Below are 144179 nucleotides of genomic sequence, written 5' to 3'. Positions count from 1 at the left end.
TTAATGATCAAAATGCATTGGACTTATAAACTGTTTGTTGAATTCAAACCTTATACAACTACTTAGAGATGATAATAGAAAAGATTGCACTAAGATTTCCATTCATTTTGCACTTTGTAGGTATAAAGTGCAACAAGAGTCATTGGACAGACTATAAAAAAATAAAGAAGCATAGGACTAATATAATAAGAGCCCCAAGAGCACAAAGAAGAAGAGGTAACTGCCAGCGAATGAGCCAGGAAAGTCTTTATGGGGGATATAGAACAAACACTAGGCAAGGAAGGATGAAAAGAATTCTGATATAACAAACCAGATGCTCCATTCATTTATTTAATGTGGATTTATTGAGCCATAACCCATGCTGCAAAGCAACCAGGCTGAAGGTTCACAGGCAGACATACTTGGGAATGGTGGTGGAAGTTCCAGCAAACTGACTAAACAAAAGTCAGCAGAGTCATAAGGACTGGAGTGAGAAATATGTCTGTCTAAGAACACAAAAATGACTCTAAAGATAGCCCTTTGTGTCAGCCGAAGGAAGTTGAACCTCACTTCTAAGCAAGTTGAAGCCTTTAGTGGTTTATCAACAATGCAGGTGCAGACTAGTACAAGATGGTAGGGGAAAAACAAAGGAGGAGGTAATAATGCTTGATAGGAAATGTATTCGTTATCTTGCTCATGTAACCCCTCTTACAGTATTTTCACAATAAAAAAAAACTTACTTTAAAAAAAGGGAATAAAATCACAGAGACCATACTGGACAATACAAATTAAAAGAGTACACATGTTGAGTGGAATAGCACCCTACACTGCAGAGAGCTAACAGGATGAAAATGGAAAATGAACATTTAGGAGCACTTGATGGCCCAAATGTGAGCAGCTTAGAAGTTTTATTAGAGGAAAAGTCAGTGTTGTGGATTTTCAAGAGTAAAAGTCAGAAAGACACCAAAGCTAGGAGAGATGATGTCCAAGAAGTCAAACTGAGATTGGCTGTCATAAGGGATGTCTCATCCCACAAAAGAATTGTAAATGACAATAGAAGAGATGTGGGAATGTTTATATGTCATAGGGAAGGAGATAGTGGGATTAAAAAAGTGAAAAAATCAGCTGATATAGCAAGAATGTAAAATGAGTATTTTGTTAGAGGTAATAAATAAGGAATAAATGTCTTGGTTTTCCAGTGCTCTTAAAACATACCATGACAGAGTCAGGTACAACATCATCACACTGAGGGATGAAAAAAGACAAAGTAACAAAACCTGGAAGCAGGCACAGAGATATATGAAGTGAAACACAGCTATCCAGAAGGTAGTGATGAGAAACACCTTCCCCCCACCCAGTGCATTCATCATTTTGTGCTGTTATAACAGTAATTTATAAAGAACAGAAATGCATTTCCACTGTTGTAGAGGCTGGGAAGTCCAAGATGAAGTTGCCAGTATCTGGTGTGGTCTTTCATATTATGTCTTCACACAGCAGAAAGACAAGAGACAAAAAGAATGCTGAATGTAAAGATGGCAGAAGAAAAGCATACAGAGACCTACTCCAAAACTCTTTGCATAACACCATTATCCCATTCCTAAAGGTGGAGCCCTCATAACCTAAATACCTCCTATTAGACTGTACTTCCCAATGCTCTTTCATTGAGGATAGTTTCCAGCACCCAAAATTTGAAGGACACGTTGCAATCATAACACACAGGTCTTGACCTGAGGAAACTACCAAGGTGTTTCCATGAGCACAGATTGCCCCAATGGTTGAATTATTGCAAATGTTCCTGACAATATGATATTCTTTGATGGATATTAGGTGGTGGTCGTGGGTACCTATTGAAAAGAGGAAGAAGAATTTCCAAACCAGACCCATGGACCTAAAAGGAAGAACAAAGAAAGGTTGGTGTGAATAAACAAACAAACAAACAAATAAATAAACTGCCTCTGTTCTCTACCTCTGGCCAAACTGGTATGAATCTTTATTGTATTTCAACGAATTAAGTAAAGAAGAGTTAAGCAAAGAAAAGGTAGAACATTATGCAAATGATATCAAATCAATTCCTCTAATAGTAACCTCAAAGATCTTACTGAGAGAGATACAGGCCTCTGAGATGAAAGGAGTCTACTTTTGATTTTTGAGGTGCACACTTTGAGGAGAAGGCTCATCTCTAGAGAATCCCTTTCTAAAAGGCATTTCCCATAGCCCTCCAAGGCTGTATGGTAAAAGGATCACCTGAGGAGAAGTCTAAGGCTCTCTAAATTATCCCAAGGCCCTTTGTCTTTCCCTATTAGAAAGTTAGTCCCAATTCTTGTAAATGAACTAAATTTGAAAATAGGTATTTAGGAGCAGCTGTGGCCCTAATGCCACGGCTCACAAAGCAGCCAGGCAAAGAGCATGTGCAGCCCACCGTTCAATGATAATAGGTTTATCAAGTGAAATAAAGGCTAAGTTGGGGATAGGGGAGAGTATTTTCCCTTGTTTGACCTCTTAGGAAAGTCACCCAATGAGTCCTGTGAGGAGCAGAGCTGCTATCAGGAAAATGCGGACATACCCTCTTATCTGGGTTGATTGTCTCCTGCTATAGAATTGAAATAAAAATTTTAAAAAGAAAAAAAAGAATTGAAATAGAAAAAATAGGGTCCGGTTACTTTCACAATCTTAATTTTAATCTGATTGAGGTGAGCCAGTGTCTGTCCAATTCTCATGTTGACTTTCCACTATTAGGACATATAGCTGTGAGACTAAGCCTACCAACACTATAGGAACAGCAAGAACTCCAATTTTCTCCCATGCTACATCCCTGAGAGCAATCTTTGACCCACAGACAACAGACACGTAGGGACATAGCAGAAATTCTGACTCTTCTCCTAAATCAGTGGCTGGGTGGAATAGCCTTGGCTATACTAAAGCATAATTTTGGAAGCTTAAAGTTTCCCATTGCTTTACATTATTTATTTTACCAACCCTAAAACTCTACTTTGAAAAAAATAATTTTAAGCCTATCTGTGTGCAAAGAGAAAATTTTATGGATTATGTTTATGCCTCTTTACATAAAGATCATTGGATTTTCACACCACTAGTTCTACACATACATACACACATCACATTTCAGCAGCCTGCATGAGCTCTTTTGAAAATGTTGTCTCTTTAGTAATGAAAATTCTTGTAGTAAGTGCCTACATGCCTATGTGTGTATATATATATATATATATATACATATATATATGCCCTTGTACAGTGTATGAATGTTTTTTCTCCTAATTTTCATTATTTTCTATATTTCCCTAGCATCAAATACAATACATGATTATTATAAGAAATTAGAAATACAAAGAAGGAAATTTAAATCATTCATAAACCCTTATTCAGAAATAAGTACATTAGGGGGCATGCATTTCCAATCTAATTTTCTATCCATAAATACACTCGGGTTTTTGTCCAAAAATATGTGCATACTATCTTATAATCAGCTTACATATACATTTCTCTAAATCATGAAACATTCTTCCAACCATTATTTCTAAAAGATACAGAATATACAGCGAGTAAATGTACCTAGCTATTTAAGTATCCTCTATTGATGGATATTTAATTTGTTTCTAATATTTTTATCATTCACCAAATTGTCGGGCAATTTTTATCTTTGCATAAACAGAATTCACTTCTTAGAGTAAAATGCTATATGTCTGATTGTTGAGTTATTGGGTTTAGGTAATTATTATGATTTTCTATATATCATAAAATTGCCTTCCATAAAGATTATACCAATTTACTTTCCCATTCTCTGTGTATCAAAATGTATGTTTTCCCCTTTCCAATAGTTTTCTTATCATTCTGACTTTCTGTCTTTTTGGAATAGAACTTGTTTTGACCATATTCTCTTAGATCCACGAATAAACAGTGTAACTAGAGTTAAACGTGTTCCCAGATGTCTTCTGTAAACCTGTCAGGCAAAACTAGCCATCAACATATAAGAGCTGATCACTGAGCACTGTTCTAATGTGGCTCTAGACCCTCACTTTCTCTGGCTCATCTGTTCTTTATCCTCACCACAAAATGTTTCTGATCAGATATCTACATGCTCTTAAGTAAAAATAAAAGCAATTTCAAACATTTGGGGATAGAAATTCCAAATATGGTTCTATAAAATGTAATGAGATTTTGAATTGTAAAACTCTCACTTGAGGGGAGAGTTCTCCACAATGGCTATGATGCTAACAGGAAGATCGAAAGAATAAACAGCTGAGATCTCTGAACAGACCTCTGAGGAATGAAAGCTGGTAAAGAGCTAGCAGGAGTGAACAGAACAATATCAGAGTAAATAGACTGTACTGATTTGAAGAGAAAAGATGGATAGAATCCATTGCACATAGTTACATAAACAAGATTGTGAAGGGACACTTATGGAAATGTGTGCCCTATCCACAAAAAAATTATTTCAGGCTATGAGAGCAAATTCATTTTATGTAATGACCAAACTACCTCCTCAAAGTTCCTCATAAAATTGGATCTGAGCCTGGTAAGGAAATAAATATAAAATAGCATATACAAAAAATAATTTTAATCTAATAATGAGAGTACACATAAAGTTAAAATTCACACTCAATTTTTCTCAACCAAAACAGTTATAAACCCAGTAATTAGTATGAAAGATAACATCTAGAGATTAGAGATGTCTATTATTTCCAAGCACACTGCAACCTAGCCTTCTGGTCTACCAAAGGAGTAAATGAGTCCCACAATGCTTAGCGAGCACTGACACACTGATCTAATCTTTAATTTATTGATTTGCAACCTCACTGAAAAAAAATAGTATATCAATACATGGCTTTAGTTAAGAAGTTAAGGTCCAAGAAGAAACAGCAAGGACTTGCTATAATACACTAAGTGCATCAAGGTTTATAGAAAATAACAAGAGCTTCCAGAGAAAAATTGATTCTGGGTAAGGATACAGCCAATCAAAAAATATAAACTTCAAGATCAACAAACTTGAAGAACTATTTGATAATGTACTTTCTTTTTTCTCTCGTATTGCTTGTATGAAATTTTAAAAACAACAATAAACTAGAAATTTTTAGAAAAACTAATCTAAAAACAGTAAGTAGAATGAATAATTTAGAAGGTGGGATTCAGCAAATATGACTTTGTAATTTGTGGCTTTACACTTAATTATAATGATCAGTTAAAGTAATCTCTGTATGAAAATTAAAAATAGGAAATCTTAAAATGATAAAAGTGAAAAGGAAAGTAAAAGAGAAAAGGCAATGATGTAAAATTAAAATAATCCTTAATTCTAAAGATGAAAATGGTCCCTGGACATATTTAAATTACTTTTTGCTCTTGCAGCCTTATATTATTCTTTCATAAGAAGAAATCATAAAATTTTCTTTCATATCACAAGAAAATGTTGCTGAAATCACATTTTCAGAGTTGCCTAAAATATGACATATTAACTCAGAAAGCAAGACTCCATAGTCTCAGCCTTCCTGATGCTATACAGTGGCATATCTTTTTAATGAAGGTAATTTAAAATAGCACATATTAATAATCAGTGTGTGTTTTTTCTTAATTTACACAGAAAGTGACTTTTGAATTAAAATGTTACCAAAGCCAATAACTATACATTGTGGTATAATATTCAGATGTGAATAATGAAGTCTGACATATGACATATATCATTTCTTGGTGTAACTGGTGGATTTTTATATGTTCTTTTTTCATATTTTTCAACTGAAATTGCTCATAGTTAGTACTGGGTCTACTGTTGTGTTTAATAGTGTATCAAACATGTATTTTTGCGTGTGTGCTAGCACTAGGGCTTGAACTCAGGTCCTGTCCCTTAGCTTCAAAAACATTTTGCATGTTATCGCCAATAGTCTTCAGAGTATGTCACAGTTTTTATTTGTGTTTATTTTATTTATTTATTTATCTATTTAAATTACATGTATATGTTGTTATACTATAAAATATCCCAAACATCTTTATTTATTATGTTTAGGATTAAGTGGATTGCAAAAATGACTCATAATGGTCCTCCTTACTGTGACCATGCGCTCTGGCCATGTCACCGCCAATGTCACTGCTAGTGCCCTCCAGCTCTAAGTCAGAGCTCAGTCATGTGACTCACTTGACAAAGGGGATAGTAATTCCAAGGCATACAAGTGCTCTCACACTGAGTTCTGCTCCCTTACCACTGTGGAAACCATCACCATCTAGCTTGCTAGATAATGAGACAGAAGACTCAGTTGTTCCTACCACTCCTGCAGACCTGACAGCAGCCAAAACATGAATGAAACCACTCAGATCACCCACCAGATAACTTACCAACTCAACACAAAGATCTGAGTAAGCATAGCTAAAAATCAGTAGAATTGACCACAGAAAGGTGAAAAGCCCACTAAGTCAAATGAATGGTTACTATTTCAGGATGTTCCATTTTGAAGCAATTTCTTATACAGCAAAAGTCAACTGATACAAGCTTTGTCTAAACTGCTTATGCTCCTGTCATGAAATGAACTCACTGAGTCAAGTTTAGTTTCCCTAATCAATGATAATAAATAATGATAAACAGCCTACTCTCTCAACATTCAGTACCCTAAGAATGGATGGGCCATTAAGTGACTATTGTCTGAGTGATTCCACAGACTTTAAAAATGGTGTTCTTCCATATGCCTGAATGGGGTACTTGAGATATCAATAATCAGAGAACAGATGCTTGCCAGGATGTGCTTACGACCCAGAAAAGCAAGGAGACCACTCATAGGTATTGCCTTTATGCAGCTAATATTGACAGCTTCCTGTCATATTCAAGGATGAGATTACTCTGTAACTCACATCTCTCTTACTTTCATTCATTCACTCCCAACACATAAATATACTCATACAATTCATTAATTAATGAATTACAAGAAAATAGTCTTCTTTTCAATATACTCAGTCTTCTAGAAGAGAGAAAAATAAGTAGCCACACAGCTCCTGATAGTATCTGGAATTTCCATTAAAATATATCTTGAGTAGAGCACTAGCCTTGAGCTGAAGAGCTGAGGGACAGTGTCCAAGCCCAGAGTTCAGGCCCCACGACCAGACCAAAAAATAAAAAATAAATAAAAAAATAAAATATATCTTGAAACACACTGTTTATAACCTGAACCTTGACCCTAATTTTATTTTACTTGGCTTATGTGGAAAGGTAAAAGTGATTCAGGTTAGATACTGAAATGATAGTCTTTAAAATGTAAATGTATTAAAACAGATTTACCGGTTTCTTATTTTTAATAATGCTGTTATCAGAAAAAAAAATTTATGATATATATGTGACTCATATCCTATTTTTGTTAGACAGTGTTGCTCTAAATACTTTCAAGGTAGGATAAAAAAAAAAAGGTTGTTGATTTAAACTGAGCAAGAAGGAAACTAATTGAATGAACTTAGTAAAAGTTTTTTAAAAAGAGAGACCTACATCAGATTCCAGCACTGAATTGAGTTGTGCATTTTGGTTCTGCCTTTCATTTTGAAACATTGAAGAATGGTGACACCTTCCTAGGTGACACAGAATCATTACAGAGAGTTAGACATGTGACTACATATTAGAGTGTGTGCTTCATCATGCCCAAGGCTCTGGGTTCAATCCCTAGCACAAAGACTTTTTTTAAGAATTCGAGGCTGGTGGTATGGCTCAGCTAGTAGAGCACCTTTCCAGCAAGTGTGAGGCCCTAAGCTCAGTACTCAGTATTGAAAAGAAGAAAAGAAGAAGAAAGGGAGAGGGAGAGGGAGAAGAAGAAGTGAAGGAGGAAGGGATGAAGGAGGAGGGGGAGAAGGAAAGGAGGAAGAGAAAGAGGAGAAGGAAAAGATGGAGGAGGAAGAAGAAGAAGAAATGTATTTGAAGCAAGAGGGAAAAGACTTTATCCATAAACTTGGTAAAAATACAAATACTGATATTGTAAAGATGAGAAAGTATTGTTATAGCAGTAGAAATTAAAATTATATTGCCCTCTGGCATAAAAATATAACTTTTAAGAAACTGTTCTAGGGCTGGGAAGGTAGCTCAGTGCTAGAGTACGTGCCTTGCATGCATGAGGCCCTGGGTTCGATTCCTCAGCACCACATAATCAGAAAAGGTTGAAAGTGGTGCTGTGGCTCAAGTGGTAGAGCCCTAGTCTTGAGCTGAAGAGCTCAGGGACAGCACCCAGGCCCAGAGTTCAGGCCCTACAACCAACAAAAGCAAAAGCAAAAAAGAATCTGTTCTACCCAAGATAAGTATTCAAATGTTTTTTTTTCTTTCATGCAATTGTTTCTAACATATTTATAAGATGATTTCTATGTTACTTTGTATGTCCTTCCTCCATGGTATAACCCATGCTTTCACTGTATTTGATGTTGTTATAATTTGTGGAGGGGAAGGGAAAAAACAAATCGTTTAACTAGGGATACAGGTGGACCCATTGCAACAATGAGATGTACAAGTCGTTATGTCGAAAAACAAACTTTACAAAAAAATAAATAAAAAATAAGAATAATAAATAAATAAATAAATAAATAAATAAAAACTTTACAACTTTGGTGGAGGGGATTGGGTGGAGGGAGGTGGGGAGAGTATGGGAAGGGATGGGAAGGGGAAACAAAGAGGAGGCAACAATGCTTGATAAGAAATGTACTCATTATCTTGCCCATGTAATTGTAGCCCCTCTGTACAGTATTCTCACAATAAAAAAAGAATCTGTTCTAAAGAAATTCCAAACATGTACAAAGATTAACATCCAAAACATATCTCTGTGCATTATTTTTAATAAAGACAAAAGAGAAATGATCTTTAATATTATCAGTTAAAAGACTTAAATTATAATGTTCATATTATGGAACACTACAAAAAATTTAACAATATATACTAACAGGAGCCACAATAATAAAAGTAATAACTGATGTAGCAGAATTAAATTGGAAGTTTTTTAAAAAATTTTTTTATTGTGAGAATACCGTACAGAGGAGTTACAATTATGTGGGCAAGATAACGAGTACATTTCTTATCAAGCATTGTTGCCTCCTCTTTGTTTCCCCTTCCCATCCCTTCCCATACTCACCCCAACACCCTATCCTCCCCCCTCACCAAAGTTGTAAAGTTCGTTTTTTGACATAACGACTTGTACATCTCATTGTTGCAATGGGTCCACCTGTATCCCTAGATAAACTATTTGTAAATTGGAAGTTTTAGCTGATGCACCAAGACATAGTTACAACAACACACAAATTCAGGTGCCAATCTAGTTTTCAATGAAAAAATTACTGAAAAAAGTGATTGAATTCTTCAACGTTGTGCTCTATTTGAAGATGTTAGAAAATGATCAACCTTTGGGTGGGAAATGAAAATGATTTCAGGAATATTTTTAAGGTACTACCAGTATTTCCAATGTGAAGGAATTTGGAATGTTCTTTGTATATCTGAAGTAAAGAGAGAAGACTATAGAATAGCATGCTCTGATACTGGGGCTTAGGGAAACATGGAGATACAGTAAGCTGTGGCTGGTCTCACCTGACATATCTGAAGGGAGAAACAGGCTGTCTAGCTACTGATGGTAGCTGTATTGGAGCCGGGGGCAGGGAGAGGGGTTAGCCAGCATGCTACCTGAATGATTCCATAGGCTACATATGGGCCCTGGGGGGAGGGAAAACTAGCTTGATGTCTTCTTGAGACCTGTCCAAATGGGCCAACTGAGAGAGTGGGCAGGTCTCAGCAGAGATAAGTTGAAGGTAGCAATGTCTTCCTAGTGGCTGCACAATGTGGAAAGCAGCCAGCTGGAAGTGAGTTCATCATTCTTGTCAAGGGAAATGCAGGTGGGAAGTCCCTGGGGGTTGGAAGCTATCCCAAAGAATCCATGCAAACCTCCATAAGAGAAAGAGCTTGTTAAAAGCTGCCAGATGCGGTCAGTACAAAATCATCCAATTATGAAATAACTTTCTTGCCACTTCTTACCTTTGGCAACCCCAAAAGTATGAGAGACCATAGAAAATGCCAGAAGAGAAAGAAAGGATGGGCAATGAATATGGAGAAAAGAAAGAATTTGGACTTAATCCAAGAGTGAGCCTCCCAGCTACAGCTGTTCTCTGTTGCGCATGGAAAAGGTTTAAAGCGTCCTTATAGTCTGGTTTGAAGTTGTGTTTCCCACATGGCTTTGGGATCCTAATTTCTGAATGACACTACATTCACAACTCAAAATGAATTTAGGACTTTTTTGTTTGATGATTCTCATTCTGAGACTCTGAGAGCATCCATTCAGGAATAGGGAAGTGCAGGGTAGGGGTAGCATCCACCACTGAATATTTTCAAGTGTTATGGGATGATAAGCAATTGACCTTCAATGAGTGCCCTGCAGGCTGTAGTAATGCTGTACCAACATTTATTAAATGCTCACTTTGCCAAGCACAGTGCTGAACACTTTATTACATTATATTAGTTAAACTGCAGACATTGTCACAGAAAGAAGACACCAAGTGAATAAAACAAATGACCTCAATGGAATTACACATGTTTGGATTTGACTGCATGTATTTGAAAATGTGTCATTAAAAAGATGGTCAGGTATGATCAGTCAGGGTTCTCCAGAGAAATAGAAACAGCAGTGTGTGTGTGTGTGTGTGTGTGTGTGTGTGTGTGTGTGTGTGTGTGTGTGTGTGTATTAGAGAGAGAGTGCATGTGCAGATGCACTCATGTGTAAGCACATAGAGATAGGGAGAGAGAGAGACAGACAGAAACAGAGACAGAGACAGAGAGAGACAGAGCAGGTTTTGAGCAGGAATTGGCATATATAATTGGGAAGGCTTCTCACATCTGGAGTCTGCAGGCTAGTGCCCAGGAGGGAGCTACAGTTCTAATCCAGAGGTAGTCACCTAGAAGAATTCTTTCTTGTACCAAAGAAGGACAGACTTTGTGTTATTAATGCCTTCAATTAACTCTAAGAGGCTCATCCACTTTATGGAGAGTATTCTGATTCACTCAAAATTCACCAATCAAATTAATGTTAATCTCATTCTCCCTCTCCAATAAAACCCCACATTTATGTAAGAACATCCAGAGCAATGTTAGACCAAATACTTGAGCACCAAATGGAAGGTCTTACTTTATGTATCAGTATATACTATTCACCCTGAGACCCAAATTCACTCAAAATTCACCAATCAAATTAATGTTAATCTCATTCTCCCCCTCCAAAAAAAACCCACATTTATATAAGAACATCCAGAGCAATGTTAGACCAAATACTTGAGCACCAAACGGAAGGTCTTACTTTATGTATCAGTATATACTATTCACCCTGAGACCCAAATGGGGGAGTAGGTGTCCTGTTCCTCTCCCTGCATTAAGACAACCATTGCCTTACCCATCTTCAAATGAACTCTGAACCTTTCTCCACAAGGTTAAGAGCTTTCTGGGTCAAGGGCCAAGGGCCAAGGGCTAAAGGCTTTCCCATAGTCCCTACTCACAATATTTGCTTGCATTCCCAACACCTGGGACTCTTGAATGTCCTGTGTAGAACACAGAGTTTGGACAGGGCTCCTTGCCCAGCCTGCTTGTTCACAGGCACCTGTACCACTTCTGGTCTATACACTCGATCAAGTGCCACCTCCTAAGGCTAATGAGATATGGGAGAAGAGAATAGAGGTGAAGTACAGGCTGGATGTGAATATTCATGTGCACAAATCTCCTCACATGTTAAGGCCTGGGACAGGACTAGAACTCCCCACCATGCCATGTTTTGACAGAGAATCCTGAAGAGTCTGAACACTCTTCATTTGAACCCATCCTCCAGTTCATTATGAATAACGATGGTGTAGTACTTTAGCCACTTTGAAATTATTTTTTAAGAGAACTGATATAGGTCTTACCTTCAAAATGAGAAAGCTAAGGAGAGGAACTACTAAGCATTTGGAGTTCCCCAGGAAGGAAGTGAGAACTATAGCTAGAATAAGCAAACTAGAACAAGTTCAAGCAATCTCAATATTGCTCAATGAGTCTTGATATGGCCTCTGAACTCAATGTGACATTTGAATACTTATAACTTAACAAAACTCCTACCTATTTTTAGTGCATGTTTGTTATCTAAGACACTAGTATTTGATCAGCATGTCAGAAGTTATTATCTTATACTTCCAGAGTTAAAAGATGTTATAAAAACTTCCTTTCCCAAAAGGGATATGTACCCAATTGGGAATGTGGACCAGGTATGCATGTATTAGAATTTCAGAAGAATTAACGATCACCATCGTTGGCATGGAGTTATGACAGGATTGCTAACTGACATTCAAATAAATTTAGAACCCTGTTTGCAAGCAAAACAAAGAGGCAGTTATTTAGTAGGAAACCACATTGGCCTTCATTTGACCAAACTGTCTCTGAGAAGAAATGAGTTCATTACAGCCTAACTATAGAGCCTTATCATGAATCTCAAACAAGAGCATCCATCCATGAGAGACCTATGCAAATTCCTGTGACTTGTTCAGTCAGCATTAGCTACCATGGTTATTTTTAAACCACAAGGAATTTTAGCTGATAGATTCATGGATCACTTTATCCAATAAACATTTCACAAATTAGAAGCAAAAATTTCAGAAAATTTTTATAGTAGAGACACAATAGTGTTGAATGGCAGGACCAGATATTGACCACTAATCCTGAGACATTACTCACTCCACCTCTACCATAGGGATTAAGTCTTCAGCTGGGAAATAAAGCACTCATTTAGGAGGCAATGATATATTTTATATGTTGCTTTATGGAGACACACCCCCCTCAATATCTACCTTCATCTTTTCCATTGTAAGAAGACCTCCCAACTGTATTTAGAACATGTGTCTAACTAAAGCACTGGCTAATAATAAGGAATAAGTACAACAAGAGTGTAACTTCTGGGCAACCTCTTTACAAGCTGGTATTCACCCTTAGCCTCTTTCTTCTACCTTTTGGCCCTCTCTCCATCCTGACCTCTGATTGCACAGTGAAAACTAAAGCTTTAACAGCCATGTTGGTCACACAGTCAAGGAAAGAAACTGGGCTCCAAACCACTCTGCAGCACTGCCCACAATGATTTTATACACACACACACACACACACACACACACACACACACACACACACACACACACACACACACACACACACACACACACACACACACACACACTGAAACCTCTCCTTCTCAGGTCCATGATCTCTAGTTACAGCACACTACCCTTCCTGACACAACCTCCCTTAACTGGGTGTCATCTTCAGTTCCTTTTTTTCTGTCATTAAACCCTTCACCAAGTCCTTCTGATTCTTTCCTCAGTGCATCCTGGCCTATATCTACCTGACTTATAGTGGTAACAGTATGGCAGCTGCCAGCCTCATAAGGAATACTTTGCTCAGCGTCTTGACTGTGTCCTTTGCTTATGTCAGGCACTATTTACTGTGTTTTCTGAAGGCATGGATTTTCTGATGTAAAAAATAAATTATAAGGGTAGGGCCCTCTACCTCTGAGGCAGAGTCCTACCAAAAAGACACTAAATCAGTCAGTCATTCACTCAGCCAACTTCAATTATGTGCTTGTGATATGTCAGCACCAAAAACAGAAAGAAGACTGAGCCATACCCCCAGCTTTCAAGGACCACCCTTTTCAGCAGAGAATATAGACATGTATAAATACACACTAGAAATAACTAGATGAAAATTTATTTTCCAGAAGAAAGTCCCAAAGCCAAGTTTCTGTTTGCCATTCAAGGGAGAACAATGCAAACCCACCCAGAGTCCCTTAGGCCCAGCCTACACATTCTGAAACGAGTCCCACTGAGCCCATGCAATAACCTACAGCATGCCAACTTCTGCTGTAATCTCTTCGTGGTTTCAAAATGCCCATCTATCGTTTTAGCTAAATGGGATTTGGGTGATTATATTCCTTCTTGCTCTAAATTTCTGTGTTCTCTGAAACACGTAACTAATGACAGTTATGGTTACCCAGACACATATTCATGAGTATGTGGAGGTGCTTAAAGTGATGAGTATCTAGAGATGAGCAAGTTAATCTTGGGGGCTTAGTAGGGGAACTACCCACCTAGGATTTCTGTAAGAATGACAGTGCTTTCCTACAGTAATGCTCCCAAATGAATAACAGCCACAATCAGGACCTGAACATGGCTTTAATACAAAAAAGTTTCCATGTATACATTTCAGTAGACTATTTAATAAAGTGTTGTGCTTTCATTGACATATTTATTTTCTATGCCCTTATTAAGTTCTAAAAAGGAATCTACAATTTCTTATAATAAAACACATCTACACAACAGGAAGATTCTATAAAAGATAAGAGAGCAAGAGATTTAGAATAGCAATATAAATGAGAGGGATAGAATCGATTAGAACATTTACCTCTGAACTTCCTTGTAGCTAAGGCAAAATGCAAAATGTGCTGGGTTAAATGGGTCTCTTTACCTGGTAAAAAGAATTATATCCATTCATGTGGGTTTTTATTTTAATTTCAAGAAGGAAGCTATTGCAGAGACCTTATGAATGGGATACTGAACAATTTGAGGGGGGGAAGCAGATTTACAAATGTGATGTGCCTCAAATCATTGCTCAAAAAATACCAAAGCATAATAGTGGATGATAGTCTATGCAGAGCTAGTTAATTGACTATTGCCATAAACTACAGACACCTCTCTTTGAGACTGACAAGCCCATCTTTCAGATCTTTTTGGAAAACTGAATATCCTGCCAGCCAATCGTCATTGTGCATATATACACAGCTGTGTGACTTCAACTATGCAAAAGAACCTTGAAGATTCTTGGTGAATTCTTGGTTGACACTTCCTGATCACCTGATCAAAGTAAGGTCAGTCCACCAAGTACTACCACAGAGGATTACAAAGAATTCTATAACAGACACAGCGTTCTTTCTCTACTGGTTCATCCTGAACTTGGAAAACTCCATCTGAACTTCTCTGAAAGCCACTGATAGATCCATATAACCCTCTGCAGTACAGTGTCAATCCCACAATGCCAAGTGGCAGGCAAATGCCACTTCCTTTTCTCCCCAAAAGTCTAAGAGCCTGGATGTTGGTTTTCCCAGCTATATCAAAGTTATTTTTACTCTCATCAACAGACATCTTCCCGAAGTTATAAATATAGCTTCTCATCCCTAAAAAGTTGCAGCAGTGGTGAGCACACAATGCTAACGAAGGGCATTCTGCTGGGTTGTGATGACTGTCATAAAAGATCCTCCTCACGTGATCCATCTTCTCATCCAATCCTTTCAAACTGATGGCCAAGGACACTAGTCAGTTCCTTTCAGAAGGAACGGTGTGCAATATCACCTTCTAGGGAGTGGCAGGGGGAAAAGCGAAACACCTTTCAGCCACCTGAATTTCAGCGCCGTGATGGACCATCATTGGGAGATTGTTCTGAAATATGCAACATTCCACTAGACATTAGGAAGCTCAGGCGCCAGGGTTCTGTTGGTGCCTCCAAGACTAGTTCCATGATCTAGGGCTTGAGGAGGAGCTGTTGTCTCTGTCCCCAGGTGATATAGTTATCCCTCATGGTGAGGAGTCTTTCAGATCAACACCATCCATATTTGGGCTAAGATCCCCATTGCTGGCATTTTTAATACTGGGGGCTCCTTTCAAAAATGTGTTTAAAGTTAAAATCCAACCTAAAATATACATTTTCTTACTCGGTGACTGAGGCGTGAAATGGAATCATGGGGGATAAGGAAGTGGCAGAGTAGAACAAAGAAACAATACCAACAACACAGAAATTAGTGTTTCCTGAGCTCTGGGAAACACATGTTTGAGAAAGTTAATTCCCTAGGAAGTACTTGCTTCTATGTTGTAGTTTTTTTTCTGTTCTACTCTACCACTTCCTTATCCCATGTGATTCTGTTTCATGGCTCAGTCGCTGAAAAGAAAATGTATATTTTAATTTTGAAGTGTGAATTCTGAAAGATCTTTGAAGTGTGTATTGGTGCCACAGAGCCGAATCCCTAGGCCTGACAGAGCAGCAGCAGAGGTGAGACGATTGAAAAGAAAGTTGAGAGCTTGAAAAGTTGATTCAGCAAGAACATTTTGGATGACACTGGATGGTGAGAAGTAAATAAGTGGCAAACTAACCCACCGCTGCATAAAATTGGGTGAAAAGAAGGCCACAACAACAATAATTCAGTTAGCTCTGGAAAGCAAGTAGTAGCAATTAACAAGAAAAGGAAAGAGTCGTTTTTTCTTATTGATTTCTTTCTTGAAGAGAAGCACTGCAGTATTACAGCCCAATTAAAAGAATTCTAGTATTAATCACTTCAGTTGTGAAGAAGCAATCCAAAAGAAAGGTGTGCGTACGATAGGTTATTGTGGGGTTTTTTTTTAATCAGAAGTTTGGAATTGTGACCAGTCACAGTTTCAAATGGTGAAAGGGCAGCAATTGTTTTTCCAAGACAGTTATTCAATAATCACTGTTTGCTGTTGCAGAGAAAATCTTTGAAGAGAAGGAATTGATGGTTGTAGAGACCCAAGACACAAGAACGAAGGAGCTCCAGCATAAAATACCACCAACATGCCAGGTGCCGATGGCTCATGCCTATAATCCTAACTTGGGAGGCTGAGATCTGAGGATCTCGGTTCAAAGCCAGCCTGGGCAGGAAAGTCTGTGAGACTCTTAGCTCCAATAAACCACTCACAAAACTGGAAGTGGTGCTGTGGCTCAAGTGTTAGAGTACTAGCCTTGGGCTGAACAGCCGAGGGACAGTGCCCAGGCCCAGAGTTCAAGCCTCACAACCAACAACAACGACAACAAAAAAAATACCACCCACATTCTACATACTACAAAATGCTCCCAAACAATTCTACCATTCAAGGCCATGTGGAGTATTCTTCTAAATTTGTCATCATAATTTTTTGTGCTTTTTGTTTTGTTTTGTTTTGTTTTTTGGTCGGTCATGGGGCTTGAACTCTGGGCCTGGGTGCTGTCCCTCAGCTCTTCAGCTCAAGGCTAGTGCTCTGCCACTTGAGCCACAGTACCACTTCTAGTTTTGTGAGTGGTTTATTGGAGATAAGAGCCTCACAGACTTTCCTGCCCAGGCTGGCTTTGAACCATGATCCTCAGATCTCAGCTTCCTGAGTAGTTAGGATTATAGGCATGAGCTACCGGCACCTGGCAATTTTTTGCTTTTCTAAAAAAGAATGAAAGAAGAATGCAAGAGTAGAAAGTAAGGGAAAAAAGAGGAAGGGAGGGAAGAACAGAAGGAAGGAGGAGGGAAGGAAGGGAGAGGAGGGGAAGGGAGAGGAGTGAGTTTTTTGCTTACATGTTACCCTAACCATAATAACATATATGTTATCCAAGCAGCCTCCTCCTCAGGTCTATTATTTTCTGTGATTTCTGAGATGATCATTATGCTTCAACTTACTTATTGCAGGAGAGGAAAAAAGGTGATCTCTCCAACCCCCACTGCCCTTCTGATGAATCTAAACAATCCAAAATTTGTTCTTGATTTTTAAAAATAATAATAAATTACACTACTGAATGTGGAAACTTATGTTATCTAATCTAATAGACCAAAACAAAGACTTGGCTAAGGTAAAGAAGCTAAATGTTGGAATAAAAAGACAAAGAGAGCCAGGTGTTGGTTGCTCATGCCTGTAATCCTAGCTCTTCAGGAGGCTGAGATCTGGAGATCACGGTTCAAAACCAGCTGGGGCAGGAAAGTCCATGAGACTCTTATCTCCAATAAACTATTCACAAAAAGCCAGATGTGGCACTGTGGTTCAAGTGGTAGAGTGCTAGCCTTGAACAAAAGGAGTTCAGGGACAGTACCTGGCCCAGAGTTCAAGCCCCAGGACCAGAAAAATAAAAATAAAAAGAATCCTTGGATAACAATGAGTTGGCCATCTCTCCATAATAATAGCACATCCTTGTGCCTTTTTATAGCAACTTTTCCTTTCATTCTGTAACTCAAGACAAACTAAGATGAATAGACTAACAGAAAAATAATTCTATTAACAATGCTTACTAAAACCAAGATTGTCAAATATTTCCTTTAAAAATGAGTTCTAATGACTTAGCCACTTAACTATTTTTATTGTAAAACAAGATATACAGAATCTGAAGAACATGCACATATCAGCAAATGGAATCATACATATAATTTTAGAGATTAAATCCCTTTAGTGTTTCATGTATCTCAGTTCACATAAGTCAATACATTTTTTAAGTCAATACATTTTGAAGTTTTGGATTTCTAGACCAACAAGGATTTCCTAATCCCTGCATAGTAAATATTTTATTCCTTGAAAAATATATAAGTAAACCCAAATTGAGAGATATTCTACAAAATAGCTGATTTGTACTCTTCAAAAAAATGTCAAGGTCATGAGAGAGACTCTTCCAGGTTGAAGGAGACAAGAGTTAATTGTTGAATGAAATGCATCATCTGGGATTTTTCTCTTTCTATAAAGGACATTATTGGGCAAAATTAGCAAAAATCAAATAAAGTGTATGGGACAATTGTATCACTTCAGTGGTAATGTTCTGATTTTGATGATTATAAAGGGGTTATATAAGAAAGTCCTTGCTTTAGGATTTATATATTGAAGCATTTAAGGGGATAGCAACATTATCTCTATAGCTTACTCTTCAGAAAATAGTTCAGAAAAAATAATTAAATGCAAATATGTATGTGCATAAACACATCATATACACTAAGTGAGAGACAGTAAAATAAATATGGTATAATATTTTTTTAAATCTGCAGAACTGAAGTCAATTGTGTATGGTAATTCTTTGTACCAGGTTTCCAAGGTCTCTGGAAATCTGACTTTATGTCAACATCAAGAGCAAATGGAAAAAATATTATAAAATAAAAGCCTGGAAGATTTTATTCTACGGAATCCTACATGGCCTTTAGCAATATTTGATAAATACAAACACATTAAAGGGTCATGACTCCTGCAAGGGCATTTTGTCCTAAAATACGTGCATGGGAACATTATTTCAAAAGGGAAATATCAAACAATTTAAAGTTGAGAAAAAGAAAGAGGGATCATTACATTCACAGTCTGGGATCTGGGAAGACACAGAATCTGGGAAGGTTTCTTTTGAGAAAAGAAAATACTTATTTCTAATAAATATATTTTAAAGCCTGGGGCTTCCTTAGGTAAAAAGGTGGAAAAATGTGACCAAAGGACAGAATTCTCCTCCCCAATATCAGCATTTGTTTAAAGGAGTGAGCTATCACCCTTCTCTTTGCCATGCCAAATGAAGAAGCAATTTTAAAAGAAAAAGGAAAACAGGACACCACTGACAGAAGACCCAGTATAAAAACTCCCCTGGGTGTGGCTTCACCATATGGCTTGCTTTTACCAAAATGTTTTGTAAGGGAGGGTAAGAACTCTTCAACCTTTTTACATCATGACTGGATCTTTCCCTCCAAAGAACAGGCTCACCCTCCCTTGTATTTTAACTCCAATCCACAGAGAAGAGAGAATGCCATCACTATTAATGTATCAGGAACAAAGTCAAGCAATGGCCTCTGAAAGTCTGCAAAATCTACTAACACAACGAAAAAGAGCACTAGCCCACCCATGCCACTTTTGCAGATGCATTTATTATTAGTAAATGTGGTCAGAACCTTCACAGAACATGGCTTTTCAAATGACTGTAGTTTTGACATTCATGTGTAAAGGGATGGATTTGTTTCTTTCATCCCTTAGATGAGGTACCCAGAGTAAAATTAAGAACCATGTAGCATAATAGTGGTATGATCAATCAGAATGAATCATTATCAGTTTTTTTTCAGTTTCAAAAAACCTAAAAATGAAGTCTTTCATATTATAATCTCAGCATTTTGTTAATAGGTACATGTGTGTTTAATTTGTGAGTTAGAAACCTCAACGACCTGATTAGCTCGAAAAGCCTGGATCTGTAACAAATTTCTGCTGTTGATAAGATATGCATTGTGTTGTGTTTTGTTATAGCAGCAAAAATATAGCATTTATAAACTGCCCTCCAGAAATCATAAACCTAACAGTGCATATGAGTGCCCCTTGCACAATAGTAACTTGGCAAAATGGTCATTTCTTTTAACAGCAATTACCATTTTTCTTAAATGTTACCTGTCTGAAAAGTTAAAAAAGGTATCCTAACTAAATATTATTCAGTGTATTGACTACTTATTCCTGCCTACTCATCTTTTGTGTTTTTTATATTAATGTGAGAAGGTTGTTAAACAAGAAGTACATTAGCCATTACTCATATCACTTGTAAAGGCCTTTATTACATCATTTGTTTTATTGCATCACAATTTTTGTATTTCAATTTCTTATATTTTTATATCAAATTTGTATTGTTTCCCTTAAAATATGCACAGTTTTAGTCCATGCCCATATTTCCTAGAAGACATTGTCATTATATAGTTTGGAAAACAAAATGGAAACATCAACTCCAATCCTACCATAGTAATTACATAGCAGCATACAGCGGGGGAATGGTAAAACTGGCAATCTTAGCTAGACATCAGTGGTTATAATCCTCACTACTCAAGAGATCTGAGGATTTCAGTTCAAAGCCAGCCCAGGCAGGCAAGTCTATGAGACTCTTATCACCAACTATCTACCAAAAAAGTCAGAAGTGGAACTGTCTCACAAGTAATAGAGTGCTAGCCTTGATGGGGGAAAAAAATCTCAGGGACAGTACCCAGGCCCGGAGTTCAAGCTCCTGGACTGGCACACACACACACACACACACACACACACACACACACACACACACACACACACACACACACACACACACACACACACACACCATACAATGTCAAAAGTGACTGTACATATTACAATTTCACTCTTTTTCAAACTTTGGAAACACGAAATAACAAAGAAATTCCACAAATCTACCAGTAAGAGTAAGGGGAGCGAAGGGAGACTGAATAGTTGCTTAGAGACTAATCAAACCAGCTTCAAACAAATCGTGGGCTTCTGAAAAAAAAATCTGTCTGTCTCTTCTCTCTCTTTTTTCTCTGCTGTTTCTCTGTCTCTCCCTCCTTCTTTGTTCTGTTTAAAAATATATAACATGAGATTTATCATTTTAGCACATTTTTAAGTGCAAGCTACAGTATCATGATTCACATATGCTTTTTCATTTTCATGACTAAAACTCATTCTACATATTGCACAATAATTAAGGGGAGAAATGGAAAGCAACAGTGCAAGAGTATTGAATATAACCCAAAGCTGCCTCTGTACACGTTTTAGGTTTGGTCTAAAGGTTTTTCCATACAGAGCAAACTGTAACTTAACTTGACATATGACCAGATAATATCCTACTCTTGTAACAAGTGGCTGAATCCCAGCCAATCACAAGTGGCTTCAAATAATAAACGATAACCAATAGGGTACCGTGATGCCACTTTCATTCTGTAAGCCACTTCCTTTCTCCGAATAGATAATGTAACTTACATGTGTGGTGAGGTGAGCATTCAAAGACAATTTTGGTGGTCCAGGCTGCTACCCAATTCTAGAGACAGGCATTAAAGCCAGTTTAGAGCTATGAAACTAGATTAGTTGTAATGTTGTCTTTTAACCTCATGCATTTTTCGTTGCTTTAAAGAGTTTTTCTGGGAAGCAAAAATTTGACCAAAAGCACTACACATTTTACAAAACCCATTAGATAGCCTTTATTTTCTTATTAGTCTTCCATCTTGGCCTGTAGGGTAAAAAAAAAACTCTATAAATGTCTGTCAAATTAATTAACCCCTTGCCCAAAACACCACAGCTGGTTAGCGATCAAACTGGGACCAGAACCTGAGTTTGCAGATTCTCATGCCAATATCATTACTGCCATTTGTCACACTGTTTGCAGTTTTTACAGCCCTAAATTTAATAAATATTTGTTGAATGGTGTCTCTAATCCTCTGCTTCATGGGAAAACAGTCACACACTTTGAAGGCAATATATTCAGTTCATGGTTGGTCATGGTTGGCCATACTGGATTTCCCCAACAGAACTCTCCTAGAGGGTCCTCTAGGTGACAGAACTTGAAATGGAGTAATTATGATAGAAATCTAGAAGACTTGTTTTCCCAAGCCTTTGTATAGAGATTCTGTTTCCACTGGCATTGTTGTTGTTGTTGTTGTTGTTGCTATTCTTTTAACACAAAATTTTCTATCACCAGAAATTCCCTTTTCTAGAAACTTTTCCTAGGTCATCCAATGTATTCAGCCAACCCAAACCTCTAAAATAAATTAGAGCTATGCCTTACACAATTGCACAGCCTTTCCCCCCAGCTCTTATTAGAATAAAAGGCATCTTCAGATGCCATAGTTCTGGGGGGGGGGGGCTGAGTTTCTCATTTCTAACAAACTTGAAGGTGTTGGGGCACTGCTGAGCTGAGGACCACAATTCTGAGTTGTCTATCTGAAATTAGTGAACAAGTGTTAAGATTAGATCCAGAAGGAAGAGAATACCAGGCATAAATGTGGTACCAACGAGGCTTTAGCATGAGCCCCAGACTGAGACAAGCAAGTTGTTGGTGAGAGGCCCTAGAAATCCTCAAAGAAGGACTCCAATGTAGTCACAGAAGAGGCAAGGCACCCAAAAACTCCACTTGACTGGAAGCTGCCAGGATTGGGAAAGCACACACATATGGGCTCAGCAAAGGGAATTGGTGAATCTTCTAATAAAGCATCTACATCCCTAGCACCCACCTGGGCATCTGTGAGTGCTCAGAGTCCTGGCTTGTTTAATAACATGCTTTTCCCAGTCTCCCATGACTTCAGGCAAACGCTCCACCTAGGTGACTAAACACTAAGCATGCACTGGAGTCACACCTAGTACCATGGCGGCAGCAACATTATCCAATTGGAGATCATCTTCATAAAGGCTGTGGGACAAGAGCGTTTCTAAGTTGGTTTCAGTGAGACTTTCACAAAGCTCCTTAAGCAGTTTTCCTCATAGCAGGCAATATTCAGTCTTCCTCTCTCTGTGGCAGGATGTGGGGCCTGGAGCACCATTAGCCTCAGCTTAATTTTTACCAGATCCCTGCTGAACACACACAGAAGCAATTGTTTTAATTGGCTATTTTTTTTATATTTTGTACTTTTCTTTTTAATTGACACAAATGTTACTGAACAAGAGAGATAATTAATCACTGTAAAGACTCAAGTTTTATTCATTAGACTGTTTTCTAAGCATTAGGCTAAAGAATATCCCTGTCTTTAAAACTATGCAATTCACAAATATAAATCATGAATATAATTATGAGTATAATTCATAAATATATTTCATCAAAATAATAGGTGATAGTTATATGAAGCTAAAAAAAAAAAGGAAAAACTGCCCCAACATAGCTCCAAATGCCATTGTACTTGTGACATTTGTCTTTAGATTATTTTACCACATAAAGAACAAAGGTAATTTCTGAAATGATGGCTGTATATTTCATGCTCAGAAAATACCTGTTAGGTCTATACTTATCAACTTGATGCTCATCCTAAAAACATACTGTATGGAAAATCTAATGTTATTTTCATGATTGTCAGTCACAAGCTTGAGACAAAGCCAAGGTTACATCTGCTTCCATCATTTGTTGACCATTGCTCTGCTTTTCTTGCCCTTTCTGGAAGATGCTGCTTTGAGAAACAGAGGTGTTTCATTAGTCAGCAGTTAGCCTTCCTCTTCATAAGAAAACATTTCTTCCTGGCATTCAGCACTTCTGCAGGGCTTTCTCTGACTCTGATCTACACCTCCCATGTTGAGAACTCTTCCCTACTTTTATCCAAGCACTGAGAACTTAATGTTATTTTAAAATGTCCCCTGTCACAGCCTATGTTCTCCTGAGAAGCATATTCCTTTCCATAGAATGGGCATTTTTACAACTTAATATCTTACATTTGATTACCATTGGTGCATATTTAAGTGTTGTCTTGCTCATCTTGTTTATTACATATATGTATTAAAAACTAATAAAAGCAAAATAATACAAAAAAATGAGCATTTCATGTTGGCATCCTCTCTACTACAAAATCCTGCAGATGTTTGGCCGCCTGTGATGTATTTTGGAGGATGGAATCTGCAACTGTTATAATTAAGCAATACCATTAAGTCACCCGAGAGTAAATTAGAAGCTAAACTGGTGCTGTGTGCTCAGGAACCCAAGATTATGGGCTGAGATCTCTATTCAGTATATGAAGTCAGCTCCCTTCAAATTGATTCTGAAATAAAAGGTGTTGTTTCTATTCCCCACCCCCCAAATACATAAGTGTATTAAACATGTCCCTGATATTGATTTGGCGTGCCAGTTGTAATCTTAAATTGTAGGGGGAAATGTTTTCATAAATAGAGCTATTTCTATTTTGCTACTACTGTTTCTGCCATAATGGGTAAGAGAAATGTATAGGTCTGGATTATTTCCAGACATTTGGCTGGGTTCCATTGACTCAATAGTGGTTTAAAAAAATTAAAGGAAGGAAAGGAGAAAGAAACAAGGAGAAGGAGTCCTAGTACATCTTGTTGCAATAAGAATTGGATGTAGGTAATGTCACTTTGTGGAGCTTTCTCCTGTCGAGTACTATCAAGAGGACAACCATCAAATCCCAGCAACCCAAAACAGGAATTGTCAGTAATCTGACATAAGACAACTGGTGTACTAGTAGCTACCAAAGGCCATTTAAGAAATGTACAATCCAACATTGCAGAATAATAACAATTGAAAACATGTTAATAAGTGACTGAATAAAACTTAAAAAGAAACTATCATCTTGAACATGCCATCATGCTACACAGCTCTCTTTCAGGACTCCAAATTGACCAAACTAAGAGTTAATGGCTATCCAATCATGGCTACTCAAAATCTGGTCTTCAGAACAGTATTATGAACATAGTCTGTGAGCTTGTTGGAAAGGCAGAATCATAAACCTCAAAACCCACTGAATCCAAATCTACATTTTCACAAGATCCCCGTGTGTTTCTATGTTCATATTTAAGTATGAGCCAAAAAAATGATACCCAAAAGTAAAGATCTCAGAAGCAAAGTTTCTGTCTTTTTGCCTCTCTGTCTCTCTTCTGAGGCAAGCCACAGGAACTAGAATTTCTCTGCCCCAAGCAAGTCATAGAAAGCAGAACCCCTTGTTCTTAAAGCCAGCCATAAAGCCAAAATACATGACTCTATCATTCCCAAATCTTTCTATGTAATAGTAGACAGAATAAAAATTAAGACCTTCATTCCAGAAGTGCCCTACCCCACACCCAGGAGGAAGAAATGGCTACAAGAGGGCCAAGCAGGATCTAAACATGCAGGCTTGCTGCATTTCTCCTTAGTCTATTATGACTAAGTTTGCACATTTTAACCCAAACATACATCTACATGGCTTTACAAGTAAGCAGAAAGTAGATGGTTCACCTGGGTCTTGGGATCTTAAATCTTTTTTGTTTTCTGGTAGGAATTAGTTTTTAGATCTTAAATCTTGAAGGTTCCTATGTCATGTACAACTATAGTCCAATATAGTTGCTATTCTGTTCTCTTCTTAACTTATGATTTGCTTTCATAAGGTCAGGCTATACCCCTTTAAGATAAGCAAAAAGGAACTCTCCTTCTTTTCATTCTTATCATTGGAAGGCACTGATCCACACTATTTTCTTATTGGTTAGTGGAAATTCATAAAGCCTTTGAGCCACTGGAAGCAGTGTTTCTATAGCATCTTCTCTGTATTTCTCCAGTTAACTACTGACTTCCTTGACTTTTGTGATATGGCTCATCTCCCAAAAATAGCATCCATTTTAACAGCCTTTCAAAATTCTTCACGAACATTCTCTGGTCTATAGGATTGAATATCCTCTTCTCTCTACAAGAGGCACTTCCACTGAGCTTTATAGAGAAATGTTGACAAGATATTGATGCTAAACATTTTCACTTTAGTCCTTTGACTGATCCTTTTGCACCTGAAATATTGTTAGGATGAATTAACTTTCCTCATATACCTGATACCTGCCAGCCCTGATATCATGGTTGCCTTCCACTTGAAAACCTAAGTTTATAAAGTTCTCTATTTTTCTTCCAGCTTTTCTTCTACAAGCACTGCTCTACTTTTCTTATTCATTAGTCAAAGATTAATCTACCTTGACTTGATTGTCTTTACACAGGTTGACCCATTGTAACAATGAGATGTACAAAACACTATGTTAAAAACAAACTACAACTTCGATGGGGGAGGGGAGGTAGTTGTAGAGGTGGGAAGAAAAAGAAAAAAGAGTTGAAAAGAAACAAGCAATCACAGAGAAAAGAATTCAAAGCAACTTTCAAAATCATGACATTATTATTCAGCACTGTTGAGCCAGTCTGTGTTTGTGAAGAGGAATGTTTTCATTATTCTTCACAGTACCACAGTGACATGGGAAGAAATAACTTCTTGATAGGGACACAGATAAGAAATAACCCTCATGTATAACAAGATGAACAAATACAAAGTAAAAATAGTAACAGGACTAAGATATTTTTAGATAAATATGTTCTTACTGATCTGAGTGATGCTTTTTTTAAATAAGTTTTTATTGTGAAAATACTATACAGAGGGGTTACAGTTACATGAGCAAGGTAATGAGTACATTTCCTATCAAGCATTGTTTGGCAGTATGTTAAAAAGTATTTGTGGTTCCCTTTCCCCTCCCCAAATTAGACAACTGTGTATACAAGATGCAGGGTACCAAAATCAAGTACAGTGACAACAGGGGGAGAACATACAAAAGAAACACAAAAATCTCATAGTATATTTAAAACAACAACAAATAAAAACACTGAAACAAGGACACAGGATGACCCATTGCAACAATGATACCCACAAGACACTATATTGGAAATCAACTTTACAACTTCAAGGAGGGGTGGGGGCAGGAAGATTGAGGGAGGGAAGGGATAGTGGTAGTAACAATGCTTGAGGGTAACAACGCTTGACAAGAAATGTACTCATTACCTTATTCCTTTAACTGTAACCCCTCTGTATAGCATCTTTACAATGAAATATTTTTTTAAAAAAAAGGAGAGACACTTGAACTAATAGGCACAGGAAGGAACTTCCTGAACAGAGTCCCAGGGTCACAACAAGTTGGAGAGAGACTCTACAAATGGGACTACCTTAAAATAAAAAGCTTCTGCACAGATAAAGCTATCGCAACCAAGCTAGAAAGACAACCAACTAATTGGGAAAAAATATTTACCAGCAATATATCAGACAAGGGGTTAACATCCTGTATATACAGGGAACTCAAGAAACTAATCCCTCCCAAACCTAACAAACCAATTACTAAATGGGCAAGGGAACTAAAGAGGGACTTCTCAAATGAAGAAATAAAAATGGCAAAGAAACACATGAGGAAATGTTCATCATCCCTGGTGGTGAAGGAAATGCAAATAAAGACAACCCTGAAATACCACCTTACCCCAGTCAGAATGTCCCACATCCACAAATCAGCCAACGACAAATGCTGGAGGGGATGTGGAGAACGAGGAACGCTATTACACTGCTGGTGGGAATGTACACTCATACAACCACTTTGGAAAGCAGTCTGGAGGGTCCTTAGAAAGCTAAAGATTGACCTCCCTTACAACCCAGTCATACCACTTCTAGGCATCTACCCTGAACAACAGGAACCAATATACAAGGACACGTGCACCTCCATGTTTATTGCAGCACTGTTCGCAATAGCTAGGATATGGAAACAACCTAGATGCCCCACCACAGATGAATGGATCCAAAAATTGTGGTATCTATACACAATGGAATATTATGCAGCCATTAGAAATGACAAAATAATGGCATTTGCAGGGAAATGGATGGAGCTAGAAGGAATCATGTTGAGCAAGGTAAGCCAAGAACGAAGAGACAAACAGTACATGGTCTCCCTGATAAGTGGATGATAAATCCAAAATGTTAGGTGATATGACAAAACTAACAGGACTTAAGAAACAAAGAACTCCCACTCATCTGGTTGAACCACTACCAAATATCCCCATGCTGCTGATCACATATATGGTATATAACATGTGAGCACCGTTATATATTACAGACTGTGATAGACAATTTGCTCCAGGAAAGTTAGAATGAACTTGTGACTTTAAATGAGCATCATTATTCCACAATACTGTGAATTTCCGGAAATTAAGTAATCACTTAATCACAATCAAAAAAAAAAAAAAAGAACCTTGGGGAAGGGAGGGAGGGAGGGGATGGTAGGGGGAAAACAATGGAGGGGGTAACAATGTTCAAGAGGAAGTGTACTCATTACCCCACTCATGTAACTGTAACCCTCTGTATAGTATCTTTACAATAAAAAAATTTTTTAAAAAAGTGAAAAAAGGGAATTTCTTTATAAAGTGACATTTATAAAAAGTCAAAACTTTATCAATGTGGCCACTTTACGAATTTGGGAATTTGGAGAAGCACACTAAATAATATTAAATGTTGTAAGAGGAGCTTACAAGTAGAGCTCCAAAGACTGCCATGCTAAGGAAAAATATTTAGCGAAGACTGGTTTCAGAAGGAAATAAGGACTCTATTAGGAACTGATCTAGGAGCTTTTTGTGTTATATTCTGGCAAAGAATCTGTATACATGTTGTCACGTCCGGAGACTTTGAGTAGCCGAAATTCAAAGTTGTACACTGAAAAAGACATGATGATGGCACATACCTATAAATTTAGCCCTAAAGAGTGACAGAACAAGAGGACTATGGTTCAAGGAAAGCTCTGACAAAAAGAGACCCATCTGACACAAGCTGGATGTGGTGGTGCACTCCCATTATTCCAGCTGTCTGGGAAGCATAGGTAGGATTGTAGTTCATGGCAAGCTCCAGGCAAACATGCAAGAAACTATTTTAAAACTAACTAAAGCAAAAAAGTATTTGTGGCATGGCTCAAGTGGCAGAGCACCTGTCCAGCAAGCAAAAGGCCTTGAGTTCAAACTCCTGTACCGACTAATGATTTGATGATGATAAAGATGTAATTAATTTGTCAGAGGAAAATACAAGACAGCTCAGTACTCAGGCTATAGCATAGCCTTCCTGACTTTTGTCAGGTTTATGATGAGAATCAGGAACAAAAGTAGAGTGCAAATATTTGAAAAACATGCAGTTTGACCAGAAAACACCTCCATTTAAACTTATAGACAAGTAGGATGCAGATGTTAAGGAAATGAGGACCATTAAAAATAAATCAAAGCTGGGCACTGGTGGCTCACAGCTGTAATCCTACTTATTCAGAAGTCTGAGATCTGAGGATCTCAGTTCAAAGCTAGCCCGGGCAGGAAAGTCTATGAGCCTCTTATCTACAATTAACCATTAGAAAACTGGAAGTGGAGCTGTGGCTAAAATTGGTAGAACCCTAGCCAGGCATAGAAAAGCTCAGGAATAACACCAGGCCTTGAATTCAAGCCCCATAACTGGTAAACAAACAAATAAAAACAAAAACATCAAAGGGTTTAGTGTAACGGTGTTCTTTTATATTTTTGTTTACTACTATACTAAGGAAGATTGGGGCAGGAAGGTCATGATCCCAGGCCAGCCTGAAGGCATATGACCCTATCTTAAATTACAAAAATAAAATAAAATAAAAAGCCTGGAGATATGGGTCAAGTGGGAGAATGTTTGTTTAGCATGCTTGCCTAACAAGAATAAGGGCCTGCATTCAATTCCAGAATTAAAATAAACAAAAGAAATAAAAGAAAATAAATAGACAAAAGAAAATTAATAAGCAAATTGAAGGGCATCTCAGGAATTGGCCAACCCCCAATTATTTTAGGACCAAGGATGTAAAAACCTAAACTCATCTGAAAAACATTGGTTCCACGGCACTTTGTATGTACAAGGTTACCTAGGGAAGTGTTTTCCTGGGTTGAGCTGCCCAGACAACACAGAGGCCACTGCAGCCATGTTTCAGCTGCTGTTAGATCTGGCAGCAAACCTTGACACATCCAAATGATGCCAGTTTTTTTGCAGGCATTCGAACTACAAGGGTCACAGAGTGATGGAAACGTATACCTGAGAATGGAAGCATGGCTCTAATGGTAGAGCACAAGCTATGAGCAAAAACTTCCATCATGGTTTTTCAAAGGAAGACCTGAGAAACCAGGTAAGATGTAGCAGGTCTGGAACTCTTGCGAGCAACCCTTGGCAGTGCAATATGTGAAGCTGTGAGGATGCTAAGGTGCAGTAGAGACTCCAGGATGCTGGAGATTTGGGGGATGTGAAACATCTGCCAAGAAAAGCCAAGGACGCAAGTCCAGGAAGGCCAAAAGGTAAACTCTCTGGGATGCAAGGGGCAAGGCCATTGGATTTCGTGTGCATCAGCCTGCTGGAGTTCACAGTCTGCCAATATGTGCCCCAGATGCCACACAGGGAGCCACAGGATTTCATGTTTGTTCTCCTGGTGGTTCTATTCTTGCTTTCATCCCATTCCTTCTTCCTATGACCCCATTCCTCCCTTTTGGGGTGAGGATTTTCATTCTGTGCCCTTGAAATCTTAGAAGTATAAAATTTGCTTTTTAAAATTTTATTTTATAAGGATTCACAGAAAAAAAAAGATTGCCTTGAGTTTCAGTCAAGACTTTAGATTTTGACTTTTGGACAATGTTGGAAATGTGAAGAATCTGAGATCTATTTGAGATAAATGAAATGTATTTTGCATTATGGGATGGTCCTGAGCCGTTGGGGGCCAGGACAAAATATGATGATTATGCAATGTTATGAACATGAAATGTCCCCTGCTGAACTGATTAACAGGTCCCCAACTGGTGGCACAATTTTGGGAGGTGGTTGAAGGTTTGGGAGGTGGTACCTATCTGGAGAAAGGAAGTCACTGTGAGTATACCCTGGTAAATTCTATCTAGTCTCCAGTTCCTTCTTCTTTTCTATTTCCTGTCAACCATGAGGTGAGCAACCTCCTCCTCTGCATATTCCTTCCACCATGATGTTCTGCTCACTGTGGGCCCAGAGTCAATGGAGACAAAGACTATTGACTGAAATCTCTGAAACTCTGAGCCTCCCTTAAGTTGTCTCTCAAGTTTTTGGTCCCAGTCATGGTGAAATGGGCACCGTTTTTTACAAAAGTTACCAATAGATAAAGGAAATCTCAAACACAACTACACAAGGCCCCCAGCATGATGCTCAGACACACTGGACAAGATTTCATACTGAATGGCAAGGTCTAATCATTCATTAAGGTATTCAGCTTTGTACTCAAGACAAATTATACAGGATCTTCTCCTTCTTCCTCCATATATACTTGCTTAACAATTACCAGCATGATTATATTAAATATAAGATTTTGCTATACATGAGGTTTACCTTTCTTTCAGTTTAGCTATGACTTCCACAGTCTCACGATCACAAATCACCCAAGCAAATGAAGGTTCAATAAGCTCAATTCCCTCTGGAGAAATTTCTACACCACTGTCTTGCATGGTGACATATTTCCTGCTGTGGGATAATAATCTGAGAAACCATATCTGGCCGGATCTACTACCTAGTTTCAAATTTCATAACTCAGGAATTGGGTGCTTCATACTATTTTAAAAATAGAATAAATATTCCTTAACCTAGTATTTATTAAGTGCCTACTGAACACACACAAAAAATGAACGTCTCAGAGCCAAATTATTTTGTTTCTAATTTCCTCAATCTTTTCCCTCTCAAATCCATCACAAAGGCCTCCCAGCCAGTTGAAAGGTCTCCGTGGCTCTCTCCACCCCTGGTACTGTTCCTATTGGCCCTGGGAATGCTATCAATGCAGGAGAGGTCTCAAAGACAGCTTTTCAGCTCCCCACGGAGGTACTCTTCCAAGTGCCTGAAAGAGTAGAGCTCTTGATGGCAAATCAAACATAATTTTAGTTAATATGTTTCTTAGTCATCTCAGCTTAATTTTTGTCTTCCCTCCACATGGACCATTTTTCATACAACTTCCAATGGCATGAACAATTTCTCAGCCTCTTGAAACTCTATGTGCTTAGCTCTGTGGGACCTAATCAGGTTTTCTAAGCAGCTCCATGCTGGGCAGGCGGCACTCTGGGGGCAGTGGAAGACAGCTCTCAAGCGAGAGCTTCCGTGTTTTTCCTTCTCTGTTCCCAAGTCAGTAGTTGGCTGTCAACAAGTTTACTTCTGATACAGTAGCCAGTCATATAACCTCATCCTCATATGGAGACTCACTGACTCTGTATGCATCCAAAGATAGTGAGAGACTTCCTACACCAGACAGGGATCTCCAAGAGACAAAGGAACAAGACTCCATGCTGAGTGCTAGATCTGAATGGTATTGACTGAGTGGAGAGTACACATAAGCAAATAAGATTGCATGATACTGAAAGCCCCAAGGTACTTATCCAGTTTGGGCTGTGTGGTAAAGAAAAACAAAAAAAGCAAGAGAGAGATTGTCTTTAACGTGATAGGAATCATCCCTTTATTTTCTAACTGTTCCATGGTAAATCTTTTCTTTTGCACTTGATAAGGATTTTTGTTGTCAATGTTTCCAGAGCTTTTCCTCCCAAGCTTGCCTGAAGCTCCACAGAACCTCTTGTACAGAGGGGATGCCATGAGAGACTATGCAAAAAGAAGCATTATAAAGTTTAGACAAGTGCTGCCTGATGGTAAAACTAAAAGCAAGTCCAATTCAGCCGTAACTACCTAGAAAAACAAGCCTTATTAATAATAATATGATGCTTGTGATCCATTCCCTACTTTGCACTTTGTAAATTAGTCTGCCTTTCTCATCAGCTGCCCCTCAGGGTTGGCGAGAAGAGCACTGGCGCCCCAGGTAATATTTTTTTGGCAACCCCTCCCCAAAACAACAAAGCCAGTCCCCTACTGCTTTCTCCTCTCCATTCCTCAGGTCGCCCCATCTCTCTAATTGGTATTCATCCAACGCTGAACAGTAGCTATCAGTACTTGGTGATTAACAGCCTTGTGAGACTTTGTGAGAGCAGCAAGAGTTGGCTCTTGTATCCACCATTTAAAAGGGATGCTTGAATATGAGATTCTTGTTTCAAAGAGGTACAGATGGATGGCATTGTGTTTACACCATCTGAATGGGTCACAGAACAAGGGATGTGTGGCTCAACCAAGTGCAGAGGGACACGGAAGTCCCTCTGCAGGGCTCTCCAATATCGCTATATACCAGGAAACTTTGAAAGTTGGATATAACCTACATGGCTCAAATGTTAATAAGTCACTCTGTTGTTTAGTGTTAAAATGTCCCCCTTAGCATTTCAAAGAGTCCTATGATACTCACTCCATTTGCTTTTCTTCTCACATTGATTTCTGTGCAAGGCAATCCCTTTCACTCACTCTCCTCTAATTTCTGACCCCCCCCAAACTTCCCTGAGTCATAAAAAATGGACGCATATATATATATATATACATAGATTCTTACTAGAGAATAGAGTTACATTTAGAAAGCTACTACTATTCTGAATGGCCCTGAAGGTCTCTAGTTAGGAAGAATTTTTATGTCAGGATTATGATTCCACCATATGGAGCTCTTTGTTTTGCACTGGAGTTGGGCACAGGATTTCAGAAACATGTTTTGAGTCTCAGGGAACTACCAAGTATGTTTGAGTTGCACCAGATTTTACAAGCCATGGAGCAAATTGTAAATACTTTTGGATACTGGTGCACATTTTATAAATAATCCTGGCAGAATTTTAATTCTCTAGGACTTGAGGGGTTTGTTCTATTCAATTTTTCATTATTTGTTCATTTCCATGTGGCCTTATTTCTGCAAACACAATTTCTTGAAAAATAGAATTAGGACCAGATTTAGCAAATACAAAAGGATAATTTGTAACATTTCTCTCCTAAACTGGTTCTGAGCAAAGGCAAAATGAACTCATTTATACTTAGTGAAACATAATTACTAATTTATATAGAAACCTTAAAGGAAAAAAAAATTGAGATTTTAAATTTCCCCAGTCTTTCCAACTGCTATCCTATCATCTTCAGAATGACAAAGCCTCTCTTGATCAGTCTTGCATCCAGACCCAGAGAGCTAGGACACGTGACTGAAGCAGCAAGGACTAGGTGGCCCCAGAGAAAAGTTCCCTTTGAGAGAGCCATTTCTTTCCAGAACACTTTGTAGTTAACTGCTCTGGTTCTGCAGTGGGAGGAAATGGCTCTATCTGAGGTTGAAAGAATTCTGGGCATTTCATATGATTATGTCCCCTCTTATGCTTAAAATTCTCCTTCAAACAGACGTCACAATGACTCACTTCTTTGATTCTACCAGGTCACTCAATTGCTACTTTCTCATGAAACTCTTCCTAGCTGCCTGTTGAAAATTACAACCCCTTTATCCCACACCCAAGCCTCCCTCTCTGCTTCATTTTTCTCCATACCAGAATGCACACATGCATGCACACATGTATACACACACACACAAACACACACACACACACACACACACACACACACACACTATCATTAGGATATAGGCTACTTCAAGAAAGATATTTTTGTGGGCTGGGAAGGTGGCTCAATGGTAGAGTGCTTGCCTTGCATACATGAGGCCCTGGGTTCGATTCCTCAGCACCACATAAGCAAAAAGAAAAAAGCCGGAAGTGGTGCTGTGGCTCAAGTGGTAGAGCGCTAGCCTTGAGCTGAAGAGCTGAGGGACAGCGCCCAGGCCCAGAGTTTAGGCCCCACCACCGGACCCAAAAAAAAAAAAAGATATTTTTGTCTTTATTGTCAACTCTATAATCACAGGTGCTAGGATAGAACCTAGCACAGGGGAAATACTCGTATTTGTAGACTGAATACAAAACCATTGACAACACATATATATTCACTCTCATAGCCACACTGTCAGTGTATAGCCCACTTTCTTTTTTTAAAAAAATAAGTTTTTTATTGTGAAAATACTGTACAGAGGGGTTACAGTTACATAAGCAAAGTAATGAGTACATTTCTTATCAAACATTGTTGCCTCCTCCTTTGTTTTTCCCCTACCATCTCTTCCCTCCCACCTCCACAACTACACTCCCCCCCCCAACCCCTCGCCTAAATTGTAAAGTTTGTTTTCAACATAGCGTCTTGTACATCTCATTATTACAATGGGTCAACCTGTATCTCTATTTAAATATTTTGCTTTTTCCCTTTACCTCCCCAAATTATACCAACATCAAATACAGTGAAAACAGAGTTTATACCATGGAAGAGGAACATGCAAAGAAACAAAAAATAAAATCAGATGGTACATTATAACTATGTTAGAAGCAATAGCAAGCAAGAAAAGAAACACTTGTGTCCCTATCTTGGGGTTCATTTCACTTAACATCATCTTATCTGGTCATATGTACATAGCTTTCGACCTTTTCTACTTGTCCCAGACATATACTAGTCATTGCAAATAAGGGAAACCTTGTTTGCCTATATTTCTTTGTAGCCCACTTTCTTGTATTCTCTTTCCCCTCAGTTCTGCTGCATTAGGACTGAGCCAATATTTGATGCCTTTTTTTTACTCCCACTTTATTGCTATAAAAGACTGAGATATAAGAACATACACTTTCTGGGTCTATATTTTAAAGGAAGTGATTATTTGAGCTTCTCCCATGACCTTACTCTGCCTTTCTTTCTTCGACAGGTTCCCTTCAACTCCTGCCATATGGCTCCAGTCTCCATCATGACACTCAGCACCACTAAACTTATTCTGATCCTTTTGCTAAATCCAAATCCATTCTTCCTTCTTTCTTTCCTTGCTTCTTCCCTTCCTACTTGTCTCCCTCCCTCCTTCCATTCCTTTCTTCCCTCCTTCCCTTCCCTTGCTTTCTTCAGTAACTTCCTTCCTTCTTTCCTTTTTTTTCCTTCCTTTCTTCCTTCTTTTTATCCCTATTCATTGTAACTGCCTTCCCTAGAGAAACAGCAAAGACTTAAAAACTAAAATAAAAATTAACCTCAAAACTGAGTCTTTCTGTATAGCCATTCCTGAACCAATCAATGCCGTCAGAAGAAACAAGACATTGACTGATCCAGCCCCAAGACATATCCAGCCCTTGACTCTAGCTCAGGAAGGCACATCAAAGGTGAGAGATTGGTGGTTGCTTGATGCCAAATCAGCATCTGATTAGACTAAGGAAGTGAAGGGAAACGTAGAACCACTATCGCAAAATGCCCCCTATACGCCTCCCTTTTTTCATGCCAGTCCTGGGGCTTGAACACAAGGCCTGGTTTCTATCCCTAAACTTTGATGCTCAAGGCTAGCATTCTATCATTTTGAGCCACAGCTCAACTTTTGACTTTTTGATAGTTAATTGGAGATAAGAATCTCACAGACTTTCCTGCATTGCCTGGCTCAAACTGAGATCCTCAGATCTCAGCCTCCTGAGTATTTAGAATTACAAGCATGAGCCACCAGAACCTGATACCTCTCCTTTTTAAAAAGACAGATTGACAACTAAAGCTCACAGAGGTTAAGCCTCTCGCCTAGGACTAGTGAGGCCAGCTCTCTTTAGAATGGGTATGGCTTCTCAATGCCTCTGTTCCCTTTGTGGTCTTACCCAGTCTCCTAAGCTGTCCAAATCCACACTGTTCTTTCAAGCTCAACTTCATTGTGACTTTCCTTTGGAAACCTGTATCCATGCACTTCCTCTCCCCACTCCCCAGCTAGTAAAGTAATACTCCACGGCAAAACCTCCAGCTTTTAAACTTCCTGTGCACTCTTCCATAGTCCTTCACACCTTGACTTCACCAGAAAACTGTAACTTCTTCTTAGACATAAGTATCCAGAACTGCCATACAACAAGATCCTGTCTCAAAACAATAACAACAAAAATCCCTATGAAAGCCAGGATACTGTAAAGACATTTGCACATCAGCGTTCACTGCTGCATTGTTCACAAATGCCAAGTTGTGCAAAACAACCCAGATGTCCTACAATAGATGAGTAGATCCAAAAACTGTAGTACCTATACACAATGGAATTTTACACAGCTATTAGAAAGAATATTATGTCATTTGCAGGGAAATGGAATGGACCATGTTAAGCTTGGCTTAAGCCAAGCTCACAAACAGAGACACAAACAGCACATGTTTTCTCATATGCAGAAACTAGATCTAACATACACTGGAATATGGTAAACTATACAGGACTCTAGGCACACCACACGGTGAGACCAAATGAGGATATTCTTAGGGAGGAATACAAAAGCACAATGCCTATGTGCCTCTGATCATATAAAATAATATTTATGGAAATGAACTCCAGGAAATAGAAACAAGTTTTTTTTTCTTCATTGCTATTTTTGTTCTCTTTTTTCTTTTTGTCTTGTTTACCTTTCTTTGGGAGGGTAAAGAGAGACCCAGAAATGGATGAACAAAGGGTAAACAAATGCAACAGCAGTACTCACTAGACACTATGTTGAAAATGAACTATACAACTTGTAGGTAGAGACAGGAGGGAAAAAATGAGAGAGATTGAGGGAAGGGGTGATGATTCAACAAGAAATGTAGTCCACCTGACTTATGTAACTATAACCCCTCTGTACATCACCTTTATAATAACAATAAAAAATGTTAATCCCTGTGAGAAGTTATGCATCTAACTCCTTTCCTCACAGGGTCCAGGCGATAGCTGAATAGCCAAAAAAAAGTAAAGTGAGCTCCAATGCAGTGTTGAATATAGGACCTAAAGAAGGCTGGAAGTAGCCTTGGAAAAAAATATATTAAGTAAGCCAGACCCCAAAGAAAAACAGGTTTCATGGTTTCCCTCATTTGAATGAGTATATGTCTAGGAGAGTCTTAGCAGAGGATCATAGTAGCTCAATATGACCATATAAAATGATGGTAATTAAAATGAACTCCAAGATATGGAAACAAGAGGGGATGTTTTGTTTTCCAGTCCTGGGGCTTGAACTCTGGGGCCTGGGCACTGTCCCTGAGCTTCTTTTGCTCAAGGCTAACACTCTACCACTTGAGCCACAGCACCACTTCCAGCTTTCTCTGTGTATGTGGTACTGAGGAATCCAACTCAGGGCTTCATGCATGCAAGACAAACACTCTACCACTAAGCCACATTTCCAGCCATTGTTTTTTGTTTTTAATGTACTATGTGAAGTTGAAATGTACTCATTACCTTACAAGTATAACTGTAATCCCTCTGTACATCTCCACATCACCCTTACAATATATATTTTTTTTTATTTTTATTTTTGTCAGTCGTGGTGCTTGAACTGGGCTTGGACGCTGTCCCTGTGCTCTTCAGCTCAAAGCAATCACTCTGCCACTTGAGGCACAGAACCACTTCCGGTTTTCTAGTGGTTTATTAGAGATAAGAGTCTCATGGACATTTCTGCCTGGGCTGGCTTTGAACAGCAATCCTCAGATCTCAGCCTCCTGAGTAGCTAGGATTACAGGCATAAGCCACTGGTGCCCAGCTGCTTACAATAATTTAAAAAAAAAAGAAATAATAAAAATAGGGCTAAGTTTTGAAGACCTTAATTTGTATGCTCAGCCTCAGAATACACAAAAACTACTGAAACACTTTTCTTATTTTCTATCCTGTTATTCACATTCTTCCCTGTTTCCTGCAACTTCATTCCACTCCCAAGTGAGCTCATCTTATTCATATACATAATCTTTTCCTCAACTGCTTAGGAGTCATCAATTAATACTACACCTGTCTTGATCTGAAAACAAAATCCCACTTTCATTCATTTTTTTTGTTGTTTTGTTGTTTTGTTTTTTGTGAACGTATCCTAGGCTGTCTCCTGAATTCCCTTCACAATCTGGGAATGGACAAAACTAAAGCTATGATGAATGAACTGAGAACTATCTAGTAATAGTGAGCTTGTTATGTTCTTTATGGACATTCTGAAATATTAACTTCTCAGTGAGGAACAGAATACACTAGTACACCACTCAAAAAGATCCATCTGAAGTCTTCCCTTACATATCAATGACAGAGTTATTTATTTATCATCTACATTATTTGGTCTAATTTTGGCAAATGAGGAAGTGTCTTAGGTCCAAGTTATATCTTTCTTTAAAGATTTTTCACCTTTTTTATTATTTTCTGATAAAATGTATAGATGTATATTCTATAGAATATTCTGGGAAGTTTCTATCAAATAAATATATCTCCATACCCTGAGATGGTATACCCTGCTGCTTTTTTGTTTGTCTACTTTGAAATGTTGGTTGCTTTATTGTGCAACATTTTTTCTTTTCCTTATCTATACAAATCAGAAATAATGCAATCATTTCTCTTCAGAAAATGTGGACATGCATCTCTGTAAACAATTTGGATAATCAGAGTAATGGCTAGTGGTAGACAGTACAGAAACATCATTATGTTTCATTATATTTGTTTTACTTATTATTGTATTTGTATTTATTGTAATTAATAAATTATATTATTGTGTTTAAAAAAAAGAATGCTGGAAATTAAAATGGAACCATGACAGAAAAATTAAGATACTTGTGAGTGAGCATCAATACAAAAGGTTCTAAATAAGTGCCAAAGTAAGAGAACTGTTCATAAGCCAAAGATTTACATTTATGTAAAAATTTATAATGGCTGAAGCAGGTGTATGGGGGGTTGGTGATCTGCAATGTTGAAGCTAGGAATCAAACTGAGGTCTTCTCTCTCCTAGTCAAAGGCTACTTACAGGTTTTTAAGGTGTAAAGCTCTTGGTTACCTTAATCTACTCTGTGGATTAGAGATGTCATTCTCACTTAAGAGCTTAATTAATAACTTCCTCCTGTTACTGTCTTGAAAGAGGATTAGGAATCAATATAGGAATACAATATTTGCTGAAATAAGTTATCTCCATATTGTCTGTTAGCAGCTAAGGAGCCAGGGGTAGGCAGGAGAGAATTAAGAAGTATACTGTTTCAAAGCCATGGCTAACCGGTACACCTCTGCTCTCTACGCTCCAATAAGGCCATACCCTGTTGCCTTGTCTGCCCATGGATAGAGGTTGCCAGTACTTGAACAGCTGCTGAAGATCTTGTTTTGGTCAACCCTGTTGCTCTCATAGACCCTTCCAGGAAGACACTAATGCTATGGGCAAGAAAACTGTTTTCCAAGAAGAACGAGTTATGCAGACAGAATGATTCTGTGCTTCCTGGGAAAAGACAGAAAAAATGGTTCACAAGAGGGGAAATGTGAATACATATGACACAATGACAATATTTTGGCCTCTTAATAATTTGAGAGTTAAAGGAGTTGGTTTTTTTTTAACGACTCCTCTTTAATCTTTCACTAGCCAAGGCAGATCAAGTGCTGTTAGCTAGACTGATTAATTTTACATCTGTTCTAGCACAAATAGCCAACAGGCATATTATTTCCACATTCATAAAGGTTAGTGAATAGCAGTGGAATTAATTCTTGAATACATAGGAGAACATGCTCTCCCCCTATTTACATCTCATTGTGGGTGTTTGTTTTCAGTATAGAAAACACTCAACCAAGTTTCTATTCACAGTCCTTGGTTTCTTACTAAAGCAACCTGATCCTTTTTAAAACTGGAGCTAAAAGATTTGGAGTTCTCATCTCTATGAATATTGCAAAATTGTGAAAATCACTAGAACTGTGATCTTACTTTGGGCTTGGATGAGCTCCTAATAGCATAACTATTCCAATTTTACTAACATTTAGTTTTCCTCATAGAATTCAGCCCCAGACTTGATTCCCCATCCAAGTCTAACCCACCCAGGAGAAGGGAATATATATTTTAGGTATTACATTTCATTAGGTTCTTTAACACTGAATACTATTCAAATAGAAAGAACAGAAGGCTCCTAAGGCCTTCCGAGAATATAGAGATGGATTAATTATAGGTTTTGCCCCCAAGAACTTTATAATCTAGCAGGAGGATAAGATAGTAAGCTATGATAACTTACATAAAAGAAATTCAAATAAAATCTAATGTGGATTCGAAAGAAAAAGATGGGTTGACAGATAGAGGTTGCTACAACTGAGAGGGGCTTTGAAGATTTTAACAAGAATCCATCAGTGGGGAGAAGGAAGAATGGAACATTGTAGGAGAAATCCTCAAGAGCAAGAACACATGGGACCCTCAGCCTATTGCTCAACAAGAACTGCATGACTATAAGCCTTTTATTTTTGCAAAGCCAGAGTGAATACTACAATGGTGCCATTGATTTTTTGAATATTTTTGTTTGGCTTTAATCATCACTACTTTTTATCACCCATTAGTAAGGAAATGTTTAAATCAGTGAGAATAATATTTTAACAAAAGGAAATAAATCACATTTGGCTTATGGACAATGTATATGTAAAACACTGTTACTTCTATTATCTCCCAGTTAAGCCCAAAGTTGTGATCTAAAAACAGTTGATGTGTGAGGGAAGCTCTAAATCAGAACTCATCCTCAACCCGAGCAAACGTATCTCATGCAAAGATGCTGCTGCCACCTTCCCAACAGGTTATCCAGCAACCTCTTCCCAAAGAAATGCTTTACAGCAACTTCATTGTGACATTTTCTCACCCAATTTGCATCTTTCCTTTACCCACTGATGTATATACTTCCGAAATTTCCTGGCAGAGGAAAAGCAAGCATAAATAATATGCATTCATATAAAATTTGTAGAAGCAGTAATATGCTAACTATAGCCAAGGATAGGAGCCTCACTCAACCTAAGAGATGCCAGTGCCTTGGACTTGGACATCCTCAAGGGGCCATTTTCTGTACCTCCCTAGGTTGCTTTCTCTATAAAATAGGGCTGCTAATTCAATTCAGATGGATAACTCAAACATGATGAGAAGATTAATTATTCAGGGTTCGTTGAGTGCCTTCAATATGAAAAGCACGATGTATGTCACAAACAGAGGGCTGTGACTTCAGGAGAAACAAAACGAAGGCACAGATGAACCTAAAAAAAAACAAAGGCCCTATTCTCATGTAAATATTCCATAATAAAGGCTGTGGAAAGGAAGCTGCAGGAAATATAAACTATAAACAATATTTTTCCATGAGGAGTCAGCAGATTTTATCAAGTTAATAAATTACTACAATAGAGTCTATAAAATCAAACTCATGAAGAATCAGACCAGAGAATATAATGTGGGGCTGTTGGGATTATTGGTAGGTAAGATCTCGTTGATTTTTGTAGAATGTTGGATCTGGGAGATTTTAAAATCAGGCAAGGATGATGACCCAGTTTGGGTGGGAAAGCTGAGAGAATCTCAAGGAAGAATGCAACCCAAGGAGATGTCTCTGGAGGTATGGTTATTTTTAACCTTTCAGACTTACACAGCATAAAGAGAATTCTGAGAACTGAATGCAAAAGGAAACATTTTAAGAACTCCAGTGTCCTCATTGTCATGACCTTATAATAAAATTTCAACGGAGACACAAAGTTCACGTGCAATTAAGTATGGATTTGAAGGAAATAAAATCAAGCTTGCTTTGCTCATCTTTACCAGTATGTGAGTTCATGGTTGAATGAATGTTCTCTTAGGACTGTAATTTGACAGTAGAACTCTTGGTAGGAAATAAAGACCATAGCATTAAAAGCATAACATGTTACATCTACTTAGATGGGTCAAACTTTAAAAATTAGTATAAAATTTGTAGACGCGGTAAGAACTATAGGGGGAAATGTATATACATTGGCTATGGCCAGAACAATGCCACCTAAGAACCAACCACAAATCCCAGGGCACACAATAAATAGTATGCACCTGCTTCCACAATCCTACAAATCAGTTGGGGTTATTCTGCTTCACAGATGACCTTGGATCAGTTCCCTGGATCTCATATCCAGTAGGGCGAGCCAGATCATTTTCACCTTATGAGTCAGACTAGAAGTTACACTCCATTTTTGTCAGTAAAAGAAAGGAATATGGCCAAGATAAAAGGAAGTCCACTTCATCCATACTATTAGGATCTGAGAAGGGTGGAAGTATAAAAAGAGTGAGCCCAAGAAGCAACTATATTTTGTTTCAAAGTGGTATGTCACAATGGTCACAGTTCGAAACCAGCCCAGTCAGGAAAGTCCCTAAAACCATTATTTCCAATTAACTATCAATAAGCCGGAACTACAGCTGTGACTAAAGTGGTAAAGTGCCAGCTTAGAGGGGGAAAAAATAAAGCTCAGGGAGAGTGCCCAGGTCCTGGGTTCAAGCTCAGGATAAGCATATACACACAACACAACACAACACAAAAATTGTTCACAGTCACAGACTAAGATATTCCTGAGACATAGATACAAACTTTTAGCTAAATATTTATTATAATGGTGCTATTGAGACTAAGTGACTTAACTCTCCCTAAGGCTATTCAGGGAAGAGTGAAGCACTATTAAATACTGTTAAGAATCTTTATCAATTCAACAAAACTCTCAACAGACTCTCAGAAAAGTTACCTAGAGAACAGTTTTTGAGTTCAGCTCCCCAGAGAATGTTTTACATCTGTAAATATCAATCATGCTTATTCATCTTTTATCATGAAGATTCTTAAAAATACAACTATAACAATCAGATAGAAATAATCATAGTGTTCTATTTTAGTAAAGAACAAGCATTCTTTCACACTGTAGGCTACAAAACAAATTTATTTATGTTTTTAAGAAAACCTGGCATAGGGGCTTGGAAGGTGGCTCAGTGGTAGAGTGTTTGCCTTGCATGCATGAGGCCCTGGGTTCAATTTCTCAGCACCACATAAGCAAACAGAAAAAAGCCGGAAGTGGCTCTGTGGCTCAAGTGGTAGAGCGCTAGCCTTGAGCTAAAGAGCGTAGGGACAGCGCCCAGGCCCAGAGTTCAGGCCCTATTAAAAAAAAAAGAAAGAAAGAAAGAAAGAAAGAAAAAGAAAACCTGGCATATATATCAACTAGTTAATTGATTTGTGAAAATATCAGACCTTTTGACTCATAATTCCACTTCTAGACATTTAACTAAATTAGTTATAATAAAAAGGCAAAAATCTATCCTTTCATTAATGAAGTTCGTTAAATGAATAATGTTTCTCTGCCATGATATATTAGCTAGCTGTAAAAAAGGCAATCTTTGTGACAATTTGATCATGTTAACATACCCAAGATATATCACTGATTAAAGACTAGAATATTATATAGCATGTGTATATTTCCGTACTAAACATAAATTTCATATATGTATAGGAATGTATAAAAAGCAATATTTGTTAATAATTGTTAATAATGGTAATCTTTTAGAAGAGAGTTTTGGTGGATGGGTGATGGTTACTTTTTTTTCTCCTGCATTATTTTCAATTATTTATAAAGAGTGTGGATTGCTTTTATTCATTATTTTCAACTAATAAATGCCCTTTTCAACTCTTTTTTGCTCCTTCTGTCCTCATTCCATTTGAATAAAACTTAGCCTGCTGTAATTTGAGACTAGGGACAATCTCAAATTAGGACAGAACCAATGTCCACCATTTGGTCTGATTTTAGTGACTGTGGACACCTTATTGCTAGATTTACCATACATTTAACCCAAGATCCTTAACCAGCCTGCTTTCCCACTCTTTGCCCATTCTCTCCCATATTCTTCCAGGGAAATTTCCCCCTTTCCTCTCCAAGGTTCTTCACAACTCAGTTCAAGCGCAGTCTCCATATAAAAGAAGCTAGGGAAATTCTGCTTGGGCTCTAAGAAAGTTCTTCCCTCTTCTCAGACTTCCCCAATACTCTGCACTCTTTTCATTGCCCTGAGAACACACTGTCTTGCCCTGTGGTGTGGTGTGTACAGGTCTCCCCACGCCGAGGGAAGTTAAAAACCTCAACATACTCAGATGCCTTCCTCTTCTCAGCTTGATCAACCAGAAAACTGACTCTGGGTAGAGACAATTAACTGTCTTTTGTTCTTCCATAGAAGAATAAGTAACAATACAGGGCACACCCCACAGTAACTAACCCTGAGCACTGCCCAGATCAGCCCCTTTCCTCATTACCCTCCCAGGCCAGCCGTAAATTGGCCCACTTAAGCCAGGGCTGCAGACAGACCTCTGACTTGATTCCTCCAGCAGCCCTATTTTGAAGGTGGATTATGCATTGAGTGAAAGGCTGTTGGGAAACTGTCTGAATTCCTTCTCCCATGCATACTCACACCCAACCTGTAACTCTATCTGCATCCTCCTTTCAGTGGATGCCATGGGCACCCCAGTGGCAGGGGCGTGGCCCTCCGTGGCAGGTGTTCTTGTCCTTAGCTGCTAGGACTACAGGTTATTTCAAATCCACAGTTTCTCCCACACCTTGAGCAAGGCCTCACCTCAGCCCTGCGGGCCCCAGTTAATCTGTGTCCTATGCCCCACTCCCCTGGGAAGGCAAATGAATGTAGCACAGGGCAAAATGGCCATTTCCTTCCTGCCTCCCGTGGTAAAGGCTTGTGCTACAGGTGACAATGCAGCATCTCCTTCCAAGAAGATCAAACCGGCTGAGCTTTTGTTTTTTTTTCTCCTATGTATTCTATTCTTGTCCTCTTCTGAAAACATCCCACCACCACCACTAACAACTCTGAACAAGACTCTGATGCAGGCTGTCCCAGGGAGTAAATCCTAAAGCAAGGTGAGTCTTGGTTTCCTTTCCTCCTGTCAATGTGGAAGAAAGGGTTCTCCTATCTACAACAAATGTGCTCTGGATCCTATCTTGTCTGCCTGTCAACTGTCCCAGATCTTCCAAATAGCATCTTCCTGACGTTTCTGAGCTGAATGAGTATAAACACAACCAGCTTTTCTTACAACTAAACCCAATTTGAAAAGTCTTATATCTCCCTCTCATTTTCTTTCTGGCCTTCATAGATAAGACACAGCTATTGTTTCCACGTGTTTTTAACGTCCTTAGGGTGGTGTAATTCTTCAAGATACACTATACTAGGAGAGCAAAATGATTTCAGGAGAAAAATAAATTCTGTCTTTGACATGTCTGAGATGCCTATCATTTTAAATTTAAAATGTCTACTTGGGAGTTTATAACGAGGGTCTGAAGAAGTTATGAGGTGGTAAATGTTTACCTGGCTGTCTGTGGGTAGGTGGACACGTGTATATATGTATATCGGCTTTTACACATTTTATGCCTATGAAAGATATGATTTATAATAATCATCAAATACACAATACTCTATTGTAAATCCCATCTTACCAATCATCAAAAAATGTTTTTGTTGACTTCTAGGAAGCTGTGTGTCTGCAGCAAAACTGTGATTGCAGCTGATGAGTGAGTAAACCGATGATAGTTGCTATTGCTGTTCACATTAAAGAGTAAGAGAACATGGGACAGTAATGTGGGAAGACCTGCCCTGAATGTGGGAGACACTATCCCATTGTCAAAGTTTAGATGGAATAAGAGAAAATAATGGAAAACACTTAGCATTGCAGCCATGATCTCTCTCTCTTGTCTTCCTCTACTCTCCTCCCCTTCCCTTTCTTCCCCTCCCTACCCCTTTTCTTTTCCCTTCCTTTCTTCTCTCCCCTCCCTGCTTCCCTCCCCCCCCCCCATCTCTTTTTGTGCTACCTAGCCACCAGGATGTGAGCTGTTCTGCTCTGACGTGCCCTCTGGAGCATGACAAACATCACCTATGAAACGATGAGCAAAACCATCCATTGCTCCCTTGAGTTGTTATGTCAGGCATTTTATGCCGCAGCAACAAAAAGTCTGACTAGCACAATAAATAACAGTATTTTTTTTAAATGAGGATTTTATGATTGGTTTTCATTATTTAGGTTACTATAGATTCTGAAGGAGCATTAGTCTATTAGGGAAATAATGGGAAGTGGCACTGTAGCTCAAGTGGTAGAGTGCTTGCCTTGAGCTGAAGAGCTCAGGGATAGTGCCTAGGCCCAAAGTTCAAGGCCCACAACCAACCAAAACAAGGAAATAATGATGAAAATAATGACATACATTTTATAAAGTATTTATAATTCATATAATCTAAAGTGCTACTGAATGTGAATGTAGGGAACCCCATTACTTCACATTATGAAGGAAAAAAACTTCCCAATACCTCAGACATTAAGATGTGACTTCAATGGGTCTTTGAGCAGATGAAGTACAGTATATTTAGTTCAAAATAGGTTGGCCTTACTGTACTTCTGATGATAATTTTTAATCTTGGACTCCCAACAGGAAGGGATAGATATATCATTTCTAAAAGATATGCCATATCTTTTTCAGCCTGAATTTTCATATAACTTTCCCTACCGTGGTAGTCTTCCTGAGGCATTAGTCCAAAGATGAGTATTCAAATTCCTTATGCTTACCAGGAGCTCTTGCTACCTAATTTGCATAGAAGAGAAATCATTTCTAATAATTACATCTGTCAGACTACAAGCCCATCACTCGAATGTGAAGTAAACTGTCCACTAAAAGAAATTCTTAGAAGCCATAAAAAGCCATAAGAAAGAAACAGGTTTAAGGGGCAGCTTGATTGAACATGGTTGAGTGACTGTTATGCAGTAAAGAAAGCCATTTGGAATGTAACCGGGTGTTTGGGAAGGACTGTACAGGGGGAAGTGGAACACTGGGAAATAGAGGGAGCATTGTTAAGGTAGGACTGGCATGTAGCCAAAACTCTGAAAGTGATATGACAGGAAGGCAGAGACAGCCCATGACGGTAAGATCATTATATGTATCATATAGTTGTCTCTGTTGGTAAAAGAGCAAAAGAGCACATGCTTGCCTAGTAAGCAGGATTCTAATGATTTACCTCTGGGCACAGAGAAAGGGAAAAGTGAGACCTAGAGAGGAATAGTGTCACTAATGTCATCATTCTTCCATCTTCATTCCCACAAAAAGACAGTCCACTAAGATCTTACAATACATACATATATAGGTATATATACTTGTATATATGTATATATACACATACATACATACGTACATACGTACATACATATATACATATAAACAAGGAGAAATAGGACAAAGTATGTTTACCATTATATAACCATTACATTATTTTTTAAAATCATTGGTGTAATAACCAGGTCCCTATTCCTGGCCTGCTCAAAACAAAATATGTCCTTCTATTATATAGCTTAAGTACATTTGTACAGGTTCATAAGCTCTTATCCAAACCTCCCAGATCCCGATATATACACAATATAGTACATGGCTCCTCAAGGAGAATCTAAGTCAGATAAAGACATACTATAAATAGCCTCACTATGGGTCAGGATAGGTATTATAGCCAGATGGCTCCAGGGCAGGATAGGATTTTGGAACTGTGGACAAAACATTCTTTTATCTCTAACTCATCTGTTTTACTATGTAACTTCAATAGAAGAATCTTAAATGTATGTATTCATCCTAATAACCTCCCTACTTAATAACCTTCCTGATAGTCATTTTAAAAATCAGGATTTATAAAACTATTATACACTACACATTATTTTAGGCACTGGCTGATCAGCAGTTCAGAAAAAAAATATTTCTTTTTGTGATCCCATACTTTTTAAATTGGACCCATTTCTGCCTTGTCCTAATTATGTCCTTCAAGATTCTTCCCAATGTTTTAGTCAGTACAGCATTAGGACCAGGTTTCTGTATTTATCTATTAGATTTTCTACATCAGGATGTAAATTTCATACATCCCTAGTCAGATGTGACTACTGAGTCCCTGGAATATGGATAGTGATAGACTAGAGGCATAAAGTATGAATGAGCTTTCTGACCTCTATGAAAAAAAGATACAAAATGTTTTGTGAATTTACGTGATGAGATCAGATTTTGGACATATTGGGCTAGATGTACTGAACCGGGGCATGGCTCAAGTTAAAAAAAGTGAAATAAAATTTCCTGTCTTTTTAATTCTATGGATTGACAATCTTAAAGACAATGTATTTCTAAAAAACTATTCAATACTTTAGTAGTATTGTTGATTAAGCCCCTTTCTGCCGTGATTAAGACCTCGCACTAAAATATGGAACACACAGACACAAATCTGCCTAGGATGATACTAGTCTTACATTTTGACTTGCAATTGTTTTTACTGTGAAGAACACAAAGACATATTTTAATTACGTTTTAATGTATTATTTCTTAGGGTCTTTCTTTATTCCTTTTAACATTTTCCCTTATACTGGCACACTAATATGTAGCTTCTGCATGTGTTTTGTTTTAGAAACACCTCTTAGTAAGCTTAACTTGGGTTTCCCCCAGTTAAGTCAACAGATGACTTTAATTTGTATTTTGACTACTGTGATGCATTTTTATTGCCTTTTGTCTTTTCAACTGTCTTCCCTCATTTTCCGTTGCATTCCTTTCAGTAGAATAATTTTTAGAGGAGTATGTTTCTTTCATTTACTATTTATTTCTCATCTTCCTGTCTTACTTCAGTCCAAATTACTGAACCGTTCCATTTTTAATACCTCTTAATTTCTTGCATTAACTTTAAACATAACCTTATTTTACCAGAAAAGAATCCAAGTCTTAAGATTCTGCTTTTTTGTTCTCTTGAACACAAAAAAATCCTTAGCATATTACAGTTTATTCATTTATGCTTCCTTTCTTGTCATGTCACGCTACCTTACTATGGTATCACCTATTCACTGCTGCAGTACTGCTACAACAAAGACACACTCATACACACATTTGGCAAAGGTGCAGTAACAAATGTGGAGGCAGAATTTCCAGTCATTACTTTCACAAGCTTCAGCAGGAGTCCCAAGTGTTGGCATCTCATTGGCCACAGTTCGTCACATGGCCAAAGGCAGAATCAGGGGGCAGGAAAATCAGCTCTGCCCTCACATGACAAAAGTCATTGACTTGGAGGGATAAAATATTGGGACTATTATAGTAATCAACCTATCACATTTGCCTTTTCTGCATTCCCTAAAATTGATTTCATCAAGAAATATACTTCGTCAAGAAATACTTACTGGGAAGGGGAAACAACGAGGAGGCTACAATGCTTGATAAGAAATGTACTCGTTATCTTGCCCATGTAATTGTAACTCCTCTGTATGGTATTCTCACAATAAAAAAAAAAAGACATACTTACTGTTCATATATCCTACACTTGCCTTCTAGATGAGTTTTTTTTTTTTTTTTTTTGCTTAAGTGTATCTTTTATGGATAAATTCTTAGACTTTGTAAGCTTGAAAATATTTTATTTTGCCATCACTTCAGAATTACATTTTAGGCTAAGTATAGCATTTAAGTTTGGGTTAAGTTTAACATTTACATCTTTTTTATTGTGGCAGAGAATTCTCATGTCTAAATTATATTTCTTTTCAGGCAATGTGCCCCTTGAGTCTCCAGAATGATTTTTTTTCTTGAACATCAATATGATGTCTAGATATGAGTATTTTTTTTCCCCTCTGTGTAGCCTAGGCTACTACAAGTTTTGAATTCACATCCTGTTCAGTCCCCAGATGAGATTACAAGTGTGTGCCACCACACCTGGCTTTGACTTAAATTGGACTACAGTGAAATTTACAACCTGTTTCTATAACTCAGTTACTTAACAGTCTGCTTTTTGTTTTAATCTTGCTTTCCTACTAGCTTCCCTTTTTCTTCAAAGTTTCATATTAAAACTCTGCTTCCAACTTGTCCACTCATAGATATATATAGATAATTGCAGCTTCATATCTACTTGAGCATCTATGTAAGTTGAATATGTAAGCATTCTAAACAAGTATTTTGAATTTCTTGAATTTCTATAAAACTTTTACAAATCTTGAGTACATGTTCTGTTGAGTCTGTCAACATATTTTGAAAGTATTGTTCATGGTCGTGAACAAAGTTTTGTTTGCTTCCCTCTACCCATCCACCCTTTTCAAATCTTCTATGTTCCTGTCTTTCCTTTTATGCCATTGCATCCTAAATCAAATGCAGAACCAAATCAGAGAAATGTCTTTCTACTCTAATGATTTGAGGAATTATTTTATACTTACTAAGTTTCAGAATCAGTTGGTTCCATTATAGATTAGGAGCTATAACATACATTCATATGTGTTTTCCAGAATCACCAAGCTGTTTCTTCAAAACAAGGTTCTAGGTAGTTGAAAAGCAGCAATTGTTTTAAAACTTCCTTTTACAAGAAGTCACATTCCAGCCCTTGCCTTAAAAACAGCAAATCTGGCTCTAGTATCTGATCTTGATAATATCTGTGCGTCTATTATGCCACCAAAGCTGCTAGACGCAGATCCCAGGAAGCCCAAGGTTTCAGCTTTACTCTACATTTTATTCTATTTTTGGTCTATAAAGATGCTTCACTTATTTGAGGCTTATTTTACTATCTCTTTCAGGTTTTGTTTTCCCTTTTCAATTAGTAATATCAGATTCAATATAACAATATTGATAGCAATATAAACAGTAATGTGTTTGGAAAGGATATGTGAATATATCCTTTAAATTTAATAATTTATATATTTATATGTGAATACACAAAATATTCAAACACACGCATGTACTCACAAACCAAAACACTCATCACATATTTTCTAGCCTTAAATGACAAGCCTTCTTTTACCATTAAGTCACAATGTTAATTACACATTTTTAGCAACAGCACTGACTAAACAAACTTGTCTTCTGTGACTACTACAAATTATAGTTCAGATTTTTTAATCACTGAAACATTTAGGTCAATTTTATTTCATCAAACCAAAAAATGTATGTGCTGCTGATTTGCAGCTTAGAATTAAATTTCTTATTATGAAAATCCAGTTACAACTTATTAAAACTCAAAATGTTTTTTAGGGGGTATGAAGGATGAATGACTTTCAGAATAGCCCAAGAGTTGTGAATAAAGAAAAACAGTGCAGTGTTTATTTAGTGAGTATTACCCCTTGGAGCCAGCGTTAGCACTAATGCATTTTACATTAGCGTGCCGCATCAGGAAATTCTGACTTTTTGGTGCCAAGGGGGTAATTAATATCAGTTCATGTTTTCAAAATGGTTGTGTTTATATGGGAATGAGGACTGAGAACTAACATGTAGGGCTTGAAGTATGAAAGCTTGCTGTGAAGAGAGTTCTTGGGAAAGAAAGGAATACCAAAATTAACAAGAAATAGGATTTCTTTACGTAGAATATTAGTCCCCAAAACAAAGCCACATCACACTTCCTTGCTCTTAGTTTACAAAACATTAACAGACATAATTCCTTACTACAACCAAGTCAGAAAAAGCAAAAGCCATGGTAGTCCTAAACAGTATTTGGTTCATTGCTATCAGTCTTAAAAAGTTACAGAACTTGATCACATGTATAAAATAGCATACAGAAAATGATCTTATTCCAAAAATAACCTTCCATTGCTAATGTAACTTTTTGACAAAATCACAAAGAACTAAAATGGTAGATGCCAAGTTTAAAAAAAATCCCTAAGATTTTCAAGTTCTATTTATGTAATTCTCTGTAAAATAGAAAACATGATATCCATAAAATTTCATAACTAGGTGCCAGAAAGAAGTATACCTTCCAATTATGAAAAATAATTGTTATTAAATGAAATATTCAATCCAGTCAAATGATAAACAGCGTGGATGACCTTAAAAGAAATTGTAAAGAAAAATTTGCCTACTTCACTAATAAAGAATATGAGGCTGGGGCGCCTGTGGCTCATGCCTGTAATCCTAGCTTCTCAGGAGGCTGAGATCTGAGGACAGCCCCCGCAGCAGCGAAGTCTGTGAGACTCTTATCTCCAATTAATCACCAGAAAGCCGGAAGTGGCACTATGGCTCAAGGGGTAGAGCGCTGGCCTTGAGCTGAAGAGCTGAGGGACAGCGCCCAGGCCCAGAGTTCAAGCCCCATGACCAACCAAAAACAAAACAAACAAAACAAAACAAACAAACAAAAAGAATATGAACTATCAGGGTGCAGGTGGCTCAGTTTGTAATCCAAGCTCTGGAGGCTAATATCAGAGAATCACGGTTTGAAGCCAGCAGGGGCAGAAAAGTCCTCGTGAGACCTGTCAAAAACCAGAAGTGATAGAGCAGTAGCCTTGAGCACAGAGGCTCAGGGTCAGCGCCCAGGCCGTGAGTTCAAGCCCCACAACCAACAACAGCAACAACAAAAAGAATATCAACCAAATAACGATGATGTATAACTACACACATATTCCATTGACTTGTCCATGTACCACAGTAACAGTGGCTACCACTGATAAACAAGAGATAGAGGCTTCACAGGCCTAATTAGAGATACAGACTTGTACTTCTTTCGTTTTCTTTTTGTTTGTGCTGGCCCTGGCTGGACCTTGAATTCAGGCCTGGGTGCTGCCCCCGATTTTGTCTTCAAGGCTAGCACTCTCACTTGAGCCATACCTCCACTTCTGGCTTTTCTTTTGGGGGTTGGAGGGGAGAAGGGGGCAGGCAGGGGAGGCAATTAATGGGATAGTTTCTCTGGCTTTCCTGCTCAGGCTGGCTTCAGCCATCCTCAGATCTCAGCCTCCTGAGTAGCTAGGATTACAGGCTTGAGCCACCAGTCTCAGTTCCCCTTCTTTTTAACTACTGCAGTACCGGGGATTGAATCCAGGAACTTGTTCTTGTGTGCCCCCGTACCTTTTGCTTTCATGTTGCTTTTGAAATAAGATCTGGTTAACTTTGCCATACTCGAGCTTCTTCTGCCTCTCAAGTAGATGGGTTTACAGGCAAGCATCTCATCACCGAACCCAAATGGTACAGTATTTTTCTAATCTAAACAGCCCAACATTCTAACATGTCCTCTCCAAGCCAAACTATAAAAAAGGATGTTAATGTCTCTAGGTAGACAGCCACACATCTACCCCAAACACAGGATTATTTTCAGAAAAAGAATATTGGGGGGGGGGGGCTGGGAAGGTGGCTCAGTGGTAGAGCGCTTGCCTTGCATGCATGAGGCCCTGGGTTCGATTCCTCAGCACCACATAAGCAAAAAGGAAAAAAAGCCGGAAGTGGCGCTGTGGCTCAAGTGGTAGAGTGCTAGCCTTGAGCTGAAGAGCTGAGGGACAACGCCCAGGCCCAGAGTTCAGGCCCCATGACTGGACCCCCCCAAAAAAAAAATTAAATTAAAAAAAATATTGGGAGATAATCAACATTCCCTAATAGAGAAATGAGGAATCAAAATATTTAAGACTTTACTACAACCTAAATACATATATTTATTATTCACATACCTAAGTTCTTAAACTATAGATCTCTATCAGGACAATAAAATTTAAATTATTTATCCAAATGATACTATGTATTAAATAAGCATATCTCTTAAAATATATACAAATGTTAACACATTTGTCTCTGCATGTATATGTATATTTGTGTAAAATAAAATTGTTACTATTTCATTCTCATAAGTTTCCCAATGTAAGCAATAACTTACATGGTCACCCTACTGCAGATCTGAACTGAACTAATGAAAATTATATTTCACTCTGAATTACATTTCAGTGTTCCTCAGGGCTGTGCACTTGATCAGCTTGCCTTCCTAGCTTGCTAAGCCATGTCTCCAGTACTTCACTGCCTAGTTTTAATATTTAGATTTATAAACAATTAGATTTTTCCATTTGTTTCTTAATTTTTCCTCTTTAGTAATTCAGAGATACACTGGAGAGCTAACAGGTAACCTAACTCAACAGTATAAAGAAACCAAAGACCTTCTCAATTTTAACTAGAGAAAAAAAGAGGATCTACTCATTGTACAAAAACTGATTTTAGGGCTGGGAAGTTGGCTCAGTGGTAGAACACTTGGCTTGCATGCATGAGGCCCTGGGTTTGATTCCTCAGCACCACATAAGCAAAAAGAAAAAAGCCGGAAGTGGCACTGTGGCTCAAGTGGTAGAGCACTAGCCTTGAGCTGAAGAGCTGAGGGACAGCGCCCAGGCCTGGACACCCCCCCAAAAGAAAACTGATTTAAAAAATTCTTACTATTAAGCAGACAGTTATTGTTTGCATTTTTCAAATCACTTTTATCCAATACAAAAAAAAAAAACACCTTTTTAGGGGAAACAAAAGAACCACAACTTCATGGCAATTAAGTACTCACTTAAATGAACCTAGCTCTTCTTTCTGATGGATTTTTCCACTTAATCTATAAATTTACATAACATGATTTAACTATAATTAATTTTTACTAAAAGGAATAAGAAGGTATCTCAAATCATTAGAAGAAAAATTGTTTATTCAATAAATGTTTAAACAACTGATTATCCATATATGGAAAAAGCTAATGCACTCAATTATATCATGTACAATAAACTTCAAAAATGACATCAATATGAGGAATACTTTTTATAAATTTGTAAGTTAGAGAGGTTGCAAGTCAGATTTTTTTCTATATAACACCATGAAACTATAATACAATGCAAGTCATAATAACCAAAGTTTAAAAATGGAGACCTGAAGCATAAAGGATCAGTATGTGCCTATATAGAACCAGTTTTCTATACATTTATATCTGCATCTGAACATGTATACATACAAATGTGTGTATAATACATATTTTATATATATATAAAAAATATTGAAAGGAACATCAGAAAAAGTATTAACCAAGTATTTGGTATTATGTCCAACTTACAAATAAATCAAATAATCAAAATTACGTGCAGAGATAACATGTTTTTAAAAATCTAACAATGCCAATAAATGGGTACTATGGAGCACATTTCTTTAAGGGTGATACTTTTTTTCAGTGTTCATAACCTTATACTTAGCATATACAAAATGTACTGAATAGGAATATCCCAAAACATACAAAAAAAATCTGACAGAAAATTTATGGAAACTGTTTTTATTACTCTTTGCAGTAATAAAAAATTAAAGGAGGTGCAGGAATAGGGATCATTCAAGTTTTCTTTTTTAAAGGTAAGTATTAAAATGGCATGGAATTTTTTCTTTAAAAATCAAAATATGGTGGCTATGTGAATAAAACAAGTTAAAAAAAGTGTGATCTTAAAAATTATTACAAAGAATGATAGACTTTCAGGGTATTTCTATTAATCTTTCATTTTATGAATGAGTTTAAATGAAAAAAGGCAGCATTTCACAGAAGAATGTTTGCCTCAGTTTGTGTGATGGTATACAGAAAGAAAAGACTGGCCATGAACTACTAAGTAAATACACTGGATTACTGGAACATAGAGGTTCATGATATTTTTTTCATTATTTTGATGTATGTTTAAAACTTACCCTACAAAGATTAAAGTCCAAACAATGTGCCACCTAAATAAAGCTACAGAACAATTCCAATATATTCTCAAACAATGAAACCAGCAAATGAATATTTTAAAATGGTCTGTTAAAAGCCACTCTATTCTTTTCTTAGTAATCCTTTGCTCCTGCAATAGTATGTGATGGTAAGCTATTTATTCATTAAAATACATTTTGGTTAAATAGGATTTTGGTTTTACAACATATAATCCATGGAAATGTCAAATTTGGTAGAAAACTACTGGCAATAAGTTATTCTTCTAACTTGGTATCAAAGGAGTAAGGTAATTTTTGTCACCACCAATTAAAAACTTTTACAAAATAGGACTGTTATAAAACAATTAAACCTTGCAAATGCACTAGTCTCCAGGAACAAAGTCCTGGAGGAAATTCTGCTTATTAAAATTGCAATTTTAGTTTCCATTAAAAGGAGAATAAGACAACAGAAGATGGGTTGGCAAGACAAATTATTTCTTAATGTCAGCTGAGCTTGTTTCAAATGAGATAACGTATATATACCAGGTTGAGTTCAGTATAATTTTGTCTCCTCAACTCATTTATCTAATTCAGTCATCGTGATTATAGCCTCATGGACTTCATTTTCAGAGAAAGAATTCTGTAACAAACAATCTGCACAACATTCTGATTACTGAACAGTTAATTCTAATTAACTTGGGCATGGCAAGAGAATTTTGATAAAGTCCTCGAATACAAATACAGTCTGCTTATACTGGACTAACTTGTATAAAAACCCACAGCAGTCTCCAGGCAAAACAGGAAAGTCAAAGAGATCTAATTTAAAGAAACAAATGAGAAAATTAAAATCACAAATAATTTATTCTTCCGTTAGAGTTGATACAGTTTTAAATAGTAACAAAGTACACAATGGTGGAAAATTGGCACAGAACCTAAAAGCATTTCAAATCACAGTAAGGCTGTCCATGTTAAATCTGTTCAAACTTGCTGTCCATTTTCTATTGACCAAGTTGGAAAAAAAAATCTATTATGACCTTAAAACACACACACACTCTCGCTCTCATACACACAGAGACACTGAAATTCCTCTTTTGATTACAGTATGTTGAGAACAGTATGTTCTGCTTATTCAAATGTATGGCACCCCTTCTGTTTTGTTTCCAGTTAGAAGTGGAAAAAACCAATTCAATTATAAAGAGTACATCTTATTCCCTGGGCACAACCAACTGTGATGAAAATAGGAACTTACCTTTGGGCTAGATGTTTTCAGATTATGCTTAAATAACTATGGTTGGAAATTTCTCAGTGCATGCTTTCCTGCTCAGTGCAATATCCCTAAATTGAGCTGAAACAATCAGGCATAGGCCAGTCTCAAATAATGATTAAATATGCTATGCTTACAAACAAAGAGACTAAACTTCAACCTCTATGCTTTATCCAAATAAACCTCCTCAACAAGAACTTTCCTAGACATCTGTTATATTATCCAATATGAAAAGGGAAAAAACATAAAAGCATTATTTCCAGTTGAAATTAAGGTTTGTAAAGTCTCTCAAACTATTTTGTTATATAAACCAATTCTTTTAATGTTAAAAAATAAAATTACTGGATCAAGGTTGACTCTTCTTTGATATCATCTATAAAATGTCTTCATATAACTTACTAAGTTCCCTGATTATGTAAATAAGGTAAAATTAACACTTTCATTTTCAGTTATTGCTATTTTAGGAGATTACCACTTCCTTTCCATGAAACCAAAAGATTCCTCAGATCCAACATAAAGTAATTCTTATTGCATCATATTTTAAAAGTTTTATAAACAATCTTTATAAAAACGATTTTAATCCACAAAATTGGAAGGCTTAAAAAAAAAGTCATTTTACTCAAAAACTGTATCAAGTGCCCTTGATTATCTGATAGATAAAAGGAATTTGATTCTCCTCTATGAGAACATAATAGTGGACATATGGTGTGCTTTTGTCTTTTCCCTCACCTTTATCTTCATGGTAAACCATTTTGAGAGCAAAACAATCAAGCATCTACCACTCCAGTCCACATTAACAGGATTTCTGATGCTATCCAGTGCGTAGTGTACCGCTTTGCATATTTACCACATGAAATAAACATAATATACAAAATATTGCTGCTGTAAAAAGTGTACATTCCCTCCTCCCCCTACAAAAGAATCTGTGGAAAAGTATCAAATTCCCTTAACCTTCATAAACATACAAAGCTGTTCACACCTTTCAGTCTCTAACAGTCCATTTGAAACACAGTTCTGAAATCTCTGCAAATTATATCATTGTATTTTCTGTCCAATGTTGCCATCTAGAGTAGAAATGTGAAATCAGGAATATTTTTGAGCTACTAAAGCCTTTTACAACTAAACCACAAAGGCCGTTTAGGGATGAAACAGCCATTTATCCACAAGGTTTTCCCCAAAACTAGATGGAATGGAAGGATGTCTTCACAGGGAGGTGTCCACAGTGCTGAGGTGACAATATGGCTACTAATAGATACTGGCTATTGGAATGTAAGTACTTTTCACTGCTGGTAATTTCCATACTGTCCCTAAAAGATAAAATTAGAAAACATAATTAGATAATAGTTTGATTTAAATTATTTCAGCACAGAATCATATCATAAAACAACACTATCTCCAACAAACAAAGCTCTTTATATACTACGTACAAATTATCACTGTGATTTCTCCTGGTGTTATATTCAATTGCACATGGATTTCAACTTCCAAAATATACAAGGGACTAGCAAATGAGCTCAGTGTAATCATTACAGTGGAAATTTAAATACTTAGTGAACTCTATTGACTTTCCAATGATGAGAAATTCTATTTCTAAACTTTAATGTGGTATATAATTTGCATATAAACAACATAGTAGTATGAGAATCTTGTGAAGGTGTAGTTTGCTATAATTATTATCAAAAAAGAACTTGAAAAATATTTGGGAAAAGTGACAAGTGAAGATGGAAAGTATTTGGGAGATGAATATAAAGAATCTTTTATCAAAACTAAAGAATTTAAGCCTTTCCCTTGGACCTCTCCTTCAGGCAAAAAAATGTCAGCACAAGTTTTCAGACAGGTGGCTGGGACATAATATCAAGGGAAGGTTTGTTTTGTTTTCAGTGAAGTTGAAGCACCATAAGCTGACAGGGATAGAAAACAAGAAATAAAGACACAAAACACACGAAGCAGCAAAATTCTATAAGTAAGGTATATAATGCTTGGTATCCATGTAGGAAGACTAGTTTTAGTGAGAAGCATTATATTTCCCTCTAAAAAATGAAGAAAATGAAATATAATAAGAATCTATTAAAATTCCATAAATGTATTTAGAACAGATTTTTATAAAAGCATCTATTTTCCAGTAACAGAGCCTATAATTACCATATAATTTCCTTTGATTAAATCTCCCCCTCAAAATCATCAATGTGACTCAAAATATTCTAGATTAGAAATACTTCTGAATCCTAAAAACAGTACACTGAAACCTTACATTTTCATGGAAGTAGACTTGATAATCTGATTGTTACATATACATAACCAAATACTATATTACATTAATATAAAATTCCATAGATTTATGTTTTATATGGCGACATTCAGCCAAATTTAAAAATCAATGATCATCTTGAAGAATTTATGGTTAAAATGATGGGCTGGGAAAGTGGTTCAGTGGTAGAGTGCTTGCCTTGCATACATGAGGCCCTGGGTTCGATTCCTCAGCACCACATAAGCAGAAAAAAAAAGCTGGAAGTGGCACTGTGGCTCAAGTGGTAGAGTGCTAGCCTAGAGCTGAAGGGCTGAGGGACAGCGCCCAGGACCAGAGTTCAGGCCCCCGATCGGACCAAAAAAAAAAAAAAGTGATATAGTATTGTTGCCTCCTCCTTTGTTTTTTGCCTACCCTGCCCTCCCATCTCTACGACTATATGCCTCCCCCCACCTCCCACCATTGTAAAGTTCGTTTTTCGACATAGCATCTTGTACACCTCATTATTGCAATGGGTCAACCTGTGTTTGATAAGAAATGTACTCATTACCTTGCTCATGTAATTGCAACCCCTCTGTACAGTACTTTCACAATAAAAAAAAAACATTTAAAAATGATACAGTATTTGAGTTTGTTTTAAAATATTCTGCAAAGTGAAAAAAAGTAGTGTTGAGAGGTGGACAGAATAATGGCAAAATGAAGTTGTGAGATGGCACACACATTATACTAATCTCATTTTTGTATGTGCCTAAAGTTATCTATTAAATTTAAAATTAAAAATTAAGGTTCTTCTTTAGCATACTAAAGCTTATTACTTCATTTTACAGCATCTAAATACTGAAAAACCTTCTGACTAGAGTCTAAAACCTCTTTAAGACTCAGTTTCTTTACTTATAGCTGAACAGTAGCATCTAGCTCTCAATCGTAATTGCTTTTCTGTTAATGGATTAGTTCCCACCTAATATGCCTATTATAGTACTTAAATAACAGAGGACATAAGGCTTTTAGAATTATGAGCCAACAGGGTGTCACATGGTATGCCTGTAGCCTCTGCTAAAGATGAAGAATTGCTAGAGTTGAAAAGTGAGACCCGGGTAACATGGTGAGATCCTAACTCAACACACACACACACACACACACACACACACACACACACACACACACACACACACACACACACACACACACACACACACACACACACACACACACACACACACACACACACACACACACACACACGGGTAACATGGTGAGATCCTAACTCAACACACACACACACACACACACACACGCACACACACACACACACACACACACACACACACACACACACACACACACACACCAGTGAGCCTCAATGATGGAGGAAAACACTCCCTAGTGTATATTTAAAGTGAGATACTAATAATGAAAGAGAAGTACACATATTTTTAAAAAGGTGAAAGAAGAGAATGTAAAAGCTGAGCTTCTGTGCTACTGCAATGTAAGTAATAACTCATCTACTATGTTATGAACTGCCTGTGGACAAAGGCAAGGTCTTATCAATTCTGATGCCCAAATTATTGAAGAATGCCCAATACATAAGCCTTCTCCAAAAATGTATGCCAAAAAATCACATACGAGCAATTATAAACATTTTCAGAAAAAATTTAAAAAGATAAAAAGTAGATACTTAAGAAATGTATGAAGTATAATTATAGAATGTAAGATAAATTCTATACAAGTTCAGAAAGGAAAAGAATTCCATAAACTGAAATAATTAGAAAATAGTCAGATTTGAAGACACAAAGTGAGAAAATCATACATAAGGAAGTGAAAAGAAAATACACAATAATAAAAAGTATGATAGGAGACAAATCTTAAAGTAATACAGAATAAGAAATCTGGCTAATGTTAGTAATAGTTATCTCAACAACTAAGATCTGATCGTATATCAAATATTACACTAAATACTATCTGCTCTGCTATAGCATCTGCAGTATATATATCATCATTTTTTACCTGAAAATTAGGGTACTCATTGCTTATGTAACTTGACCAGATATTTGCCACACTCCTAGAACATGCTCATCACAACCAAGCCTACAAGATCTGTGTGTCTGAAACAATCAGATAAATTCTAGGGAGCTATAGGTTTCAATCTGGAGGTACCAGATAATTTCTAGTACTAACTTCCTTCACTTAACAGCTTTCTTGACCTTAGGCAAAAAGTTACCTATCTTTCCTCAAGTACCACTGACAAGTAAATATAAATACAACTCTACTTCAAAATGCTATTTGAAGCTAAGCACTAATGGCTCACATCTTTAGTCCTAGCTAACAGGATACTGAGATCTGAAGACTACAGTTTGAACATAGCCTGAGCAGCAAAGTCCATGAGTCTCTCCAATTAACCATAAAAAAAAAAAAAAAAAAGCCAGAAATAGAGCTATGGCTCAAGTATAGAGCACCAGCCTTGAGAAAAAAACAAAAAAACAGGGAGAACAGACACACACTTGAGTTCAAGCCACAAGAGCAGCACAGAAAAATATTTTTATGCAATTTTATAACCATAATAATGCTTTGCCAAGCTGATTAACAGTAGCTCATGCCTGCTACTCAGGAGGCTGAGATCTAAGGATCATGGTTGAAAGCCAGCCTGGGCAGAAAAGTCTTTTGTGACTCTTAGTTCCAATTACCTACCCCCTCAAAAAAGCTGACAGTGAAACCTTGGCTCAAGTAGTAGGGCACTAGCCTAGAGCACAAAAGCTCAGGGACAGAGCCTAGACCCTGAGTTCAAGATCCAGGACTGGTATAAAATAATAATAATAATAAGTGCTTTACAGCCAGGTGTTGGTACCTCATGCCTGTAATGTTAACTACTTAAGAGGCTGAGATGCGAGAATCTCAGTTCAAAGGCAACCCAGGCAAACAAAATCAAAAGACATTCTAATCTCAAATTTATCAGCAAAAACCTAGAAGTGGAGGCATGGCTCAAATGTTAGAAAGCAAATCATTAGTATTAAAAAAAAAATTGAGAATGTGAGACCCGGAGTTCAACCTCAGCCACTGATACCTACTCAAACAAACAAAACTGCTTTGCAACTATTCAAATAAGTATTAATATAAATTCCAAAGCCCCCCATGGATTCCAAGAATACAAAATGTACTGCACTCCCAAAGTACTATTTTTATACATTTATACCTATGATAAATTTTATTAAACATAATAAGAGATTAACAGCAGTAACAATGAAATACAATGATGATACTGTATACTATAATTATAGGACATACTATATTATATTCTATGTACAATTAAACTATACACTATTTATATACTATTAATGTACTATTACAGGATATTCTATATAGCATATGTTAGCATATATTTTATATATGGTATATATCATTGTATACATAGTATATACTACTACAGTATATATAGTATAGCATATACTATAATATACATATTATATTAGATAATATATACTGTACATTCCAATATAGAATATACTATAATAAAATATACTAAAATAACTATATATAAAATTATAATATATAAAAATTATATAACATACAAGGTCATTATTTATAATATACAATATAGTATAAGACCATATACATTACAACATATAAAAATTATAATATATAAACTAACAAATTATATAACAATATACTTCAGTTTTACTGAAGGTCTTTTGAAAAAATTAGGACATGTATTACTTTCAAACGATAGCTGATTGTAAATTCAACTGCACAAAGACAGTTGTTCCTCCCAACACCATGGAGGAACACCATGGAGTTAGTGACCTGGGCAATCATGAACTCTTGTCACTTAGACTTTGCCATCTAGCAGAACTTCTTTGTAGTCTATTGAGTGAGTAAATCATTTTAACGCTCTAAGCCTCACTTTCTCTTTTATTCTTCAACCATTATAAAATTCCACTGACTAGAGTATCAAAAATTAAAAACAAAGTAAGAAGGTAGTATGAAAGACCCTGCTGCAATAAAAATACAGGACTAGTGATATAAACTAAGGTAATAAGAAGAGAAATCTATGGATTCAAGAGCTTTTCAGGAAGGAGGCTCAAATAGATTTGTTTATTAATTAGGTAAGAAGGATGAAGAAAGCAAAGGAGGAGAGAGGGAGGGAAGGATAAAGGAAGGGAAGAATGTTGGTTGAGCTGTCTGAAACATCAGATACTAATTACACTGGGTATTTTACCTTAGTGCCATCCTATCTTTGATAAGGAATATAGAAAAAAAAAAACAGTTTGAGTGGAAAAAATACTATGAATTCTTTTTTTGATATACAATACAACTAATTGAAATGTCCAATCAGCATCTGGTTTTTGGAAGAAAGACTTAGGCACAGACTTAGGAATTACTAACATAGTAAATTGAAAATATGTCACAAAGAAGAAAATTGCTAGGCAAGAAAACTGAACAATACCAACTATTTAAATTCTTTCATTCCTTTTATCCAATCAGTTAAAAGTCTTAACATTATTTCTTCACGGTAACTTTTCTAATGCTTGCAATCAATCACTCATATTTATGAAGCTGATTCAGTTACTTCCTTGTTTATTCACTAATAGTTAACTGACTATATTATTGCATTCTACTAGGTAATGGAGACTCAGCAGTAATAAAAACAAAATAATGCCTTTGAAGAACTTACTTCAGAAGTGGTGTATAATAATAAAGAATAACTAATCTTAACAAATGGAGAAACGTACTGAGCTAGAAAATTAAGGCACTTTTCTGCTCCAGATGGATTTACCCTCCAACTTCAAACATCCCCAAAACTACACAAAACAAATGCACTCAGAACACTGGACAGAAGCAATCAAGGAAAACAATCATTGAGACATGGAAAACAAACGCAGTAAGCCCTTTGGTTACTGGCGCTTACTGGCCTGAGAGTTTCCAGACTGCTGTGCATGGAAGGGAATGGGGGCTGAATGTCTGCCAGAAGCTCTGAACGAAGGAGATAAAAGTTTAGGGTGAGAAAAAGGTAAGTGTCGCTAATAGGACACAGCACCGGAGAAGAAAGATCTGTACACATAGAATTATGAAGATCTACAGAACCTTCCCTAAGTATTCAGCACACTGATATGCAAATGAACAAGAAAAACATCGAGAGCCAAAGAAAGACATACCCAAAAAGATTATGGGAATCAATACGTGGCACTCACATAGGCACAGAAATACAGCTTATACTGTCACCAGCCACAGTGAAAAGGCAATGGCAGAGTCTGGCCTTAACAGGACTGTATGAACCCAAAACTAAACATTGCTCTGGTTCTGTCAAAAAAAAAAAAAATCTCAGAAGAAATCCACAAAAGATCAAACTGTCTTTAATTGAGTAAATTGCATTCCAAAACAGAGTTGAAGAAAATTTCTAGGAATATAAATATATTCACCGTCCAACAAAGTAAATTTCATGTCTGGAAATTGAGTAAAAGATTATCGATTATCATCCATACAAAGAAAATATGGTCCTACAATGAGGGAAAAGGCCAATTAACTAAAATTGACCTGCAAATACACAAAAGCCCGAACTGGCTGAAAAGGATATCAAAAGTTAAGCTTTCATGTCATATGTTCAAAAATTTAAGGAAAGGCATAAAAGATACAAAAGATCCAAATCAAACTTCTACTAGAGATGAGAATTATTATTACCAAGATGAAATATATCTTAGAAAGAATTTTTTAAAATGAGACAATAAAAGAAAGCCATGGGGTAACTTTAAACAGACACACACACACACACACACACACACACACACACACACACACACACACACACACACACACACACACACACACACACACACACACACACACACACACACACACACACACACACACACACACACACACACACACACACACACACACACACACACACACACTTAAAATTAAAAGGGAAAAACTTCTGGCTCAAAGTTTTCCAAATTTGATAGAGCTCTAAATGTAAGACTGCAGTGACAGCTGCACAACATTGTCAAAACACCAAAAAAAAAGTGAATAGTAGAGTTAAAGAAATGAATTACATGACATATACATTATAATTCATAAAGCAGATTTTTTTAAAAAAAAGAAATCAAAATAAGGCAGAAAAATTGGAAAAAGAACAAAACCCAGAAAAAATAATCAAGATGATATACTTATGATATACTTATTATAATCATAATCATCTCATAGTGTAAAAAAAAAATTAGAGATTGTCAGATTAGGGAGAAAAAAAGCCTAACAATTATTTAAGGCCTACTTGTAAAACAAAACTACTGAAAAGAAGGAAGATCAAACCAATCTAATACCTATATGAAGAAGCTTTATTACAACAAAGTAGATTCCAGAGCAAACATTAGCAAGAATAAAATTTTAATATAGGTAAATGAATAAATGTATCAAGAAATCTTCATAAACTTACTTACCAAAACCCTTCAAAATGTAGTACCAAAATACATAAGCAAATATGGGTCAAATAAAGATGGAAAGGAACAAACATGTACTTATAACCAGAGATCTATTAGCTCTTTCTCAATGATGGCTGAAAATCAGCTAAGACATAGAAGACTTGAACGATACTATTAATCCACTCTAAGTGATCAAGAATATACCCTTATTCCGAACCATAAAATGAGTCATGCTAAAAACAATTCAAGTCATAAGTATGATCTATTAGAACTCTCATGTACTGTTAATAAAAATGTAAGATGGTAATTATTTGGTAATAAAGTTTGACAATTTCTTAAGTGGCACACATACCGACCATATAATCTACTCCTAGGCATTTAGACAGAAAAATGAATAGAGATGTGTATAGAAATCTGTACAAGACTGTTCATAGCACTTTATGTGTGAAAGTTACAGCTGGAAATCCAAATGTGTAAATTGTGAGACAGTCATATAACAGAATACTAGTTAGCAATAAAGACTTATTAATAAATATAATATGAATATAAAATGCACAGAGTGAAAGAAACAAAAATATAGCATACTATACCACTTATTAAAATTCTGGACAGAATTTTGATCTGATAGCAGATCAGTAGGTTATCTAGGGCCAGGATACGGTAAGAGATTTTCAAAGGGCACAATGCTATTTGCTTATTTTGGTTTTGATGATGTTTTTTCAGATGTAAAGTCAAACATATCAAATTATCTATTTAACATGTAGCTTAAGTACATTAAACATCACAAAGCTTTTTTTTAATACTATAAAGAAGGAGAAAGAGTAATACAATAGCAGTAAATAAGTTAAAGATGTGAGGAGAAAAATTGCTTGATATGGAAAAGAAAGAGCATATAGCTCAAAGTGATGGAAACACTGCTAAAGCAGCAACTGCCTGTGCTGTAACATAGAGTTGGGTGGCATGAATGGAGGTGCAAACAAATCAGGTATGTTCTGGTGGGTAAATAGAGGTTTGCTGATTTTCAGTGAGATTGAAGTCACCAAGGGTTTTTGGACAATGAGATGGCATAAGATACTATTCTTATCAGATCATTCTGGGCTTTATGTGGAGAATATTCTCTTGAAGGAAAGGATGAAGTCAGGAAAACAAGAAGAAAGATACTACAGTAGTCCAAAAGAATAGCTGTTGCAATTGTGACTTGGGTAAGAGAAGATTATAGAAACTGGCTAGATATTGGATATATTTTGAAGGAAGACATGATAAGATTCGTTAATCATTTGGATATTTGATTTGAAAAAGAGTCATGGATGACTCCAACTTTTCAGCCTGAGGAACCAGAATATAGGTGCTGGTTACAACACTTAATACAGAAGCATCTTGGTAAGATTTTTCTAATTTTCCTTAAACTACCAATGTGATTAAATAGTATTGAGTACAGTAATCTGCTTTGGTTTTCCACTGTGTCATGCATATTCAAAGATGAGCAAACTACTTTGCCTAAAATGAAGAAAACAGTAGGAGATGTGGGGAGGGGGGGAGTGGGGGAGGGAGAGGAGGGAAGAGATACAGTGTGAGAACAACAAAGAGGAGGAGTTAATACTTGACAATAAATATACTCATTACTTACTCATGTAAAGGTACCCTCTCTGTACAGCATCTTTACGATAAAATTTTAAAAAAACAGTAGGTACTAGTGTTGGAGGGCAAAGATAAGGTAGAAAGATAGATCAATGTGCAGAGACTACTGCACCAGAGTAGCTAACATTATCGTCTAGTACAGAAAGAAGCATGGCTGGCAACTACTAACAACATGAATCTTAATCCACAGTATAGTCCCAAATTCTTGAGAACATGAAAAAGTAGAATAAGTATGATGTAAAAAGACATATATTAAACATGTATACCAAGTGCCAGCCAGTTCAAGACATTTCACCTTGCTTGAAACACTCTACAATGTCAAGATAAATGACATCAAATATGGGCTGCAAGAGTTGCCTCTGAATCTAATCCTAACGTCACTTTCCAGTCTTGACTCTCCTGCCATATCCTTCTGTCTTACTGAACAATATATCTTAATACTAGGCTTTTGTAAGTGCTTTTCTTCCTCAGTAGAATCTCCTTTTCTTTTCCAAGTCTACCTAGCTAATACTCAGGCTTGGAGTCACTAATTCTACATGCAAAAGATTTCAAGGAATGGAACATTTTTTCTATATCTGAGATCGAAGCTTCTTCCATAGATCTTTACCATACTATATCACTGGTTTGCTTGTCTGACCCCATCTAGATTTAAAGTCACAATAGATTTAAAGTCACAAAGGGAAAATCAATGTATCTTTCATTTCCAATATATCCCACTTTTAGCACAGTACTTAGCATCGGTTTATGTGCTGCAAACTTAGTCCATAGTATGACAATGTTAAGAGAAAGTGGAACTTTTAAGAGATCAAGTATAGGTCATAAGAGGTAGAGTTTAGAGAAGGAAGGAAGGAAGAAAGGAAAGAAGGGAGGACGGGAGGGAGGGAAGGAGGAGGGGAACGAATGATAGATTAATGAAAATCTCAGGTTAGTTCTCACAAGAATGGGATGTTATATGGGAGGAGTCTGATACCTCCTTTGAATTCTTCTTGGCCACTATCACACTCTCTGCCATCTGCCAGACACCCTCAACCGACTTAAGGAGCTATCAGCATCATGTACCCAAGTCTCCAGAACTGTAACCTAAATAAAACATCTTAAAAAGTACTCAGCCTCAGGTATTGTTAGAGCAATGTAAAATGGACAAAAATAAGTCATTGTGAATTTGAGGTGAGAACAAAATAATAGAGTGAAAGAGAAGCTAAAGACTTTTAAGAATGAGAAATGAAGATGTGCCAAATAGACCAAGGTAATTGGTCTAAAAGTCTGTCTGGTAGAAAACAGATTACCCAGCATATGTGGAAAAGTAACAAGTGCTTGTTAAAACATGAAAAAAAAAAACTTCTACCTCACACTTTGATTTTATTTTCATTTTATTTTTTTATTTTTGCATAGTTTTTTAAAATATACTGAGCTTACCCCTTCTATTTAAGCCTCTTACATGCTGTGGGTCTGTATGTAAGAAGGAAGAATCAGTAAAAAAAAGAGTTACCGACTTGAGAGAGGGTTGCAGAAGGAATCCCTATACCTCAAACCTTAAGTTACAGCATGTTGTTCCTCACATTAAAGTATCTACACTGGGCTGGGAGCCCTAGTTCCAAACTAAAGACAATTCCATACACTAAGTATCTTAAATGGAGATCAGAATGTCCTCACTGGAAATTCACTAGACAAACCAGAAGTCAACATAAAGATATTACGAAAAAAAATCACTTCCATACTAAGTCATTGTATAAGGAATGCATTATGACATCCATTATACAAAGACTATGGCATAGAGTATAGATTGAATCTGAATCATGTAATGAAAAAAGAAAACTGCATTCAATAGAATATTATCTAAGAATGAGACTTATTTCTACACATTTGAATATATTTGAAATGAGAAAAAATATAACAAGGGAAAAAATCTGAGGTAGTAGACTTCATGGAAGGATGCAACAGAGAGGACACAGTTTGAATTTAAAAGAGACAGGGTATTACAAATGTAAAGGAAAAATAAGTGGAAATGAAGTGGGGAACAATGAAAGCACTGGCATGGACTCCAAATCTCAGTAGGTGGAGACAAAGTCTTGAGCAACAAACATGAGGAAAATTTCTTTTTTTGGTCGGTCCTGGGCTTGAACGCTGGGCTTGGGCACTATCCCTGTGCTCTTCAGCTCAAGGAGAGCACTCTACCGCTTGAGCCACAACATCACTTCCCAGTTTTCTGAGTGGTTTATTAGAGGTAAGAGTCTCACAAACTTTTCTGCCCAGGCTGGCTTTGAACCGTGATCCTCAGATCTCAGCCTCCTGGGTAGCTAGGATTACAGGCGTGAGCCATGGGCGCCCGGCTGGAAAATTTCTTAAATACCTATGAAAATTATGTCTGAGTAAGAGACAGAGCCCAAATGAATGGATCAATGAACAAATGAACGAACATGAGGCAAAGGTGGTATCTTATTTCAAGGTATGTTTTAGAAGACTAAGTATGACTGAACTGTGTTGGCTTTCTAAGTAAGACAACTGAAAGTAGTAATATATTTTTTGTTAAGAAATACACAGTAAGAGTTGGGAACTGGATGTAGTGGGGTACATGTCACTAATCTCAGTACTAGGGAGGAGGGTCACATATCCACCAGTCAACTACAGCCACAGAGTATGATCCTATCACAAAAAAACTAACAAAAATCAAACTAAATACTCCCCCCAAAAAAGAAAAGGAAAGACAAGAGAAGGGAAATGTGAGCTTTCAAGTATAAGCTAGTTAAGAGAGAAGAGGAAATAAACAAAATAAAAGGAACAGTATACAAACAATGTGGCAGTTTTACAGCTGGTCTAATATAGCTTACCTGGTCATACCCATAAGGCCTCTGCTGGGGTGGCTGGGGTGGTCCAGGCTGTGTTGGTCTGTATCCCCCATACTGTTGACCTTGTCCCTGTGGATAGGTAGGATACTGAGGACCTGGACCACCCTGGGAAGGACCTGTAAGATAATAAACATAAGCAAAAGCCCAGGAATAAATAGAAGCAGTCTATGAAGATGACAAAGGGTATTAAACTAGCTCAAGGCTAATCTAGACTTCTATCCCAAAACAAGCCAGGCATGGTAGTGTGTACCTACTATCTTAGGTACAGGGGAAAAATAGGAGGATCATAGTATAAAGCCCAATTTGTTAGAAATGTAAGAGTCTATCCAAGAAATAGCTGAAGCAAAAAAAGAGGCTGAGGGTGTGGCTCAAGTGGTAGAGCAGCTGCCTAGCATATTCAAAGTCCTGAGTTCAAAAAGAATTAATGCCAGGAAGCCAATGGCTCAAGCCTGTGATCTTAGTTATTCAGGAGACTGAAATCTGAGGTTCATGGTTCACCATCTGACCAGGCAGGAAAACTCATGAGACTATCTGCAAAAAAAAAAAAAAAAAAAAAAAAAGCCAGAAGTAGAACTCTGGCTCAAGTGGTAGAGCACTAACCTTGAGTGAAATGGCTAAAGGAAAGGGCCAAATTCCAAATTCAAGCTCCATACTGAGACCAAATAAGAATAATTTGTTAAAAAGGTAATATTTGGGATTACTACTATGTTAATCCTAGTTATTTCTAAATTTATACATCAAAATGTATTAAAAGAAACAAACAACAACAACAAAAAAAAAAAACAGGTATCACTGACTCTTGCCTATCCTAGCTTTCCAGAAGGTTAAACTGATAATCAAGGCTCAAAGGCAGCCCAGGAAAAGACAAATCCAAGATACTCTTATTGCAAATTGATTAATCAGCAAAAAGCTGAACATGAGGTATGGCTTTAGTAGTGGAGAACAAGCTATGAGCCAGAAAGCCAAGCAAAAGCACAAGGCCTAGAATTCAAGCCCTAATCACAGCACACAAAAAAAGTGCAAGAAAGATAGAAGGCAATTACAAATCAGGTAAACTCCATGATGATACCAAATTAACCTATATGTGTCTATTGAAGAATTAATCAGTGCAAACAAGAGGCAAAAAATAAATCAAGAGGCAGATCTAAGAATACTAAAATAATGTCTTTTTTTGGGGGGGGGTGGGGGAGTGTCCAGTCATGGGGCCTGAACTCTGGGCGTGGGTGCTGTCCCTCAGCTCTTCAGCTCAAGGCTAGCACTCTACCACTTGTGCCACAGTGCCACTTCTGGCTTTTTTTTTTTTTTTTTTTTTTTGCTTATGGGTGCTGAGGAATTGAACCCAGGCCTCATGCATGCAAGGCAAGCGCTCTACCACTGAGCTACCTTCTCAGCCCCCACTAAAATAATTTCTGAATAAAATTTGGACAATAGTATTTATAATTCTATCACTCTAAACCTACATTTGTAAGTGCCAAAACAATCACAAGGACCACATGACTATACTTTGAATCAACAAATTTATTGTCACAGTATTTTAATATTAAAAACTATTAAGACTTGAAAAGCCATAGGTTGCATATGAAAAAGCTTGATGGGAAAGTTACACTATAAGAATTAATCACCTTCACTCACCTTCAAGTTCTAGAGATGTGAGAGTTTAGTTTCGTATGTGAAACAAATATATCTGTTTCACAAACAGCACAATTATCTATTGTAAAGAAAGCGCTCTAAGGCCTAAGCTCAAGGCTTTGGAACTTCAATGCTTTCCTCTGAAGCCATTCAAAACCTCACATAAAAACAAGTGATTGTATAGAAAAGTAGAACAAAAAAATTCAATCTCAAATAAATTCCATCACTGATTATTTAATAAAATTCTCAATTCTGTAGTCTCAATTGGAGCCTATGAATAAGCAAAATGAGGGGCTGGGAAGGTGACTCAGTGATAGAGTGCTTGCCTTGCATGCCTGAGGCCCACATAAGCAAAAAGAAAAAAGCCTGAAGTGGCGCTATGGCTCAAGTGGTAGAGCACTAGCCTTGAGCTGAAGAGCTGAGGGACAGCGCCTAGGCCCAGAGTTCAGGCTCCATGACCAGACCCCCCCCAAAAAAATTTAAAAAAATAAGAAAAATAAAATAAAATGAATAAGCAAAATGGGAATTTTTCCATGAGAATTCCTGATGTACTGTAAAGCAGCTTTAACTATTTTTTAAGTTAATCAAGTTACTATTTAGATACATCTGCTTTCACATAAATTCACAAAAATCAGAATTGTATTTACTCAAAGTACAAATGCTAATTAGTCATGAAAGGAAAATATCATTTGGGAAGGACAGGAAATTTCCTTTATGAACTATTTCTAAAGTCAATCAGGGAACACACCCCCACTTAGGATCTGATTTTCAATATCTCCAAAGTTTCAATGTGCATATTGAATGGTAAGAAATGGCCAGTCTCATCTTGGATTCTTATTTTCATAGGTAGAAAGAGATGGTCATAGTAATAGAAGAAAATCAATAAAAAAAAGAATAAGACATTACTCCCGTGAAAAGGAACCAAATTAACCAAGAAATGGTTCCTACTTCTACAGCATTTGAACCTTATTTTCCTGTATCTAAATGGTGATAGTAGCCTAAAACTTAAGAGGGAGAAATAACAGGCCCTCATTCTTTCCTCCCATTCTAATAAAGAAGTATATATAATGAAATTTCTAGGTAGATATTTTGTTTTCTGTTTAGTGCTAGGTGATCAAGGACTTGTACAAGCTATAAGCAGTATCTATAAATACACATCTGTGAATTTTTTTAGCCAGTGACAAAAATCTTCCTTACGCATTTTAATATATCTCGTTTCATTTGTACTAAATATTTTTTGTAGTAACAACCATTTGTTTTTAGAAACAAATTCCCTAACCAAATTATAAACATATGCTGAATAATCACCCAGTCCTCAGTTTTTAAGCACATACAAAGCTAGGCTGGTCATGAATATCAAGTATGTTTGAGAATACATTTTTTCTTACCTAAATGACTGTACACCTTACCTTTGGTCAATGAAGCATCTCTTGTTTGTGGTTCTTTGTAACTGAACCACTAGCTTATCTAAAAACACTATTTTAAACAAATATTCTAATACTAAACTGTGTGACACTATGATATTCCAAAAACTTATAAAACAGATGTCAAATATTTATTTCCACATTCCTAAACAGTAATCAGGACTTCTTTGGTAGACAACTAAAACATACTATTACCATAGCCCTGTTGTTGTCCTGGGTAACCCTGCTGCCCAGGATACTGCTGCTGCTGGGGTGGGTATCCTTGTTGTGGAGGTGGTCCTTGGTAAGCATCTTGTTGCTGGCCATATTGTGAATTTCCTACAGGATAAATGGAGAAGATTGGGGGGAAAAGAACCACTGAGAAGTATGCTTAATTAACTTTTTCTTCCCTCTAAGATGCACAGCCAACAACACAAGAACAAAATGAAATGCCATATTGATTTTTAAAAGTTAACAAAACAAAGAAAAAACTCAAACCAAACAGAAGGATTTCGGCCAAACAAACTGCAGTTAAAGCCAATTGTGCAAGGTTGAACTGCAGCATTTTCAGCGTCTCTGCCATACGAGCATTACATTTACTGGAACATCACAGTCATAAGATCATGACTATGCTAAATAAAATAAAAAAGACAAAATTAAAGACAGCTACAAGAGCACACACTAGCTACACAAGATCAGCAAGCTGTTTCCTAAAGGCACTGTACTTTTATGTAAAATTATACATATGTAAACACACAAAGAGGAAAAAATTGGATTGGTAGATCTGTGTTCAAATAGAAAATGTCCACTAAGGAAAAAACTTATTTTTAAATGTTTTAGTCTTTTTATTATTGTTAGAAATGGCAAGTCATGGTTATACATTTTAAATATTTGTAAGGAAATTATTGTGATTGTTTTGGGCTTTCAAGACAGCCAGCAACTAGTACTCTACAAGAGCTCTGATTGGGTAGAAATTGTCTTATGCAAGAACTGTCATTCCTGTAGAAGGGGATATATATGTGTGTGTGTGTGAAGGTATATAGATACCTCCTTCGTAGTAATGTTGTGAGGAATCCTCATAAGGCCTATCGTAGCCTTGTTCAGGATACGACGGTTGCTGATAACCGTAATCATTATGACCTACATCAATTCGACAAGAGACAGGAAGAAACGTTAATGGCCACTGAGTGAAAACCCTAAAATATTTAAACTTTCAGATAAAACTGAAAAAAAGAAAATGGAAATACATAAAAATAAGTTTGATTGCATTAACTGTTTACCAATGTGATTGTTTTCATAGAAATAACGTGCAAATTTTTTAAGAGCAAAAGGCAGTTTTAAAAATATTACACTTATTCTCTTAACTATCCCCATTGAGGAGAAAAAAAATTATCTTCTATTTAAAAAACAAGAATGAAAGCATTAAAGTCTTTCACATGTAAATAAATTAGAATGAAGTAATTATCATATTTTGTGAAACACCTGTTTTCCTGGTCTCCAATTCCACAGCATATGCTAAAATCAAAGCAAAATATAAAAGAGGACTGCAAATTTTTTTCCCCTGAAAAAAACTGACACAAATTTTTCACTCTAATATTTCTTACATAAAGGATAAGTAACTCAAAGTACTTTCAGATGCAAAAGAATATGTTGTCATTTTAGAAGTCCTTAGAAAATATTTATAGAATACCATAAACTATACACTTTCCCAAAAATAATATTGTGTTGACTGATGAGTACACTTTTAGTTTTATGACATAATATTCTTCATCCATAAGGTAGTTAGATCTGTCCTCATCCTTCTAAGTTTCAATGTAAGAAAAACCTTTCAAATTGCTATAAAACCTAAGTTTTACAAGAATTCCTAATTAGGGACAAAGGAATGCAGTTGCAAATAAATGTATTTAATGCCCTAGTATTTGAATATTCCCAAACTACTCTATCAATATATGTACATCAAAAGTTGGCAAGGTATGGTCTGTAGTCTTTAGCCATGTTTATAGCTTCGTTAGCATACAGTCAGTCATACCCATTTTTAAAGTACTGTCTACAGCTTACTCTATAATAGAGTTCATTAGTTGAGAAGAAGACTACAGGTACTACCGGGCCCTTTACAGAAGTTTGCCAACTCCTCATCCATGCATTTATTAGCATAAAAATCTAGAGCAAAAAGTCCAAGGTTATTAAGAAAAAATTGTTGATATAAACAGAACACTGTATTTATATATCAGGAATTTATATATCTATGTAAAAATGATACTATTTGAATAAAAAAATTAAAAAATTAAAAAACAAACTAATAACTTTAAAGTTTTGCATTTACAAAATAATATCTAATTTGAATAGAAAGATCACATCTGTAACAAGACAAATTTCACATTTCAGAACAAAGGTCAAATTCAATCCTATTACTTAAAATATATTTTTTTAAGTTAAGCGAAATAACATTTGACATTTCTTAATATATACACTGTAATCACATAGGTTTCACACTTTTTCAAAATACTTATAGTCTACTATCAGCTTACTATGTATTGCTAAATTAAAAACATGTTAATACTTTGTCTAAAGAAGAAAAAAGAAAACATATCCTGAATAATTTAAGGCAAAAAAGTCTGAGATCAAACAATGTTATATCATTCTGGCCAGAATTATACTCTCACTAGTAAACATTTATTGTATGCAAAATACAACAGGTATTTGCTCTGCCTATAGAGTCGGTTTCTTCACTAAAAAGTGTTTCTGAGCACCCACATACTCTATTATGCTTTATGTGCTAGAGAAATAAGACAGGTGAAATGATTTCTCAAACACACCAAATTTATCTTGTTGCTGGCTTCCATTAACTTCTAGTCAATGATTCCTAACCCACTAGCTTTAATAAGTCTCTTAGTTTCTTTGTTGAGTAATTTAGATTAAAATCATGATAGGAGCTTACTAAACAATAAACTTTTTGGCAAATCTTTGCATACCTGTCAGTTTTTTCCCATTTTCTAAGTTTGGGTAACTTTTCTTCAACATAGTATTTTCAAACAAAAAACTGGAAGAACTGTACAGGGAAAAACCTACACATACTTAGATTCTTACTATTCAGATTCTCTTAAAGGGCAATACTTCTTCCACTATCAGTTACTCACAATCTACCTTCCCATTTGAGAAAAAACAAAGCTACTATATTAAATAACTAAAAATCTACTTCCCAAATGCCTTGCTTATTGTATATATAGCTACATAATATATACAATTTGTCTTCCTTCACGTTCTCAACTGTAAGTACTAATGTATATAGGTAATAGTTCTCTGAGAAGGATGCAACATAAAAATGATAAAACTTGGGGAAAATTTTCAAGAAATATAATCTCTGTATACCTACACAATACAAAAAAAGTAAATCAATGGGTGAACTTTACAGTAGGTGACTATCTCCATAAAACATTAAAAAATGAAATCAATCAGTAATATTTGCTTTGGTTCAAATAAATAATCCCAAATGTAAAAAGGATCACAATTCACATAAAAAAGGATTCCAAAGACAGACTGATTGCTGATGGTACTAATGAAATAGCTACATAAAATATACTATGAAATATATTATCAACTAATGGTATTATTTAGATAACTTAAGTGTTTCTAAATGTAGAAGAAACAAATTAAGAGTTTCTCCATCCTCACTAAAGTGTTGTGATTCACTTTCTAAATTAATACGGGGTAGAGGTAGAAAATGGGAAGGGTAGTATTAGGAGAGATTACCATCAGGGTAATACTGCTGGTTCATGCCTTCTGGAGGACCTTGTCCACCATGACTGTATTGGTCCCCATAATAGTCTTCCTGGCCTGAGTACTGCTGTGGTGGGCCTGAAAAACCACAACCAGTCAAGATATAAATAATCTGTTCTCTATGTCATCAAAGGTTTGTTTCTAAACGGATGTTATGAGAGCTTATTTCTCAGCTACAGATTCCCCTCTAAAGCCTTGGCATTTCTGAAACTTTAAATTATTCATCACACACATATATACACACACATACACACACAAAACCACCATACATGCAGTTTCTCACACACTAACTAAAATAAATGTTAAGACCATACATGTAATAGCAAACAATACTAACTCAGAAAACGACATGAATTTCTAAAACAAGAGGCTCAACCTGGTAGAAAATTAATTTCCTTTTTTTGTTTTTTACTTTGAAGCCACTTTTTCCTAGAAAATAACAGATAAAAACAAGCCATATCAGGAAGTTCTTTATCTATTTCATGACTCTTTAGAACTACAATACATGTAATCTTTTCTTATTTTTTTGAGGGGGGGAGTAGGAGAGAAAGAGGAATCAAAAAACAAAATAAATCCTAGTTTTGCTTAGATAAAAAGTTCATTAGAATTTAAAGCTTTTCAAATACCATTATGTACATGAAGCAGGAAATTTTCCCCGCGGACTCTTACCCTGTTGAGGTGGTCTATAGGGAGGAATCTGTCTCTGACCCATCATGTGATTGCCTTGGTTAACCTGACCCATCATTCCCATGGGTGGCTGCTGTCCTTGGTAATGCTGCCCTCCTCCCTGTGGCATATTGTACTGCTGAGAAGGAGGCTGCTGATGCATCATTGGACCTAAAAATAGATATAGCATTGTGCAGATAAGTTTGTGGCATGTTATTTCAGTATTTTAAGAGACATACAAGGTTTTCTCATAATTTAAAACACAAAATATATAATTAATCATACAAACTCACTTCAAATTAAGTCTTAAAACAAAGACCACAAGTCTAAAATAATCTGTTAACAAATAAAACAACCAGTGTATGGTAGCTGACCTGAAATCTATTAGAAGAGTATTCTAGGCTGTTGTTTTGTTAAAAGAGTTGACAAATGGAAAGAGGAAGAGTAAAAGAATATGATCAAAATATTCAATGTATATTTGTAAAAATGGAACTAGGAAAATTGACAGGCTAGGTGCAGCTGGGGAAAATTAAGGGGGAGAATGAGGAAAGGACTGACAATGACCAATTTTTTTTTTTTTTTTTTGGGTCCGGTCATGGGACCTGAACTCTCGGCCTGGGCGCTGTCCCTCAGCTCTTCAGCTCAAGGCTAGCACTCTACCACTTGAGCCATAGCACCACTTCCGGCTTTTTTCTTTTTGCTTATGTGGTGCTAAGGAATCGAACCCAGGGCCTCATGCATGCAAGGCAAACACTCTACCACTGAGCCACCTTCCCAGCCCCAATGACCAATTTTGTAATCGTAAATTGACATGTAGAATTGAAATCCCTTTGTACAAATACTTTTTTTTAATTGTGAAAATACTGTACAGAGGGGTTACAATTACATGGGCAAGATAATGAGTACATTTCTTATCAAGCATTGTAGCCTCCTCCTTTGTTTCCCCCTCCCATCTCCCCTCTCCTCCCACCAAAGTTATAAAGTTCACTTTTTGACATAACATCTTATACATCTCATTGCAATGGGTCTACATGTATCCCTATTTAAACAATTGGTTTTTTTCCCTTCCCCTCTACAAAGCATACTAACATCAAATACAGTCAAAATAGAGGTTATACCGTGGTGGAGGGACATATGAAGCAACAAAGAAATCATCTTATAAATATGTTAGAAACAATAATAATAAAAAACATTTGAACCTTATCTTGGTCAAATACTTTTTAAAAGCAAAAAAAAAACCCACAAAAACCAAAAAACCCAACCATGAATATATTTTTGATGTACTATGTAATATTTACCTACATAGATAAATTTGTTTTCTTAAAACAAAACATCAAACTAATTACCCTTCAGCTACATGCCCAAAAGACAATCAAAGTAAATTTTGCAAGTTACACAGCCAAAACAAAGAAAAGAAATAAAGAAACTAAACTTCTGGATTTCTGTTGTATTCTACATTCAATAGCTTTATTCAATAATGTGAAAGTAGGGAAATTGCTTTATATTTATATTTATATATTATATATATAATATATATTATAAACATATTCATATATTTACAATCAGATCAGTGCAATCTCATAAATCAGTACAATCTCATAAATTTTAATTGCACAAAAATTTGAAGTCTTCTTTCCCTCTTCCAAATCTCTTATAAGTTTTATAAACCAAAAAGGTTTCTTGAATCAAAAAGCTAAAACACTTCTTAATTTATTAAACTCTGTCTTGCTGCCTCATTTCCACTCCACTCCCACCTCAAAACACCAGGGCAAAGGACTGCAAAAGCTGTAAGTTCAGAATTAGAACTGCACAATTTCTAGAGTAACACCAGGGTTGTGTTGTTAAATTACCATTGCTAAAGTATCAAGAACAGTGAAATTACATCATATAAAGCAATCAATACTAGCTTCACAGTATAAGCAGTTCCTTGAAGGCTCACTGGGCCTTATGGCGTAGGGACCTCACTTTTCAAACATTATACCCATTTCTTTCTCAAAAATGCACAGGAGTCATTGCTGACTCCTGCTGACATAGCTGTGTAGTTCTCCTTTACAAACGTGGAGAGATTTTCAGATGAATGCAAAAAAAACAAAGATTAGGGAGCCTAGAAAAATTTTACAGGCAAATTACTTAGGTGGACCAAAAGCCCATTGTTTAATTATTTAAAGAAATAGTTAAGCCATGCACTAGTGGCTCATGCCTGTAATCCTAGCTACCCAGGAAGCTGATATGGAGGATCACAGTTCAAAGCCAGCCCGGGAAGAAACCCCCCGCCCCCCAGACTTTTATCTCCAATTAACAACTCAAACATGGAAGTGGTGCTGTGGCTCAAGGGCAGAGCACCAGCCTTGAACACAAAGAGGCTCAGGGACAGCACCTAGGCCCTGAATTCAAGACCCACAATAAAATAAAAAAGGAAAGGGAAGGGGAAGGGGAAGGAAGGGGAAGGGGAAGGGGAAGGGGAAGGGGAAGGGGAAGGGAAAAGGAGGAGAGGAGGAAAGGGAGGAGAGAGGGAAGGAAGAGTTCAAGCCCCACGACTGACAAAAAAAGTTACACTGGGGCTTTTCTCTCAATAAGGAAAAACATTCTTAACAGCAGGGACAAGGAGCCTCAGAGTGAAGAGAATGATAAATGTACACTTAAGCTGCCAGGTACCTGGTTTTACCTTACTTTCTTAAAAATTCCACTATCAGAAGAAGAATTTCAACTTTAGGTTTTTAGGCAAGGAATCCCAAGATGAAGATTATACAGCTAATAGATATCAGTTGGAAGAAGACAAACCCTCAGCTTGATTTCACAGCATAAGCCTGTGCTACGAGGCTTTCCTCAAAAAATAAGATATCCCAAAGTCCACAGCTCAAAAGCAAAGTCTGTCATTAAAAAGTTCTAAAAACCTAAGGAGTTTAATTAAACACAATTTTAATATTTTACATACAAATATAGTATTGAACACAAACATCCATAATTTTTTTTTTTTTTTGGTCGGTCGTGGGGCTTGAACTCTGGGCTTGGGCGCTGTCCCTCTGCTCTTCAGCTCAAGGCGAGCGCTCTACCACTTGAGCTACAGCGCCACTTCCATAAACATCCATAATTTTAATAGAAAAACTGAGCATTATTTATTCTCTAGCATTACTAAAGAACTCTTGTCTTAACTAAAGGCAGTAATACCACTAAAGCACACTCTAGGTACATGAACCAAAATTAAAAAGGAAAACCATAACAGCCAGGGAGAAGGGGACAAAAAGATACACAACAAAATTCTAAATATTACTCTACGAGAAAAGTATTTCTAGTTTAGGCCCTAGACAGACGGACCATGCCATTTGTGCTTTATCTTTGGGGACTGTCAGCAGTTCTGATCCCAAAGAGCTCAATTACCATCTACTCTTCTTTTATTCTCCATCATTTCCCTCCCTCTGAGGACCCCAAATCAGTCAGGATCCAGTCTAAAACCAAAGAGAATCGAACAAGCTAGCATAACTGAAACAAAGCACTTTCCATGGTTTACTTAAACATTATCCATTGAAGTTATACTTCAACTCTGGCTGTATATTACTTTCTCCCTGATTAGAAAATACACTACACTGGCAATGTGTGAGCACTACCTTTTGAGACAACAATGGAATATAGTGCCAAATCTCAAAATGCATCCCGCATCCCCAAAATAAGTTCTACCAACATGTACAGAGTCAAGTAGGGTTACAAAAGGAATGTATTAGAAACAAACATTGTCTATAAATAATATGACATCATACATTACTATGGGTAAGAGATAGTCCTTATACATAAATTTTGTTAGATACCCTATGAATTGTGAATATATATATATATATATATATATATATATATATATACACACACACAAAGATTCTACAATGCCTTAACTACTTAGAATATATATTTTTGCAAGTATCTTGAAAGGAGACAAAACAAATACTCACCATCACCACACTTACTTCATTTTAAGATTTATATTTTATTACTCTATAGTAATAATGCCTTATCTCAAACATGTAAACCATTCTTAAATTAGTGTATTTCATATTTCTGGAATCCCTTATTTCAATGTGAAAATTAATACTTAGTTTAAACTTAAATTAGTAGTCAAAAAGAAGGATTTTCTAACAAAGTGAAGTCAGGAATAAAATTGTAGTAGTTACGTAGCAAACCGTAGGCTAGGAGCCACAGTAACAAACAGATGTGGCAGGCCCTACTCCCAGTTAGGTAAGTTATGATTAGATAGACAAAAAGAAGAGCTTATGGATACCATGCTCCTTAATCTGTGAACAAGTATGAATGATGTAATTTCAAGTGACAAAGATACATCTTCAGATGCAAAACAGTACATTAAAAACTCCCCAAGCCAGGCGTCAGTGGCTCACGCCTGTAATCCTAGCTACTCAGGAAGCTGAGATCTGAGAATTGCAGTTCAAAGCCAGCCTGGGCAGGAAGAGTCTGTGAGACTCTTATCTCCATTAAACCACTAGAAACCCTGAAGCGGTAGAGCACTCACCTTGAGCTGCAGAGCTTAGGGGCAGCACCTAAGTCCATAGTTCAAGCCCCACAACCGAAGGGAAAAAAAAGAAACTCCCTGAATTATATCAATAATCTAAGAATTATCACTAAGTAATATAGTTTAAAAACAATAGCTAATATTTAATGACCACTTATTACAAGCCAAGTACTAAGCTACAGCTTTACAAGCATCCCAAATCTTATCAACCAGGCAGTGTTATCAAGTTCATTTACAATCAGTCAAATGACAAACAGTCATTTAAAATAAAAAGGACTCTTTACATAACTAAATTTTACATCTGTCCACATAAATAATAGTTCAGAGTTCAATGTTTGGATGGAATATCAAGGACAAAACAGGACCCAAATGACCAAAAAAAACCCAAAAACACAAAAAAGAGCATTATCTCAGCTCAGGAAATCACTGCAACTAAGCACAAACTTAGCTGAATTAGTAAGTTACCAATGAAACAGAAATCATGAAAAATTTTAGCTAGTAGAAAAAACAGCTCACAAAGATACAAACTTTTTATAGCATATTTCTGAGAAATTCTTGAGTCTTAAATGGAATAAAAGCATAACTATCAATAAGGCTTATTATCATTTGTTTAGTCATAGAGAACAGCTTTTAAGGTATCTAATCATATTAACCATTTGTTATAAGTTGTGATTCTCAACTTAAGTGATGTTCCCCCAAGGACATTTAGCAAAATCTAGACATTTTTGGTTGGGAGGACTATTGCCACCTAGTGGGTAAAGGACAAAAATGCACTAAACATTCCATAATGCACTGGACAGTCACCACCACAACTGATAATCTACTCAAAAACATCAAAGGTGCTGTGTTAAGAAACATCCTGGAATTTTAAGGGCATAATTTTAATCTATAGGCATCTTAAAAGACTAGTGTAGGAACCAGATTATGCATCTTACTTCCTAGTCAGAAATAGAAAACAAATGTGATAAATAAATAAAATTTATATATAGTAGCATTGCTTAGGTAAGTAACTCCTCTTAATTTTTCATTATTATATATTGTTATATATAACACTACATTTATAATACCATATGTAGTACTATACTATGTAGTAATAACTCAAAAATAAGGTCACTGGAAAACATCTGTTGTTTAATAAACTTCTAAAGCTCCAGATTAATGTGACACAAGTGACAATCTGTTGTGAACAATCCTATCTTATACAAGCAGACAGCCATGGAGACAATTAAATTAGAAAATCTAGCTCTGTCTACTAAATGAACTAGTTTGGAAGCTGACAAATTATCCAAAAGAGCTTATCTTGCCCAGGAAAATTCTGAAGGAATGAACTATAAGTAAGCATGACTTGAGATATTTGTTCAAATGCAGTTTGTAAAACATTTACCTACAATATCACCTACCAATTACACACCTGGGTATATATCCAGAAAAATTAAAAATTATGTCCAGCTTTAAAAAAATGGGTATGTGTATGGCTATCCATAACACCTTTATTTGTAAAATCCAAAAAGTTGGGAGGCAGAGACAGAAAGTTTGTACTTTGAAGTCAACCAGCGAATAAAGATGGTGAGACTCTATCTCAAAGAACAAACAAGCACGATGGTTTTCACGTATAATCCTAGTTACAAAATAAGTGGAGAGAGGGAGACTGCAATTCGAGGCTGGCTTTGGTGAAAAGTGCAAGACTCTATGAACAAAAGCAAAAAGGGGACATAGCTCAAGCAGTAGAACACACATAGTGGGTATGAGGCCCTGTGTCCAAAATTCCAACACTGAAAAAAAAAAGTAAGCAACAAAACATTATGATTAAACAAACTAGTAAAGCCCTAACATAGAATACTACTTAGTAATATATATAAAATGGAGTAACTACTGATCCATGCAACAAATTGGGTAAAATGAAGATTATTAATTATGAATAAAATAAATCTCAAGGATACTCTTCAATTCACACAGTATTCTCTGGCCTAAGTTTAGAAAGAAAAATTCCCTCTGAATACCTCAAATCTACAAAACAGTAATTTTCTTCTACATGCACAGTGCTACTAATTATTTTCTTTAGATTTTGCAATTTTGCATTAAACTAGCAACATCCAGTTCTGTATACACCTTACCTTCTCTTAACTATAACTTTCTAAGAAGTATGCCATCTCTCACACAATAGTTGCTGTGTGAGTCATTAACAATTTTCTTGCTTTCTCAGACACATCTGAACACTCTCTGATCTAACTACTGTTTTAAACTTTTAAGTAATCCAGTCAAAGAAAGCACTCCTTTGGAAGCATTAAATGTTGGGGAAAAAATATGAAACAAGTACCAGTTTTGTAAAGTTGTAATGATTGATAAGTTTATCATCTCCATGTTTCAGTATATCTCACTAAAAGACATCCAAATAATAATTAAAATTCTAATATATAGTTCATTCTATCTTATATTCTTAACCTCGCCACATTTGTAAGTGAAATAGCTTTTTTTTATGTTAACCATGGGTTACAGGAATTTTTTTTTAATTTTTTATTGTGAAAATACTGTACAGAGGGGTTACAATTACATGGGCAAGATAGTGAGTACATTTCTTATCAAGCATTGTAGCCTCCTCCTTGTAAGTGAAATAGCTTTAAGTCGGCAATATGCCAAATAGTTTAACATGCAATCAGCAGAAGAGAGCACCATTTACTAGTTCTTAATTATTCTTCATAGATATTTTAGTACAACTTTATTCTCTGATATTGGTAATAGATTGTAATGGACATACATTACTCTAAGAACAACAGCATCTCCACTGGACATTTTAATACAGCAAAGCATCTCACAACTACCTTTCAGCATCAAAAACACATTCGTAAGTCAAAAGAAAGTCAGAAATGACTATCTACTCTTAGTAAATAAAATGTACCTTAGAGAGGATGACAATGGTATTTACCAAAACAAAAATTAGTATTTTATCAATCTTCTACTTCAAAACAATGTTTGCGCCGGGCGCTGGTGGCTCACGCCTGTAATCCTAGCTACTCAGGAGGCTGAGATCTGAGGATCGAGGTTCAAAGCCAGCCCATGCAGGAGAGACCATGAGACTCCTAACCCCAATAAACCACCAGAAAACCGGAAGTGGCGCTGTAGCTCAAGTGGTAGAGTGCTCGCCTTGAGCTGAAGAGCTGAGGGACAGCGCTCAGGCCCAGAGTTCAAGCCCCATGACTGACCAAAAAAAAAAAAAAAAAAAGTTTGCTATTCACTAATTCGCCCTAAAAGCAATTCAATAACAAATAAATTACCTAAAAGACAATAAATAAGCTTAAAAAGCCAAATTAAGACAAGGCATGAAGAAACACACATACAATCCTAACACTTGGGAAGGTAAAGCAAAAAAAATTAGGAGTTCCAAGTCAGCCTGGGATAAATAGTGAGACATAGGTCTCAAAACAGAAAGAAAGAGAAAAAAAGAAAGGCAAACTGAGCAATTTACTTTCTAAGCATAAATAGATTTAAACTAGCTTCCAACTCAATGTTGCTCTTTTAAAGGCATGATTATATGTATATTGCTCACTTCAAACTTACTTTCATCATTTTGCCTCCAAAGGCTAACAGAGCTAGGCACAATGATTTATGTCTGTTATAGCACCTGGGATCCTAGTCAAGACAAGAAGATCAAGAGTTTTAAGCCACCCTGAACCATACAAAGTCAAGACCTCAAACTTTCTTCCTTTCCCCAAAAAGGTGAATACAACACTCTAGTCAAGAAGGACATCATGCTAGTTACCTTGGTTTGGTTGCATATTCATATTTGGTCTGGGGCCATAGTTGCCCATTGGCTGCCCTTGACTCATTGTCATCTGATTCTGCACCGGCATGCTCTGTGATGATGGCACAGAATGGTTGTAACCTCCCATGGATCCATGGCTACTTGAAGGCATATTCATGGAACTGTTTGTCATATTCAGTTGATTGGGTCCAGGTCCCTGCATAGGCATGTGGTTAGGCCCTTTGAAGAAAAATGATGAGAATCAAAATTAAAGAGATAGATTTATATACACTCAAGTACCTAAAGAAGCACTTTCCCCCACCACTGTAATAATTACAAAAAGATGAAATAAATAGCTCAACTGGTAGAGTGACAGCCTAGAAAGTGTGAGGTCCTGAGTTCAATCCCCAGTACCACAAAAAAGTAGTACAATAAAAAAAAATTTGATTATGTAATGAACATCAAATAGTAAATGGTTTACACAGTGAAAGAAAACACTGGAAAGTGGATGATTTTAGTGTGACCATTTTAGAGATTAAAACAGTGATGTTTTTCATAAGCCAACAATATTCTGAAAAAGGACAATGAAGGAACTAGTTTTATATGCAGTAAAACATAAAGCTGGAGTAATCAGAAGTGTGTAGTAAGGGCTACATAGATTGACTAACAGACCAAGGAATCAGAAGTCTAAAAGATACCTATACTCCCAGCTCCACTTCTCCTCCCTCCCACCCCAACCTCTCTCTATATATAGTAAATACTAAGCATCAATGGGCAACAGAAAACTAATTTGGTAACCAGTACTGTTAACTGGGTTGCCAACTGTAAAAAAAGAGATGGATCATTACCTCATTCCTTTCATTACAATGAATTCTGTGTATGTGTGAACTTAAAATTGCTTAGAAGGGCACAGCCAATTTAACCATGCTACAGTACTAGAAGCATTTAAAATATGATTGATTTATCATTTCTTAAGTCTTCCTACAATAAAGAAAAAAAATGAAAAAAACTTATTTTTTGGTCAGTCATGAGGTCTGAACTCTGGGCTTGGGCACTGTCCCTCAGCTCTTCAGCTCAAGGCTAGCACTCTACCACTTGAGCCACAGCACCACTTCCAGCTTTTTTTTCTGCTTATGTAGTGCTGACAAATCAAACCCAGGGTGTCATGCATGCAAGGCAAGCTACCTTCACAGCCCTGAAAATTATTTTTAAAAATTCCTAACATAATCAAAAAATAAACTGGAAAAATGTGATTGACCACAAGCCAAACTAATGACTGAACATGTAAAAAAAAGACCTACAACACAAAAGAATGGGTAAATGGGACTAGGAAGGCGGCTCAGTGGTAGAGCGCTTGCCTTGCATGCATGAGGCCCTGGGTTTGATTCCTCAGCACCACGTAAGCAGAAAAAAAGCTGGGAGGGTTGCTGTGGCTCAAGTGGTAGAGCACTAATCAGCTGAAAAGCTGAGGGACAGCGCCCAGGCCCAGAGTTCAGGCCCCACGACCAAAACAAAAAAAAAACAAAAACGACATACAAGTTCATATACAAATAATGTAAAACAAAAAAAAAAAAAGCCAACTCTTAAGACAAAAATCTCACTTTTCAGATTCTAAAAAATTAAATTTTTTTGCTTCACAGTACTTGGGTTTGAGCTCAGGCCCTCTACCACATCAGCCTGCCTCCCAGCCCTTTGGTTTTTGAGCAGTTTTTCACAATGGGTATCAAGCAATAGATGTACTCTCATTTACTCGAATAGTTCCCTTCTGGTGAAATAAAATTTGCTTCTAATATTTTGATAGTACAAGTTGTGGCTCTACGGATATGACTATAAAATGGGATCTCACTTTTTGCCAGGGCTGGCCTTGAAGTGTGATCATCTCCATTTCAGTTTCTTAAGTAGCTAGGAAGGCCATGCTTTGCCCTCAAAAATTATGCTTTAATTCAACGATATTAGGAAGAAAGACATAACTTTGATACACTGTTCAAAGGATGCAAATATAAGTCAGCACTATTTTTAGAGTAATTTGTGATCATTAGCAGATATTTTTATGTACACACCCAACAATTTCCATTCTAGGAATGTTTCTTTATAGATATGAGTTTTAGAGTGCATGTATGGATGGATATAAAAAGGTATGTATGTCACTGTACATATATTTTATAGTCATATCCATAGAGCCACAACTTGTACTATGAAAATACTAGAAGCAAATTTTATTTCACCAGAAGGGAACTATTCAAATAAACAAGCGTACATCCATAAAAATTAACCAAAAAGAATGTGGCAGCTCTTTACACACTGAACGGAATGATGGGTTCAAAGATAAGTATTTATGAGAAAAGAAAAAGTACATACATACAACTTTTTAATGTGTGCTACTATTTGGGTTTATTTAAAAAGAATAAATTTTAAAAGAAAGAACTTTTTTTTCATAGACCAAGTTGTTTTGGAGCTAACCTATGCCTCTCCAGAGCTAAATGTTTAAAAAGGTTAAGGGCTATATACCTTTTGATACCTTTGATTTGGGTTCCATAGCTATGTATTTTCTAGGGCTTTGTGGTTTTGGGGTGTTTTTGTAATCAGTATTAATCAGGAACTATGATTGAGGTTATTTTGCCAATATCAAGGTTATTTTGAGGTTACCGAGGTTATTTTGCCAGCATCAATAGCTTTGCAACTTAAAATATAGAACAAAACAGTAAGACTGGAAAAGGAAATTAAGATCCCATATGCAAATTTACACACCAAAAAAAGTTGGCTAAGTGATATAAGGAAAGCTTAAAGAATTCACTGTTACAGGTCTTTCAATTTCTCTTACATCCATTGTTAAAAGAGTCTCCTAAACTATTGTTTCAGAAACTCTAAAGAATATGCTGGACAATCAAGGCCACAAATGGTTGGTAATCTCTAGCTTATGAAAAGCATAACTATCCCAAAACACTTTACACATACACACACACACACAAAAAAATCAAGCTGACAATAACTCTATGTTTCTCCAATACTTCCTTGGTCTTAGGTTTCAACATTACATTAAATGTGAATTCAAAATTCTAATCAAAGGAAGTACCCTTTGTAAAAAGTTACAGAACTCCTAACTAGTTCTGCTCTTATATGACAACATCCACTAGCACTGTTCTTCCAATTCTAAGAGCAATGTGTCCCAGTGAGTTAAATGTGGATAACCAAACTGCCAACTACAAAATAGTTTTATCTTTATTCTAACTCCATACTATGTGAGGTCATCAATGTGGGAAACCTCCATAGAACATAGAAGAGAGCCTGTGAAACACCATTCACCTCCTGCACGATCAGTCACAAAGCAATGCTCTAAACCTATCAAGCTTTTTTTTTTTAAATTGTGAAAATACCGTACCGAGGGGTTACAATTACATGGGCAAGATAATGAGTACATTTCTTATCAAGCATTGTAGCCTCCTCCTTTGTTTCCCCTTCCCATCCCTTCCCATCTCTCGCCCACCCCTCCTCCCCCCACTGTCAAGCTTCTTGCCACACATTGTCCTTCCTATTACATCCAGTAACCTTGGACACCAATGCTACCAACAACTGTCCTTCAATAGTTGAAGAACACACTATCTGAAGGAATCTAATTACTAATTTTAATAATAAATTATTCTGTTATTCTAACTTACTTCCATTATTGCTCAGTGTAGAGTACTTTTGAATTTTTGCTAATGAAAATAACCTTTGAGCTAGGTACTAGTGGTTCACACCTGTACAGTATCCTAGCTACTGAGGCTGAGATCTGAGGATCACAATTTGAATTCAGTGGGGACAAGAAAGTCCATGAGATTCTTATGTCCAGTTAGCTACCAAAAAAAAGCTGCAAGTAGAGCTGTGCTCAAGTGGTAGAACCTTGAGCACAAAAGCTCAAGGACAGTACCTGAGTTCAAGGCACTGAGTTCAAGTCCCAGGACAGGTACAACAATAAATAAATAACCTTTGTCTTTAAAAATATTCTCATAAAGGTAGAGAATATTCTGCTAAGACTTATGGCTATGAATTGCTTTTATTACAAAAACAGCAAAAGCTAACAAAATAAACAACCAATGGCCTAAAAGTTAAAACAAATAGAATGGTTCAATATATTAAAAAAAAACTTACATTACTTTTAGCTTCTAATTTTGCTTAAAGTCAACTTACATATTTATGTTTTGCTATAAACATATGTACTCATGGAAATTTAGTTTCAGCTTCAATAATACCAATGACAAAATACAAAATTAAGCAGCATGCCAGAGACTACTTTGTCTCTTTCCCTGTGTGTTTCTTCTGACATTACTGTTCTGAGATCAATAAATTTTTCAATAAATAAAAACTGGGGGAAATGTAGCTTTTTATAAACAGATTTTAATTCTTAAGTCCCAGCACAATGGTTTTTTTTCCCCCAAAAGCCAACTGTACTACATAGTTTCAGACAGACTAAATTTAGCCAGTTCTGTTCATCAGAGGAATGCTGTGTGTCAGCTACATCAAAGCCCAAGGGCAGCCTGATAAACACTGAATACAGGTCACGTAGCTCTGTAGCTAACAAACTCTAAGAGAGCTTGTACTCGGGGGCATTCAAAGCAGTTTTGTCATCAACAATCTAGTATCCCTTGAGCCCCCATGTCGTTTCAGTTGCTAAGCAACTCTGGTGTTAATGTCTTAGAGGAGAAAAACTTACCAGGCATCTGGCCGTTCATCTGGTTCTGCATGTGTGGTGCAGGAGGACCCCCACCTACCATTCCATCTGAAGGCATGTTGTGAGAGCGTGGAGGTGGGGGAGGGCCACTCTGATTCATTCCTCCAGGACCCATAGGCATATTCTGTGTGGGTGGCTGAAAGAAGACAGTTTAGTAAAACAAGAGAAACAGTCAGACTAAAATATTAAAGATGCATATGGAGTAACAGTTGCCTATATTATTAAACTGGAAAGAAACAAAACAAATGCATTTCAATTTCTTCTAATGAATTTTAATGATAGAATTATTAACATCATATTTAATACCCCCTATTCCTTCACACAAAATGGTTAGTGAAAATCTAGCATCCGAGCACCTTTGAATAGTAGACCATAATTAAAATGTACTTTAATTTCAACACTGAGAATAAAATCTTAACATTCTATACCCATAGAATTCTCATTTATTTCTTGAGGATTTATAATGTGTCTATGGTTGTTAATTATTGTTCTTTGTTATTAATTATTGTTCTTTATTAATTATAAAAGTTCCAATATTAAATCTTTCATACTGTTTGAGTGTGTATGAAAGTGATGGCAAAGAGGAATGTTTTAAAACACAAAGACAACAGTTAACATTTTTGTGCCGACTACTGCTATAGACTGGAAACATTACTGATGGCCTCCAAGGGTACAGAGACAGCTGCCTCTAAAGGATGCCTTTGGCAAATTTCCTAATGAAATTTTGAAGAAAACCACTGACTAACCTTGAGAGTTCACAAAAGGGAAAAGGGAAAAAAAAGATACACAAAATGGTCTGCAACACCTGGCTCCCTTCTGTGGGATCTTTCAGTAGGGAAAGCGAATGGTTAGTTTCTTTCCAACCTCTCATTTTTAAGTCTGCAGGAAGACATCATTCTTTACAAATCTATTTCTGTTGTCTTTCTCTGCTTCTCCATGATCTGAACATAAGGTCCAGTCCAGTAATTTCCTCCCCTTTTTTGATGGCCTTTGCAGACTGTGTAGACACAATTCTCTCTAGTATAGTTAATATACATTATTTTTTAGAACAATGGAACATGGAAATAGTCAATGAATCACTAACAGTAACGGAAATAACCATGTGGTACTCTAGATACTCTAAACTTCACATTTTTTTCACTGCTAAATCTAGATATTTCATCTTATATTGAGCATTTCTCTCTTCAGTTCTCTTAAATTCTTTGGGTTTTTTTGTCGGTCATAGGGCTTGAACGCTGGGCTTGGGCGCTGTCCCTGTGCTCTTAAGCTAAGGCGAGCACTCTACCTAAGCCACAGCATCACTTCCGGTTTTCTAGTGGTTTATTAGAGCTAAGTGTCTCACTGACTTTTCCTGCCCAGGCTTGCTTTGAACCGTCCTCAGATCTCAGCCTCCTAAGTAGCTAGGATTACAGGCGTGAGCCACCAGCTCCCAGCTTTCTGAAATTCTTTATCTTTGAACATTTTATAATTTGATTCAGTTTTCACATACAAAAAAATCAAAAATCAACTATCATACATCTTACTTTTAAATCTTCTCCCTCTCCCCCTCCTTTACATGTCATGCTTAATTTTTTTGTAAATCAACTCACAAAACTACCAAAAAAAGGAATGTGGATCAAATTAACACTTTCCTAAAAAGACAAAAAAATCCTCACACAATGCAACAAAATGTCTGAAGGAACTTAAGAACAACCTGAACAAGGAAAACAAGAAGGGATATACTGAGAAAGGAAGAATGTTATATAAGCTTCACAATTACCTTGGCATTTTCCTTTAGTTTGGTGTGTGAGAGGTAAGAGAACCCAAGTAGAAAGGGGCAGTTGAGAGTTCTTGGCTAACAGCAGAAAACTAAACAAACAAACAAAAAAAATCCCAGAGAGGAAGAACAAAGAGGAGAAAATCCTTGAAAACAACATCAGAGCCAACTGCTGGTGACTTATACTTGTAATCCTATCTACTCCAGGGGACTGAGATCCAAGGATTGCAGTTCAAAGCCAGCATGGCATCAAAGGCCATGAGACTCTTTAATTACCAAAAGGCCAAAAGTGGGAGCTGTGACTCAAGTAGTAGAGCACCAGCCTAGAGTGAAAAAGCCAAGTGACAGCACAAAAGGGGGAAAAGGAAAAGGACAGAAAACAAACTAGCTGGGTATGGTGGCTCACACCTGTAATCCTACCTACTCATGAGGCTGAGATCTGAGGCTCATAGTTTGAAGCCAGCCTAGGCAAAAAAAGTCCATGAGACTCTTACCGCCAATAAACTACTTAGAAAAGGCAGAAGTAACACTGTGGTTCAAGTGGTAGAGTGCTAGCCTTGAATACAAACAGGCTCAGAGACAGTGCCCAGGTCCTGAGTTTAAGCCACAGGACAGGAACAAACAAAAAACATCATTAGGAGAACTTGGACAAAGTCAGATCAAGATTTTATTTGAAAAACAAAATAAAAACAACCGTGGGCCTAAAGGCTCATGGTTATATCCTCAGAAACAAAAAGTATATGATAAAATAGCAGTTAAGCATAGAAATATAAAATATAAGAATAACTCATTTTTTTTCAAAAAGCAAAGGATGAACCACCAACCAAGAGAAATTTAAGAAACATAACCCATTGAGATTTGGGGATTGTCAGACTTTAAAATAAATGAGCTTCATATTTTTAAGGAGGAAAAATAAAACAAAAACAACAAAATAGACAACAGAAAAAGATAGAATTTCAGTAAAGTCCTAGAATTTTACAAAGGAATCATATAAATTCCAGCACTAGAAAATACAGCTACTGAAATTAAGAAATCAACAGAAACACAGTAAATTATATAAAGTAAAATGCTAAGGTTCTTGCATTTTTAACAGGTATCAGAAAGTACAAATGTATCCAAGAAACAAATAAACCAAGAGCAAATATGGTACTTTCCAAAGCAACATACACATATATTCAAAATGTACGGCTAAGCCAGGAGTGGTTATTCAAACCTCTAATCCTAGCAGAGTCCAGGGAATCACAGCTCCAAGCCAGCCCAGGCATAAAAGTTCAGAAGACTCCATCTCAATCAATGGCTGGGCATATGGGTGTTAGCCTGTCTTCCTGAGCTACAGAAGCTCAAAAACTGCAGGAAATAGTATGTGCCTGTCATCCCAGTGACAATAGGAAGGAAGTACAAGGAAGATTATAATCCAGGGAGGCTCAGGCATAAAGTTGAGACCCTATCTTGTAAATAACCAACACTCTAGCCACTGGAATGGCTCAAGTAGAGCACCTATTTAGCAAACACAAGGCCTGCATTCAAATGCAAATATCACAAAATAAAATAAAAAACAAGAAGCCAGTGCCAGTGGCTCATGCCTACAATCCTAACTACTCAGGAGGCTGAGGTTTGAGAATCACTTTTCAAAGCCAGCCCAGCCAAGAAAGTCCATGAGACTCTTATCTCCAATTAACCACGAGAAAACTCAAAGTGGCCCTGTGGTTCAAGTTGGTAGAACACTTGCCTTCAGCTGAAGAGCTCAGGGACAAGGCACAGGCCCAGTATTCAAGCCCTACGACCAACCAACAAAAAGAACAAATATTTAGCTAAAATCTAATAAAAACTGTAGAACATGTTTGATTAACTAAATGAAAGGCAAGAAAGTAATAAATAGAAAACAAATATCCAGCTGTTAAAATTCAAACCCTGTATCACATTCTACAATAAAGGTAAATGAACCAATCATTCCAATTAAGTAACAAAGACTGAAAGAGTAGATTTAAAAAATCTGTAACTATAATCCATTATGAAAACTAATCTAAATATTGGGCATAGTTTATCTGTATTTGTATACTACTACATAACAGTAGTCTATATTAAAATTGTATGTATGTCCAAACCACAAAATGTGCAGCATCCCCCATATTTTGCATGGTTAGAACTTTTAACAAATATAAATTTGTGTACATCTTATAAAGATTTGTAAAACAAAAGTTGATAGAACTAAGTAACAGTAAATTTAAGATCTTAATATACTTCTCTTAGTAATTAAAGACTAAAAAGCAAATCAACAAACACCAAAATATTGAAATCTTACGGAATTTGTTGTCTGAACTTATATTAAACTGTAAATTTATAACAGAAAATCATGTGACAGAGGCAACCACAATGGATATCAGAAGTAGTTAGCTAAATATGAAAATGCAAAATCAAAATTTGGGACAGGTTGAGTGAGAGGCTAAGGCAAGAAAATCATGAGTTCCAGGGCCGGCAGGACTACATGGCAAGACCTTATCTCAAATAATAACAAAAAAAATGTGAGATGCACTGTAATCTATACTTAAGGGGCAATTTATATTTTAAAATGCATATTTAAGAAAAGGAGGGGAAGTGGAGGTATGGCTGAAGTGGTAGAATGCCTGCTCTGAGCAAAAAAGCCAAGCAAAAGTGTGAAGCCCTTAGTTCAAGCCCCAGTATCAGCACTAAATAAACAGGGCTTAGAAGTAGTTCAGAAGTCGAATACTTGTCTAGCATGGGTTGAAAGGCTCTGAATTTGATCTCTAGCACCACAAAACAAAAAATAAAAAACCTGGCAAGTTGAAAATCAACTATGCAAATTGCCAAATATTCAGAGACTATTCTTTAAAAACATTAAGAACTGACAACCTCTAGAGGAAGAATAATCAAGAAAAAAAAAAGAGTATTTCAATTTCAGAGAAATTAAAAGGGAGAAACAATCAATAAATATCTAAGATATATTAAAGACAATATTTAAAAACAAACCTTAGCAGTGTATTTGATCATTTAGGTGAAATGGACAATTTGAAATGTATAGCTTACAGAGACTGATACAAAAAATATAAAATCTGAAAAAAATCCCTGAAAAAAAAAAATCACCTTAACATAGATAGCTACTCTGTCTTTTCTTCTAAGTCATTAAGGAATAAGCAATATCTGATATAAATAATAATACTTTATATAAATATTTCACAGAAAATAAAGGCCAATTTCTGATTCTTTACAAGGCTACCAAACCCTGACAAAGATTTCATAAGAAGGAAAATTACAGGCCATGTTCTGACGAACACAGACAGAAAAATGCTAAACAAAATGTTAGCAAATAAAATTCAGACTTGCAAAAAAGACAATACGTTTTAGCACTTAAGGGTACAAACCCATTAAACTTTTGGAAATTTAATACACCAAATTATCAAAGCATCAATAAAGAAAAGGCACTGAATAAAATTCAATATTACGTATAACAAAAACTCTTAAGAGTATTTTTTTTTTTGGGGGGGGGTTCCGGTCGTGGGGCCTGAACTCTGGGCCTGGGCGCTGTCCCTCAGCTCTTCAGCTCAAGGCTAGCGCTCTACCACTTGAGCCATAGCGCCACTTCCGGCTTTTTTCTTTTTGCTTATGTGGTGCTAAGGAATCGAACCCAGGGCCTCAGGCATGCAAGGTGAGCGCTCTACCACTGAGCCACCTTCCCAGCCCCTTAAGAGTATTCTTAATCAAATAAAACAAATTTTTCTAGAGTAGCCTCTAGATCAACTTCCCACTTTAATCCATGCTCCTTTGCATTGTACTCTCCAGAGTGGTCAGAACGAGCTGGTAGAAATATATCAGTTCATTTTCTACTCAACATCCTCCAGCAGCTTCCAACTTCACAGTAAAAGCCAAAGTTATTACAAGATCCTATGAAAGTGTCTACCACTTGTCCATACCACCTCTTTACCTTTATTGTGTCAGCCATAATAACCTTCATACTGTTCCTTAAACAAGCCAAGCAATTTCACCTCAAGACCTTATCACTGCTGTTAAAACATCCCTGTGTTTTTGTGTGTGTATGTGTATGCGCACGCTTGTGTATGTATGTATGTTACATGTGTGTGTCTACCGGTTCTGAGGCTTAAACTCAGGCTAAGTGCTGTCCCTTAGCTTTATCATTCAAGACTGCAAACACTATTACTCAAACTGTTATTCAAATGTCACCTTTCTTAGTAAGGTCTACCCTGACCACTCTTTCATATTATAATTAATTCCTATACCCAAACCCCAATATTCCCAATATATTGAGAATTTTTCTTTCCATATTTTTCAATACACTACATGATCCATTTATAGCAATATGTGTGTTTTGTTCACTGATGTTTCAAAAATATTAACTACCATAGCCTAATGTTTCAAAGAGACTACTATAGTTGAACAGAAAAAGCTATATAGTAGAGAAATTAAAGAGTTCTCAAATTTAAATGACATACTATAAAAATAAATGTTTCTTTACCATATAAGCATCATTACAAACATAATTTCTGGCTTCATACATATAACTATGGTTAGTATAACTGCCATTAATATAGTTACCCACAAGGAGGCACTAAAATAACATAAATAAATGATTCCAAAATTCAAAATAGGAACTATTATTATAAACACCTTCCTAAAGCTGGTAACTTTCATACATATAAACCAAAGTCAAGCAAGACAGGAACCCAAAATCTCATCAGTATCATACTCACTTTAGTCCTAAATTAGTCTTCCAAACGTGAGTTCTACACATATCTGAAAGTTTTGGAAGGTCCCCTCTAATCATTCATTCTTACAAAAAAATTCAGAATGACACAAATGCCACCACAGGAAGCCCTGAATTTATAAGCAAGCTTAGAACTAACCAATAAATTACCTCAACTAAAGAATCTTTTCACATAGGTCCCATGGTTTCCCTTATTTGCAATATCTAGTATATGTATGAGTCAAGCGGAAAAGGTCAGATAATGTGATGTCAGGAAAATGAACCCTTAGATATGTATTTTAATGCTTTTTTCTTTCATGCATGTGTTTCTAACGCATTTATAAGATTATCTCTTTGTTGCTTTGTATGTCCCTCCCCCACAGTATAACCCCTGCTTTCACTATATTTGATGTCAGTATAACTTGTGGAGGAGATGGGGAAAAACCAGTTGTTTAAGGATACAGGTGGACCTGTTGCAACAATGAGAAGTACAAGTTGTCATGTCCAAAACGAGCTTTACAACGTTGGTGGGGGGGGGGGAGAAGGATTGGGATTGGGGGGAAGGGGGGAGGCTGGGAAGGGATGTGAAGGGTTAACAAAGGAGGAGGCTGCAATGCTTGGTAAGAAATGTACGCATTATCCTGCCCATGTAATTGTAACCCCTCTGTACAGTATGTTCACAAATAAAATTAAATTAAATTTAAAAAAAAAGAATCTTTTCAAATGGTATCATATTACCTTGTCCCTCCCTAAGGGACAGTTAGGTGTTAAATATAAAACCCGACCAGTGGAAATTTCATAATTAATATTTCCTAATTATTTTTACTGGATGGTAATTCCCCAAATTTCCAAAAGGCTGGGTACCAAAATAATCTATCTACTAACTGTATATTCTCTCCAGTTTCTGGTGCCAAGATCCACATTAAATTCAACATTTTCCTATTTTATGAAACAGCAATTCCCTCTACATAACAAATCTATATATCATAACTTCATATATCATAGATTTCAGCTCTGAAAACCTAATTTTACTCTACCCTCAAGAAGTAATTATTACTAAGCAAATACACCTTATTCATTTATAATTACTTAGTTTTTGAGACAATGTCTCTCTTTGTAGCCCAACTTGACCGCAAAATTACAGGTGTGAGCCACCAAGCCTAAGTTTAATCATTTAATCTTAATAACAAAAAGTGAATGCCTTATCTTTCCAGAGGAGAGAAATTCCACAGAATATACTTAAAACAAGCAGATGAGTCCCAGTTGCTCACACTTGTAATCCTAGCTACTCAGAAGACAGATCTGAGGATCAAGGTTCAAAGCCAGTCCAGCCAGAAAGGTCCATGAGACTCATCTCCCATAACCTCCAAAAAGGCAGAAATGGAGCTGTGACTCAAGTGACAGAGTGCTAGTCTTTTGCAAAAAAGCTAAGGGATAGTACCCAGATCCTGAGTTCAAGCCCCAGTACCAGCACAAAAACAACAGCAACAAAAAAAGTATCAGTGGCTCATGCCTATAATCCTGGCTACTCAGGAGTCCAAGGCCTAAAAGAATGTAGTTCAAAACCAGTTTTGTCAGAACTCTATCTTCAATTAACTAACAAAAAGCCTGGTTGCAGTTGTGGCTCAACTGATAGATTGCTAACTAGTAAGCAAGAAAGTTCAAGAGGTTGAGTTCAAGCACTGTTAGAGGTACAAAAAAAAAAAAAATCAGAAAAAGAGGACAAGGAGGAAAAGAAGAAACAATAATAATAAAAACAAAAAAGAGCTAGGAACATGAAAGCAACACCATGGGTCATTATAAATGTATGGTTAAGTACTTGCTCAAGAAGTAAGATAAACCTTGAGCCCATAAGGTAAAAAATACTGTTCATTAAAAAAGAGACATTTAATTAGAATGAATGACACCTTGGAGACACATGATTAACTCTGGAAAGCTCTGACCTTACCAATGATTTAATTCATTGAGACACTAGGATACAGTGGAATTGGGGCCTAGTTTGAGAAAGCAGGTGACTTGGGTGTGCCTTTGCAAAATGCATTGTCTCCTTACTTCTTTACCCTGTCTCCTATGAAAACTGTACTTCTTCACTGTGCCCTTCCAGTAGAAAATACATATACCAATACCAATAAAATACTCTTAATAAACCCAACTTGGCCAGTCCATGTAATCACCACCTTTCTGGCATAGGAGATACAGAGAATGATGTTAAACAAAGACTATAAGGATACTGTAAGCCTTATTTAAAGGTTGGGGGGAAAAAAAACCTACACAACAAATGATTCAATTTCTAAAACAAATAAGTGGAAATTAAAAAAGGATAAGCTGGGCTGGGAAGGTGGCTCAGTGGTAGAGCGCTTGCCTTGCATGCTCAAGGCCCTGGGTTCAATTCCTCAGCACCACATAAGCAAAAAGAAAAAAGCTGGAAGTGGTGCTGTGGCTCAAGTGGTAGAGCGCTAACCTTGAGCTGAAGAGCTGAGGGACAGTGCCCAGGCCCAGACTTCAGGCCCCACGACCGGACCCAAAAATAAATAAATAAAAAATAAAAATAAATAAATAAAAATAAAAAATAAATAAATAAAAAAGGATAAGCTGACATAAAGAATCCTTAATACATACACCAACCGATGCAGTATAGGAACCTTGTTTGGATTTTGATGTAGGCAAACACTGAAATCTTTTGTTTTTTGAAATAAGAAAAATTGAAAACACACTGGGCATCACAAGATGTTAAGAAACTATGGTTAATTTTGTTGGATGGATAATGATCCTATCTACTACAGATACATAATGAAGTATTTATTAGTGAAATCACATCATGCCTGTTGTTTACTGTGCAATATTAACACATTGTTCCTCTAATTAAAAATAAAATAAATAGGCAGATAAGTTAATGGGTAGGTGAATGGATTTAACTTCATAAGAGAAGAAACTAGTTTTTTTTTTTTTTTTTTTTTTAAATTGTATTTTATTTTATTTGAGAACATACTGTACAGAGGGGCTACAATTACATGGGCAGAATAATGCATACATTTCTTACCAAGCATTGCAGCCTCCTCCTTTGTTTACCCTTCACTTCCCTTCCCTGCCTCCCCCCTCCCCCCACCTAATTTTACCCCCCTCCCCCCACCCAATTATACCCCCCTCCCCCCCCCACACCGAAATTGTAAAGCTGGTTTTGACATGACATTTTGTACTTCTCATTGTTGCAACAGGTCCACCTGAATCCTTAAACGATTTGTTTGTCCCCATCTCCTCCACATGATATACTGATATCAAATATAGTGAAAGCGGGGGTTACACTGTGGGGGAGGGACATACAAAGCAATAAAGGAATAATCTTATAAATGCATTAGAAATACATGCATGAAAGAAACGAAAACATTAAAATACATATTTAAGGGTTCATTTTCCTAACATCACATTATCTGGCCTTTTCCGCTTGACTCATACCTATACTAGATATTGCAAATAAGGGAAACCATGGGACCTATGCTTCTTTGGGCCTGGCTTACTTCACTTAATATAATTTTTTCCAAACCTTTCCATTTCCTAACAAATGGGGAAATGTCATTCTTTCTGATGGAGGCATAGAATTCCATTGTGTATATATACCACATTTTCTTGATCCATTCATCTACTGAGGGGCATCTGGGTTGGTTCCATATCTTAGCTATGGTAAATAATGCTGCAATAAACATAGTTGTGCTGGTAGCTTTAGTGTGGTCTTGTTTGTAAACATTTGGGTAAATGCCCAAAAGTGGGATTGCTGGATCATAGGGGAGATCTATGTGAAGTCTTTTGAGGAACCTCCATACTGCTTTCCAAAGTGGTTGAACAAGTTTACATTCCCACCAACAATGAAGTAAGGTTCCTTTCTGTCCACATCCCCTCCAGCATCTGTTGTTATTAGAGTTCTTGATTTTTGCTGTTCTAACTGGAGTGAGGTGATATCTCAATGTTGTTTTGATTTGCATTTCTTTTAAAGAGAAGAAACTAGTTTATGCAAAGATTTTAGGCAACACAGAATCCTTTCAGGTTCTCCAATTAATTCAGGATTCACTAAACAATAAATATACCATATAGTTCAAAAAAGACCATCAACTTCACACTGTTTTAAAGGTACTTACTGCTGGTAAAAGAGACTGCATATTTTGATTAGAATCGGCTATTGTAGCAAGATATACCAAGTTTGTATGCAACATCTGCTGGTACCTATCAAAACAAAACAAATACCAACATTAAAAAAAAATTCCTCCTTCATTTAGATACAAACAGCATTCTAATGATTTTTACAGTTTAAATAAATTTGTTACCTGACTATCAATACCATTTCAACTGTTCCTATTTCCTCTGTAAAATGATTGCAAACAATAAATAATGCAGTTAAGTAACAGAGCTCTTACCACACTGTTACATTGTTTTGAGTGCACATAATATTCAAAGCAGCACTATGACTGTAGCTCTTATTTTCTACAATTTCACAGATGAGTTAGAGGTTGCTAACTTCTATAAATGTACAAAGCTTGTCAATGGAGTAACTGACATAGCGGTTTCACACATAGCATTCTTTTAAACATGAAGTATTCATTGCCATATGTTTAACCTTTTCCTTCTAACATTTTCAGCTTGCAAAAAGCCTCAGACCCAACTACAATCAATATCCTCCTTTGAAGTATCAGAAAGGTGGTGGGAAATCATTGATTTGTTTCTTACAGTAATAAATATAATGTAAATCTACTTTGGTAGATTCTTCTATGCTAGTTAGAGAAAAATGATCAGGTAACCTCAAAAACAGAAAAATATACTACAACACAGAGATGAAAATAACAAGACACTAACATAACTAATAATGCACTTCAAAATTTTAAGCTAAATTCTCAATATTGACATTAGGTAGTTAATCACTTATAAGTGAGCTTGGCTAAACTCTCTTCATGATTGTAAAGGTTAACTCCAACGAAACCACACTAAAAAGTGGTAGTAATCCAGCTACCAGTGTCTGATCACAATGTATGTAAAGAGAATCCATAAATACAAAATAAATCTGTGTCTAATTGTTAGGCTGCCATAAAATTTCATTTCATGCAAAACAGTAACTATAAATTACATCATAAGTCCAAAGAATTTTATTCAGACAAATGAAGTATTTAATTCTAATTCAAAATGAAGTCATGTTTTAAATTAACATATTAAAGGAATCATAGCAACCATTTCTTCCTGAAATAATTTATTCACCAATTTTTTATTTATGGAAAAAACTTTAATTTTCACTAACTATAAACTTTCCTAATAGGTCGATACTTTTAATGTTGTTCCCCACATAATACCTAATCAGACATGATAAATTCTTATAATGATCCCTAGACAAGCACAATCATATAATTATATTATACTAAATTATTTTATTTTATTTATTTTTTTTTTTTTTGTCAGCCGTGGGGCTTGAACTCTGGGCCTAGGCGCTGTCCCTCAGCTCTTCAGCTCAAGGCTAGCGCTCTACCACTTGAGCTGCAGCGCCACTTCCGGTTTTCTGGTGGTTTATTGGAGATAGGAGTCTCACGGTCTCTCTTGCCCGGGCTGGCTTTGAACCGCGATCCTCAGATCTCAGCCTCCTGAGTAGCTAGGATTACAGGCGTGAGCCACCAGTGCCCGGCTACTAAATTATTTTAATGGTTATGTTTTTAAATGCTTCAAGTAGCACTAACAGCAACAGATTAAATTGTTTTGTAGAAGTCTTGATCTTAAGAAACAAGATTTCACAACTCTCCATTATTTGAAAACCAACCAGTTCTTTTAACTAAAACACCTAATTCATCCTAAAGTACTCCTTCAAGTTTTCCTTTACTTCTTTGGGTGTTAGTATGGATGAACTACACTGAGATATATTTTCTGAGGACTATTTACTACCCCATCAAAAATAAAAATACTAAATCTTAAGAGGGTTAATTTATTTGTGACACTATCAAAATTGTTATGATTATTAGTACTTAATAAGCCAATTTTAATAGCCTACTAACTAAATACAATCTGTACAAACGACAATCTCACTTGTCTAATAAGTCAAAGTTTCATGAACTTTTAAGCATCTATAAAAATAGAATCACTTATGGAGAATTAAGACATTTGTCCCAACTCTCCTAACCATTAAATATTTTTTACAATTTAATTCTGGAATTATTTTAAACTTCCAGGGCAGTTTCAAGAATATTACAAAAGTACTTCCTTCTTTCAGATTTCCTAATTGTTAATATTTTTTCATATTTTACTAGAATTCTGTTTCACATACACTTCTATCCAAAACACTTGATAGTTGCAGACATAATTCTTTAATACTCCTAATAGTCTTCATTATGTTAATATTCCCCAAACAAGGTCATTTTTATGATTATAACCATGAGGAAACATTTACATATTACCATATTATACATAAAACCCATTTAAATTTGTCTTAATACCTGCAAGTCATTTTGCCAAGTATAAAAAAGAAAAACAAAATTAAAACAATTTAATTGGGTTTTTCTTATTTCAACAAGTTTTCTTTTCTCTTTAACTTATTTACTTATAGATTTTGTTAGTTTATTGGTTTTTCTCTTTTTTTTCTCCCTTGAAACAATCTTCTATAGCTCAGATTGGCCTGGAAGTTGCAATCCTCTGTCCCAGCATTCCAAGTGCCAAGATTACAGTCAGGTGCCAACATATCTGCTTTGAATAGCTATTTGCTTTGGTAAAATTACACTGTTATTATACACTCATCAATTAAGCTTTTTCTCAGAGGCTTATTGTAACAGGGCTCAAAGATAGATATGAGCAAAATCACTCATAAGCTCAGATTTTTTTTCATAAGTTTGCATACAGGTCACCTAAAACACAATTTTAAAAAATTCTAGCAGAATCTTGACTACAGAGATAAAAATATTAAGTGAACATTTTCCTGGGAAAATTTTTATTAATTATTGTTCCATGTCATGGAAATAGGTAATAATCATGCACAACTTTTTAGTCAATAATGTGTTCAATATATTATTGCAAAAATAATGGTGTAGACTGTTTAATATCAGATATCTGTTTTTGTAGTTATACAATAACAAAATTATAAACAATGTGTATTTCAGTATGTGTCATTAACTTTAAGCAACATGATTGTAGCTTCCTAACATACATTTTTTTGTTATTTTATTTTTACTTTTTTGTCAATTATGGGGCTTGAACTCAGGACCTGGGAGCTGTCCCTGAGCTCTTTTTGCTCAAGGCTAGGGCTCTCCCACTTTGAGCCACAGCACTACATCCAGTTTTCTGGTGGTTAACTGGTGATAAGAGTCTCATGGACTTTCGTGCCAGGGCTGGCTTTGAACCACAATCCTCAGATCTCAGCCTCCTGAGTAGCCAGGCTTACAGGTGTGAGCCACCAGTGCCAGCTCACATTATTATTTCTAAAATATTATATTAGTAAAACTGAATACATAAGCTAAGGAGAGGCAGAAAACTTACTCAATATGGTGTACTGATGACAGTAATTATTTAATGAGCAAATGACAGATAAGAAATATATGCAACATTTTGTTTCATGATGATACTATCCTAATACAGATATGCCCGAATACCTATGATAATTAACCTATTAAATGAGCTTATTTCCCAAAAATTCCACTAACAGCTACATTAATTATGAAAATTACTATTATATTTACTGAAACAACTAAAAACAAATCTGAAAAAAATCCTTTACCTAGAAAGTATAAGTACATTTATTAAGACAATAGCAGATTTTATAGATTGAAAGTTACCTTCTTGAGCAGAAACTTAACATTAAATTGCCTTAAATCATAATAAGAAATAAACCTCTAAATCACAGTTAACTATAAAACTACCTGAAATTGCTTAACCCACTCTATAAATAATGCACAAACCAATCACAATTGACTAGAACTTTCTCACATACATGTTACTAAAATGTGAAGAGAAGAAGATATGAACATACAGCTCCACAAGCGATTTTTACATGTCTTGCAGAAATGGTTATATTACTCAATATGTACAAAGATATTACCTGTGAAAAACCTTTAGGTGGTGGGTAATATAGTGTTCATTCTCTTGACATGTTTATGTTTTCTAATTTTTTACAATGCATAAACTGTTTTCAAAAAAGAAAACTATTAGCCAGGCACCAGTGATTCATGCCTATAATTCTAGCTACTTAGGAGGCCAAGATCTGAGGATCATGGTTCAAATCCAGCCCAGGCAGAAAAGTCCTGGTGAGATTCTTTATCTCCCAATTAACCACTCAAAAACCAGAAGTGGCACTGCAGCTCAAGTGGTAGAGCGCTACCCTTGAGCACAAAGAGGCTCAGGAACAGCACCTAGGCCCTGAGTTCAAGCCCCACAACCAATAAAAAGAAAAAAGAAAAAAAGAAATCTAGTTTAATTTTTTTAAATACTGCTTCAGACAAAACCACCATATATGAGGATATATTCAATAAGAATTATATTATCATCCGGGCGGTGGTGATTCACACCTGTAATCCTAGCTACTTAGGAAGCTGAGATCTGAGGATCTGGTTCAAAGCCAGCCCCAGGCAGGAAAGTCTGTGAAATTCTTATCTCCAATAAACCACTCAGAAAACAGGAAGTGGTGCTGTGGCTCAAGTGGTAGAGCGCTAGCTTGCCTTGTGCTGAAGAGCTGAGGGACAGAGCCCAGGCCCAGAGTTCAAGCCCCATGACCGACCAAAAACAAAAAAAATTATAATATCAACTCCCACATAATTATCATTTGTTTCTCTTTATTTTGCTTTTACTTTTTCAACTTTGAGTAATAAGAACACTTACTACAACTGAGAGGAGAAATTTTTTTATTCACAAACCAATTCCAATAATGTGAAAATAAGAATATGCAAAGAAAAGAACACTAAGAATGAAATTAAATCCATCAAAGCTGGACAAGGTAGTACTTGCCTGTTATCTCAGCCACTCACTTGTGGAAAAGTTGAGAATACAAAGAGTAAACCAGTATTCTACTGATTCAAGCTGAGAACATGAGTTCTCATTCTATCTATCCATAACATATACTACTGAAGCCAAAGACAACTGAATCTGTCCTGTACTTTAAAATCCCTGGGTTTTATGTGGGGTCCTTAAAAGCCATAGCTAACAATAATTACTCTAATAACTGTCTCCCAATTTTAATCAATTCATGCCTGACTTTAGGTAGTGATCAAACCATTGATGATTTGCATAGTTAAACTACAGAAAAATATTAGCTAGAACATTTTTAAACAATTTTTCAAATATATAGACAAGATTCATTAAAAAAAGTTTTCTAAATATAAAGAACAAAATATACAAGTGATTAGAAAATAAAATAATCTAATGCCCAGATCTTAGTTTAAACAGCTATAAAAAAGAATTGGGCCAGGCACTGGTGGCTCATGCCTGTCATCCTAGCTGCTCAAGAGGCTGAGATCTGAGGATCACAGGTCAAAGCCAGCCTAAGCAGGAAAGTCCTTAAGACTCTTATACCTCCAATTAACAACCAGAAAACCAGAAGTGGCCCTGTGGCTCAAGTGGTAGAACAACTGCCTTGAGCTGAAGAGTGCAGGGACAGCACTAAAGCCCAAAGTTCAAGCTCCACAACCGACCAAAAAAAAAAAAAGAATTGGGCTCAGAAAAATGGATGATACTGAATTTGAATTTGACTAGAAAAAAGTACAGGATAAAACATTTTGTGATACAAGAAGAAATTTTTGTTTTGTTTTTGTCAGTCATAGCGCCTGAACTCTGGGCCTAGGCGCTGTCCCAGACCAAGGCTGGCACTCTACCACTTGAGCCACAGAGCCATGTCTGGCTTTTTCTGATTAAATGGTGCTGAGGAATCAAACCCAGAGCCTCATGCATGCAAGGCAAGCACTCTACCACTGAGCCACCTTCTCAGCCCCACCAAGAAGAAATTTTTGGAACCTAAGGTAGAGTGCCAGCTGTGATTAAAAGGGGTGAGCGTAAAGCTCTGAGTTCAAACCCCACCTACAAAGAAAAGGCTATGCTTGAATCACAGCTTCACTTTCAGCATTTTTGTGATTAATTTGAGATAAGTTTCAGACTTTCCTGATGGGGCTGGCTTCAAACCACAATCTTTAGATCTCAGCCTCCTCAGTTGCTAGGATTACAGGTATGAGCCACTGGTGGTCTGCTTCCAGCAAGACATTTGTTGGTTATACCTACATTTGCATCAAACTTCAGTCCTCTGTATCTAACCTTCCTGAGTGGCTGGGATTTCAAAATAAAGCACATGTACACCAGCTTAAAATAATGGGTTTGGGGTGGGGTTTTTTATTTTTACCAACTTCCCACTTTTTTAATAATCTGATAGCTGATGTACAAAAATTCTTACAAGATAGCTAAGATCTACCATTAGTGGAAATTAATGAAACCCAGGACTCTGAAAACTTAGAAGAAAATAAGCCATTACAATCTTTATGCAGGGTAATTTGAAATTGTTATGTTAAACGAAGGAGAAAAAGTACTGGACACATGAAATTTAGATAGAGTGAATCAAGTGACAGCAACAGATCAACACAGAAGGAAAACCTAGCAAACTGGTGGTTACTGGGAATATCTGCCTGAGAACAAATCAAGAGCTCTCTAGCAAAGACATATGTACCTAGAAACAATGGTTTCGCAGAGATAATTTCAGACTTTTCTGCCCAGGTTGGCCTCAAACTTTTGTCCTCAAAATCAAATAAAATATACTGAATAAAATATTCTCAAGCTATGTTGTCCAATACAACAGTCACTAGACATAGTGAGGTATGGTTGGTCCTCAATGTTAAGAATATGTTAAGAACTACAGAGCCAATAGTCCTATAAAGAGTGTATCTGCAAACGCTGTACAGTTTTATATACTGTACTTTTGCTGCCTTCTAGATAATTTATTTTGCAACACATTACTGTACAGTTGTAAATAACTTATGTACTATAACATCACTTTCAGTTATGTGTAAAGAAATAAATTATTTAATTAAAATGTTAAAAAAAAAAGAATATGTTAAGAGTGATACACACAATGGATTTTAAAGACCTACTGTGAATACAAGAAATATAAAATCTTGGGGGGGCAGGGGGAGGCTAGGAAGGGATGTGAAGGGTAAACAAAGGAGGAGGCTACAATGCTTGATAAGAAATGTACTCATTATCTTGCCCATGTAATTGTAACCCCTCTGTACAGTATGTTCACAATAAAAAATATATATATATAAAATCTTGTCCTTACCTCTCTATTGATTACATAATGAAATAACGTATTTTACAAATACTGAGTCAAATAAAATGTATCATTAATTCCACCTGTTTCATTTTGCTTATTGACTATGTCTGCTAGAAAAGTAAAGTTACATATGTGGCTGGCATTTGTATACCAGCAGGACAAAGTTGCTTTAGAGATGCTTATTACTGAGTTTAGTGAATATTAGATTCTATTGGGATTCACTATTTACTTCATACACATCTCTTCTAAATAAAAATATGTGGTCCTTAGAAATGATAACCAATTTTCTATTTATTTCTATAAGCTTTGTTTTGTTATTCCATAACATAAATGTACTACATATGTGAAGATCTATCTTTCTTACATATGAAGCCATACACAAATTTGACTTATGTATTCAAGTATGTATAAATGTCTCTACAGATTTCTCTGAAGCTCTGGAGACTGAACCTAGAGCCTTGTGCCTGCTATAAGTACTCTAAGTCATTATTTTATAAGGCAGGGTAAGAAGAAGAAGAAAAAACAGACATAGAACTCCCTCACAAAGGAATTTTTTGTAAAAAAAAATCACCAATACAAAACCCTACACACACATGTTCAGAGATACTATGAACCAAGAATTAGCAATAACCTAAATATCCATTACTGATGGATAAATAATGTAAAATGGAAGACCAGCAATGAAAAGGAATAAAGAACTGATGCTTTAGCACAGTAAACCCTGAAAATATTATGTGAAACTTAGAAAATAGGTAGTTATGAGGGGACTAGAGATTAGGAGAAGAATGGGGAATGACTTCTCTTGGGGATGATGTTTCTAAACTTGACTAGGTAGGCATCAGTACAAGTCTATGGGTATATTTTTAAACTTTGAATTGTACACCTTAATTACCAATCAATGAAAGCTCTTAATAAAAGAAAAGGCAGAAAACTAACCAACAAAGAAAAATGAGAAAAAAAGTTTATCAGTCTTACTGAGAACACTCTGAGGCCTTTCCTTTATTCTGATAGTCCATTATACACTGAATAAGATGGTTATTTTCATCCAACATCTGAAATGAAATTAGAAAAAAATGTAAATGTCATATATCAAATAAACTAGAAAATGTGAAGGAAATTAATAAATACATCTTAAAGTGGATCCCTTAATAAAATACTATTACCCCAAAACAATCATTACATAATATAAAAATCATTTTTAAGCAAGGACACAAAAAAATGAAATTCTCTTAAAACTCCTTTTTGTCAATGTTGCTATTTTATAAAATTTTTAATTTCACTCCAATAACAAATTCTAAAGGAAGATTAGTAGAACTAGCTCTTTCTCACATAGTTTCATTAGATACTAAACTAAATTTCTATAAAATTGGGCACTACACAGTTCATATAGATAATCCTTTCAATAGTGATTTATTTTTTTTGTTCAGATTTCTAGAAACTTTTCATCTATATAGGAACTGGCCCACTAGGATCTTTTTCACATACATTCTAAAGCTTACCATAAAAAAGCTTTATTTTACACTTTTGGCATCATGTAAAATCAGTAATTTTTAATATCTCTATTCTGATTAATCACCCTCCGAATTATTAACTGAAGCCCAGAGAGAAAATAATAAAACCTTTCCGAAAGTAAGTTGGTTTTGATGTATTCTCATGCTTTGGGGTAAGAAACAGTCCTTAGCCAAAATGAAGTAAATACATGAAAACTTCAGTCCAGGAGCCTTGAGTAGGCAGACTGCTGGCTAGTTTCCAAGTTTTATAACAGTATTTTTGTGATTCTTCAAATAGAATGCAATAATAAAATACAATTATTTCTATGTACTATCTATAAGTTGTCTCAAAAAAATAAAAACAAACAATATACTAATTTATCATTCTATTGTCTTACAGTTCTAAATAATTCTGACTTTGAGAGTTAAATAATTCAACTAAGTTAAGTGGCACTGAAGAAAGAGTACTGATCACAGCAATCAAGAGTTAAGTTTTGTGCCAGCTTTGCTATCCTTAGCAAACCACTTAAATCTTCAGGAGCTTAAAGATCAAAGGACAAGAGATTCCTCCTGAAAACGTTCAGTCAAAGAGTAAGACACAATACCACAATCACACGAGGTCAATAATTTAATGCAACTCTTCTAATTAACATTAAGACCCATATAACTTTAGCTGTGACTTTTTCCTGCACATTTTTCATAATCTTCACTTGTTGGGAAAATGTGACTTTCTAATAAGCAGTTAATTCTTAAGTACAGAAACCAGATGCCAAAAATGTACCTCTAAAAACGCATTAATCCAGTACTGTATCTTCTCACCTATTCTCTTCAATCTAACAAACTTGACATTTAGACTGTCTCACAGCTATCAATTTCCAAAAGGGAAAAATGAAGCACCTAATTTGGGATCTATTTTCCTCTTATCAGAGAATGGAAAATAATTGAGCATCATTCACTCCAGACTTTCTAGTAGAAAATAATCAATCCTCTAGAAATACAGTGTATGTGTGTGCATGTGATGTCTCCTCAGGCTGTAGACTCAGCACTGCATGAAAACACTACATTTTCCTGGCACTGTTCTGCTGGTTTGTTCAAAAAAAAGCAACAGTTGGGCAGATGTCAAATGCCCAACTAAGTTCTTTGAAGAACTGACAAGTTAAACAGGAACCTATTAGCCCGATCTAGGGGTGTAACAGTGATGCCCACGGTGTAGTAAAAGTGGACTTTTCTATTTTCGATTTTTTTTCCTACTGTAGAGAACAAGCAAACACGTAAGGTAAGATGCTAAGCTTGGCTAGTTAACAACTTTGGGAAGTCTAGCTCATGAAGTTTTAGAACGCTGCCACCAGAGGATAAGAACCTTTGTGCCCACAGAGGACGTTAACACCGGAGTTCGCACTAGCCTCTCCATGAAGGGCACGGCGGACTGGTGTTTTTATCACGACTTATGTAACTGGTCACGACTTGACTCCCCCACCAGACCCAAAGTTCCAGGAGGTAGGGACCACGGCTCGCCCAGTCATCTCGGCGCCTGCAACAGGCGTTCTCCATCAACACGTCCATCAGAGGTAAAGCACAGGGGTGATCCAGAGGGAGGGAAGGGGGGGGGTCTGCCCCTCAAGTTCATGGGGGTGCTGGGGTTCCACTTGGGCTGCGTCTCTGACTCTAAAAAGGTTCCCGAGTGAGAGAGACCACCCCCACCCCAACTCCTCCAGCTTGAAAGCGGGGTGACGACCGGCGTGCAGACTTCCCCTCCTGGGGGTCGGGATCGGCACGAAGCCACCGCGGCGCGCGGGGCGGGGCGACGCCAAAGTAACTGTGCGCGCGGCGCGGGGCCCGGGGGGCGCCCGGCTCCGGCACACCGCCCTTCCCCGCGCGCCGCCACCGCCGCGCCGCCGCCGCCAGGCGCACGCGCCCGCCGCCCGAACGCCGCCCCATCCCAAGAGAAATCGGGCGGCGGTTGCTCGGGGGCTTTTTGTGTACCCCTGTCCCAAAGTGCCCGAGCGCACCGAGGGCTCGGTGGAGAAACCGGCTCGCCCTCTTCCTCTACCCACTCGGGAAAGGGGGGGGGGCTCAGCCTGCGCGGCTCGGTTCCCACACTCGGCGGCTTCCCCGCAGGCCCGCCTCCGTCCCCGGCCGGCCGACTCCGGCCCGCCCGGCCCGCGGTGTTTCCCGTAGGAGCGGGACGCGCCTGGAAGCCCTGATCCCGAGAGGTTTCACCTTCTGAATCGCCGCGGGTGTGATCTCTCCCTTGCCTCGCTGCCTCGGGGCTGCGAACGCCACAGACATGTTGCCGCCGTCACCGCGATCGGCAAGTCCCGAGCGCTCCCGGAGAACGGCAAACTGGGGGCAAGACGCCGGCCTCTCGGGCCGAACCACTGTGGAATGCGGGGAGGGGGGATGCTGCGGGGCGGCGCACGCCGCCGGCCGGCCCTGCCTAGGGCAGGGGGCGCAGGCCCTCGGACAGTACGTTTCTGGGTGTTTCTGAGGAAGTACAGCCCCGCTGGACCGTCCCCGTTCCGGCCCTGGCCCGCGCCCGTCGGCCCCGGTATCGCGGCACCCCCGTCTCCGGGAGCAGGTGGTAGGGCCGCGCCCCAGGCCTCCCTCCGCTCGAGCGATTCAGGAAATGGTCCCGCCGCGGCGGGAGAGGCGGCGGCAGGGGCTGCCCCTGCCACAGGAAATGCGAGCGGCCCGGAGCCGGCCCGCCCCCTCCGCGCGGTCCCTCTCGCCGCCTGCTCGCCGCCGCTCACCGGCGTCCCTCCCGCCGCGGCTCGGGGGCTCTGCACCCGACCTGCCGTGGTTTTGTTTGTTTTTTTTCCAACTTGGTCCTCGCCTCCCCCCCGCTGCCGGGGAGAAGCGGACGCTCCGATCGGTCCCCGCTGCGCGGAGCGGGGCGGAGGTAGGTCCGGAGTGGTGCAGGCAGCCCGGGAGCATCTGCCGTGCCGAGTCCGGAGGTGGCAGGAACTCGGAGAACGCGGATTCGCTGGTTTAAATGGCCAGGCTACGCCCCGAAGGCGCACCTCGCCGTGCACGGTCCCGCCAGCTCGCCAAGTGGAAAGTAACCCCGACCCGAAATCGGGACCCGGGGGCCGTGTCCAGCCCTGGAGGGCAGGAGGCCAACGGGGATGGAGCGGCCCCAGAAGAGCCCGCCTCTGGGGTGGCACCCCGTAACTGAAACGCGGCTGGGTGTCTTCAGACTTGGGGAACCTTTGCAAGAGGACGCCCTCACGCTGCGAGTCATAGATGTATGCATACTTGGTGGCTTGTCCCCCAGGCCAGACTTCAAGTCCTGGTTCTGGGTGCCGGAGAAGAAGAAAAACTTTTCACATGAATGAAAAACACACACACACACCTGCAAATGTGGGTCTATGTGTTGCTGTAGGTTAATCTGTAATTTTAGGCTTTCCTGTAAGACAAAGGGAACGTTGATCGGAAACGTTAAGTCAGTACCTCGGTTTTGTGTGTCAGTACACCAACAGTAAGTCAGTTTATGTGTAAGCTGAAAAGCAATACAGTTTAAATTTTTGTGTCAAAGAAATGCTTTTTTTAAAAAAAAAGGTAAATTGTTCATCCAGAAAATTTGGGTCTCCCCCAAGTTAAGTAGAGAGCCAGGTGCACTCAACACCCGTGCACGAAGAGCCACAGCCTTTCCTGTGATTCTGTCCATGCCATGAAAACACTGTGTGTGTGTGTGTGTGTGTGTGTGTGTGTGTGTGTACATGTACACATGCACGCGCGCCCATTACATGAAATCTGCTGGAGAGCATCAGCCAAAAAAAATTCCAACCAGAAATGCAAATGATCTGAAAGGAGACTCTAAAAAGGGGGCTCTACCTTACCCTCCAGCTTCCTTGGTAAAAATCCAACAACCCTTCTTTGGAAAAGTAGAAGAATCAGAGAGAAGGAAAATGGGGTAGGGGGAGGGGAATGAGTGGGATTGGGGAATACCTAAGAGAATGTTGTAAATCTTGTCTTACTTCACCCTTAGTTTAGGGAGGAATCTTGAAGTAGATTGCATGGTGGAAGAATTAGGAGGTAAAAGAAAATAAAGAATGTCTGGTATTTAGTTAAGGAAGAAATAGAAAATCTGAAGGTTAGCCTAAATCTGGGAAATGACTGTGTAGGCTGGTATAAAAGGGGGGGAAAAAAGTCATCAGGCAACTATATCCCCAACCAGAAAAATCAGTTCCCATTTATTTAAATACTCTTGGATTGAGATATCTGAAGAAAGAATCCAGGTCACAAGCATGAAAGGATTTTAGAATAATCCTAATGGAACATATAATGTGACAAAATAGAATAATCAGCATGAAAAATTCTTGATTATTCACACAAAATGACTGTAAAGTAGGCTGATATAACTTAAAAAATGAAAATAGAAATTGTACTGTAGCAGAAAATTCCATTTGATTTTTTAAAACATTTCCATTTTTAATTTATTTCTTACGTAGATTTCAGTGAACTAGTGAAATGTTGGTGGAATATGTTCATTGTTTACTGAAACTATAAGCATGGGATTAAAAATTAACTTAATTCCTCCAAAATCATACACATGCAGATAATGTAGATAACTTTGCTTTCTTGAAAGAATTTCTTTAATACTCGTTTATAGTCAATAGAATACCTGTACAACAAAATCTGCTGGTATTTTAAGCCACTCTGCTACAATAAATCCTTAGTATATATTAGGAAGGCACAGACCAAGTCAAGTCTGCTCATAATTGGGCTCAGAGCAAAACCCCTTAGGTAATATCTTTCAAAATATTTCTACTCACAGTCTCTGTGGCATTTGATGAGTCAATTTGAGTTGTGGCTTCCACAGATGTCAAGACTACAAGGAGAACAGCATATATTTATATAATCATATTCCAGCCAGAACAAATTATTTTTCCAGTGCTCCATAAAAGACTTTTATTTCTGATACTCCAGAAAAAATTCACTCAAAGTGAACTATAATAAAACCTAACAGGCATTTTCATGAAGTCTTACATTGTCAGACATTGAATGAATTAAGGATGAATTAAATTTTGAAGTATATTTTGAGGATTAGTGATGTAAGGAAGTATTTTTCTACAGAGTTTCTGCATATTTATACAGACAATGTTGAAAATGTACAGGTTTGGAATTTCTGGCTATTTTGTCTAAGGCATGATATTTAATAGGTCATTCCTATATTTCTCATTATGAAAATGTGGTGTCCAATCACTAGATATGTTGGAAAAGGGATGTATTCCCAGCATTAGGGAAGTAGAGGCAAATACATTGTGAGTTCAAGGCCACACTGGAGGTATGTAATAAAATTGACTCAACATGAAGAAGCGGCTAAAACACTATTAGAAATAGTTGGGTGTTTTGTTTTGCTTTTTAAGTCTTTTGCAGTATGAAGGACTGAATTCAGGGCCTTGCCTGTGCTAAGCAAGTGCTCTACCACTGAGCTACTTACTCAATTCCCAGCATCATGAAAATAGCCAAAAAAAAAAAAAAAAAAAAGAGCAAAAGAATAACATGATAGTGAAAAGATTATATAAAAGTGAAATTTATGATAACAGGCATTCTGGCATTCACCTGTAATCCAAGCACTGTGGAGGCTAAGGCAGGAAGATTGTGAGTTCAAAAGCAACCTGTTTACCAGGGATAAGGTTCAAGTCATAGAGCACTTGCCTACCTTGAGTTCAGTTCATATCAGTATCAAAAAAACTAAAATTTAAAAAATGATACTATTGAATGATGTTGTAATTAAGACTTTGGGGCTCTTTGAGATGAAAATATATTTTGCATCGTAAAATGGCCATGGGACCAAACGTTAACATTTAAACATGAAATGTCCTTCACAGGTTCATGTGTTGAGTGCTTGGTCCCAGCTGGCGCTGCTATTTTGGGAAGTTCTCCCAGGATTCAGGACCTTATTAAAGGAACTAGATCACAGGAGTCATAACTTTGAAGGTTATATTTGGTACCCAAACCCTGTCTGGTCTCTACTTCCTGTCCACTATGAGATAGTCTCTGTCATCTGCTCCTAATGGCATAATCTACCTCATCATAGACCAAGAAATACTGAGCAAAGTGACCGTGGGGTTAAACACTCTGAAATGGAGCCCAAATAAGCCTTTTATGCTTTACTTATTAGCTCAGATATTTTGCTGACGACTATGCCAGTGTTAACTAACAACACTGAGTAGCATTACAAAATTTCTGACCTCCTGGATATTTCAAACAGTACAAGAAACCTCAAGGACTCCAAGATCAAACTCCTTAGCAAAAATTTAAAATAAAAAACAATTTTAAAAGCAAGACTGATGTATCTATTAAGTCAATAGGGAGGATAAAATAGAATCCTAAAATAATATTCAAGTAAGTCCAGAAAAATCAAAGAGAAAAAGGAACCTTTAGACTAGTTCAGTAGTAGAGTACAGACCTAACATGTCCTGGTTCCTTTCTTAACACCAAAAACAAAAAGTGAGAACTTTTACAAAATCATAAGACAAATATGAAAGCATAAGATGATATCTTTCAGCACAAAAATATTGACAGTCACAATGAATATGAATGTTCTAAATAATACAATTAGAAGGCAAAAACTGGGAGAAGAACTTTCTAAATTGTCAGGATTTCCCCTCACAAAATCCTATCTTCTATAAAAAAGGAAAAAAAAAAGAAAAACTAGAGAAAAGTTTTAATCAAGTTTTGACCACATAAAAAATTAACCAAAGGTTTGCCAAAGCTACTGCGTATTGAAGAAAACGTTAGGATTTTTAACCTGCCCAATAACCATACAATGCTCGCAGGCTCCAAAGTATGCTTGAAAACCAGCTGACTCACAAGTGTAATAGTCATAACAGTAGCAGCATAGCAGTCTCTACAGGAGGCAGAATAGGTTTAGAATTTATAAGATAAAAATCAAAAACAACTCCTAGCTGGGCACCAGTGGCTCATGCCTATAATCCTAGCTCCTCAGATGAGATTTGAAGAATGCAATTCAAAGCTAGTACAGGCAGACAAGTGCCAGAGACTCTAATCTCAAATTAATCAGCAAAAATTCAGCAGTAGAGGTGTGGCTCAAATGGTCTAGTGCCAGCTTCAAACAAACAAACAAAAAACTAAGGGACAGCACCCAGGTCCTGAGTTAAGCATCCACTATAGGTATACACACACATACACACACACGGAGACACTCCTATTCCTAGAGTTAGTTTGTCCTAACAGGTAACTATCTGAGAAATCTAGACTCACAGACCAAAGATTCAAATAAAAATTTTTACCAATCTCTGCAACATTGAAAATAAGGACACTTTAATTTGTTCTTACCCAAGTCATGCATTTTTGTCATTTAAATTTATATATTATATCTTTATAAACCCATAAGATTATGGTTTTGATTGAATTAATAATTACTTGAAACGATATGTATTTACTTGTCTTACATTTTTCCCTGTATATCCAAAGGGAGATCACTTTCTTCTGCTTGAAGAACATTCTTTAATATTTTTTTGTGTTTGTAACAAATGACCTTTGTGTTCATGTGAAAAACACTTTCATGTGCCTTTAATTTTAAAGAGTATTCTTACTAGATAGAGAATGTCATGTATTTATTTTCTGGCATGTTAAATACAGAATTATTGTCAGAAATTGGCTGATAAGTTAATTTGGCATATCTACTTAAACTTACATATAATTCTATATCATGTATTACTCATTGAAAAACACTGGTTCAAGAAGTTACACATATTTTGTAAATATGCACATTATATGCATATTTATATGCAAGTAAATATGCATATGGTATATCACAATTCATATTTTTATATCATCATTTCATCAGGAGTCTTTATTCATCATATTAAAATTTTTGGACACTTTGATTAGTAACCATGAGATTCTCAAGCTTTAAAATTTCTAAGCTTTCTGCCTGGGTAGAAAATTGAAAGTTTCCATTTTTATCTTTGAAACAAGTAAAATCTGTTATCACTGTTTTTCTTGAAGTGATAGGCTCACTTTATTCACTTTCAAATGTATGCCAAAATATCTGACTCTAAATAATCATTATTTCATAAAAGTATTCCATAAGAAATGGAGCTGGCTCAGTCAGCAAGTCATAGATTTACACACGGGCCACGCAACAGTAGCTCACACTTGTAATCCTAGGGAGACTAAGAATGGAAAGATCATGTTTTGAAGCTAACGTAGGCAGAAAAGCCTTTTAAGACTTCTCCTCAACTCCTAGCTAGGTGCAGTGGGATATGCCTGTTGTCTCAAGATGTGTGTGGTGAACCTGCAATCAGAAAATGGATCATGGTTCCCAGCCAAATGGACAGAAAAATTTTTACAACACTCTATCGCCACTGAGGGAACCTGGACAGGGTGGTATGGGTCTGTAATCCCAGCACTAATTTCTTCAGTTAAAACATTGTCTTAATTTTTGCTGTAAGCATTAATTTGATGGAATATTTGCTTTCATTAGTGAGCCATTAGCTCATAGAATGTTTTGCACACTAGAAAAAATGGAGAAAAAACACTATTATGAAAATTATAATTTGTTGCTTTCAAATGACAAAAGACCCATCAGAGAAGTAGAGGGGAAAAAAAAAGAAAACAGGAAAAACTTAGAATTTAAAAGCATAGGGAGGGGCTGGGAAGATGGCTCAGTGGTAGAGTGCTTGCTGCATGCCTGAGACCCTGGGTTCGATTCCTCAATAGCACATAAGCAGAAAAAGCTGGAAGTGGCGCTGTGGCTCAAGTGATAGGGCGGTAGCCTTGAACTGAAGAGCTGAAGGACAGGACTCAGGCCCAGAGTTCAGGCCCCACAACCAGCAAAAAATAAATAAAAGCAAAGGGGCTGAAATGTTACTCTTCTAAAATGTCTATACAAAATATGAGGTCCAGTTGCACAATACCAGTAGTTTCTATTTGGGATGTTGAAGAAAGAGGATCACATGTTCAAGGCCAACCTGGGCAACTTAACAAAACCTGATCTCAAAATGAAAAAAAAAAAAGCCAACACTTGTGAGCCATGCCTGCAATTCTACATACGCAAGAGACTGACATCTGAACACTGAAGCAAATCCAGGCAGAAAACTGAGACTCCTATCTTCAGTTAACCACCAAAGAGCTGGAAGCAGAAAACTCTATGACACTCATCTCCAATTAATAACCAAAAAGCTGGAAGCAGAACTGTGGTTCAAATGGTACACCAGCCTTGAATAGAAAAGCAAGGAGGAGGAAGGGGATGCGGGCCTAGCCAGCCAGATCAGTGGGATCACGGGGGTGAAAGGTCTCACATCCAATTGTAAGTGGGTGAGCCCCTGAGTTCAAGTCTCAGGATTGGCACGTCCACACAAAAAGGGCCAACAAGCAGAATGCTGGCCTAACACGTGTGAAACCCTGTATTCAGGCCTTAGTACCACAAAAAATGAATCTTTAAAACCTAACTTGGATGGTTATTTTCCTCACAGTGAATAATCTGGTACCGCTCAGGGTAAAACCGAGATGGAAAACTAGGAGCCAAGACCGGGCAGGAAGAGCACCACCACCTCACGGGAACAGAGACAACTCAAAGGCCTTGCTAGGGGAAGGATGGAATGACTTCCGGTATGCAGGACTTCCGGTATGCGCAGGAGCTTCTGGGAGACAGAAGCACGAGGCAGTGCACGACTTCCGGGAGTTAGCGCGTGGTGGTGGATGCTCAGTCCACCAGCTTGAGCTGCTCCGAGACTGCGTATCTCTATAGTCCTGTGCCATGGCCTCTCGCTATGACAGGGCAATCACTGTCTTCTCTCCAGATGGACATCTTTTCCAAGTGGAATATGCCCAGGAAGCCGTGAAGAAAGGCTCCACGGCGGTGAGGCCCTTCCCCCCCCACCACGGGTCCACCCCCCCCCCACAGGTCCATTCCCCTCCCCCCCCCGCCCCCCCCCCCCCATGCCTTGGCAGGCCTCCTCATCCAGTCCAAGCCCACTGCTCAGGAATATAGGGGCCAAGACTGGAGTGGATCTTCTCTCTTCCCCCTCGCTTGTGGAAACTATCCAGTCTTTTTATTGAGGGAAATTTTGCTTCTGAGGTTTGGGTAAAATTTGATGATACATTTCACTGGTTTCAGTTGTACAGTTGCTTTATTTAGAAGTAGTTATAGATATAAAGCTAAGATAAGGAGCAGAGGGAAGCAAATAGTGATTCTAGAAGATACATGAATCTTGTGTCTGAAAATAATGACATACCCAGCAGAGCCTCCATCAATACTCATGGCTCACTTAGGAATTCACAGAACCATCCTTAGAAAAGTCATGCTTTTGTGTTGGAAGCCATTGTTTAATAACAATTGTGAATGATGAGAAATAAAAAAAAAAATTAGCCAAATCTGCTCCAGAAATATGGACTTAATATAGTATTGTCTTTTTATATAAGGAAATAGTCAAATAGACTAACTCAAATACACATGCTAAAAGTAGTTTCCTAGGGGCTGGGAAGGTGGCTCAGTGGTAGAGCGCTTGCCTTGCATGCATGAGGCCCTGGGTTCGATTCCTCAGCACCACATAAGCAAAAAGAAAAAAAAAGCCAGAAGTGGTGCTGTGGTCAAGCGGTAGAGCGCTAGCCTTGAGCTGAAGAGCTGAGGGACAGCGCCCAGGCCCAGAGTTCAGGGCCCACGACCAGACCAAAAAAAAAAAAAAAAAAAAGTAGTTTCCTAGTCATTTCCACACCAGTATTTGGAAGTCTTTTAGAAGTTCAGAACTCTTTCCTGCTTCCTTTCTGTTCTTAAGTAATTCTGGAAGTTAGTTTCTTGAGAGTTTATACTTTATACTTATGTATCCACATTACAGAAAAATGTAAGCACTCATGGTAGCTATGATAGTATACTTTTAAGGCTGCTGCCAAATTCTACTTTGAATATCTTAATGATTTATAAAAACTTAAAAGGACCCTCATGACTAAAGATCTTTTACCCCTAAACTTCCAAAACCTAACCTAAAATCTCGGAAGGACCTAATGCAAAATCACAACAACAACAAAAAAAAAAACGCTTCAAATTTCATGCATATGTTCGTTGTATATTTTGGAAATTTAAACAGTAGCTATGAAAATACCCAGAGCATTTCTAAGTCTACAAGTGTCTTTACATATCAACTTCATAATGGAAGGAAATAATTCACTTTCATTATAAACTAATCAAATGATTAACTTTTATAAACTTAGCAAATGTAAAGTGCCAAAAATTAATTACAAACAAAAACTATTATTAAAATATTTTTCTATTTAATTAGGCCCACTAGTTTAGCTCTTATTTTATAAGGAATATTTTTAGAATTGTGAATTTAGGAAAAGTCTGATGTAGCTTAAACCAAAAGGGTACCATTTTGATAAAAACAAAAAAGTTATATAATCCCCAAAATGGCATGTAGCATATGGTTAGAAAATAATGTCTAAGTTTTAGAGCCTAAAATAAAGGGAGTAATGGGAGAAGACTTGAGTGTAATAAGAAACCACATTGGCTCATTTAAAATGTTTTAAGAATGTTATAGAACTGATTGATAGTTCCTTTGTAATGAACTGTAAAAGGGTAAGGATATAAAAATACCTATAGTGGGCATTTATAAAGATACATTGGGAGAGTGAGACTTTGTAGATTCTGAAATTACAATTTGCATCTTCTTAGAAGTTATTCATTGTGTTTCCTTGAGGGTGCTATGACCTTTTAAGTAGGGTAAAGTTTATGCTGCACTTGTTTGTTAAAGTAGGTTGTAAAATACTCTATCTATAAACAGCAGTTAATATGATGGGTTAGAATTAAGCCAGTTTTGACCAGTATGTACATATGCTATTATTTAGTAATGTAAAATTCTATGTGGGCCATAATTATATGGGCATAGATTCTACTTCTTTGATTTTTCTGACAATACAAAGTGGTGCCTGATGGCTGTTTTCTTTTTGCTTTAGGCTTTGTCTCTATAAATGCAAAATACATTTGAATAACATTTTGGGAAAGTAATGCCTTTCATGTTAGGAGAAAACATGAATCTCAGTATTCTCATGAAAAAGATAAGATTTATTATTATTCCTCACTCTGTCCTTTTCCTGACCTCAAACTTAATGGCTTCATATTTCCTACTTTATCAAATCTTAGTTCCCATGCCTGGTTGTCCAAGCCTTCCAGAAACCTCATCCACTTTAACTGTCCATGCAGGGGACATACTTACCCTTCCATATTAGTTTGCTGGTTGGTAGGTTTTTTTTATTTTGTTTTGTTTTTGTTTTTGCTAGCTCCCTGAAGCTATAGAAAAGCTAAGAAAAGGGGTCTTCCTTGGCTCCAGGACCAGCTATGTGGACAAGCATTGGCTTGCTTATTTGTTTTTTAATTTTTTTGAACAGGTTGGTGTGTTTTTGTGGTGTTGGGAATTGAACTCAGGCTCTGGTTCATGCTAGGACTACACGCTGCCACTCTGCCATACCCCAGACCTTGCTTATTTTTTAAGAAATGCCACATATTTTTTTCTCTGTCACCGTGTCTGAACCATTTGTCATCATGGATCCATTTTCTTTTATTTTTTTTGGGTCCGGTCGTGGGGCCTGAACTCTGGGCCTGGGCGCTGTCCCTCAGCTCTTCAGCTCAAGGCTAGCGCTCTACCACTAGAGCCACAGCGCCACTTCCGGCTTTTTTCTTTTTGCTTATGTGGTGCTGAGGAATCGAACCCAGGGCCTTTTGCATGCAAGGCAAGCGCTCTACCACTGAGCCACCATCCCAGCCATTTTCTGACTCTACCAAGCACAAACACAAGCTCTGAGTTCAGTCTGCTGAATTCAATCCTGTGACACCAGCTAAAAGAAAAGTGGGGAGGGGTGGATGTTAAGTGTATCTTAGACAAAGAACAAGGGAAGACAAGTATGAAAAGACAACTATGTTCTGTGAACTACAAGCTATTTGGGATGCTGGAATAAAATAAGTAAAGCTAGAAACAGTCATCAACATTTTACTAGTTTGTTTTATCTTATTTGAACTCCCCCTCCCCCAACTTTCCAATGCTAGGGTTTGAGAGGAGTGGACATCTCACCAAGAGTTTGCGCATGTTAGGGAAACAATCTATTAGTGAAGTACACCCCAAGCTTTGGAATATTTTTTACTTAAAAATCTTGATTTATGTAAATAGAACTGTAAATACTGTTATAAGGAATAATTCATAATAATTTCTACATATCTTCCCATTTTCTACCAGTAGTAACATTTTACAAAATTATAATGCAATATCACAACCAGGATATTGTTGATATTAATATATCACATTTTATTCAAATTTCCTCAGTTTTACCTATATTAATTTGTATATTAAGTTCTTCCAAATTTTATTAGCTGAGCAATTTATGTATCCACAGTGAACACTTCCAGTTCTGCAGCTTTCCCTCACGATGCCCTTATTGACCCCCTTATTCACCACACCTTCCAATCCATGTCTCCAATCCCTGACATCACCCCTCTGGCCATCTATATCAGAAATGTTATATGAATAATATCATACAGAATGGAGCCATTTAGTTTTTTTTTTTTTTTTGGCAGTCATGGGGCTTGAACTCTGGGCCTGTGCCCTGTCCCCCAGCTCTTCAGCTCAAGGCTAGCGCTCTATCACTTGAGCCACAGCACCACTTCTGGTTTTCTGGTGGTTTATTGGAGATAAGAGTATCATGGACTTTCCTGTCTGGACTGGCTTTTAACTGAGATCCTCAGATTTCAGCCTCCTGAGTAGCGAGGAGCCACTGGCTCCTAGCGATATGGTAATCTGTTCAAGCACATGTATGTTGTTTCCATTGTATAGCTAGTATGAATACAATTGTTATGAATACTGCAAGGTTTTCAGTAAAAGATGGGTATAAATTTTTCTTAGGTATAAATCCCTAACCGTGCATTTGCTGAATTATATGGTTAATCACCTGGGTAGTCAGTAAGAAACTGCCAGATGGCTTCCCAGAGTAGAAAACAATCTCTCTTTTGAATGGATGAATGATCCAGTTTCTCTGCCTCCTTGTCAGCATTTAGCAGTTTTACTACTTTTCAGTAAATGTGTAGTGAAATCTCAGTATAGTTTTAATTGAAATGAATATTAATGGCTAACGATAGATGAATATATTTATGGTGCTTAATTGCCACTATATCTTCTTTAATGAAGTGTATCCTAATTTCTTTTGCCAATTATCTTTATTTTTGCCAGTCCTGGGGATTGAACTCTGGGCCTGGGTGCTGTCTCTGAGCTTCTAGTTCCAGTTCCAGCTTATTCGTAGTTTACTGGAAATAACTGTCTCACAGATTTTCCTGTTTGGCGTGGCTTTGAACTGAGATCCTCAGATCTCAGCCTTCTGAGCAGATAGGATTGTAGGCATGAGCCATGGGTGCCCAACTCTAATGATTTGTTTGTTATTTATTTATTTATTTTTACTGTTGAGATTTGACTATTCTCTATAGATTCTAGATACTAGTCCTCTTTCAGATAGATGGTTTGCAAGTATTTCACCTTACATTTACATTTTAATAACTTTCCCACAGACTTTACAGAGCAGAAGACTTTAATTTCGATGAGGATTTGTTTTAGCTATTGTGTGTCTGTGTTTTATTATTGCACAACATATTTCCATGTTTTCATGTCTTTCACTTCCAAAAGAGACGGAATTAATTCTGCTCTAGAGCTTCTCACTTTCTAGATTTGCCTGATGATTTCCTTGCCTTTATAGGATTAACATTTAGAGAAATAAGCAAATCAATACAAACTTGTTGGTCACAAGAAAACAGAAAAGTTTGCTGAAAGGATAATAAAAACGGACTCTTGAGGTTAAGATTTAACTGAAATTAATAAAAGAGGAGTTGCAGGGAGAGATTGTTTCCTGTGAAGACTCAGGAGAAGATAACAAAATTGTGTTTGATTAAGTCTTACAATCAGGAGGTATAGCCAGTCTTGGAATAAGGAGGATTATGAAGAAGTATGCAGAAGCTTTATAGTTAAAGTGCACTGGGAAGCTTGTGAAAGAATATTAACAAGACAATAATCTGCTGATGTTTTTAAATGCTGCCCTGGCTGCTTTGTGGATACTACATGGAAGTGCATTGGGGTGTTGAGGAATAGAGAGAAGTAGGAAGCAAGAGTAGAAACAGTGTAACCTAATAAACCACTGCAGTAGTATATAGGCCAGAGGAAAATATAATGATTTTATTATACTACCTCCTGGGTGATACAAGCAGATTATTTTTGCAGATCAGATAGAAATGTGATAATTGTTTGGATATGTGTGGTGAGATGGGAAAAAGAGTTTAGTAAAAGATGGATCTTGAATGTCTTCCAAAGACCCAGATGTTAAGGCTTGGGCCCCAGTGTAGTATAGTTGGGAAGCTGTGGAACTTTAAAGATCAAGCATTGTGGGAGGTCCTATATGATTGGAGGTGTGCCTTTGAGACTGTGGGACACCATTTCTTCCTCTTCCCCTTTGCTTTCCATGCTCATCAAATGAGCAGTCTGTTCTACATGTGGTTCCCACCATTGCCTTTTGGCACTCTAATTGGAGGCCTAAAGTTCTGCATTTGGGACTGGACTGGAACCTCCAAAACCATGAGTCACAGTAAACATTTTCCCTTCATGAGTTAGTTGTCTTGCCTGTTTTGTTAATTGTAATGAAAGGCTCAACTAACACAGATGACAACCAGGCACACAACATAAAGAGTAGAATCAGTGGAGATTTAATTTCTGACATAACCTGTAGTTTTACCTGTGCAGATAGTAATTTAAATACATAGGAATGAATAAAAATCAATTCATAAATAGTAAAAAAATACATAGGAATGAATAAAAATCAATTCATAAATAGTCTCAGGCCTGACATACATTTTTGGGATGTAGATTTTTTTCTACGATTATCTCATGTTTGTTCATGAGTCTTAAGTGGTTTTTTAAATTGTTGTTGCTGTGAGTTTTTAAATTTTTTTTTCTATTTTGTCCTTTTCAGACAAATTTTAAGTTTTATTATTTTTTAATTTGGGGTTATTATGTTTATATTTTTCTTTTATTCATTTCTTTGTATACATTTCTTTTATTCTATTAGATTAGATAGATTAACTTTTATTAGAATTTACTTTTAATTATTTGCTTAAAAAACAACTCTTTTTTTGTCAGTTGTGGGGCTTGAACTGAGAGCCTGGGCACTGTCCCTAAGCAATTTTGCTAAAGGCTAGTGCTCTACCATTTGAGCCAGAGCTCAACTGCCATCTTTGGGTGGTTAATTAGACATAAGATTCTCAGGGGGCTGGGAAGGTGGCTCAGTGGTAGAGCGCTTGCCTTGCATGCATGAGGCCCTGGGTTCGATTCCTCAGCACCACATAAGCAAAAAGAAAAAAGCCGGAAGTGGTGCTGTGGCTCAAGTGATAGAGCACTAGCTTGAGCTGAAGAGCTGAGGGACAGCGCCCAGGCCCAGAGTTCAGGCCCCACGACCGGACCCCCCCCCAAAAAAAAAAGAAAGAAAAGAAAAGAAACTTAATACTGGATATTCAAGGGCATCAGTTTGGCTCTTGTGAGGACAGCATAGGAGATGGTTTCATGATAGCAGGACCATGTGTAAGAGAGAGAGCCATGGCTAGCCAAGAGAGGCCAGAGCAAGAGGAGGAGACAGGCTTGTTTTTCTTATAAAAACTCTGAAGCTGGTGCTTATACCTATAAGGCTAGTTACTCAGAAGACTGAGAACTGAGGATCGTGGTTTGAAGCTAGCTTGGGCAGGGAAGTCTATGAGACTCCTATCTTCAATTAACCACCAAAAAGCTGGAAGTGGAGCTGTGGATCAAGTGGTAGAGTGCTAGCCTTGAGCACAAAAGCTCAGAGACAGTGCTTAGGCCCTGAATTCAAGCCCCAGGACCAGAAAAAAAATCAATAAAATAAAAATAAAATCTCTCAAGAGAATTAATTCAGGGATCTCATAAGAGCTATGTTAATTCCTTCTGAAGGCAACCCCTCATAGCCTGTGATCTTGTCACTTTCTCCGCTACTTTTGGCCTCTCTGTTCATTCTGGCTTCTGTAACAATATTATATACTCAGTAATTTATAAACAACAAATTTATTTTTTACAGTACTTCAGGCTTAGAAGCTCAAAGCCAACTTAGTCATAGTTTCTTCTTTCATATAATAGTACTAGAGATTGAACACAGAGTTGTAAATGTTAGGCACATATTCTATCAATCATTATACTTCAGTCCCCTTAGACTATTTTTTATCACTGCCATTATCAGCCACTATAGTAGCAATTTGTATGGATGAACAATATCTTCTTTCACTTTGGTTAAAACTGTACTGTGTTTAGATAGTGCCTTTGAGGTATGAAATCAGGACACTTGTCATTTCTTTGTTGGTATATTTTCTTTGCTTTTTCTACTTATTTGGTCTTTGTTTTGAGTTTGGGGAATGGGCTGCCAGAAAGCCTGAACTTATGCACTTGTTTTCCCAGAAGTCTATTTTTCTTTCATTTTTATTAAATGTTTAACAACACACCCTTTCCTTTAAGTCATATGCTAGAATAACTTGTCAGTTTTAAATTTAAAATTAATTATTTTCTATTTGACCTGACAGGTTGGAATTCGAGGCACCAATATAGTTGTCCTTGGAGTAGAAAAAAAATCAGTTGCCAAGCTTCAAGATGAAAGAACTGTGAGGAAAATTTGTGCTCTTGATGACCATGTTTGCATGGCCTTTGCAGGTACTTATGGCCCTACACTAACAATGCTGTGGTATGGAAACACAATGGTCCCTAATATTAATTAATATTTTTACATGTTTGTACAACATATGTAGTTACATCACCCAGCTTTTTACTAAAAACAGACAATATAACCTATTTTTTTTATAATTTTTGTATTGAGATTAAGTGATTACATAAATTTCACAGTATTGTGGGATAGTAATAATTAAAGTCACAAACACATTTTAACCTTCACAAGGCAAATTGTCATTATCATGGTCTATAAAGTTTGTGAATTCTTTTTTTTTTTTTTTTTGGGTCCGGTCGTGGGGCCTGAACTCTGGGCCTGGGCGTTGTCCCTCAGCTCTTCAGCTCAAGGCTAGCACTCTACCACCTGAGCCACAGCTTCACTTCCGGCTTTTTTTCTTTTTGCTTATGTGGTGCTGAGGAATCGTACCCAGGGCCTCAGGCATGCAAAGCAAGCGCTCTACCACTGAGCCACCTTCCCAGCCCTAAAGTTTGTGAATTCTATGACCTTTGATAATACAATTATTTCTTCCACATCAGGTGATATGTACATTGCTTTCCTTTTGCATAGTGTTAGCTGTTCCCTTTTTCCCTCTCATTCTCTCTCTCCCATCACTGCCCTTGAGTTGCTTAGTTCATTTTCATCAATATCCAGTTCATCTGATGGGCCCCTCTGAATACAACCTATTTTTAAAAGGAAATTACATCTCTATTAGCTGTTATAAATGTCTAATAATGAGTTTTGTTAAGATTCTCTGAGGCATGATTGTTCCTTGTTTTTAAATCCCCAGAATGTGTCAATCTTAAACAATAAGCCTCATCTTATATTACATATAACTCTCCACTACATGAGAAGTGAAAAATGTCTTTCTTCTCTGATGCTAGCCTATGATACAAGCCTCTGCAGTGGGTTTAAAGCTTGGGAGACGTATAGGCTTGTCTTGAACCTATGTCTACTGTTCTATCACCAAGGCTACCTAGTTAATCTTGTAGGGGAAGTTCAGCCTCCCTTCTTGTACAAGGAACTGGATCATGAGCAACAGATTGTTTCTAGTTTCTCATCGTCTTTCTCTTTCGCCACACTCTTCAGCTGTCCTGTTTTCTGCCAATGCTCCTCTCCTCTTCTCTTTCTGTGTTCTAAATATAGCTTCTCCAAGCATATTAATCTTTATCCTTCTCCAGTTGTGAATCATATTCACATTGTCAAGAGGAAATTCCAAAATATCCTATCTGAACATATTTCTAATTGAATGCAATTTTAATCCACAAGGTAGATTAAGTCAATCTCTTGCCATTTCCTTCTCTTAGGTAAAGAGAAGAAAATTGGTTCTTCTTTATTTGACTGTCTGGCTAAAATTCACTTTACCTCTGAGTGTTAAGGTAATTATAAGCAGTGATGTATTCAAACAGCTTCACTGTTGACTAATATTAACTTCAATGACTAAAGATTGTTCCAGATGTATAGAAATAGGAATTCAAGTAATGTAGAAGAGAAATTAATCGGTGACTGCAAAAGACTAATGGCTATGTGCACAAGGGGAAATTTCTAAGACTTGATCAGTAAATTGGTTTTGGCAGTTTAATTTTTTTTTTCAATACTAGTATTTAAACTCAGGGTTTCAAGCAGCACAATTCAATCCGTATTAAGAAATCAAGGAGGAGGTATGCACACATTTTAGAATACAATTTGGCTCTTTTTCTCTAAGTTTCCCACTCTTCCTTTGTTAACTATTGCTTTACACAGCAACACTGACCTAGACTTTTTTCAGAAAAAGAAAATCAAGGAAAGAAATAAAGTGGCCATAGAAGAATCCTTTATTGGGGCTGGGAAGGTGGCTCAGTGGTAGAACGCTTGCCTTACATGCATGAGGCCCTGGGTTTGATTCCTCAGCACCACATAAGCAAAAAGAAAAAAGCCGGAAGTGGCACTGTGGCTCAAGTGGTAGAGCGCTAGCCTTGAGCTGAAGAGCTGAGGGACAGCACCCAGACCAGAGTTCAGGCACCACAACCTGACTCAAAAAAAAAAATTCTTAATTTTTAAACCTTTAGTCTTGACACAACAACCTAAGAAATAACCATGATAGTTGTATTAAATACAGTTTGAATTCAGTAGATACCTGTTTGACAATGAAGTAACATTTCCTTCCTTCCTTCTGTTCTTTCTTCCTTCCTTCCTTCCTTCCTTCCTTTCTTTTCTTTCTCTCTCTTTCTTTTTTTTTTTTTGGGGGGGGGTCCAGTCGTGGGGCCTGAACTCTGGGCCTGGGTGCTGTCCCTCAGCTCTTCAGCTCAGGGCTAGCACTCTACCACTTGAGCCACAGCTCCACTTCCGGCTTTTCTCTTTCTGCTTATGTGGTGCTGAGGAATCGAACCCAGGGCCTCAGGCATGCTAGGCAAGCACTCTACCACTGAGCCACCTTCCCAGGCCCCCTTCCTTCCTTCCTTCCTTCCTTCCTTCCTTCCTTCCTTCCTTCCTTCCTCCCTCCCTCCCTCCCTCCCTCCCTCCCTCCCTCCCTCCCTCCCTCCCTCCCTCCCTCCCTCCCTCCCTCCCTCCCTCCCTCCCTCCCTTCCTCCCTCCCTCCCTCCCTCCCTTCCTTCCTTCCTTCCTTCCTTCCTTCCTTCCTTCCTTCCTTCCTTCCTTCCTTCCTTCCTTCCTTCCTTCCGAGCTGAGGATTGAACTCAGGGCCTTGTACTTTATTAGGAAAGTGCTATCCCACTGAGCTAAATCCCCAACCCATTTTCATGTAAAAGAACATTTTCATGTTAAAAAAAATCCAGCTCACTAGTAGCATTTTTTTGTCAAGGTGATGTACAAAGGGGTTACAGTTGCATAAGTAAGGTAATAAGTACATTTCTTGTCAAGCTTGTTACCCCTTCCCTCATTTTTCTTCTACTTTCCCTCCCCCACAAAGTTGTACAGATCATTTCCTACATATTGTCTTCTATATGTTGCTGTTGCATTGGTTCCCCCCTCATCCTTTGTCTCACCATTCTATTTTTCCCCTTCCCTTCCCTAATTCAGATAAATATATATACAATACCAGGGCACCAAAATCAAATACAGTGACAACAGGGGATATACCATAGGGGGAAAGAACATACAAAAGAAACAAAAAAAAAAATCACATAGTACGTTAAAAAAAAAACAACAAAGAAAAACCTCTTGTGAATTTTGACTATCATTCTTAATAACTAGTTTCTTTAAAACTAGTATGTAGTTTCTTTAAAAACTAGAACATATCAATTTAAATTTCTAAAAGGAAATCAATATGTAAGTTGTACTTTTCCTATTACAATCCCTTCAGAAACGACATTGAAGGAAAAAATGAAGTTTTAAGAAAGATTTGATGAAGTTGAAAGTCCTTTGACACAGACAAATATAATAATATAAAAAGATACATCTTTGTGAAGTTTTAATTATTTTTGCAGGACTGACTGCTGATGCAAGAGTAGTGATAAACAGAGCCCGGGTGGAATGCCAGAGCCATAAGCTTACAGTTGAAGACCCAGTCACTGTAGAATACATAACTCGCTTCATTGCAACTTTAAAGCAGGTAAGCAGATGTCTCCATTTGTTTTATTTTCTGTCTTGGCAGGTCCTATCATATAAATGCTATAAGAATTCACTCAAATCTACTAAATAACTTATTCTCACAATTATTTCAAACACTTATTCAGATAGAATGGATTACTTTTATCACAGAAAATCTTAATCAGTTTCAATTTTAGGAATTAAAGGAAATTTTAAAAAACAGTAAGTCTATTCTTTTAAGGAAAGTTCTATATTTTTAGAGATAAAGTAATAACCCTTCTTTAAATCTGACCTACAAACCCAAACACACCTGATCTTGTTTAGGTATAATTTCTTCTAAATCTGTACATAGATAAGCATTGAAGTATAATTCTGATGTATTAAGTATAATTATGATACATTTTCACTTGTTTATATATATATATATTATATATTATAACATCATCCATGTAGTTATTTTCTTGTTAACTATACTACATTTGACTGAACCAATTTTATTGTGCAGCCAGCTGTACCCGGGGCATCGTCAGCTTTGAATTTCTTCTTTTTCTTTATTTTACAAATAAATATTACATTGTCATTGTAGTATTGTAGTATTGTGGTTGCTATTTGCATTCTTTTTCTGTGGTACTTGGGTCCTCACATTTGCTAGACAAGTTTTCTAATTTTGAAACAGGTTCTCACTTTTTCCACAGGCATGGACTGTGATCTTCCTGTTTTACATTTCCCACATTAAGTGGGATAACAAGCTCATGCCACCATGTCCTCCTTCTTCCAATTGAGAAAGAGTCTTGCCAACGTCTAGAAGCCCAGTCTGTCCTAATTTAATTATCCTAATTTCAGCCCTCCCTGTAGCTGGGCTGACAGTCTCATGTCACCATAGCCAGCTATTCATTTAGAAAGGAGTCTCACATGCTTTATTCCCAGGTGAGCTTTGAACTGTGATTTGGGTTCCAAGTACCTGGGATTACAGGTGTTAGTCAGCACACCTGGCTAATGTATACTCTCTTAGAAGTGGCAATTCAGTTAGTGAGTGTGTCTTTCACAGGTGCTAGTGACTTATGCCTTTAATCCTATCCACTCAGGAGGCTGAGATCTGAGGATCATGTTTCAAAGCCATTCTAGACAGGAAAGTCCTTGAGATTCTTAGCTTAAATTAAACATTAAAAACCCACAAGTGGAGCTAAGACTCATGTAGTAGAATGCTAGCCTTGAGGGGAAAAAAAAACATTTTTTTAATTAAGAGAGGAAGGAGGAAGAATGCAGTCATAAGATTCAATATATGTCCTATTAAATTAATAAAATTGAGAGGAAGAGGGGTTGGGTTGGGAAGAATAATGGAGAATGATGAATTAGGTGACATTAATCAGGATGTGTTATACTTATAAACTGATTGGTTGAATACTAATTCCTTAGTGACTACTTAGTGATAATAATAAATACAATTTAAAACATAGTGTGTCCTTAAGAGCTAGAATTTTGAAATTTGATTCTGATTTTTCTAATTTTTAGTGCCTTAGGAAAACTGGATAGTTCAATTTTTCTTATACATAAAATGAATATTATGGATGCCTATTTTAAGTGATATAATGCATAATTTAATATATTTCTAGCAGATTTTCTGGCAAACCTATTATCATCTGTCTATGTAGAGATAGTTTACAAATTCTTTTGTATACTGAAGTTTTAAATGATGGACTTATGAACAAAATTCCCCCCTTTGGGCCTTTTTAACCTTGTTTAAGCTGTGATAGAAAAATCTCATATTTTCATATGACCTTCCTATTTGATTTGCTTTGATTTTGCAAGTTGTTACAAAGATAGCCACCAAAAAGTATAGAATTTCTTCTAGAATTACCAAGGTTAAGCACAGAACATTTTTTAAAACATAGTTACAAGTCTGTCACAGTGAGATTGCCCCTGGAGAGACTTGGAGATCTGGGACAGAAAGTAAATATCTCATTTGTGTCTTTTATATATCATTTTACCCCTGTGCATATATTAATTTTTCATTGAAAAAAGATTAATAAGTAAATAAAATATATTTGCATGGCATCATATCTAGGTGTGAAATGCTTTTTTTTCCAATACCATTACTGAAGACTGAATTCCAGGGACTGAGCACTGTCCCTTAGTTGTTTCTGCTCAAGGATAGCACTCTGCCTCTTGAGCCACAGTTCTACTTACAGCTTTTTGCTAGTTAATTGGAGGTAAGATTCATGAACTTTCTGGCTGGAACTGGCTTCAAACCTTGATCCTTAGATCTCAGCCTCCTGAGTAGCTAGGATTATAGGTCTGAGCCACCAGCACCCAGCAGAGCCTTATTTTTGATAAGGTTATTTATATTGGTGCCTCAATTGTTTGCATTCAAATTTTGAAATGGCTTGTAAAAATTCATATAATTTAGCAAAATTGAATAGTAAGATCCTACACATAGATAAGGCCTAGAGAAAAGCTACTATAAAGTTAATTGAAATCACAGAGTTGTATACAGAGTTAACATAGAACCACAAACACCTATATAAAGTGGCCTACATATTTAGTCCTCAGCTTTTTTCCAGGGTTGCCTCTGTATGACTTTAGGAGCACTTTTCTCAGTGGGAATTCCACTCCTTGCAGCCAGCACATGTCCAAGAAGTCCCTTGTCACTATTGTAATAAGGAATATAATTCGTTTCCAGCACTGCATTGTCTTTGAGAAGAAAGAGTAATTTTTCTTTAGGAGAAACAAAAGGTCCTTTTACATGTGGCTGAAAGAAACATTTCATTTGGATTTTTAAGTAGAGATAACCTAGCATAGAGTGAACAAAACATTCGATAATAATAGTATCAAGTAAGAATACTTGGTAATAATAGTAACAATTAGTGTCCCTCAAGGTAGACCAGGATGTGCTCTAAAGCATAGCTTATTGAAATCAGCTTTACTGAGAGCCAAAATGATGTGCATAACCCCCCAATCTTCTCCTCTATTAAAGAGACTTAGGTGTAGTAGTTATGTTGCCAAGTTGTACACAAAGCAACAAAACACATCTCAAGGCCATGTAGAAGCAAACTTGTGATTTTATTTTCCTAATTATGTATATTAATTTCCTTTAAGTTTGTTATGAGTTGAAATTAGTCCAGAAAGAGCCCTAAAACGGTATAAAATACAGTTTTAGAATAAAATAAGAATCCAACTCTGAAGCCAGAGGCAGGTGGCCTGTCTAGGTGAAGTTAGTAGGGAGATAGTATCTGAGAAAAATAGCGAAAAGATTAGAGGCATGGTTTTAATGGTAGAGCTCTTGTCTAGTAATATCATGGTCCTGACTACTCCCTGGTGCAGCAAAAACTACATAGATAATTTTTGTCAGCAATGTTTTATTTGTTACACAGTATGTTTTATTTGATAAGTAATAGTGTTATCCTAAAAATAAATTTTATTTTGCAGAAATACACCCAGAGCAATGGAAGAAGACCTTTTGGTATTTCTGCCTTAATTGTAGGTTTTGATGATGACGGCATCCCAAGATTGTATCAGACAGATCCCTCTGGTACCTATCATGCTTGGAAAGTGAGTAATGAATTTATTATTTTTTAGAACTTGAATATAAGCATTATAATTATTGTTTTCATGGGATATTACAAAATGATGTACACAAATTTTATAGTTATAGTCACTTAGCTAGTCAAAAAATAATGATTATGAATAATGAAAAGTAATAATAGATTCTTTTCCTTACTTTTGAAAAGATATAACAGATCTAAGTGTTTATAACAGGCCAAGTAAGAGAAATACTATACAGTTCCTCACCAGTTCATTCTTCCATGTTACTATGTTAGTATTGTGTCCTAAGATGCTTCCTTTAAGTAAAAGTATTATAGTATTTGCTTTTAATTAAAAATTTGGCCACACATCTAGGAGCCTGAGATCTGAGGATCAGGGTTCAAAGCCAGCCTTGGAAGGGAAGTTCATTAGACTCTTTTATTTTTGTGCTGGTCCTGGAATTTGAACTTAATGTCTATAGACACTGTCCCTGAGCTTCTTTTGCTCAAGACTAGCACTCTATGACTTAAACCAGAGCTCTACTTTGGGCTTTTTTAAGGGTAGTTTATTAGAGATAAGAGTCTCACAGACTGTCCTAATTGGGCTGGCTTTAACCATGATCCTCAGGTCTCATCACCCAGCCTTCTATCTCCAATTAACCACACAATACACAACACTCTCTCACATAGACACACTGGAAGGGGAGCTGTAGCTCAAGTATTAGACTAGTGAAAAAAGCTAAGGGACAGAGCCCAGGCCCTAAATACAAGCCCCAGTACCAACACACACACACACACACACACACACACAAGCCCCAGTACCAACACACACACACACACACACACACACACACACACACACACACACACACACACACACAGAATTTGATGACCACTTAAACCCCACCCTGAAATATTTAATATGTCCTCTATTCTACTAGAGTCAGATCCTCCAAACCTATGTTATATACTTAGGTTTTACCATATAGCTATAATCTCCACAAGATTCCTGGATCCTGGAGTAGTTTATTTTCTGGATGGGCTGTTATTTTTTGTTAGTACCAGCTCTTAACTTTATTTAAAAATACACTCAAATCCAGTACCAAAGTCTAGGAACCAGAGAAACTACTAGTAGTTTCCAGAAGTGAATTTTCATATGTTCTTCTATAAAAGAATAAGACTATGTATGTTATAGAATTTACTGTAGGGGATTTTTTACTTCATTAAAAGTTTTAAGTACACAGGCTTTAAACAGTTCCATTTTATGAAAGTTAAATCTAAAATATAAACATACCAAAACACTTGCAGGGCCATATTATAATATATAATCAAACTGGAGGGGTGGGTTTACATAGTATATAACACCTTTGAACAATTAACAGGTCAATGAATTCCAGGAAGTTTACCCAGGCTGGCTTCAAACCTGGATTCTCAGATCTCATCCTCTTGAGTAGCTAGAATTACAGGCTGGAGCACCCTGCTCTGATAGTTTTTTAGCAGTTAAACAGACCAGTAAAGCAGTAGATTATAACTTTGCAACAAATGTCAGCTGTACCTTTTTAATCTGCCTAGGTATTCTAATTGGTAATCAAAAGGTACAGATTTATCTGATGCAAATACATTTTTTTCTGCCAATAAGAAATCTTTTACTTGTACTAGGTTTCTTGTACCTCCCAAGTCAATAACCTAATGAAAGCAAGCTTGAAATATTTTGAAGCCTGCCATCTTCTGTCTGCATTTGTCATTACATTTTCACTCTTCATTTAAGTATCAAAATACAACATAATACAATTTCCAAGTTAACATAATTCTTAAATTTTTAATCTGATTTCTTTCTAGGGATATCCAGAAAAGTCTTTTTATGTTGTCACAGTAACTTAAGAAATTTGTATATTTTTGAACTGTTGGAAATGTCGTTGATGATGATCTTGCTATGGTGACCTCAGGCCACATTTGGAATGGGGAGAGTGTGAACTGCCTCTGTATGTACCCACAGGCAGACATAGAACCCACATAATGGTCATTTTATGTGTCTTATATACTGTGCATTCCTATGGTGTTGTAGGGGAAGGAATTACAATGGAACTTAAAAATCTATAACAAAAATATAAAAAATGTTCAGTTTACATACTTAGTAACTGAGATTTGAAGCTGAAATGATTTTATTTTAGGTTTGCATTCCTAGTTAATGGCAATTAGTGGAAGCTATCGGGAATAAAAGTTTGATTCTTTCTACTACATAATGCTACCTTCCATACGCACAATGATTTTCTGTGCCTATCATACAAATTCTGATATTCATTCTTAGGAGATAGAATATTCATTCTTAGGAGATAGAATGAAATCTTCTGACTTGATTTCTACTTCTGATTTCTTTTTTTGTATTAACATTTTAACTGAGACTCAGTTGTTCATTGTTTGTTTCTGTGTTTCATTTGTTCTGTTTTTTACCCTGACTTACTGTACCAGGTATACTGGCTCAGTATTCTGGCTCAGTGGACTTGGGGAAATAGCTATGGCACTAATGTGACAACGTTCTGCAAGGTGGAGTTGCAGTTTAACAAGATACTGGAAGAGAAAATGTGGAATTTTTAGTAGAAATCTGAAGGGTGACTCATGATACATTGTAGAAATGCTAGAACTAGCTGGGACCAACACTTTAGTTTGGAGTTTGTTACCTAATACAAGAAAAAAGAAATATACTCATTACCTGACTTATGTAACTGTAACTCCCTCTAAACATCCCTTTACAATAACAATTTAAAAAATTGTCCCTAACATGAAAAAAAAAGGTTAGGGTTCAAATTTAAGGCCTTACACATGCTACATAAGAGGTCTATCATTGAGCCCTACAACTCTTATTTCTGAAAATTGGTACCATTGATACTAATGTTGGGTTATATAGCTCTCCATTGATTTTTTACTTTATATAGGAATGCTAACAGAGATCCCCAGAAAATCCTTTGAATTCTAGTACCTCCTTCCTGATCCCATTGACTCATAGTTACTTTACTTCTATTGATAATCAGAACAAATCATACTATCCTTTTCTTTGTTTATTCAGTGGCATGAGGAGTCCAAACTAGATAAATAGCAGTGTAATCGTCTAACTCAGTAAAATTATCATGTCCTGTATTAGAAATATGCCCTTTTGCATTACCTTCCCACATACACACACATTGGGGGAATTCATGGGGGATTCATGCTATAGGGAAGGATTCCGCAAAAGCTGTTCTTCACATCAGTAAAGCTATAAATCTACCCTGGTTAGCAAGAAATAAGTATGATGGGACAGAAGATTGGTAGACAGATGATCAAGATGAATAGAAGGCAAAGTAAATCTAACTTTTTAGGGATGTTGTTCTGAGGTGTCTGTCCCTTGCTGTTCATAAATCTGGTACCATAGAGAAGGAATTAGTTAACAATTCCCAAGTAATCATCCTACTGCCACAGTTGCCCTTGCCTGTTCCAGTCTTCACTATGACCAATGGCAGTTTTCATCCTGGCAGCAAGCTTGGCCACATAAGAATTTTTAATCTCTGTCATTGCAACAAAACTCAGGGAAACCATGCACTCCAGAGCAGATGATTACCACAGTCTTAAGAATATCATCAATGAGAGACATGTGAAAGATGCCACAGAGTTTGGGTTAAATTTGGGTTTGTGTTGGGTACACTAGAAAATAAAAAAAAATCTTGAGCTGCCGAAGATTCAGTCAGGAAATTGGGTTTGCCTCTTGAGGCAAAGGAATAAGGATCATTATTTTCAGACCAGCCTGAACTACTACAAAGTTAGATTGTATCCCAATGGTAGGGGAGGTAGAAATGTAGTTTGTTTATAGAATGTAAGGCCTAATGTTTAATTATAACAAGGCCCCAGCTGACAAAAACTAATTACAATTTGATCAAGAAACTGACTATACTGTAAAGTCGTAACTGATGTGAATATAGTGCCTCTGAATTCTTGGATACATGACCTGGACGTCAAGCCTTCTGATGACACCAGCAAATACACGTGAGGAACAAGATGATCTGTACAAGTCCTTTATCCAGAACTCCCCAACATTGTCAGTCAATGATCTTTTTGACTAAGATGACCAGGAAGTTGAATAAAAATTCATAGTTAATACATTGTGATCCAGGTGGGGGGAGGCAATGTCATAATAATCCACCCAAAACTTATTGTCTGTTGGCAAGAAATTGTACATCAGTCTTCTGCTCAAAGTGAACCACCTCAGCTTTAAGACTGTCTCTTAAGACGACCTAAAAGCTAGTACAGTCCAGTGATTAGAGCATGTCTTCATTATTGGTGTGAGGCCATGAGTTCAGGCCTCAGTGCTGGCACCAGAGGGGGCAGGGTAGGGACAGGGACAGAGACGGAGAGAAATTGGATAATATCTGGAGATATATTTGATTGTTAGACTAAGGTGAAGATGCTACTAGACCCAAATCAGTTAAGACTGCAAAGTAACCTACAATTCATAGAACACACATGATAAAAACTAATAATGTTGAGTTTAAAGAACTCCAAGCCCCCATGTCTTCATCCAAGAGTTAGTATTCAAGGTAGTACCTATTAATCATTTTCATAAGGGTTAAATGATAATCTACTTAGGGCAGGAATCAAGTGGTAGAGTATTTGCCTAGCAAGCATGAGGCTCTGAGTTCAAACCCAAGTACTACTAAAAAGAAAATCCAGTTAAAACAACATAATGCCTGACACATAAGTGTTCCATTAACATGTCGTCATCGTCATCATCATCATCATCATCATCATCATCATCATCATCATCATCAGTTGTAATGACCTCCTTATTTAGTCTAAATGAAAAGAATATACTGTCTGCTACCAATAGCCTTGCAAGCACAGAGATCCGTTTGCCTCTTTCCTTCATCTGTGTGTGAAAATTTCATCTATGTGTGAACATTTCAAAGAACAGAGAAAAATAGGAAATAGAATAGAAGCCCTTTTTGCTTCTTAAGTCACAAGTTCCATTTTCTCATAGAAGTTCTATTCATATAAGTAGTTTCCTTTTTACATTGACATTGATGTCTTTTATTGGTTTGTTATTTGTTTGTTTGTTTTTTTTTGTAGGTCATGGGGCTTGAACTCTGGGCCTGGGCACTGTCCCTCAGCTCTACAGCTCAAGGCTAGCGCTCTGCCACTTGAGCCACAGTGCCACTTCTGGCTTTTTGGTGGTTAATTGGAGATAAGAGTCTCCCAGACTTTCCTGCTTGGGCTGGCTTTGAACCATGATCCTCATATCTCAGCTACCTGAGTAGCTAGGATTACAGGCATGAGCCACTGGCACCAGGCTTATTATTTGTTTTTTGAGAAAGAGTCTCACTGGCTAAGGCTAGCCTCAAACTCACTGTATAGCCCAAGCTGGCCTAGAACTCACTCCTCCAGCTTTTTCTGTCTTCTCTAGATATAAAGGACCTGGCAGCCATTAAACTACCCAGAAACATCATTACCATTTATGAATTATGAAAAACTCTAAATGCATTTCTAGAATGTTTACTAAATTTTCACGTAACTTTTTACATTGTATTTCTAGTAAGGAATATTAGAGTAAACTCCAGAATCCTAAATTCACATACATTTGTTCATATTTCAATGGTACTAATAATTACTTCTTTCTTTTTCAAGGCCAATGCAATAGGTCGAAGTGCTAAAACTGTTAGAGAATTTCTAGAAAAGAATTACACAGAAGATGCCATAGCAAATGACAATGAAGCTATCAAGCTAGCAATAAGAGCTTTGCTAGAAGTAAGTGATCTAAGAAAGCACTCAGAAAATCACATTTTTTTCTAATACATTTTATTAAACACAAAATGTGCTGATGTGTATGTGTCTATGTGTGTTTTGTGGTGCTAGGGATCAAACCCAGGAACACACATTTAACTACATCTCAAACTAGTTAAACTAGTTCTGATATGTACTTTTTCTTTATTAGGTTGTCCAGTCTGGTGGGAAAAATATTGAACTGGCTATAATAAGAAGAAATCAACCATTGAAAGTAAGTCATTAACCAAAGAGGAAAAAAATCAATAATATATTTTGACAAAAGTTGAAGTATTGTTGATACCTGTGAGTCTTCATTATAAGCAAAAGACAGACATCCATTTGCACCCCAAGACTTCCATTTTGTTTTGGTAGGTTAATAGTCACTAATTTGTATATGGTTTTTGGCAGTATTTACAGCCCCAGTCTCTTTGTGAAGATTTGGTCAGAGTCGGATTTCTGTATAAGCCTACCAGTTTAGTTCCTGTGAATAGGAACATCTACCGATTCAGTCCTCTGTGAGGTCTGACTAGCATATTCCCTATGGAATTGCTAGTACCATCCAGAGAACAGTTCCTTTTCCTATTTTTTATATCTCTGAAATCAAGATATTCTCACCAGTGTCAATAGGCTGCTGTTTTTATGTTATTGGCCTTCTAGGTTTCTACATGATATTATCTTTGATTATGTCAAAGGACCTTCCCTCACTTTTTTATTATCTGCTGTTGTCTCCTCTCCAAACCCCATTACCCCACCCCTATCCTGGGGAATAAACCCAGAGCTTTGCAGATGTTAGGCAGTGCTCTGCTATTGAGTTACATCCCCAGCCTATGTCTGCTGGCTTTCATCTCTTTTTTTCTTCTTCTACTTTTCATTTGAAAATACATTGAACTGGGCTGGGAAGGTGGCTCTGTGGTAGAGTGCTTGCCTTGCATGCATGAGGCCCTGGGTTCGATTCCTCAGCACCACATAAGCAGAAAAAGCTGGAAGTGGCGCTGTGGCTCAAGTGGTAGAGCGCTAGCCTTGAGCTGAAGAGCTGAGGGACAGTGCCCAGGCCCAGAGTTCAGGATGCATGACCGGCAAAAAAAAAAAAAAGAAGAAGAAGAAAAAAAGAAAATACATTGAACCTCTCCCAGTGAATGGATCAAGGAAATACTGTATTTCATTATAAGCTTTTAATATCTTCTTTTAATAAATATATGTAATTGTGTGTAATCATCACAAGGTGGAGGGCAGTTAGCAGGATGTAGCTGGCTACCTCCTTAATTTCAACATGTTCATACACTGGTGGCTGGATGTGAGGACTCATGTCTATAATCCTAGCAATCAGGAGGCCAAAAGAAGAATCTGAAACCAGTCTGGGCTATCTATATTCAGGACCCTGCCTCACATACAAAAAAGCTTATACTCAGGATCTGATTTTAAATGTTAAGGCTTCTTAGACTCTTGCACAAATAATGTCATGCCACTTTATTCAGAGTTTTGACATAATCACCTAATTATTTGTCTAACTATGGAATATTATAGCAAGCAAGATTTACATGTTATTCCACCTTATTTTCATAGCACATAGATCTCCCAGTAAATGTTTCAGGTTAAGTTCCCTCCATCATATATTCAGATAACAACTTTTACGTATATTATTGACAAAGACAGATTCTTTGAAATACAGTAGTGCAATACAAAGAATTCTGAAATTGAAACAGAAGTCAGAGGGCTAATTGTTAATTCCTCTGCTGGTTTTACTCTTAACTCCCTTTTATGTAAAATATGGTGATGGGCTAATTGCAAAAATCTCTTGAAAAACTACCATCTAGTAAAGCTGGTTATTTCCTTATTAGTTACTAAATACCTTTTTCATTAATAAGGAAATGTATTCAGGTCTCCCTATATAAATTCCTTAACTTTATTTAAGTAGTCTATAGCAGCAATTGTGTAATATTGGATCTGTGTGTGAGACATTCAATAGAAATGTTAAAAACAACATTGAACATTTTTAGAAGATACAGACTTCTTGCTTTCAGCCTCGTGGAGGAGACATTAAACACAATGCAAATCATCTTTACTTATCTCTTTTGACAATTGTATGAACTGACCAAATAGATAAACCCTGTTAGAGAATCACACAATAGGGTGAGTCAAAGGGAGTTCAATAATGAGTCGTCTACTTACAAATAGAAATAAATTGCCTGTTGAAAAATTTTCAGTTACACATATATGATATGTAATTCAACATACATTTTGCTTTACTTTCTTTCAAAATGTAGTAATAACGGAGATATCAGAGATCTGATCTTATTACAAGTTTGTTGTTTTTGAGTCTTATGAAACATTTCACTGTATATTTGAAGTGACAAAATGCAAAATTATAGACAGAAATATTTAGATACCAATGTAACTAAAATTTGCTTTTTAAAATTTTTCCTCTTTTCAGATGTTTAGTGCCAAAGAAATTGAATTCCAAGTAACTGAAATAGAAAAAGAAAAGGAAGAAGCAGAGAAGAAAAAAACGAAAAAGAACATTTAAAATCTTCAGATGACCACTAAAAGCTTCTAATGTTTTGTTGTACTTGTTTAGAATTACTTAGCAAAAGTTTAGAGGAAATAATTTAGAGTGAACATAAGCTTAGATCTTATATGCAGTTTTTAAAATGCCAGGTTTATGGCTATCTTTGGTCTGCTACATAGTCAAGCATAGATTCATGTGAAGACTGTCTTTGAAAGCATGTTGCTTTTTTTCACAAAAAACTTTAAGTAAATATAAAAATTTAATTTTAAAAAGTCATGTTATGAAGCAACTAGCTATGATCAAATAAACAATATGAGTTATACTTCTTGGTGAATGATAAAAACATCCATGTGTTGGTAAATTATTTAAAGTCTTGTCATCCTCTCCAAGAACTGTGAGAACCCAATACACCCTTCAAGATCTGAAAATAACAGTATGACTTTCTGAATAGAACTCCAGTAGTTCAGAAATTAATAGCACTTTATCAACAAAAGAAATACAAGAGTGAAGAGAATGGGTTAAAATCTTTCTCAAATATCCATCCAGCTGAAGATTCACATCTAGAATATATGCAGAGATAAAAAACTAAACAACAGAGAGGGGAAGGGAAATAAGAAAATGCTGAAACAAGGATACAGGTTGACCCATTGTAACAATGAGATGAACAAGACACTATGTTGAAAACAAACTTTATTACTTGGGGGTGGGGAGGGAGGAGTTGGGGAAGCGGGAAGGGAAGAAATGGTGGGAAAACAAAGGAGGGGGTAATTATGGTCGATAGGAAATGTACTCATTACCTTAGTCATGTAACTGTAACCCCTCTGTACAGTATCTTTACAATAAAAAATATTTTAAAAATTAAACAACAGTAGAGCCAATGATCAGTAAATAGGCAATGAGAGTGAACAGATATTTTTCAAATGAAGATGTACAGATAACCATTAAATACATGAAGAAATATTGAATATTTAGTTATCAGAGAAATCCCATGCAAAACCATGTTAAGATTTCATTTTGT

The 144179-nt window shown here is 36.9% G+C and overlaps 2 protein-coding genes across 4 annotated transcripts; one reads left to right on the top strand and one right to left on the bottom strand.

Moving 5' to 3' along the window:
• Positions 1-56891: 56891 nt before the first annotated feature.
• Ss18 (SS18 subunit of BAF chromatin remodeling complex) lies at positions 56892-112485 on the bottom strand. Of its 3 annotated transcripts, XM_070029411.1 has the most exons (11): positions 112328-112485; positions 109593-109669; positions 101491-101575; positions 90870-91023; positions 86198-86419; positions 77931-78098; positions 77235-77339; positions 74532-74624; positions 73701-73823; positions 70435-70568; positions 56892-58620 (listed from the first exon to the last, which is right to left on the bottom strand). In XM_070029411.1, the coding sequence occupies exons 1-11, from the start codon at positions 112394-112396 to the stop codon at positions 58594-58596; spliced, it is 1257 nt and encodes a 418-aa protein (XP_069885512.1). In that variant the 5' UTR covers positions 112397-112485; the 3' UTR covers positions 56892-58593. The 3 variants fall into 3 exon arrangements, with proteins under 3 accessions (XP_069885512.1, XP_069885514.1, XP_069885511.1); XM_070029413.1 differs by lacking the exon at positions 74532-74624 and having other exon boundaries at positions 112328-112481; XM_070029410.1 differs by lacking the exons at positions 74532-74624; positions 77235-77339 and having other exon boundaries at positions 112328-112466.
• Positions 112486-119767: 7282 nt separating this feature from the next.
• Psma8 (proteasome 20S subunit alpha 8) lies at positions 119768-143856 on the top strand. The gene is made up of 7 exons (XM_070028655.1): positions 119768-119942; positions 127683-127809; positions 131245-131369; positions 134774-134896; positions 140518-140637; positions 140825-140887; positions 143087-143856. The coding sequence occupies exons 1-7, from the start codon at positions 119841-119843 to the stop codon at positions 143177-143179; spliced, it is 753 nt and encodes a 250-aa protein (XP_069884756.1). The 5' UTR covers positions 119768-119840; the 3' UTR covers positions 143180-143856.
• Positions 143857-144179: the final 323 nt, after the last annotated feature.

The sequence above is a fragment of the Dipodomys merriami genome, unplaced genomic scaffold (genome assembly GCF_024711535.1).
Source record: "Dipodomys merriami isolate MVZ:Mamm:240054 unplaced genomic scaffold, mDipMer1.0.p SCAF_2, whole genome shotgun sequence".
Taxonomy (NCBI): Eukaryota; Metazoa; Chordata; class Mammalia; order Rodentia; family Heteromyidae; genus Dipodomys; species Dipodomys merriami.
This window is presented reverse-complemented; position numbering and strand designations above follow the sequence as displayed.

Coding starts and splice junctions, on each gene's coding strand:
- Ss18 (XM_070029411.1), bottom strand. CDS start 112,396: ATGTCTGTGGCGTTCGCAGCCCCGAGGCAGCGAGGCAAGGGAGAGATC. Junction 101,576..109,592: donor AAGGCCTCAGAGTGTTCTCA/GTAAGACTGATA, acceptor TTGTTTTGATAG/GTACCAGCAGATGTTGCATA. Junction 77,340..77,930: donor CTATAGACCACCTCAACAGG/GTAAGAGTCCGC, acceptor GTGGTTTTTCAG/GCCCACCACAGCAGTACTCA.
- Psma8 (XM_070028655.1), top strand. CDS start 119,841: ATGGCCTCTCGCTATGACAGGGCAATCACTGTCTTCTCTCCAGATGGA. Junction 134,897..140,517: donor GTACCTATCATGCTTGGAAA/GTGAGTAATGAA, acceptor TTCTTTTTCAAG/GCCAATGCAATAGGTCGAAG. Junction 140,888..143,086: donor GAAGAAATCAACCATTGAAA/GTAAGTCATTAA, acceptor TCCTCTTTTCAG/ATGTTTAGTGCCAAAGAAAT.